Below are 144,179 nucleotides of genomic sequence, written 5' to 3' on the forward strand. Positions count from 1 at the left end.
TGACCAGCAAGAAAGACACAACCACCAGGTTCTTCTTAAAGCAGTTTACTCAGGCAGCTTCTCTTTAAAAATCCCCCAGCCTCCCTGGTTACAAGTGTTTTTCTCCACTCCTGCCACAACCACGCCCCCACCAATCACCACAGGTCACATCACCTCAACAAGGCAGGCTTGCTCAGCCAGTCAGGGATTAAGGGTGGGCCATCCATCAAACATGGACTTGTTTACTACCTGGAGCAGTTTTCTGTCCGGCTGGCCAGGAAGTCCGGAATTGCTCCCCACACAATATAATAAAAATGGCTATCGCTCTTCCGGTCAGAAAAGCACCGGGGTAGCTAGGGCGCAGGGTCGGCTGACACTCGCCAGCTACCCACAACACCCGCCACAGGATCTTAAGACTTCTGGAGAGTGGAACACAGCTTCTGCTCCAATCCAATTGCGCGCGGGACCTGAGACTGCATTAGTTAGGGAAGCAGAAAACCGGCCTGAGTAGGACCACAGGCCTCTTCCGGCTGGACCAGCACCGGGGTACCACCAGCTACCCACCACCCCTGCCACAGGATTTTGAGACTGCTGGTGAGTGGAACACAGCTTCTGCTCCAATCTTTAAACAGTGACAACGACAACAACTAACCCCAGAGATTACAAGATGGTGAAAGGTAAACGTAATAATCTTACTAACAGAAACCAAGACCACTCACCATCATCAGAACCCAGCACTCCCACTTCACCCAGTCCAGGGCACCCCAACACACCGGAAAAGCTAGACACGGATCTAAAAGCATATCTCCTGATGATGGTAGAGGACTTCAAGAAGGACTTTAATAACACACTTAAAGAAATACAAAGGAACACTGGTAAACAGGTAGAAGACATTAAAGAGAAAGCACAAAAATCCCTTAAAGAATTGCAGGAGAACACTGCTAAAGAGTTACAAATCCTTAAAGAAAAACAGGATAACCTAATCAAACAGGTAGAAGTCCTTAATGAAAAACAGGAAAACACATCCAAACAGATGATGGAAATGAACAAAACCATACTAGACCTAAAAAGGGAAGTAGACACAATAAAGAAAACCAAAAATGAGGCAACACTGAAGATAGAAACCCTAGGAAAGAAATCTGGAACCATAGATACGAGCATCAGCAACAGAATACAAGAGATGGAAGAGAGAATCTCAGGTGCAGAAGATTCCATAGAGAACATCGGCACAACAATCAAGGAAAATGTAAAATGCAAAAAGATCCTAACTCAAAACATCCAAGAAATACAGGACACAATGAGAAGACCAAACCTACGGATAATAGGAGTGGATGAGAATGAAGATTTTCAACTCAAAGGACCAGCAAACATCTTCAACAAAATTATAGAAGAAAATTTCCCAAATCTAAAGAAAGAGATGCCCATGAACATACAAGAAGCCTACAGAACTCCAAATAGACTGGACCAGAAAAGAAATTCCTCACGACACATAATAATCAGAACAACAAATGCTCTAAATAAAGATAGAATACTAAAAGCAGTAAGAGAAAAAGGCCAAGTAACATATAAAGGCAAGCCTATCAGAATTACACCAGATTTTTCACCAAAGATTATAAAAGCCAGAAGATCCTGGACGGATGTTATACAGACACTAAAAGAACACAAATTCCAGCCCAGGCTACTATACCCAGCCAAACTCTCAATTAACATAGATGGAGAAACCAAAGTATTCCACGACAAAAACCAAATTCACACATTATCTCTCCACGAATCCAGCCCTTCAAAGGATAATAACAGAAAAAAAAAAACAATACAAGGACAGGAACCACGCCCTAGAAACAACAAGAACTAAGGAAGTGAAAGATCTGTATAATAAAAACTTCAAGTCTCTGAAGAAAGAAATTATAGAAGATCTCAGAAGATGGACAGATCTCCCATGCTCATGGATTGGCAGGATCAACATTGTAAAAATGGCTATCTTGCCAAAAGCAATCTACAGATTCAATGCAATCCCCATCAAAATTCCAAATCAATTCTTCAACGAATTAGAAAGTGCAATCTGCAAATTCATCTGGAATAACAAAAAACCTAGGAGAGCAAAAACTCTTCTCAAGGATAAAAGAACCTCTGGTGGAATCACCATGCCGGACCTAAAGCTCTACTACAGAGCAATTGTGATAAAAACTGCATGGTACTGGTATAGTGACAGACAAATAGACCAATGGAATAGAATTGAAGACCCAGAAATGAACCCACACACCTACGGTCACTTGATCTTCGACAAGGGAGCTAAAACATCCAGTGGAAGAAAGACAGCATTTTCAACAAATGGTGCTGGCACAACTGGTTGTTAACATGTAGAAGAATGCGAATCGATCCATTCCTATCTTCTTGTACTAAGGTCAAGTCTAAGTGGATCAAGGAACTTCACATAAAACCAGAGACACTGAAACTTATAGAGGAGAAAGTGGGGAAAAGCCTTGAAGATATGGGCACGGGGGAAAAATTCTTGAATAGAACAGCAATGGCTTGTGCTGTAAGATCGAGAATTGACAAGTGGGGCCTCATGAAACTACAAAGCTTCTGCAATGCTAAAGACACCATCAATAAGACAAAAAAACCACCAACAGATTGGGAAAGGATCTTCACCTATCCTAAATCAGATAAGGGACTAATATCCAATATATATAAAGAACTCAAGAAGGTGGACTCCAGAAAGTCAAATAACCCCATTAAAAAATGGGGCTCAGAACTGAACAAAGAATTCTCACCTGAGGAATACCGAATGGCAGAGAAGCACCTGAAAAAATGTTCAACATCCTTAATCATCAGGGAAATGCAAATCAAAACAACCCTGAGATTCCACCTAACACCAGTCAGAATGGCTAAGATCAAAAATTCAGGTGACAGCAGATGCTGGCGAGGAAGTGGAGAAAGAGGAACACTCCTCCATTGTTGGTGGGATTGCAAGCTTGTACAACCACTCTGGAAATCAGTCTGGCGGTTCCTCAGAAAATTGGACATAGTACTACCTGAGGATCCAGCAATCCCTCTCCTGGGCATATATCCAGAAGATGTCCCAACCAGTAAGAAGGACACATGCTCCACTATGTTCATAGCAGCCCTATTTATAATATCCAGAAGCTGGAAAGAACCCAGATGTCCCTCAACAGAGGAATGGATACAGAAATTATGGTACATTTACACAATGGAGTACTACTCAGCTATTAAAAAGAATGAATTGATGAAATTCCTAGCCAAATGGATGGACCTGGAGGGCATCATCTTGAGTGAAGTAACACAATCACAAAAGAACTCACACAATATGTATTCACTGATAAGTGGATATTAGCCCAAAACTTAGGATACCCAAGATATAAGATACAATTTGCTAAACACATGAATCTCAAGAAGAATGAAGACCAAAGTGTGGACACTGTGCCCCTTCTTAGAATTGGGAACAAAACACCCAGGGAAGGAGTTACAGAGACAAAGTTCGTAGCTGTGATGAAAGGATGGACCATTTAGAGACTGCCGTATCCAGGGATCCGTCCCATAATCAGCTTCTAAACGCTGACACCATTGCATACACTAGCAAGATTTTGCTGAAAGGACCCAAATATAGCTGTCTCTTGTGAGACGATGCCGGGGCCTAGCAAACACAGGAGTGGATGTTCACAGTCAGCTATTGGATGTATCACAGGGCTCCCAATGGAGAAGCTAGAGAAAGTACCCAAGGAGCTAAAGGGATCTGCAACCCTATTGTTGGAACAACATGATGTACTAACTAGAACCCCGGAGCTCTTGTCTCTAGCTTCATATGTATGGATAGATGACCTAGTCGGCCATCAATGGAAAGAGAGGCCCATAGGACTTGCAAACTTTATATGCCCCAATATAGGGGAATGCCAGGGCCAAAAGAATGGAAATGGGTGGGTAGGGAAGTGGGGGGCGCTATGGGGGACTTTTGGGATAGCATTGGAAATGTAATTGAGGAAAATATGTAATAAAAATATTAAAAAAATGGCTATCTTGCCAAAAGCTATCTATAGATTCAATGCAAAATTCCAAATGAATTCTTCAATGAATTAGAAAGAGCAATCTGCAAATTCATCTGGAATAACAAAAAACCTAGGATAGCAAAAACTGTTTTCCAGGGTAAAAGAACCTCTTGTGGAATCACCATGCCTGACCTAAAGCTGTACTACAGAACAATTGTGATAAAAACTGCATGGTACTGGTGTAGCAACAGACAAGTAGATCAATGGGATAGAATTGAAGAGCCATAAATGAACCCAGTAACCTATGGTCACTTGATCTTTGACAAGGGAGCTAAAACCATCCAGTAGAAAAAAGACAGCATTTTCAACAAATGGTGCTGACACAACAGGCAGTTATCATGTAGAAGAATGCGAATTGATCCATTACTATCTCCTTGTACTAAGGTCAAATCTAAGTGGATCAAGGAACTCCACATAAAACCAGAGACAGTGAAACTTATAGAGGACAAAGTGGGGAAAAGCCTCGACGATATGGGGACAGGGGACAAATTCCTGAATAGAACAGCAATGGTTTGTGCTGTAAGATTGAGAATCAACAAATGGGACCTCATGAAATTGCAAAGCTTCTGTAAGGCAAAAGACACCATCAATGAGACAAAAAGGCCACAAACAGATTGGGAAAGGATCTTTACCTATCCTAAATCAGATAGGTGACTAATATCCAATATATATATATCGAGAAGGTGACTCAAGAAAATCAAATAACCCCATTAATAAATGGGGCTCAGAGCTAAACAAAGAATTCTCACCTGAGGAATACCGAATGCTGGGGAAGCACCTGAAAAAATGTTCAGCATCTTTAAACATCAGGGAAATGCAAATCAAAAGAACCCTGAGATTCCACCTCACTCCAGTCAGAATGCTTAATATCAAAAATTCAGGTGACAGCAGATACTGGAGGGGAAAGAGGAACACTCCTCTATTGTTGATGGGATTGCAAGCTTGTACAACCCCTCTGGAAATCAGTCTGGCAGTACCTCTGAAAATTGGACATAGTACTCTAGGAGGATCCTGCAATACCACTCCTGGGCATATATCCAGAAGTTGTTCCAACTGGTAAAAAGGACATATGCTCCACTATGATCATAGCAGCCTTATTTATAATAGCCAGAAGCTGGAAAGAATCCAGATGCCCCTCAACACAGGAATGGATACAGAAAATATGGTACATTTACACAATGGATTACTACTCAGCTGTTAAAAAGAATGAATTTATGAAATTCCTAGGCAAATGGATGGAACGGGAGGGTATCATCCTGAGTGAGGTAAAACAATCACAAAAGAACTCACATGGTATGTACTCACTGATAAGTGGATATTAGTCCAGAAACTTAGAACACCCAAGATACAATATACAATTTGCAAAACACATGAAAATCAAGAAGAACGAAGACCAAAGTGTGGACACTTTGCCCCTTCTTAGAATTGGGAACAAAACACCAATGGAAGGAGTTAGAGAGACAAAGTTTGGAGCTGAAACGAAAGGATGGGCCATCTAGATACTGCCATACCCGGGGATACATCCCATAATCCTCCAAAGGCTGACACTGTTGCATACACTAGAAGAAAGGACCCTGATATAGCTGTCTCTTGTGAAACTATGTCAGGGCCTAGCAAACGCAGAAGTGAATGTTCACAGTCAGCTATTGGATGGATCACAGGGCCCCCAATGGAGGAGCTAGAGAAAGCACCCAAGGAGCTACAGGGATCTGTAGCCCTATAGGTGGGAAAAAAATATGAACTAACCACTATTCCCCGGAGCTCATGTCTCTAGCTGGATATGTATCAGAAGATGGCCTAGTTGGCCATCATTGGAAAGAGAGGCCCATTGGTCTTGCAAACTATTTATGCCTCAGTACAGTGGAATGCCAGGGCCAAGAAGTTGGAGTGGGAGGGTAGAGGAGTGGGAGTGGTATGGGGGATTTTGGCACAGCATTGGAAAGGTAAATGAAGAGATTACCTAATAAAAAAAAATAAAGAAAATGAGACCAAGTGAATACCAAGGCAGGCACACTTCAGGAACTATATCTCTGTATTTAACCTATGCTGGAAGACAATAATTGCAACATTTTAATACTCAGAGACCTGATATCAAAATGAGAAGTACATTATGTGACCTAAAGGTACTTAATTCTTATACTTCCAGAACCATTTATATGTTGGTTAAGAAGAACTTCACTTTGTAGGCAGAGAAATAGTCCGAATAATATCATCTAGTTCCCTCTGACAGTTTCTCACATGGGACTTCCAACGTTCATGTGTAGTGCAGCTTCTTTAAGGTATTAAGGTAACTCACAGCAGGTTGCAGAGAAGTGGATGTTCTCTATGGAAATTATCACAGTCTACTACTCACTTCAGTTATTTTCTGGGTTGACAGGCATATTTAAACATATCCAATTCTGGAGAAAGTGACCCTTGAGCTTATAATTGTTTTTGAAAAACTCTTCCTACTCTGCTACATACTTAGAACCATTGCCTAGTATAAATGGATGTAAGCCATCCTCCTGTCTCAAACTTTTCCATCACTAACATAGCACATGACAGACAGAGCTCCCAACTTAAGTATTCTATATTTCAGAACAGATTTCACTGTTGTAACAAGATGTTTCTATAAGGTTCTGTGAAGATGTTTTCCAGGAAGTTTGGTGTGGATGTCCCTACTATCAAAGATAAAGTAACACCAACTTGCCTTACACTCAGAATTAGTTGGGACACATGCAAATAGAACTCAGCCTGGTGGGTTAGATCTAAACTGTCTTCCTAGTAGGAAGGCTGAGGTAGGAGGATTCCTGAGAGTTGAAATCAATCTAAGCCTTAAAAATGGACTTTGTCTCAAAGATACATCTAAGACTAAGAAACAAAGTACCAACTAAGTAAGTAAAATAAACCAGTGTTGTGCAGGGATTTAATAATTGGGCTCTGGAAGTTCAAGCAATTCTCAGGTACTTGGTATTTCATAGAGGGAACATCATCCCTTTAGACAGTAAATGAAATATATGTATTATTTGGTAGGACTCAGGTATTCAATAAACTGGCAGTTTTAACTTTGCAGGTAGATCTGGGAGGGAGATTTATGAGGGACAGGTGTCTCACTGCTTCAGAATCAGAGAAGTCTCTGAGAGGAGAGAATATGAGACTCACTGCCTGGTCCTGGTTTTAGTTTCTTCCAATCAGCCCTCACTGCCTGTAGATCACCTTCCTCCACTCGGGTGCTCCATCTGATCTAGAATCATTAGAAAGGAGATGGGACAGAAGAGCATAAGTTCAGTCTTTTAAGAAGAACTGGATGAAGACATGGTTTTGATTGTAATTGCAGTGTTTTGTATTTTTGTTGTTGTTGTTGATGCTGCTGCTGTCATTTCAGAAAAGACCTCACTGAAATATCCCTGGCCAGGACTCACTACTTAGATTAGGCTGACTCCCAACCCATTGAAATCTCCATGCTTATTCCTGAACAATAATGGAACTAATGGCATGTGCTACCCCACCTAGAATGTAAGACAGTTTCAAATCCTTCTGATCAATTTTCATTCTTTTTCCTTGTCTTTTTTGACATAGGTCTTTATTTCTGTTCACCTTATACCTAAACATCCATGTGTCTTTCATGATGGAAAATAACTTCCTTTTCTTTCCTGTATGTATGAAGTACTCTCAACCTAATTTTTACAGTATTTAACATTATTTCTGTAAAAATAAATCCTCTGCACCCATCTCTCTATGGAAAGTAGTAATATTTTACAAAAACCTCACTCATAGTACATTAGGTTTTAACACAGTGCAATATGTATGAAAACTGAGAACCAGGCTCATTAAACCCTCACTGTTCTCCCTCTTTGTTCCACCTTAAAACCAAAACTTGCCTTCTGATTGGTTGCTTGTGTCCAAAACAGATGTTGTCAGGGACTATTTTCATCGTTATAACTTCATCGTTGGAGTTCTCATTGTGAAAGCTAAATTTAGTAAATTGAGTGAGGTGATATGTATGTAGTTTGTTCTGGGGTTAGATTTTTGTGTTTTTGTTTTTTAATATTTTTTGATACATGGTCTTGATATGCATATTAATTTGAAACTCCTACTTTCTCAAATCCTCTGCCTCAGTGATGTGACCATTGCCAGCCTGACAACAGCAAACATGGTCCTGGAAGACCTGGTCCTTATTCCCCATCCTTGTGCCTTCCTAAAAACCATTATATTTCACTTCTAAAGGTAGACCCCAAAGTCCCTTCCTTTATTTGGATACTTCCTCTTCTTGAGAGTCACTACCAAGACTAAGCTTTCAAGTCTAGCAATGAAAAGTCTCTTTTGGCTTATGTAATTATCCACTGCAATTAAAATTAAATACCTTATGCTCACATGGGGTTTACCTTTCACCTCTATAACATGACTTTGACCTATAGGCTAGGTATTCTCTTTCTATCCAGAGGTAGTCCTTTGATCCTGCCATGTCCCCAAACATGAATACCACTTTACCCTCTCCCTTGTTCTCTTCCCCTCTACTTTGTCTTCTATCTCCTGTCATTGTCTTTTATCCCTTGGCCTTTGTCCCTCTGAAGCACATAGATCTCCTTTGTGCTGAGAACTTGGTCTGATGGTGTTTCGGGCTGACTCTGAGTATACCTACATTATTGTTCATTCCTAACTCCAGCCAGAAACATATTTCATTCTCTATGGACATCCTTCCAGAAAACTCACAGTTTTAAATTGTGTAAAGCTATTCATAGACTCTCATGAAGAACATCTTGGTAAATTTTCTTTAAAAAAGAAAATTGCCTGTCATGGATGTGCACATATTTAATCTCAGCTCACCAGGGACTCTACAGAGAACAATAAGCCACATAACAAGAAAGTAAGGCAGATCTCCATGGAATTAGGTCCAGGTCCAGTGGCTAGCCTGGATGTTAAAGAGATGAACTAAAGTGAGTAAGGAGATTGAGATATGTTCCATAGAGAAATCTTAGCAGCCTGCTGTTTAATCACCTCAGTATCTTAAAGAAGCTGTACTACACATGAAGTTTTGGAGACCCCCCAAGAGAACCAGTCACGGGGAATCAGGGGGATGGTGTTAGAAACTCTTCTTACCCAACATATAAACTGTTCTGGAAGTATAAAGCATTAGATAGCTTGAGGTCACATCATCATGTCCTTCTCATTTTGATATCAGGTCTCTGATTGTTCATATGTTGCATATAATATCTTCCCGCAAATGACAAATAGGAGAAAATAGTTCCTGACTTATGCCTGCTTGGTATTCACTTGGTCCTCATTTTCTTGACTTTTGAAAAACCCTGTTCCTTCACCCCATTTTTCTCAATATCTAAGTCACATGCTATCTGAATGTTCTACATACAAATCTGTTTCCCAAAAGTTAAACACTTTGTGAAGCCCTGTGCTTTGGGTCCAATTCATGAGAACTGTTCCTGAGATTCAAGAAGTGGCACATATCTGAGGTTGAACTAATTATGGTTATGAAGAATGAAGAAACAAGACAGAAGTATAGATGCTGGGAATGATTAGGCTTTGTGCTCTGATAGAGACATACCAGCACCCCAGAAAGTCAACACATTTATTGTATGCAGTCAACAGATGGGAACAATATTTTCATGCAAGGATGCCTGTATTGTAACACACACAAACTACAATAATCATAGAGAATAAAATAGTGCTTAACATCTTTTGTAGATGCAATACTCTTCACCAGCTCTGAGGATATTCCTTTCTTTTCAATGTGTCTCAGACATTTAGGTGGTTGACACATCTATGCTCCTTCCAGCAAGGGACATTCACTTAGGATATCAATTACCAATAGTATGCTACCATTTCTCTCTTCCAAAATCAAGCCCAGGGAGGGTTTCTTTCAAAAAAGCAACATTGAGTCTCCATATCATAAACATAGGACCTACCACACTTGGAACATTTGATTGTACCAAACGTGACTTTCTTGGGCTTTCTTATGGCCCTGAGTATATCCAGGAGCTCAGAACAAAAATTTTCTAATCTGTGTAATAGTACTACATCCCTGTTATCATAGCACTCCTGAGGGGCAGGGTACAGCTCATCAGCTAGCTGGCTAAGCTTAGCTGTGTGGTGTAGAAGTTTTTTCAGGAAAAGCAGAGAGAGTTCATTACCATAGAAATTAACTACTGTGAGTTGGTAACATTGACTTAGGGCAGGCAGCAGGGCATTGAAGTGAGTTTCCCGCATTTCACATGGCATCAATTGCAGGGATTTCAGGGTATGTCTAACTCTCTCAAGGAGAAACCCAAGGGGCTCAAGAAGTAAATTACTTAAACGTACATCAATCAGGTGGAGAGATCTGAGCTCAAAAATATTCAGGCAATAAGGGAGGTAATCCAAGACTGACTGTGAAAGGTCACAGTCAGTGAACGAAAGTACCTCCAAGGGCTTCTTCATGCACCTGGGGAGAGAAGAAAGTTTCTGAAAAATTGTGACGATCTGAGTTGATAAATTGGCAGATAAGCAGATGACACTTCTCACAGACTCAGTCTGACTATACATTGAGGTCAAACCCCACCCAGGACATTGCCTTCTGTTGTCTGTTCACATAACTCAGATCATTCTAGTCTGAGGCCTGTCTATAGCAACATGATACAGGACCTGGAAAGAAAGCACACCAATGGATATATCAGGACAACTTGGTGTATGTAGGAAGAAATACCTACCCCAAATAAAATTTAACAACTTCCTACTGCTATTTTTAAAAGTTGTCAGAGGTTTTGTGACTCCAAGGTCCATGATCCTTTCTTCACCATGAACCTCAGTGTTACATTTTTCTCATCTACTCAACCTGTTTCTGAGCTCTAAACATGAGCAATAAGAACCATGCTTATATCTGGCTATATATATCTTATCACATAGTTCATTTGCTCATATATGCTATGTCTCTATTACTGCTAAGTTTATGGTGACCAGACCATCATGGACTACCAAGATTGTAAAACAAAACAAAAGAAAAACAACTAGAGAGGGCCACAGGCCACATCCGGCCGGATCAGCGCCGGGGTAGCGGGAGCGCAGGGTTGCCTGACACCCGCCAGCTACCCACGACCCCCGCCACAGGATTTTGGGACTGCTGGTGAGTGGAACACAGCTTCTGCTCCAATCCAATTGCGCGGGACCTGAGACTGCATTAGTTAGGGAAGCAGAAACCGGCCTGAGTAGGGCCACAAGCCTCATCCGGCCGGATCAGCGCCGGGGTAGCGGGAGCGCAGGGTTGCCTGACACCCGCCAGCTACCCACGACTCCCGCTGCAGGATTTTGGGACTGCTGGTGAGTGGAACACAGCTTCTGCTCCAGTCCAATCACGCGGGACCTGAGACTGCTCTGGTTGGGGAGAGAGAAATCCGGCCTACATAGGGCCACAACACTCTTCCGGTCAGAAAAGCACCAGGGCAGCTGGGGCGCAGGGTCTGCTGACACTCGCCAGCTACCCACAACACCCGCCACAGGATCTTAAGACTTCTGGTGAGTGGAGCACAGCTTCTGCTCCAATCCAATTGCGCGGGACCTGAGACTGCATTAGTTAGGGAAGCAGAAACCGGCCTGAATAGGACCACAGGCCTCATCCGGCTGGATCAGCGCCGGGGTAGCGGGAGTGCAGGGTTGCCTGACACCCGCCAGCTACCCACGACCCCCGCCTCAGGATTTTGGGACTGCTGGTGAGTGGAACACAGCTTCAGCTCCAATCCAATTGCGCGGGACCTGAGACTGCATTAGTTAGGGAAGCAGAAACCGGCCTGAGTAGGGCCACAGGCCACATCCGGCCGGATCAGCGCCCGGGTAGCGGGAGCGCAGGGTTGCCTGACACCCGCCAGCTACCCACGACCCCCGCCGCAGGATTTTGGGACTGCTGGTGAGTGGAACACAGCTTCTGCTCCAATCCAATTGCGAGGGACCTGAGACTGCATTAGTTAGGGAAGCAGAAACCGGCCTGAGTAGGGCCACAGGCCTCATCCGGCTGGATCAGCGCCGGGGTAGTGGGAGCGCAGGGTTGCCTGACACCCGCCAGCTACCCACGACCCCCGCCGCAGGATTTTGGGACTGCTGGTGAGTGGAACACAGCTTCAGCTCCAATCCAATTGTGCGGGACCTGAGACTGCATTAGTTAGGGAAGCAGAAACCGGCCTGAGTAGGGCCACAGGCCACATCCGGCCGGATCAGCGCCGGGGTAGCGGGAGCGCAGGGTTGCCTGACACCCGCCAGCTACCCACGACCCCCGCCGCAGGATTTTGGGACTGCTGGTGAGTGGAACACAGCTTCTGCTCCAATCCAATTGCGCGGGACCTGAGACTGCATTAGTTAGGGAAGCAGAAACCGGCCTGAGTAGGGCCACAGGCCTCATCCGGCCGGATCAGCGCCGGGGTAGCGGGAGCGCAGGGTTGCCTGACACCCGCCAGCTACCCACGACCCCCGCCGCAGGATTTTGGGACTGCTGGTGAGTGGAACACAGCTTCTGTTCCAGTCCAATCACGCAGGACCTGAGACTGCTCTGGTTGGGGAGAGAGAAATCCGGCCTACATAGGGCCACAACTCTCTTCCGGTCAGAAAAGCACCGGGGCAGCTGGGGCGCAGGGTTGGCTGACACTCACCAGCTACCCACAACACCCACCACAGGATCTTAAGACTTCTGGAGAGTGGAACACAGCTTCTGCTCCAATCCAATTGCACGCGGGACCAGAGACTGCATTAGTTAGGGAAGCAGAAAAACGGCCTGTGTAGGACCACAGGCCTCTTCCGGCTGGACCAGCACCGGGGTACCGTCAGCTATCCACGACCCCCGCCACAGGATTTAGAGACTGCTGGTGAGTGGAACACAGCTTCTCCTCCAATCTTTAAACAGTGACAACGATAACAACTAACCCCAGAGATTACCAGATGGCGAAAGGTAAACGTAATAATCTTACTAACAGAAACCAAGACCACTCACCATCAGCAGAACCCAGCACCCCCACTTCGCCCAGTCCAGGGCACCCCAACACACCGGAAAAGCTAGACACGGATTTAAAAGCATATCTCCTGATGATGATAGAGAACTTCAAGAAGGACTTTAATAACACACTTAAAGAAATGCAGGAGAACACTGCTAAACAGGCAGAAGACAATAAAGAGAAAGCACAAAAATCCCTTAAAGAATTGCAGGAGAACACTGCTAAAGAGTTACAAATCCTTAAAGAAAAACAGGATAACATAATCAAACAGGTAGAAGTCCTTACAGAAAAACAGGAAAACACATCCAAACAGATGATGGAAATGAACAAAACCATACTAGACCTAAAAAGGGAAGTAGACACAATAAAGAAAACCCAAAATGAGGCAACACTGGAGATAGAAACCCTAGGAAAGAAATCTGGAACCATAGATACGAGCATCAGCAACAGAATACAAGAGATGGAAGAGAGAATCTCAGGTGCAGAAGATTCCATAGAGAACATCGGCACAACAATCAAGGAAAATGTAAATAGCAAAAAGATCCTAACTCAAAACATCCAAGAAATACAGGACACAATGAGAAGACCAAACCTACGGATAATAGGAGTGGATGAGAATGAAGATTTTCAACTCAAAGGACCAGCAAACATCTTCAACAAAATTATAGAAGAAAATTTCCCAAATCTAAAGAAAGAGATGCCCATGAACATACAAGAAGCCTACAGAACTCCAAATAGACTGGACCAGAAAAGAAATACCTCCCGACACATAATAATCAGAGCAACAAATGCTCTAAATAAAGATAGAATACTAAAAGCAGTAAGAGGAAAAGGCCAAGTAACATATAAAGGCAAGCCTATCAGAATTACACCAGATTTTTCACCAGAGACTATGAGAGCCATAAGATCCTGGACGGATGTTATACAGACACTAAAAGAACACAAATTCCAGCCCAGGCTACTATACCCAGCCAAACTCTCAATTAACATAGATGGAGAAACCAAAGTATTCCACGACAAAACCAAATTCACGAATTATCTCTCCACGAATCCAGCCCTTCAAAGGATAATAACAGAAAAAAACCAATACAAGGACAGGAACCACGCCCTAGAAACTACAAGAAGGTAATCCCTCAACAAACCTAAAAGAAGACAGCCACAAGAACAGAATGCCAACTTTAACAACAAAAATAACAGGAAACAACAATTACTTTTCCTTAATATCTCTTAATATCAATGGACTCAACTCCCCGATAAAAAGACATAGACTAACAAACTGGCTACACAAACAAGACCCAACATTTTGCTGCTTACAGGAAACTCATCTCAGAGAAAAGGATAGACACTACCTCAGAATGAAAGGCTGGAAAACAATTTTCCAAGCAAATGGCATGAAGAAACAAGCTAGAGTAGCCATTCTAATATCTGATAAGATTGACTTCCAACCCAAAGTCATTAAAAAAGACAGGGAGGGACACTTCATACTCATCAAAGGTAAAATCCTCCAAGAGGAACTATCAATCCTGAATATCTATGCTCCAAATACAAAGGCAGCCACATTCATTAAAGAAACTTTAGTAAAGCTCAAAGCACACATTGCACCTCATACAATAATAGTGGGAGACTTCAACACACCACTTTCACCAATGGACAGATCATGGAAACAGAAACTAAACAGGGACACAGTGAAACTAAGAGAAATTATGAATCAAATGGATCTGGCAGATATCTACAGAACATTCTATCCTAAAACAAAAGGATATACCTTCTTCTCAGCACCTCATGGTACCTTCTCCAAAATTGACCACATAATTGGTCACAAAGCAGGTCTCAACAGATATAAAAATATTGAAATTGTCCCATGCATCCTATCAGATCACCATGGCCTAAGGCTGATCTTCAATAACAAAATAAATAATAGAAAGCCAACCTTCACGTGGAAACTGAACAACACTCTTCTCAATGATACCTTGGTCAAGGAAGGAATAAAGAAAGAAATTAAGGACTTTTTAGAGTTCAATGAAAATGAAGCCACAACATACCCAATCTTATGGGACTCAATGAAAGCATTTCTAAGAGGAAAACTCATAGCTCTGAGTGCCTCCAAAAGGAAACTAGAGAGAGCACACATTAGCAGCTTGACAACACACCTAAAAGCACTAGAACAAAAGGAAGCAAATTCACCCAAGAGGAGTAGACGGCAGGAAATAATCAAATTCAGGGGTGAAATCAACCAAGTGGAAACAAGAAAAACTATTCAAAGAATCAACCAATCAAGGAGCTGGTTCTTTGAGAAAATCAACAAGATAGATAAACCCTTAGCCAGACTCACTAGAGGGCACAGGGAAAGCATCCTAATTAACAAAATCAGAAATGAAAAAGGAGACATAACAACAGATCCTGAAGACATCCAAAACACCATCAGATCCTTCTACCAAAGGCTATACTCAACAAAACTGGAGAACCTGGATGAAATGGAGAAGTTCCTAGACAGATACCAGGTACCAAAGTTGAATCAAGATCAGGTTAATGATCTAAACAGCCCTATATCCCCCAAAGAAATAGAAGCAGTCATTAATAGTCTCCCAACTAAAAAAAGCCCAGGACCAGATGGGTTTAGTGCAGAGTTCTATCAGACCTTCAAAGAAGATCTAATCCCAGTTCTTCACAAACTATTCCACAAAATATAAACAGAAGGTACTCTACCCAACTCATTCTATGAAGCCACAATTACTCTGATACCTAAACCACAAAAAGACCCAACAAAGATAGAAAACTTCAGACCAATATCCCTTATGAATATTGATGCAAAAATCCTCAATAAAGTTCTTGCTAACCGAATCCAAGAACACATCAAAAAAATCATCCATCCTGACCAAGTAGGTTTCATCCCAGGGATGCAGGGATGGTTCAATATACGGAAATCCATCAACGTAATCCAGTATATAAACAAACTCAAAGACAAAAACCACATGGTCATCTCCTTAGATGCGGAAAAAGCATTTGACAAGATCCAACACCCATTCATGATAAAAGTCTTGGAAAGATCAGGAATTCAAGGCCCATACCTAAACATGATAAAAGCAATCTACAGCAAACCAGTAGCCAACATCAAAGTAAATGGTGAGAAGCTTGAAGCAATCCCTCTAAAATCAGGGACTAGACAAGGCTGTCCACTTTCTCCATACCTATTCAACATTGTACTTGAAGTCCTAGCCAGAGCAATTCGACAACAAAAGGAGATCAAAGGGATACAAATTGGAAAAGATGAAGTCAAAATATCACTTTTTGCAGATGATATGATAGTATATATAAGTGACCCTAAAAATTCCACCAGAGAACTCCTAAGCCTGATAAACAGCTTCGGTGAAGTAGCTGGATATAAAATTAACTCAAACAAATCAATGGCCTTTCTCTACACAAAGAATAAACAGGCTGAGAAAGAAATTAGGGAAACAACACCCTTCTCAATAGTCACAAATAATATAAAATATCTTGGCGTGACTCTAACTCAGGAAGTGAAAGATCTGTATAATAAAAACTTCAAGTCTCTGAAGAAAGAAATTATAGAAGATCTCAGAAGATAGAAAGATCTCCCATGCTCATGGATTGGCAGGATCAACATTGTAAAAATGGCTATCTTGCCAAAAGCAATCTACAGATTCAATGCAACCCCCATCAAAATTCCAAATCAATTCTTCAACGAATTAGAAAGTGCAATCTGCAAATTCACCTGGAATAACAAAAAACCTAGGATAGCAAAAACTCTTCTCAAGGATAAAAGAACCTCTGGTGGAATCACCATGCCGGACCTAAAGCTCTACTACAGAGCAATTGTGATAAAATCTGCATGGTACTGGTATAGTGACAGACAAATAGACCAATGGAATAGAATTGAAGACCCAGAAATGAACCCAAACACCTATGGTCACTTGATCTTCGACAAGGGAGCTAAAAACATCCAGTGGAAGAAAGACAGCATTTTCAACAAATGGTGCTGGCACAACTGGTTGTTAACATGTAGAAGAATGCGAATTGATCCATTCCTATCTCCTTGTACTAAGGTCAAGTCTAAGTGGATCAAGGAACTTCACATAAAACCAGAGACACTGAAACTTATAGAGGAGAAAGGGGGGAAAAGCCTTGATGATATGGGCACAGGGGAAAAATTCCTGAATAGAACAGTAATGGCTTGTACTGTAAGATCGAGAATTGACAAGTGGGACCTCATGAAACTACAAAGCTTCTGCAAGGCTAAAGACACCATCAATAAGACAAAAAAACCACCAACAGATTGGGAAAGGATCTTCACCTATCCTAAATCAGATAAGGGACTAATATCCAATATATATAAAGAACTCAAGAAGGTGGACTCCAGAAAGTCAAATAACCCCATTAAAAAATGGGGCTCAGAACTGAACAAAGAATTCTCATCTGAGGAATACCGAATGGCAGAGAAGCACCTGAAAAAATGTTCAACATCCTTAATCATCAGGGAAATGCAAATCAAAACAACCCTGAGATTCCACCTCACACCAGTCAGAATGGCTAAGATCAAAAATTCAGGTGACAGCAGATGCTGGCGGGGATGTGGAGAAAGAGGAACACTCCTCCATTGTTGGTGGGATTGCAAGCTTGTACAACCACTCTGGAAATCAGTCTGGCGGTTCCTCAGAAATTTGGACATAGTACTACCGGAGGATCCAGCAATACCTCTTCTGGGCATATATCCAGAAGATGTCCCAACCGGTAAGAAGGACACATGCTCCACTATGTTCATAGCAGCCCTATTTATAATATCCAGAAGCTCGAAAGAACCCAGATGTCCCTCAACAGAGGAATGGATACAGAAATTATGGTACATTTACACAATGGAGTACTACTCAGCTATTAAAAAGAATGAATTGATGAAATTCCTAGCCAAATGGATGGACCTGGAGGGCATCATCTTGAGTGAAGTAACACAATCACAAAAGAACTCACACAATATGTATTCATTGATAAGTGCATATTAGCCCAAAACTTAGGATACCCAAGATATAAGATACAATTTGATAAACGCATGAAACTCAAGAAGAATGAAGACCAAAGTGTGGACACTGTGCACCTTCTTAGAATTGGGAACAAAACACCCAGGGAAGGAGTTACAGAGACAAAGTTCGTAGCTGTGATGAAAGGATGGACCATTTAGAGACTGCTGTATCCAGGGATCCGTCCCATAATCAGCTTCTAAACGCTGACACCATTGCATACACTAGCAAGATTTTGCTGAAAGGACCCAAAGATAGCTGTCTCTTGTGAGACGATGCCGGGGCCTAGCAAACACAGGAGTGGATGTTCACAGTCAGCTATTGGATGTATCACAGGGCTCCCAATGGAGAAGCTAGAGAAAGTACCCAAGGAGCTAAAGGGATCTGCAAACCTATTGTTGGAACAACATGATGTACTAACCAGAACCCTGGAGCTCTTGTCTCTAGCTGCATATGTATCGAAATATGGCCTAGTCGGCAATCAATGAAAAGAGAGGCCCATTGGACTTGCAAACTTTATATGCCCCAATATAGGGGAATGCCAGGGCCAAAAGAATGGGAATGGGTGGGTAGGGAAGTGGGGGGCGCTATGGGGGACTTTTGGGATAGTATTGGAAATGTAATTGAGGAAAATATGTAATAAAAATATAAAAAAAAAAAGAAAGAAAAACAACTAGAAAATAGGAAAGCAAAGAGAAGAGAGGTAGTTTTTCTTGTCTATTAGACTAGTTCAGTCCTTCTTACCTGAGACATTCTATAAAAATGACACCATGTACATAGAGTTCCTGGAGATGGTGGAATGTAGGAAGATGAGAAATCACTGTAATCACTTTTTCCTCATTAAGATTTCTATAAAATTAACTCAAACAAATCAATGGCCTTTCTCTACACAAAGAATAAACAGGCTGAGAAAGAAATTAGGGAAACAACACCCTTCTCAATAGTCGCAAATAATATAAAATATCTTGGCGTGACTCTAACTAAGGAAGTGAAAGATCTGTATAATAAGAACTTCAAGTCTCTGAAGAAAGAAATTCTAGAAGATCTCAGAAGATGGAAAGATCTTCCATGCTCATGGATTGGCAGGATCAACATTGTAAAAATGGCTATCTTGCCAAAAGCAATCTACAGATTCAATGCATTCCCCATCAAAATTCCAAATCAATTCTTCAACGAATTAGAAAGTGCAATCTGCAAATTCATCTGGAATAACAAAAAACCTAGGATAGCAAAAACTCTTCTCAAGGATAAAAGAACCTCTGGTGGAATCACCATGCCAGACCTAAAGCTTTACTACAGAGCAATTGTGATAAAAACTGCATGGTACTGGTATAGTGACAGACAAATAGACAAATGGAATAGAATTGAAGACCCAGAAATGAACCCACACACCTACGGTCACTTGATCTTCGACAAGGGAGCTAAAACCATCCAGTGGAAGAAAGACAGCATTTTCAACAAATGGTGCTGGCACAACTGGTTGTTATCATGTAGAAGAATGTGAATCGATCCATTCCTATCTCCTTGTACTAAGGTCAAGTCTAAGTGGATCAAGGAACTTCACATAAAACCAGAGACACTGAAACTTATAGAGGAGAAAGTGGGGAAAAGCCTTGAAGATATGGGCACGGGGGAAAAATTCTTGAATAGAACAGCAATGGCTTGTGCTGTAAGATCGAGAATTGACAAGTGGGACCTCATGAAACTGCAAAGCTTCTGCAAGGCAAAAGACACCATCAATAAGACAAAAAAACCACCAACAGATTGGGAAAGGATCTTTACCTATCCTAAATCAGATAAGGGTCTAATATCCAATATATATAAGGAACTCAAGAAGGTGGACTTCAGAAAGTCAAATAACCCCATTAAAAAATGGGGCTCAGAATTGAACAAAGAATTCTCACCTGAAGAATACCAAATGGCAGAGAAGCACCTGAAAAAATGTTCAACATCCTTAATCATCAGGGAAATGCAAATCAAAACAACCCTGAGATTCCACCTCACACCAGTCAGAATGGCTAAGATCAAAAATTCAGGTGACAGCAGATGCTGGCGGGGATGTGGAGAAAGAGGAACACTCCTCCATTGTTGGTGGGATTGCAAGCTTGTACAACCACTCTGGAAATCAGTCTGGCGGTTCTTCAGAAAATTGGACATAGTACTACCGGAGGATCCAGCAATACCTCTTCTGGGCATATATCCAGAAGATGTCCCAACCGGTAAGAAGGACACATGCTCCACTATGTTCATAGCAGCCCTATTTATAATATCCAGAAGCTCGAAAGAACCCAGATGTCCCTCAACAGAGGAATGGATACAGAAATTATGGTACATTTACACAATGGAGTACTACTCAGCTATTAAAAAGAATGAATTGATGAAATTCCTAGCCAAATGGATGGACCTGGAGGGCATTATCTTGAGTGAGGTAACACAATCACAAAGGAACTCACACAATATGTATTCACTGATAAGTGGATATTAGCCCAAAACTTAGGATACCCAAGATATAAGATACAATTTGCTAAACGCATGAAACTCAAGAAGAATGAAGACCAAAATGTGGACACTGTGCACCTTCTTAGAATTGGGAACAAAACACCCATGGAAGGAGTTACAGAGACAAAGTTTGGAGCTGTGATGAAAGGATGGACCATCTAGAGACTGCAGTATCCAGGGATCCATCCCATAATCAGCTTCTAAACGCTGACACCATTGCATACACTAGCAAGATTTTGCTGAAAGGACCCAAAGATAGCTGTCTCTTGTGAGACTATCCAGGGGCCTAGCAAACACAGGAGTGGATGCTCACAGTCAGCTATTGGATGTATCATAGGGCTCCCAATGGAGAAGCTAGAGAAAGTACCCAAGGAGCTAAAGGGATCTGCAACCTATAGTTGGAACAACATGATGAACTAACCAGTACCCCGGAGCTCTTGTCTCTAGCTGCATATGTATCGAAAGATGGCCTAGTCGGCCATCACTGGAAAGAGAGGCCCATTGGACTTGCAAACTTTATATGCCCCAATATAGGGGAATGCCAGGGCCAAAAGAATGGGAATGGGAGGGTAGGGAAGTGGGGGGCGGTATGGGGCACTTTTGGGATAGCATTGGAAATGTAATTGAGGAAAATATGTAATAAAAAAAAAGATTTCTATAATCATCTATATTGAGGATATATATGATCTCATCTAGTGTGAGTGAGAGAAGATTGCTCATCTGTTTCAGGTAGGGATTAAGAAAATCCAAATCTAGGCAAAGACAAGATAATTCCAGTTCATCTATATATTCTTCATGTGCAATTTTGAACATTTCTATGACTGTGGCTTTGGTTAAGCCATAAATTTTCAGCTTTCTACAGTGTAGATGAACGGAATCTTCTTTCTGGTAGGCCCACTGCAACAAGTAAGTGGAACATTTATCAAGGTGGCCCTCCATGAATTGGAGTTCTGTTGTCACTTTCAATTTGTTCTTTGTCCCATAGCCAGGACTATTCTCAACTGGCTTCTCCTGTTCCATGAACTCTGGTAAGCCTTCAACATCATGGGATCCAGCCCATACCACAATCAAATCATGGCTCAAAGTGATCTCTCTGAGCTTGCACCTACTGTGGGAGAAATGAGTATAATTTTGAGAAGGTAAGGGACAACACATTTTATCGTTTGATTACATTTCACATTTCACACTTCAGCTTTTTCTTCCAAAATTTTGCTTATTCCTGTGCCTAGAATGAAACCATGAGCCTCACACTGAGTAAATTAATAATATTCTTTGCACAAAGGGCATCTTTAGCCCTGTCATACTTCCCTTCATTCCAAGCCCTTTAATTCCATTTTCATTTCACTTGAACCTTTTTGGGATGCAGGAAAAGGTCCATTCCTCACTGAATCTGCCTATTCTTTTCTGTCTTCTGCATTATCCATTATTTGCCCAGATAACCAAGACTGAGCTCAAGCCTATGTACCCTTCTAACCCTGTACATCCAATGAAGAATAATCCTGAATATGGAGTGAAGAAAAAATTGAAGATCAGAAGCCTCTAATTCACAATTGTCCAAATATTCTCTGTCCCTAATTGTTCATTCTCAGCACTCAGGTAAACTTCCACCAACCCCAGCTGATCCTGCCTACCTGGAAAGAACTGGTTTTGAAATCAGTATATTTATCCCCTCAAGAACAGCCTTCAAAGTGTCTAAGTTGAGGTTCTTTAGCATACACACACACATATACATATATGATGATATACATATAGAAGTACATATACAATATATACAAACATTCGTATGAATGTATATACGGCTTTCTTCCTCCAAATTTGAGGACATTCTGAGTTCACTAAATAAGAGACTATTAGTGAGCAGATGCAAATACCATTTCTTATTTAGTATTTTGTGTTTGTTTGCTAGTTTTTCATTATTTATTTAGTGATGTATCTATTTGTTTATTTATTTATTTATTTATTTATTTAATATATATGAGTACACTGTCCCTGTCCTCAGACACTCCTGAAAGGGCACCAGAGCCCATCATGAACGGTTTTGAGCCACCATGTAATTACTGGGAATTGAACACAATACCTCTTTAAGTACACTCAGTGTTCTTAAACACTGAGCCATCTCTCTAGCCCCTTGTTTTGCCTTTCTAAAAGACATATATAATATCTGGATATTTTGATGCTCACAGCCTCCCTCTGACTTCCTGTTGCTGGGATTAAAAGCCCACCAAATAATAACAGGCTTAAAGTAACATAAACATCAGTACTCAAGACACTCGAGTAACTTACATCTGACACTCTGGCCAAGAGTGTCTAGAATTGAAGGTCACCCTGACATTCTTAGTGAGATTGTCTCAAGAAACAAAAAACAAAACTAAATAAAACTAAAATATCCTACAGAAACCACTATGACCTAATTAATAATCAGATGTAATTGAGAACACACTTGGATATTCTGGTTAAGCAGCCCTCAGGTGTTTGTGGTAGGAGAATCTTTGTTATTTTAAAGCCCAGCAATTTTTTCCTTTTTAGTTTACATTCCAACCACTGCCCCTCCCATAGTTCCTAATATAATTTCTACTCCCCCTTTTCTCCAATAGGGTGCTTTCCTTCCCCCACCAACCCTTCCAGCATCTGCCTTCTCGAGGTCCTCAAGTCTTTCCCACTGAAGCTAGACCAGGCAGTCCTCTGCTATACATGGACTGGGTGCTTTAGACAAGCCTGTGTATGCTGCTAGGACAGGGGCTCAGTCTTTGGGAGCTCCCAGGTATCCAGGTTGTTGAGATTGGTAGAATCACTATTTGGTCGCCCGCCCCTTCAGCTTCTTCAACCCTTCCCCTAATTCAAACCTAGAAAAAAACCTCGAATGAACAGGAGGCACTTAAAGAAATGTTCAAAGGGAAACACAAATCAAAATGACCTTAAGATTCCACCTTGCAACAATCAGAATGGCTAAGATAAAAAAAAATCTCCATTGACTGCACATGATGGTAAGGATGTGCAGGAAGAAAACACTCCTCCATTTCTGGTGGGATTGCAAACAGATGCAACCACTCTGGAAATCAATCTAGTTGTTTCTTTGAAAACAGGATACACTTTTACCTGACAAACCAGCTATATCACTCCCGGTTTTATACCCACATTACACCCCATCATACCACAAGGACACTTGTTCCTCTATGTTCATAACAGCCTTATTTGTAATAGCCACGTGCTGGCTAGAAACAATGTAGATAGCGCTTGATTGAAGAGTGGATACAGAAAATATAGTTCATTTACACAATGGAAAACAATCCAGGTAACAAAAAATGAGGACATCAAAAATTTTGATGGCAATTGGACAAAACTAGAAAATACCATCCTGAGTGAGGTAATGCAGACCCCAAACCCCATGCATGTCATGTACCTATTGTTAAGTAGATATAAGTCAAAGAGTACAAAATACCTAGGATACAGGTCAGCCAAACTTCTTAGAGGGAACTCATTTTTAAAAAGAACCACCAAGTAATGCATTATATGAGCAAATTTCAAGTGAGGACAAGGCTAGACTAGGTTGTGTGAGATAAGCATCCTTATGGAGCTGAGGGACTTACTTGATCTGGACAATGGTTACACATCACCATATTTAGGCAGGGGAAAGCTGAAACTCCCGGTTTCAAAAACTGATCATATCTATGGGATAAAATCAGTGTTAACAACTGGGATCAAAAGCAGCCCCACCTAAGGTCAGTTTAATTTTAGAAGCCAGGGGCAATGCCATAGTTCCAATTCTAGTCTATTGTATAGTCCACCTTCTCCCTAGACCACTGTAAATTCCTATGTATGGTAGTGGCTCAGCTATCTATAGTTCTAAGTATTTACTCTAGTTCCTTCTTAGACCACAACCTTCCTTCTTCCTAGGTCATGGTAAATTCTTGCATATGGGAGTAGCTTGCCCTGATATTTCTAACTCTTATTCAGTAAAATACTTTTAAAAAGCATACAAGACCCTCCACATTATCACACGGACAAATTTGGAGCATTTGTGCTATGGGAATGCCAAGGTTCCAGGACACTACGTTTCTGTGAACTTTTTGCCTCAGGACTACATCCAGGTATTTAGGCCTGTCACACGAGTCACTACTGGTGTGGATGTAGCAGGTCCTCATGCCTGATAAGATATTTTTCCCTACCATCAAAGTACTTTTATATGTCACTTAAATGAGGTCAGGTCACATAGAACAAATGGTTCATAGGAAGTAAAGTCAATTTCATGGACATGCCTTTAATGTCTTTTGCATTGCAGTGTCCATTTATTTGTTAGAGGAGGGGACATTAACCAGGTTCATCATGCTAGGCACTCACCTGGTACTTCTTATCTTCCTATAACTCCCAGTTGCTTACAGATTATGGTGTGACTCAAAGAGTAACCACAGAGATGAGGAAGTTGTCCATAGAAAGCACCTCGTCCTGCATCTTCTATTTTACCCCACAAAGTCTATCTGGCATGGGCCTGAGACCCTGAATCCAGATCTCTGATACTGTAATCTGCCTTAGCACATTATAGTAGTGCATCCTGATCTCCCACCCATGTGTTCTTCTTTTTTATAAATCAGAGCAAAGTCTGATGTAGTGTCACCCAGCTGAGGTTAGTCTTGAGCATTTCATCCTCAAGCTATGAAAGCTTGAGTATGGCTAGGAGTGAATTCCTCACATCCAACAGTGAAACTATTTGTTTATATCTGTCTAATGTCTCTGTCTGAGGTAGTTAGAGTGCAAGAGGCACCGTGATTCCTCTAGGCTACTTTTGACAGGCAAACTGTGGTCACAAAGGTCATTCTAAGCCTCAATATGGGGGGTTCAGCAGCATACCCCTCTAATTCCTGCACTTGAGAAGAGTAGCTTGGATAATCAGAAGACCAAGGTTAGTTTTGCTCCATAGAATGTCCATATCTAGACTGGGACAGAAGAGATTCTACAGCAACAACAAACATCCTAAGTAGAGACAATAGAGAGCCTTATGATCCCATAATTAAGAACTCTACCTCACCTGCTCACGTTTGAGCTATCTTTCAATCTGGTACTTAGTCTGGAATATTGTGAACTAACTGGAAGACCCTTTTTCAGGAAAACAAGTACACAGTTATGGTGGGACACAACTGGGATGCCAGCACTCCTGAGGTAGTTCATACGGAATGTTCTATGCTTTGTTCTGGCTACTCCATCACAGATGCTTGGCCTCTCTGCTGTTCCTGGGAAGCTGTTTCGATAGAGTCTGATTATTCAAGTCACACCATTATTGACTATTCCATCATGGTGGAACCAGGTTATGACATAATGACCATGACCACTCTTCAGTGCAAAGCAGGGACCCAGAGATGCCCATTAGGCTAAGTGGGCCCTCAAGAAGAAGCAATATGAGACCCACATGACTGTATGTCAGGTGCCTCCTGCATTCTCATTTACTCTCTGTCACACCCTCTGCAGCTCTTCATTAGTCACCCCAGACCCTGAGTCTCATGCCCAGTTTTCAACATTTCCCATCCACTCAGTTCATAGGCTCAAAAATGAACATTTTACTTATAGGGATCAGAGCAGACTGGTGTCACTTCTCTCAGATCTGAAAACAGAAAATACCTGGGCAACTGTACAGATCTATGTACTCCCTATGCCATGTCCTCTTCTCTTTCCTGTTACTTCACATTAGATTAGATAAGGATTGCCGTGCTGTCTTGTGTCTAAAACTGTCTCTGAATCAATTGTAATGTCCTGATGAAGGTGAAGGACTTATCTGGTCTGGACACTGGTGACAGATTCCTATTCCCAGAAGGTCTAGGCAGTCCCTATGGATACAAAGCCCTGAATGTAGCTCCTAGAACACTTTTGCAAACCTTTTTCCCGTCATCTTTAGCAGCTGTATCAGCATCAAAAAATTCAGCACACCTAATGACTTTTCTCAAATCCTTTAATCTTATGTGAGTCATCGTTCTCAATACTCATTAAATTAAAGATTCATGGAAGAAGTAGCAAACAGGCAATCATCCCAAAACCCAAATGAATATCCAGAATATGCAGAGTTATAGAGTTCATTTATTGAATTTTAACTTTCATTTTGTGTTCTGTTTTTTTGTTTTTATTTTTGTTTTCAAGACAGGGTTTCTCTGTGTTGTTCTAGACATACTGGAATGCACTCACCAGTCTGGACAAGAGCTCAAATATCTACCTGTTTCTGCCCCACCCCAAGTGTCGGGATTAAAGGCCTGTGCTACAACTGTGAGGCTCACTTTGTTGTTTATTTACATTTATTTTCTTATTTATGCACTTGGCTTCATATTTGATTTTGTGACAGAGTCTTACTCTCTATATAAACTTGATTTGGACTCTCAGCAATCCTCCTAGTTTGTCTTACCAGAAAGAAGGATGACTATTGTAAAGAAACATAGAGCTGCCTAAATTTTATACATTTGTGCCTAGTATTGATCTAGGTATGAGTGAGTTCAGGATTTAATCTGTGCCTGATAATAGACAAAAAAAAAAAAAAAAAAAAAAAAAAAAAAAAAAAAAAGAAAAAAGGTAATCTAAGACAAGACAGCTGAAGTATTTTTTTCTGGACTGTGACTGTTCTGAAGTTCATAGCTGAGCTGGGTATGCTGTCAGTCATTAGCTGTAGCAGCTCTGAGAAGGCTGAAGTGGGCAGATGATAAAGGATCAGTTCAAAGTTATCCTCAGCTACACAGCAAGCTTGAGGATAGGCGTAGCTAAGGAATATCATTTCTTCTATTCTTAGGTCAAACCACACCAAGACAAATAAGGGTGGTTTTGAGTTGAATCTGCCCTTGGTTCACCATAAATTAAGGGAAAGGATCAGCCAAGACACTAGAAAGAAAAGGAGCCCTTCTGGTCGGCACTAGCACTGGGTCACCTTGGGCACTGATTCAGCAGACACCCCCATGGTCCCTAGAGGACTCTCCACATGATATTAGGATCACTGGTGAGCGGAACACAATGTCAGTTCCAATCTAATTGCTTGGGACCTGACACAACATTAGGGAAGCAGAAAACTGGCAGGACTAGGGGCACAAGTCCCTTCTGGTCAGCTCCAGCACCGAGTCACCTTGGGCACAGAGTCTGCGGACATCCCCATGGTCCCTTCAGGACTCTCCACAGCATCTTAGGATCAATGGTGAGCAGAACACAACATCAGTTCCAATCCAATTGTGAGGCGCCTGTGACAGCAGGAACAAGGACACTGGAGCCCTTCCTGACCAGAGGCTCACGTTCCTTTTGATCAGTTCTGGTTTACCTTGGTTTTGAACAGACCAGACAGCTCCACGATCCTCAAATGAGATACCATCTCCAGGCACAGTAACACGCCCAGGATCTTAGGACAACAGGATCCCAGGATAACAGGCGCTAGGTCAAACTAGCATTTCAGGGTCCCAGAGGAGCTTGACTGCCAAGAACTCTGACACACCCAGAATCTCAGGTTCACAGGAGCCCACAATTAAAAGATCACAGAGAAAGCTGGACTCTGAGGAGTCCTGAGTCAACTGGGATTATATGAAGGACAGGCTCCAATCAGATATATTGTGGGCAGCAAGCACTTGAGATAATCAGATGGCAGGAAGCAAGCATAAGAACAGAAGCAACAGAAACCAAGGTTACTTGACATCATCAGAACCAAACTCACCCACCATAGGAAGTCCTGGATACACCATCACACCAGAAAAGCAAGACATGGATCTAAAGTCACTTCTCATAATGATGATGGAGGACTTTAAAAGGAAATACAGGAAAACACAGGTAAACAGCTAGAAGCCTTTAAAGTGGAAACATAAAAATTCCTTAGAGAGTTACAGGAAAACACTTACCAAGCAGGTGATGAAATTCGACAAAATCATCCAGGATCTAAAAAATGGAAGTAAAAACAATAAAGAACCCACAGTTTGATGAAAATGAAGCCACAACATACCAACACTTATGGGACACAATGAAAGCAGTCCTAAGAGGAAAACTCATAGCCCTGAGTGCCTCCAAAAAGAAACTAGACAGAGCATACACTAGCAGCTTGACAGTACACCTAAAAGTTCTAGAACAAAAGGAAGTAAATTCACCCAAGAGGAGTAGAAGGCAGGAAATAATCAAATACTGGGCAAAATTAACAAAGTGGAAACAAAAAGAACTATTCAAAGAATCAACCAAATCAGTAGCTGGTACTTTGAGAAAATAAACAAGATAGATAAACCCTTAGCCAGACTCACTAGAGGGCACAGAGACAGCATCCTAATTAACAAATTCAGAAATGAAAAGGGAGACATAACAACAGATCCCGAGGAAATCCAAAACACCATCAGATCCTACAACAAAGGCTATACTCTACAAAACTGGAAAATCTGGATGAAATGGACAAATTTCTAGTCAGATACTAGGTACCAAAGTTAAACTAGGATCACATTAATGACATAAGCAGCCCTATATCCCCTAAAGAAATAGAAGCAATCCCAGAACATGTCAAAACAATCATCCATTATGACCCAGTGGGCTTCATTCCAGGAATGCAGGGATGGTTTGATATATGGAAATCTATCAGCGTAATCCACTATAGAAACAAATTCAAAGACAAAACCCACATGATCATCTCCTTAGATGCTGAGAAAGCATTTGACAAAATCCAACTCCCCTTCATGATAAAAGTCTTGGAAAGATCAGGAATTCAAAACCCATACCTAAAAATAATAAAATCAATCTACAGCTAACCAGTAGCCCAAATCAAAGTAAATGGAGAGAAGCTGGAACCAATCCCACTAAAATCAGGAACAAGACAGGCTGCCCACTTTCTGCCTACCTGTTCAATATAGTACGTGAAGTCCTAGCTAGAGGAATTCGACAACAAAAGGAGGTCAAGGAGATACAAATTGGAAAGGAAAAAGTCACTATTTGCCGATGATATGATAGTATATATAAGTGACCCTAAAAATTCCACAAGAGAACTCCTAAACCTGATAAACAGCTTCAGTGCAGTAACTGGATATAAAATTAACTCAAAAATAAATAAATAAATGGCCTTTCTCTACAGAAAGCATAAACAGGCTGAGGAAGAAATTCGGGAAGTAACTCCCTTCACAATAGTCACAAATAATATAAAACACCTTGATGTGACTCTAACTAAGGAAGTGAAAGATCTGTATGATAAGAACATCAAGTCTCTGAAGAAAGAAATCAAAGAAGATCTCAGAAGATGGAAAGATCTTCCATGCTCTGTTGGGAGCTATTAAGACAACAGTATTGTCCTGATCTCTAAATTGGGCCTCTCCCCCCCCCAGAAGAATAGGGGGTCAAAAGCAGGCCACCGACACATCGATTCCGAGAACAACCATGGGATGTTCCAGCCCTAAGTCATGGCTGATGTCCTGACCACACCCTGATACCACCAAGTTCCTGCTTCCCTATGTAGCTGCCAAAAGAAAGAATTTCTATTGCCCCTCCTCCCACTGATAAGTACTTCTCCTTTTGCTTGTATTGCTCCACCCCTCCCACTGATAAGTATCTGTACTTCCCCTTTTGCTTGTGCATTTAAGCCTTGGGCCTTTCACAATACATTGGGGTCCTGATGCAATTCAGAACGTTTCTGTGTTGTTATTCGCACAAGACCCTCATCTCTCTCTACCCCCCATTTGGTTCGAAGGAGAAGGTCCCCTCGAGACCCTCGAATAACTGGACCTGCTGGACCGGTCAAGTGGCGCCAGATGTGGGGCACGAGGTACGACCACCCTCCAGACAACGGATTAAAGAGGTACCGCACAGACAGTGAGACAGTTCCCCACCACTTCACTCGAGTGTCGCAGAGGTAAGCCTAGGCATTCAGTTGTTGTCCCATTAACCATGGGGAAGGTTCTGTCCAAAGAGGCAGTCTTTATTCAAGAGATGCGGGGTTCTCTTAAGGAGTTAGGGAAAAAGAGTTTGTTTTTTAAAAAAGGATTTAATAAAATATTTTTGTTTTGTGGATGACAGATGTCCATGGCTGGTATTGAATGGTTCTGAAATACACCCTTTAACTTATTATAAAATAGGCAAAGATATTAATGCTTTGATAAAACAAGGAGAAGATGTCCCTGAGTCCTTTTTAGCAATTGGGGAATCATCAGAGATCTCCTTAAACAGGCAGAAGAGGGCAGAGAAGGTGCTCGCCTCCTAGCCCTTACTGAAGATTTTTTAGAAAAGTCCCGATTGCTGTCTCGCAAAAGCAAAACTAAGCTGCCAGCGCACAGTATCTATATTAGAAGGTTTAGCAGGAGAAGGCTACTTGATACCCAATGAATGGAATAAAGTTGTTCAGCCTGTCCTCACTAAAGGCCAATATTTAACTTAGAAGTCAGAGTTTAGGACTGCCCTGAGAAGTAAAACCAAGAGTTTAGATATAAATGGTATGATTAAGCTTTGAAATGAGGTAGATGTGTTTCCTCAACAAGTTTCTAAATCTATTAACCTGGCCATTGGGGCTGCTCTACAACTAAATATAGGAGAAAAAACTTGCTATAGATGCAACCAACCTAGACATTTTGCTAGGGAATGCCCTACACAAAGACAGAACACCCTAGTAACTGCGGTCCAGGGAAACAGCCAAAGGGCCCCCCCTGCGAGGTCCGTCTCCCCTAATAACAACTGCAGACAACCCCCTAGCCACCACAGGAGATTGTGCAGGGTTCCAGCAGAGAGCACAGCGAGCCCGGGAGCAGCCTCGGTCCCTACCCTGCAGATTGCAGGAGCCCTCGCCCTTGAGGCAGCCACCTGCTAGACCTGAAGGCCAAGGCTGGGCCTTTGGGGCTTCTGCTGCCTGAGGCGGTGGGTCTGAGCAAGAACACTCTGCCATCGCAGGCGTGCCTGTGGCCTAGCAAGCAGACCTAGATGAACTGAGGCCTCGGTGGGCCTAGACTAAGGTGAGCAGGGCCCCCCTCTTCCACTGATTTACTGTGGTCTATATTAAATGCTTCTGCTTTAGCCTTGCTTGATAAGACACAAAGAAATAATGTGTCAGAATTTGAAGATTGTTGGATGTGCTTTTCTGCTTCCCCACCCTTTTATGAGGGCATAGCCTTATTTGGAAATTTTACCCTGCTTTCAGATGCTAGGCAGCTTCCCTTCGAGTCAGTTCACCTTACCTTGACAGAACTCTCTGGGGTAAGAAGTTGTGTGTTGGGCCCAGACATGCTTCCGCCGAGGCCCTTGCTAGAGATTTACAGTAACACGTTTAGAGTAAATAAAAATGGGTTTTAAAGAGACTTCATGAAGTTCAAAATATAGCTCAATACTTACTGTTACCTTATTTACAACTCCCCAATCCTACATTGTGTCAAAAAATTCATAGATTAGGTTTTATTGGAAGTTAAGAAATCATTTCCTAAAACATATATAATTCATTTTGTCAATGGTGTTTTTGTTGGTTGCAGAAAATAGAGAGCGTTTTTGCAGATGGCTATAAAATATTTGACTAAGTGTGGACTGATAATGGCTTTAAAAAAGATTTAGCATGGTAAACTTTTAGGCTATTTGAGACATTTAGTGTATAGAGATTGTGTGTTTTCTCAAAAATTTGCCCTCAGATTAAATAAATTAGAAGTTTTGGATGATTGCCAAAAACTGTTAGAAAATTTTGGATTTTTAATCTTTCTTTGACAAGCTGCCTCTTACAAGCAGGAAAGGAAAGGAAGGGATAGAGGAAAATGGATTTTAGAACTCTCCCAGGGACAGAGAGAAATCGGGGGACGATTTTTATTCTCTCTGGCCCCTACAAGAGAAGTTCTCTACCCTCTTTCTATTGTCTATGTTTGGTGCACCAATCACGTCAATTCATGTATGTTTTTGTTTCATTGTCTGAATGATTGTTTTGTTGTCTGAATGACTGACTGTTTTATGTTTCATGTTAAAAAGAAAAGAAAAAAAAATAAATGGTTAAAACTTTACCTGCTGAATCACTCTTAGTTTGCACAACTGAGGCTGAGAGGCCCCTCCCTTTAGCCAAAAATCAAGCACAGCAAGAGAGGTCCAGCTGAAAAACTGTTTTTAAAGAAAAGGAATCTACAACCTCTTAGTTCTAAGGCAAATAAGCTGATAGTTGTTTTTTCCTAAAAAATTCTCTGCAATTTTATGATTATTGTGTTTACCAAATTACAAAGTGCTTTTTTATCTTATAAGTATAGCTATAAAAAGTAAAATTCTTTGATTGATCTAAATTTATAAGATTCATGTAGCCACTTCATTTGGTTTTTGATTGGTCTTAAAGGTATAAATATGATCTGCATATCTTGGTCATAGAGAATTGGCTTATAAGTTATTTGGGTATGATTAAAAAGGTATAACACTGGTTACAAAGTGAGCTCAAGTAGTAACTCAGGGCTAGAATCATTTTCAAACAAAAGCACCTGGCATAAACCAGCCCAGAAAACTAGTCCTCTAAAGATACTTCTAAATTGAGATAAAATTTTATATAATTCTTATCTTAAAAAGTAGACTTATAGAGATAAGATTTTAAAACAATGTCTCTTTAATGGAACATTAAAATTTGCATTGTCATGCATTCATGCATTGGCAGCCAAACTTCGTAACGTGATAGTGATGTTTCTAGTATTGATTTTAAGGAGAATAAATTGTTTAAAATTGGGTGTTGCTTTCCAAAAGTTATAGATATATTCTAATATTGCAACGGAGATTAAAAAATATGGTTAAAATTGCCAGTGTCCCATTGACTGCAGTTTGCAATTTGATTGAAAGCTTAAGATTTTTAACTCACCCATATATTGTAATTAAGATAATTATAAGAGTAATCAACTTTAAAAAAGAGTATCAAAAATTAGAGGCATAGACAGTTAAATTGTTCCTCTAAAGTCGGTCCTTATTACAGGAAGGCCAAAATGCTCAGATTAAAAAATATTTTACGTTTGAGTTAATGCAGGGCTCAAGGGAGCCCCAGGGAAGCTTGTGGCCTTCTTTAATTTTACAAACAGTGCCTGAGAAAGTTTTTCCCTGTGTTGAAGGGAATTTCTTTTTAGCTTTGTTACAGATCTATTCAGATGTTTAAAATAATGCTTAAATTCGAAGAGTTTTGCTTTTAATGAACTGGTGATCACTAGATAATTTTGCCTGTAGGTATGGCTAACATAGCTTTATAATATGTAAGAAATTTTTATTGTCTGCTTCAATACAAGAAACAAAGAGTTTAAATCTTTCAGTATATATTGTTTCCTAAGTGAAAAGTATTCTATTAGCCAATGCCTCTAAAGGGAAGTTTAAAGTTCTGGGGAATAATTGTTGCTCCATAAGATTCAGAGGCAATATTTTTAATATTTAGGGTTTTAGTTATACTGAAAATTGTGGTACAAATTTGCTTCAAAATTTTATTTTCAAAAGCTTCCAGGAGATGTTAATTGGCTAAAGACCTCACCTTAAACTCACCACAGGAGAACCTAAGCCTTTGTTAGGTGCTATCAAGTGAGATTCAAATTAACTGGTGACAACCAAAAAAGCTTTAACAAAGTAGAGGAAACTTCTATAATCTATTGTTATCGATTATAATTTGTGGTGATCAAATATTAGCTACATATTCTAGTTATTGTTATTAAATGTGTCCACAGCTATTCTTTGGCAAGAAAAAACATTAATGTAAAATCATTCTTCTTCATCTTAAAGTTTTAACATTCTATTACAAAGCTGCTGTGGTGCTAATTAAGAATTACTTGTTCCAAACAGCAATTGGTTATTGCAAAATATTGATATTTGACCTATTACATACCATCATTTTAAATAAAATTGATACTCATTATATAAATAAGTTAAAAATTGCTTATATACATGCTTTTGTATCTTCTATAAATTCATGCATGCATACATCCCATTTACTGTATTTAAAAACAACCCTTCTATGAGAAAAAAGTATATGTGAATTGGATCACATGTTTATTCTTTTGAGTTTCTGCCTGCTTCAGCACAGATAATTAAATTATGTGCTGTAGATGGTGTTTTAAAATGTTGACGATTGCCTGGAAAAGACCTCTTAAGACAATGCCACGCTAGATTTATATCCCAGGTAGATTATGGATCTTATACAAAAATAATTGGCCATATAATATCATTCTTTACATCATCAAAATAGTAATGGTTTGAGATAATAATTTGGTATTTAAATAAATAAATAAATAAATAAATAAATAAATAAATAAATGTGCATGTCATATTGTAAAGATTTGCTCTCAGTGTCCTCAATTTCTACCTGTTCCACACATTGGTGTTAATTCTAGAGGACTTATACTTAATCAATTATTGCAAATGGATACTCATTTTTAATTTAAAAAAATAAAATATGCACATATGGCTATTGATACCTTTTTAGTCTTTCTAATTACAACTACTTTAACAAGAAAAGCAACTAAAAGTATACTTAGTCATTGCCTGTGTTGATTTTTTTTTTTTGCTTGCTTGGTGTTCCAAATCAAATTAAAAGTGGCTATTCCAGTCAAAGATTTGAGATGTTTTGTCAACAATTTAATGTTACACATGTTACTGTGATATTTTATAATTCTCAAAGACAAGGTATTATAAAACTTTAAAAATTATACCTTCTTTAAAAACAAAGAAGGGGGAAATTATATCCCTGTGCACATTATTTAAGTCACATTTTTATTTAAAAACAAAAACCAAAAAACTAGATATAATGTCTAGGGCTGATAAAGAGGATCCACTTATTGCCACATGCCATGATCCTGTTCAGATACTTAATATGGGGAAAAGGGTGAATGTTTCTATTTTTCCAAAGAATGCTACAAGAGCATGCTAGCTTCCAATGTGACAGGCTGACCTGTGACCTGTGAGTGCCCTGACAGTGGTGACCAGAAAGCTGTGTTTAGTGCACAAAAGAGGAGAAATCGGAGAGCAGCCACGTACAAACAGATAAAGAAACTTCATATCTCTACCATGGGCTGCAGCAAGGAGTACCAACCTGGTGCCAACTTAAAATAAAAACAACTTAAAAAGCTGACCCGTAGAGGCAAAAAGACTGGTACAGAGAGTGTACAAAGATGCTTTCGTCAGAGACACTGTTTTTGGCCATTCAGGCCAGCTCCTTACAGCTATGAAAGTTTGTGTACCTTACCTATATGCTTATTGTTAGATAATTTTAAGAGTTAAGATCACCAATCTTGGCAAGTCTTTTTATATTCATTGTAATTCTTGTCAATTAACTAATTGTGTAGATCCTAATTTAGATAAGGAATCTACTATTATGTTTTTGTTAGAGACCTGCTTATGTTTTGCTGCCTATTAGAGTTAAGAAATGATCCTTGGTTTAAAAATCTGGGCATGCAAACTTTAAAAAGGTATCTACCACAGCCTTAGTTCAGCAGCTACATACTGCGCATTTTGTTAATGATAAACATAATAATACTTCCATAGCTTTGTCAGAGCAACATATTATATAGATAAAAATTTGGAGGCAAAAGATGTCTTAGAATTAGTAGTCTTAGCATAGGACAAGATATAACATCCTAGAAAGTCCTTGAGCTGACCATGGGCTTAAAATTCAGGAAGAACATTGCCTATTCAGTGACATTCAGAATTGCCTCTGGCATTACACTATCACTTTAAATAAAAGCTAGGTCACTGCCTTACACAGGAACTTACCATCATCCAAGAAGAAGGAAGTTTAAGACCTAAAGAGGAACCGAAGTCGATACTTAGAACTATAGATAGCTGAGTTACACCCATACACAAGTATTTACAATGGCCTAGGGGGAAGGTAGACTACCAAAACTGGTTTTCAACCTCCCCCTGGCTTTTGACCTTATTGCCCTCACTTTTGGGGACCCTATTGGGACCCCTATTATTGATCTCCTTCGGTCCTTGGGCATTTCAGAAATTGACCGGATTTGTCAAATCTCAAATTGATTCATCTCTTTCAAGTACTTTTGTTTCAGTTCATTACCATCGGCTGGACATTGGCAATGACAAGCAGGTTACTAGAAAAGAGTCAGACATAGATGCCCCTTCATCACCCTCAATTTCCATAAAATGCATAAGTAAGATCATTCCCCTACCCCTAAATTCGGCCATCAGTCTCATGCCACAAATCATTTATAGATTGCCGTAGTCTGTGCTTCCGACATGGATATATACATTCTCACCACATTGGAAACTAAACAGTCATCACAGGCTAGACACATCATAAAATTGGAACTTGAAGCCGTCGCCCGTGAGAGTTGCAAGACTAAGTACTGCACAGAGATTAGTCTAGAAGCTGTTAGACACTCTCTGAGAGGCATGTTTGATTGCATGAAGGTTATGTGCCCTAGGGTCCTTCCCCCAAGAAAAACGGCACAGGAGCAGGTCAGGGTTACTCTGGGTAAAAATCTGTGGACCTGAGGGTCAATCCTGTACATGGCCCCTAACATTACACACTGGGGATCAGACCTCTACCTCTACCCACGGAGCTTGCTTTGTTCCTAAATCCCTTGGCTGGCCCAGATTATACCCAACAGACTGGGGCCATTAATTCAAGCCTCATAGATGACTTGCTTTGTGTACTTCGTGGTTTTAGAATGAAAATATGAAAACGGGGGAGATGTTAGGAGCTATTAAGACAACACTATTGTCCTGATCTCTAAATTGGGCCTCTCCCCCCCCCCGAGAAGAAAAGGGGGTCAAAAGCAGGCCACCAACACATCGATTCCGAGAACAACCATGGGATGTTCCAGCCCTAAGTCATGGCTGATGTCCTGACCACACCCTGATACCACCAAGTTCCTGCTTCCTTGTGTAGCTGCCAAAAGAAAGAATTTCTATTGACCCCCTCGCACTGATAAGTACTTCTCCTTTTGCTTGTATTGCTCCACCCCTCCCGCTGATAAGTATCTGTACTTCCCCTTTTGCTTGTGCATTTAAGCCTTGGGCCTTTCGCAATACAATGGGGTCCTGATGCAATTCAGAACGTTTCCGTGTCATTATTTGCACAAGACACTCATCTCTTTCTACCCCCTCCCAATTTGGTTCATAGGAGGATGTCCCCTCGAGACCCTCGAATAACTGGACCTGCTGGACCATAGATTGGCAGGATCAATATAGTAAAAATGGCTATCTTGCCGAAAGCAATCTACAGATTCAATGCAATCCCCATCAAAATTCCAACTCAATTCTTCAAGGAATTAGAAAGGGCAATTGACAAATTAATCTGAAATAACAAAAAACCTAGGATAGCAAAAACTCTTCTCAATGATAAAGGAATCTCTGGTGGAATCATCATGTCTGACCTAAAGCTGTACTACAGAACAATTGTGATTAAAAAAAAAAAAAAAAAAAAAAAAAACAACGCATGCTATAGCGACAGACAGGTAGACCAATGGAATAGAATTGAAGACCCAGAAATGAACCCACATACCTATGGTCACTTGATCTTTGGCAAGGGAAAAAGACAGCATTTTCAACAAATGGTGCTGGCACAACTGGCAGTTATCATGTAGAAGAATACAAACTGATCCATTCTTATCTCCTTGTACTAAGGTCATGTCTAAGTGGATCAAGGAATTCCACATAAAACCAGAGACACTGAAACTTAGAGAAGATAAAGTGGGGAAAAACCTTGAAGATATGGTCACAGGGGGAAAATTCCTGAATAGAACAGCAATGGCTTGTGCTATAAGATGTAGAATTGACAAATGGGACCTCATAAAATTGCAAAGCTTGTGTAAGGCAAAAGATACTGTCAATAAGACAAAAAGGCCACCATCAGACTGGGAAAGGATATTTCCCAATCCTAAATCAGATGAGGGACTAATATCCAATATATATATATAAAGAACTCAAGAAGGTGGACACCAAAAAATCAAATAACCCCATTAAAAAATAGGGCACAGTGCTAAACAAAGAATTCTCAACTGAGGATTGTGGAACGGCTGAGAAGCACCTGAAAAAATGTTCAACATCATTAATCATCAGGGAAATACAAATCAAAACAATCTTGAGATTCTACCTCACACCAGTAAGAATGGCTAAGATCAAAAATTCAGGTGACAGCAGATGCTGGTGAGGATGTTGAAAAAGAGGAAGACTCCTCCATTGCTGGTAGGATTGCAAGCTTGTACAATCACTCTGGAAATCAGTCTGGTGGTTCCGCAGAAAATTGGACATAGTATTACCAGAAGATCCAGCAATACCTGTCCTGGGCATATATCCAGAAGATGTTCCAACTGGTAATAAGAACACATGCCCCAATATGTTCATAGCAGCCTTATTTATAATATCCAGAAGCTGGAAAGAACCCATATGTCCCTCAACAGAGGAATGGATACAAAAATGTGGTACATTTACACAATAGAGTACTGCTCAGCAATTAAAAACAATGAATTTATTAAATCCGTAAGCAAATGGATGGATTTGGAAGGTATTATCCTGAGTGAGGTAACCCAATAACAAAGGACCTCACATGATATGTACTCACTGATAAGGGGAGATTAGCCCAGAATCTTAGAATACCCAATATATAATTTGCAAAACACATGAAATTCAAGAAGAATGAAGACCACAGTGTGGACACTTCACCCCTTCTTAGAATTGGGAACAAAACACCCATGGAAGGAGTTACAGAGACAAAGTTTGGAGCTAAGACAAAAGGATGAACCATCCAGAGAGTACCCCACTCGGGGATCCATCCCATAATCTGCCACCAAACGCAGACACTATTGCTTATGCCAGCAAGATTTTGCTGAAAGGACCCTGATATAGCTGTCTCTTGTGAGGCTATGCCATAGCCTGGGAAACAGAAGTGGATGCTCATAGTCAGCTATTGGATGGAACACAGGGCCCCCAATGGAGGAGCTAGAGAAAGTACCCAAGGAGCTGAAGGGGTCTGCCACCCTATAGGTGGAACAACAATATGAACTAACCAGTACCCCCAGAGCTTGTGTCTCTAGCTGCATATGTAGCAGAAGATGGCCTAGTCAGCCATCATTGGGAAGAGAGGCCCCTTGGTCTTGCAAACATTATATGCCCCAGTACAGGCAAACACCAGTGCCAAGAAGTGGGAGTGGGTGTTTAGGGGAGCGAGGGATGGGGGGGAGTGTATAGGTGTAACATTTGAAATGTAAATGAAGAAAATACTTAATAAAAAAATTGAAAAGGAAAAAAGAAAAAGCAATTGTGTCTGGGTAGTGAGCATGATATGAAAGTCCGAATATACAATCCAAGCACTCTGGAAGCTGAATTAGGACAATTCCTCTATCTTTAAGGTCAGCCACATGTACTTAGGGAATTCTTGACCATCTAGTAATTTTTATTGGCAAAAATTCCAGACCACCCTCAGTAGACAGAAGTCCAGCAAAGAAAAGCCTGTATTTGAATTAGGCAGCAAATAACTGACCAGTCAGGGACAACAGCACAAAATCAGGAGCTGAATGAATTTTTAAACATCCATCTAATAAGTATTTAAGCAAATGACAAAATTTATTGCAATTAGATTTCTACTGATTGACACAGGCCATAGATCAGAATTAGGAGCTTAATTGTACCTATGCATCAGAATGCCAAACAAGTTTTCAAGCCCCAAATCCACAAATATATCAGGATTTAGGCATAGAGGGTTTCCTAAGTAACATATTTTTGTGGTTCGCTTATCCTGTTTCCAGTGGTTGGGTTATTCAACTATGGTGGGGTTAAATGTCTAGTATTCATGTCTCAACTTGTCAACCAGGATGTCAGTTACCCACATATCATTCGTTGAAAATGCTGTCCTTTTTTTCCAATGGATGGTGTTGGCTTCTTTGACAAGGATCAGGTGAACATACGTGCTTGTGTTTACTTCTCAGATTTAATTATATTCCACTGTTCTACTTGTCTGTTTTTGTATGAATACAATGTGATTTTTTTTATCACTATTGCTCTGTAGCATATCTTGAGGTCAGGGATGAAGATTCACCGCCCCCCTCCAAATTTCTTTCATTGTTGAGCTTAGTTTTTGTTATCCTCTGTGTTTTGTCATTCTAGATGAATTGAGAATTGCTCTTTCTATCTCTGTGAAAAACTGAGGTGGAATTTTGATGAGGATTGCATTGAATCTGGAGATTACATTTGGTAATCTGGCCATTTTTACTATGTTAATCCTGCTAATCCATGATCATGGGAGATCTTTCCATCTTCTGAAGTCTTCTTCAATTTCTTTCTTAAGATACATGATGTTCTTGTCATACAGATCTTTAACTTGCTTGATTTGAGTCACACAAAGGTATTTTATATTACTTGTGACTGTTGTGAAGAGTGTTGTTTCCTTAATTTCTTTCTCAGCCTGTTTATCCTTTGAGTACAGCTGATTTGTTTGAGTTAATTTTGTATCCAGCCACTTTGCTGAAATTGTTTATCAGCTGTAAGAGTTCCCTTGGGGAAATTTTTGGTTTACATATGTATACTATCATATCATCTGCAAATAGTGATATCTTGACTCCCTCCTTTCCAATTTGTTTCCCTTTCACCTACTTTTGTTGTCTAATTGCTAAATCTATTTAATTCTCAAATATTGACCCCACCCTCACTTCCAGTCCTCCCCTTGCTTACTTCTTAATGCAATGCCCAAGCCCTTCACCAATGAGAGGGTATAACCCCGGGTATTCCTCCTGCCTGGGGCAACAATCCTAATCTCCAGGATTAGACACATAGTCTCCCACTGAGGCCTGACAACATAGTATTCTGCTTCATTTGTACCTGGGGCCTTTGACAAGCTAGTGGGTTGATGGCTTATTCTCTGTGAGCTCTCAGGGGTCTTGGTTAGTTTAAAATGCTGGTCTTCCTATGGGGTTGCCACCCCCTTCAGTTACTACAATACTTCCCTTAACTTTTCTATAGGAGAACTGACCTTGGTTCAATGCTTAGCTGTAAGTACCTTCATGTGTCTCACTCAGCTGCTAGAATCCTATTTGCATCCACAAAATAGCTTCAGTAATAATGTCAGGGTTTGATGCCTGAATATGGGATGGATCCCAAGTTTGGCCAGTCTCTGACAGGCCATTTGTTCAGCCTTTGCTCCATTTTTGTTGATGCATTTCTTTTAGACAGGAATAATTTTGGGTTGAAAATTTTGAGGGTGGATTTAAGTCCTTATCCCTCCATGGGGGGCCCTGTCTAACTACTGAAGTTGGTCTCTTTTGGTTCTATATTTGTCTCAGAAGATTTTCAACCAGCTGACAGACTCCTTCCAGGCATTACTTTTAAAACTGCTGAATTCTGGACTTGCTGAAATCTGATGTTAACCAGTCCAACCACTGTGATAGCTCCATGTTTTTCATCAGGATCAGCAAATCAGATGCTTCTAATAAATGCCTCATTTCCCAAACTTTGACAAATGTTTCCACTTTCATACTCCCGTTGGACAAATCCCTCATATCATCAGGAAACAGATACAGAAGAAATACATGCCCTCCATCGTCTCACTTTACAGGTTAAAGTGCTAGGTAAAAAAAGGAAGTCCCTGGACACATTCTGAAAATGACCCTACTTCATAATCCTGACCACCCTAATGTCCATGAAAATAGATGATATCCAATCGTCATTTCATTTCTCTCATCTGAAGTGCAACCCCCAGATACATCAGGACCCAGACAAGGGATGCATCCTTAGACAACTCCCACAGGACCCATAAAATCAAATGGGTAAATATCCTAAGGATTGGTTTTCTCTTTTGGTTTGCCTCAAGCTGCTGAAGCACATGGTCCAGTACAGCACATATGGACTTTATTACAACAGAGAGGAGCCTAATTACTAATATCATTGCCTATCATTTCCAAACACTCAGCTTTTAATTACATAAAGCATTTGGACCTAAAAGGAATAAGTACACAGAAACTGCAAACATATATGTTCCCTCTTTCTTTAGGTCTTTTGAATATATGATCTAGAATGTAGAAAATAATTAAGCCACCCATTAGATATATAACTGTCCCTCAAATGAAGACCCTAGTTGTGGAGGACAGAAAATGTAATTTTCTGTTAAATGGGGCTATGAAACATTAGCTCAATGTGCAATTAATAACGATAATTATATTCTTATACAGTGGGTTGGCAACCACTCTGAAAAACTGGGAAAAAACAACTCCATTCAAATTTAGATTTAGCAAATGATACAAATAATATTAGGGACAGTACAGGAAAACAGAGGCTATATTTTGGGTAGAGCTATTTGATAAGAGCAATTATAGCACTACGGGAATGGTGGTTACAACTACCTGGAAGAGAAAGAAGAGAGTCCTGTCTCCACTTAGAAAAAGGACAAATGATGCAATAAGCACTTTTGTTCTGAGAGTGCCAGAAAGGGGCACTTACTGGAACAGAAAAGGTCACCCAACCCTCTTCTCGAAGACATGGGTTTGTGTTGGACATTGCTACTAATGTTTTGCATCTGCATGCCCAGATGCTGAAGATTCTTGTTGCCAATTGGTTTTTGATTTATCAAAAACTTGCCAGTGGCTAATAGTTGGACATGTGATGGAAGATTGAGATTTGTGTGGGTAGAGCACAGTGAGAATAGAGAAGACTGGGGAGGAAGAACCGACAGAGTAGCAACAGGAGATGAAGCTAATGAGCACAGGGAGAATTCAGGGAAGTAGCCAGTGGCAACCGATGGCACCAGAACAGGCTCTCAGAGTCGGAACCAAACAAAGGACATACACAGGCTGGACCTAGGCTTTCCAGCTCATGTGTAGATGTGCAGCTTGACCTTCAAGTGGGTCCCAAGCAACTGGAGTGCTGAGTATCCCAAAAGCTCTAGCCTGTATACAGGATTTGTTCTTTTAGCTGGTCTGTCTTGTCAGGTCTCAGTGGGAGAGAACACACGTAACCTAACAATGACTTGAAGTGCCAGGGTGTGTGAGTTATTGGGGGCAGGGGGGATCCCCAACCACTAAAAGGAGAATGAAAGTGGGCCATGGGAAAAGGATTGTGGGATTGGCTGACAGGGAGGGATGTAGATAAAGAGAATAAGAAAAATTGTAATTAAAAAAAGAAAGAAAGGAAAAGAAAGAGGCTTCTTCCTGCAAGTTTGAGGATATCCTATGTTCCATGAAAAGAACAGACCATGTATCAATCAGCACATACAAATACTGCTTTTGCTTTTCTAATTTGTTTCTTTGCTCATTTGATTTGTTTTGTATTTTTGAGACACATAATATCCCAAGCTGTTTTGGAACTCACCATATAGATCAGTTTGGCTTCAAAGTCAAGATATCCCCCTGCCTCTGACTCCGAGTGACTGGGATTAAAGGCACACCCAAAAATGCCAGGGTTAAATTGACATAAAGATCTGCAGTGAAGACACTTGAATAGCTGACACCTCTCATTCTAGCCAGAATGGCCTTGAATTCAACATCACCCTGACATTCTTAGTGAGACTGTCTCAAAAAACAAAAAACAAAACAACCCCTAGGAAGCACAATGACCCAATTGATAATTAAATATACTTGAGAACACACTTAGATATTCTGGTTGAGGGGCCCTCAAGTGGCCAAGGACAGGGATTCTCTGTGAGTTCAGGCCATATATATATATAATTTGAAGTGAGGACAAGGCTAGACTAGGCTGTATGAGTTGGCAGACTTACTGATCTGGACACTGGTGAGAGGTTTCTGTATTTAGACAGGGGAAATCTTCACTCCTGGTTCCAAGACACCATGATTTTCTGGATGATCCTTGGTAGCCACACACTCCCAGGCAAAGACAGCCTCGGATTGAATAATTGAGTCTCCACCCACTTGTTCATTTTCAAATCTATACCCAGGAAGAAACTTAGACCACACTGATAGTCAAGAACTGATTTCATGAGGCCAGGTGGTTGTGGCTTTAAGCCCTGTACTTGTTAGGCAGAGGCAGAAGGATTTCTGAGTTCAATGAAGCCTTGTCTATGAGCCAGTAGAATTTTCCCAAGGAAATGAAAGATGAAGCTTGGATGCAGACCTCTCTATGCCTATACGCAGAGAGTAAAAGCTGACACAGGAAGCCATATGGGATGATGCACTGGATTTCAACCAAAAGTAAACAAAAGAGACTGGGAAATGCACTTCCTACTCATTAAAGGAAAAATGCACCTAGAGGACTTCTCAGTTATGAACATCTATGCCTCAAATTCAAGGACACACACATTCATAAAGGAAACATTCATTAAAATATAGTTTGAGGCCAGCCTGGACTACATGGAGAGCTCCAGGACAGCCAGGGATAACATAGAGAGCACTAGTCTCAAAACAAACAAACAAATCCTCATGTTTACATATCACACAATAATCCAACACACCACAGAAAGAAAAGTGCAAATCTCAATGAATTTATTGGATGGTGCCTAGACTGAAAGATTTCCTTTTGGGAAAACAACAAAACTAAAACTAGCCTGAAACTCAAGAACCCATCAAATAAATTAATCTACAAAACTAATATTTATGTACACATTTTAACTTGTGTTTTGCAAGGACTTCATCTGTAGCTAAGGTTGATCTGAAACCCTAATTCTCAGCACTCCTCCTGCCTCAGCATTCCACTTGATAGAATGACTGTTGCATACTAACACACCTGGCTCAGTTTTCTTCACATGTGATGCACACAGTGCTGAGTTTCTGTCCCATTGGCATTGCTCTATTTCTGATACTACACATAAACACAGAATCTCCTAAAAATATCCTCTGAGGACTTTGTGACAAATACATTTTCACAACTGTGCATTCTTCCCAGAAATATATAGCTGAGTTGGATGCTCTGTCATTGTTCAACTGTGTTAACTATCTGCTCAAGAGTGCTGAGGCAGGAGGATTGCTTCTGCCTGTTGTTGTGAGGCAGCAGTTCTGGACATGCAGTCTGCAGATGGTGTTGATTGATGTTGGTAGTAGGTGCCTCAATAGAGAGGGAATCTCATCAAGATGTTAAGCCTTCATTTCCAAAGGATCAGGGGGTATAGTCGCTCATAGAAGACTGGCACCTAGCTAGCTCACTCTAGTTATTTGTTCAAACACCAAAAAGATTTGTTCCAGCTACCAAAATTATCTTGCCCTTGCTGCTCATGAGAGCAAACAACCTGCACAAATCTCAGTCCCTTTTGACCAAGGCTAGCTGTAATCAAAAGAAAGAACTCTAGATTTCCCAGGAGTGTCTTAGGACCAAGATGAGTGTAGTGTTTAGCTGCAAGCAATCAAATAACACTGAGAGCAGATATTCCAAAGAGACAACATTTGTTCAAGTTTCAAACAGTCTCATGGCAATTTCTTGACATATACTGATTGACCCAAACATACCAAAGGCTTATGTGTCCTTGAATACTGTTTCAAATTTGTGTCATTTATACAGATGATGTTCTTGTCTCCTAGACAAAAGAAGATGTCTCAGAAGAGTTCTCACAAGAAGCTGAAGAATGGCTCTAATATTAATAATTTGAGTTGAACTAGGCATGGTCAAACACACCTTTTCTCTCAGCAACTTGGAGACTGAGGCAGGCTTATCTTTGTGAGTTTATGTCAGACCAGTCTACCCAAAAAGGTCAGAAAAGCCATAACTCCATGGTTAAATCCTGTTTCAAAAACAAGATGAGATTTGAGACAAGATGTTGCCTCACACTTATCACAACAAGAGGTAGAAATGGTGTTGTCACATCTTCTGGGCAAATAAAGTCATTTTTAGTCAAGCATGTCTGTGTGATCCTTTCATTTTGGTGCTCCAGGAGCAGAGACAGGGTAATCTCTGTGTTCAGGGCCAATCTGGTCTAAGTCGAGACTACCAACCCTTTCATGTCTTCAGACTGATGCTATCTCTTCATTAATATTTTTGAGATGACAGGTGACTCAGGTGTTTAGAGCAGAGACTGATCGTTCAGAGGACTCAACTAAAATTTCCAGTTCCCATATCAGGTACAGCCACCTAAAACTATTTCAAGAGGGATCCAACTCCTTTGGCCTCTGGGAAGTTTCATCCACATGAACATTTCTCATCAAAGACACACATATACACATAATTAAAAATTAGAAAACCTTAAAGTGTGATGAATGAGATTATCACCCCAGCAATATAATGAATGAAGTAAATGAATAAATGTATACATATATATATATATATATACACATATATATACAGATGTGTGTACTAAAATCAAAGATGATTTCTAAGCAGTATATTATTTATGAACAGCAGACCAGAGAATCTGTGATGAAATATTAATAAGTGATTTTCATTTTAAAGGTATTCTTTATTTTGTTTTTTTTGGGGGGGTGTCTTCTTTGTTTCTTTCCCTCTATCTTTCTTTTGACAGTTTATTTGGGTAATGCTGGCTATCCTAGAACTTGCTTTGTAGAAAAGGTTGGCCTCCAACTCAGAGATCTTCCTGCCTCTACCTCTCTAGTTAAGTGGAAATTTCTAGTTTCTTTGGAAGGTTCGTTATATCAAATGATGTTTTGCTGGGCTACACAGGTGAAAGGTTGTCTTACTAAAGCAAACACTAGGAAGATTGCTTTCCTGAGGCAGGCCCACGTGAAAAAAGTTTTGCTGGAGCAGACACAGGAAAGAATGTTTACCTGAAGCAGACACAGGTGAAAGGATGCTTTGACATAGCAGACAAGTAAAGGATACTTGATAAAGGAGTTAATGTAACCCCACAAACAGTGGGAGACCAGCATTGACCTTTGTTTTAGATTGTTCTTCCCCACTATTTTTCACTAACAGCACCCATGTTTTGGTTTGCCTTACATAGCAATGCTGAGGTTAACTTGTGATAATGCCACTATTGAGAGAAATTTGCCAAAAACTGCTTATGAGGTACTTGTGCCAGCTTGATGCTTCTGTGGCCACTCCTGAGACCAATTGCCAAGCCTGGTGATTTCTTCAGGATTGAATTACAGCTGCAGGCTCTTTGTCTGCCTGCTAAAAGGACTGGAATAAAGATGCTGGTTCCTGTGTCTTGGGCTGCCTTGGTCTCCCTTTGAGCTCTCAGTGTGCACAAGCTCTGGATATTATTCGTCATAGTTGTCCACAGAGTCAGAAGGGGTCTGGTAAAATACTCAGTTACCATATATTCATGCTATAATTTAGTTTCCTCCCCCAATCCCAGGAACCACCAGAAGCCCAGAGTCCCTGATCTGCAATACTAGAGAACTCAGTGTACCCTGTTGTACTCTGCTACATCCACTCCAGTAATGACTCACATTACAGGTTTAGAAACCTGAAATCAGTCCTGAGGCAAAGTGTTTCAAGGAAACTTTGCCTCCTGGAACCTTGGCATTCCCATAGCCCATATACTCAAACCCTGTCCCCATATTAGTCTGGTGTATGGATCTGTGTGCTTTCTTGTATTATAGGTGCTTCCAAGTAATGATTTTACAAATACCTAAATCAGGTTGAATTTTACTCCCTGGCCTACACCAATGTCCAAGATAATCCTTGAAGTCGACTCTGAGCTTGGAATTCAGTAAGAATGTTACCTATTCAGTAACATTCAAATTCATTTCTAGTAGAGACAGTGAAACTAATTACGCATTACAATATACTTGAACAGAGCTAGAAAAGCTCAGGGTTAGTCTGCATAGTAATTACTTAGGACAATAGCCGAGTCACACTCAAACACAGGAATATACAATGGCCTAGGAAATAAGTAGATTGTAGTATTATTCGTGAAAGGGTTAGTAGAATGGAATTCCCCTGGTGCAGGTTTTTTCACTAGGCCCAGAAGAATACCATAATCAGGTATTTACTAAAGATCCCCTGGTGGTGGGTTTGACAATATTCTAGCATTGTATCAGAGCATAAACACAGAATAGGCTCCAGTGTTTAGCTGATCTTAATTAGGGTTGTTCCTATTCACAGTTGTAAATACTGCCTGGCTCCCACCATCTTTTTATGTATACGTTTTCTTTGTTTTGTCTTAAGAACCAGTGTACCTTGGGATGTACTCACCTAGCCTTCTTGTTTTTCTTCTGTATTGAAATCCTGGTGCTTTCTTGGAAAAAAATACATTCAGATTCAACACTCCCTTGTGTCTGTTTCTGTTTGTCAATTCTCGACAACTCTTTGCCCACCTATCTGGAATCTTAATTCCCCACAGGTTGAGAGAAGCCGACTGAGCCCAGTCCGTGGAAGTACTCTCTAGCTGTCTCAAGTCCAAACATTCAACAGTCTCAGGATATGGAGCTCCCACAAGAACCGACCCATGTACAATTAACCTTTGTCCAACCAGGTACCAAAGCCTGCTTCTTTGAATCTCATTTCCCTTTGGAAAGGTTATTCAGGAGAAGCCAATGTGACCAGCCTCTTGTCATGGCAAAAAGACAGGCCGTTAAAGGAGGCAGTACTACTGTGGCATGCCCAACAACATAGGTTCTGCTTTCCACAGATTGAGTCTTCCAAGGACTGAGTGAAGAGAATCTCTGAAATGTATGGCATTTGTCTTTACTTTTGAAGTTATTACAAGGTCCTGTGGACACAGGGCTTTATTACACTAATTTGGAGAATCATGTAGAAGGTCTGTTACTAGTGACCACCTGGCTGCCCATCCAGACTGTCTGAAATTTAAAAGTGAACCAAGATATGTAAGTTCCTCTAGCAGCTCTGGAGCCATGTGACTCTATAAGATTACCCTGAAGACTGGGAATCTGAGATAGACATGCCAGTGAATATCTTCAGCTTGCATTGCTCTCCCTCCTCTCCTTTCTGCTCTCTCTTTCTTGCTGTGGGTAGCTGTGAAATTTGTACACAGACAGGATGCTCTAGACTTTAAGACAAATCTGGGCTGTGTGGCAAGACCCAGTGTCAGAAATGAAAGAAGAAGGAATCAAATTCAAATGAATGCTTGCAAAGCCTACACAGGAGAAAAGTGCTAGAACATGGAGAGGGAAACACAGGAATCACTACACAGGGACTGGCATAAGGGTGAGTGCTTATTGAGGATGCAAGATACCTTTCTATATGCACCATGTTGGCCTGATACAGCCATTTATGTGGTTCCCTTCCATACCATGAATCATGTCCATGGTGATGCTCACAGGCCTAACACTTGCAGTTGTGTGGTCAGAAAACAGAAGTCCGGGCTGGTGAGATGGCTCAGTGGGTAAGAGCACCCGACTGCTCTTCCGAAGGTCAGGAGTTCAAATCCCAGCAACCACATGGTGGCTCACAACCATCCGTAACGCGATCTGACTCCCTCTTCTCGAGTGTCTGAAGACAGCTACAGTGTCCTTACATATAAATAAATAAATCTTAAAAAAAAAAGAAAGAAAACAGAAGTCCTTGCGGTTGACCTCAATTTATAGTAAGGATGTGATTGGTTAGTGCCATATGCTTGGAGACAAGAGTGATCTTGAACTCAGAGATCTACCTGCCTCTGCTTTGCAATTGCTGTGATCAAAGTCATCAAGCTCAATCACTTGGCTTCAATAAATAAGTTCTTGACTATCGTTCTGGACTAAGATTCTTCCTGAGTACAGATCTGATCCAAATTATCTACAACATCCAAATCTGAATATGAGCAAGTGGTTGGAGACTCAGTTTTTAAATCAGAGGTACACTTTGGCTTGGGGGTGTGGCCACAAAGGGGGACTTCACCTGAAAGTTATATAAAGGGTCATACAAGTAGAGGTAGTCTCAGTCTCTTGGAGCTTGGAGTCACAGCCTAACTGGGTCTGATTATGGTGATCTGTCAGCAGTGTCCAGATCAAGTAAGTCTTTCAGCTCCATAAGGATACCTTATCTGATAGAACCTAGTCTAGCCTTGCCCTCACTTGAAATTTTTTGTTTTGTTTTGTTTTGTTTTGTTTTGTTTTGTTTTGTTTTGTTTTGTTTTTCGAGACAGGGTTTCTCTGTATAGCCTTGGGTCTCCTGGAACTCACTTTGTAGACCAGGCTGGCCTCAAACTCAGAAATCAGCCTGCGTCTGCCTCCCAAGTGCTGGGATTAAAGGTGAGCACCACCAACGCCTGGCCTTCACTTGAAATTTTGTTCACATAATTTTTTTACTTGCTCTCTCTCTCTCTCTCTCTCTCTCTCTCTGTCTTTATATGAGTTCTCTCAAGATTGCCTTGCCTGTATCGTAGATACTCTATAATTTTTACCCAATGGCTCACTTACTAATTATTATATAACATGCATGTCATTTTGAGTCTCATTTACCTCATTCAGGGTGATATTTTCTAGTTCCATTCATGTGCCTGCAAAATTCATGATATCCTCATTTTAAGTAGCTAAATAGTATTTCACTGTGTAAATAAACTACATTTTCTATACCCATTTTTAGGTTGAGGGCTATCTTAAGTTGTTTCCAGTTTTTGGCTATTACAAATAAACCTACTGTGAATATAGTGGAGCATATTTCTTTGTGGAATTGTTGGGTATCTTCTGTATATATGCTCCAGAGTGGTATATCTGGGTCTTCAGGTAGAACTGTTTCCAATTTTCTGAGAAACCACCAGAATGATATCCATTATGGTTGGACCAGTTTGCAATTTCACCAGCAATGCGTGTTCCCCTTCTCCACATTCTCGCCAGAATGTGCAGTCACTTGAGTTTTTTTTTTAATTAGGTATTTTCCTCAATTACATTTCCAATGCTATCCAAAAAGTCCCCAATACACTCCCCCACCACCAGTCCCCCACCCACCCTCCCCCACCCCTTGGCCCTTGCATTCCCCTGTACTGGGGCATATAAAGTTGGCAAGTCCAATGGGCCTCTCTTTCCAGTGATGGCAAACTAGCCCATCTTTTGATACAAATGCAGCTAGAGTCAAGAGCACTGGGGTACTGGTTAGTTCATAATAATGTTCCACATATGGGGTTGCAGTTCCCTTTAGCTCCTTGGGTACTTTCTCTAGCTCCTCCATTGGGGGCCCTGTGATCCATCCAATAGCTGACAGTGAGCATCGACTTCTGTGTGTGCTAGGCCCCGGCATTGTCTCACAAGAGACAGCTATATCTGGGTCCTTTCAGCAAAATCTTGCTAGTGTATGCAATGGTGTCAGCGTTTGGAAGCTGATTATGGGATGGATCCCTGGATATAGCAGTCTTTAGATAGTCCATCCTTTCTTCACAGCTCCAAACTTTATCTCTGTAACTCTTTCCATGGGTGTTTTGTTCCCAATTCCAAGAAGGGGCACAGTGTCCACACTTTGGTCTTCGTTCTTCTTGAGTTTCATGCGTTTAACAAATTGTATCTTATATCTTGGGTATCCTAAGTTTTTGGGATAATATCCACTTATCAGTGAGTACATATTGTGTGAGTTCCTTTGTGAATATGTTACCTCACTCAGGATGATGCCCTCCAGATCCATCCATTTGCCTAGGAATTTCATAAATTCATTCCTTTTAATAGCTGAGTAGTACTCCATTGTGTAAATGTACCACATTTTCTGTATCCATTCCTCTGTTGAGGGGCATCTGGGTTCTTTCCAGCTTCTGGCTATTATAAATAAGGCTTCTATGAATATAGTGGAGCATGTGTCCTTCTTACCGGTTGGAACATTTTCTGGATATATGCCCCGGAGAGGTAAGCTGGATCCTCTGGTAGTATTATGTCCAATTTTCTGAGGAACCGCCAAACTGATTTCCAGAGTGGTTGTACCAGCTTGCAATCCCATCAACAATGGAGGAGTGTTCCTCTTTCTCCACATACTCGCCAGTATCTGCTGTCACCTGAAATTTTGATCTTAGCCATTCTGACTGCTGTGAGGTGGAATCTCAGGTTTGTTTTGAGTTGCATTTCCCTGATGATTAAGGATGTTGAACATTTTTTCAGGTGCTTCTCAGCAATTCGGTATTCCTCAGGTGTGAATTCTTTGTTCAGTTCTGAGCCCCATTTTTTAACGGGGTTATTTGATTTTCTGAAGTCCTCCTTTTGAGTTCTTTATATATATTGGATATTAGTCCCCTATCTGATTTAGGATAGGTAAAGATCCTTTCCCAATCTGTTGGTGGTCTTTTTGTCTTATTGACGGTGTCTTTTGCCTTGCAGAAGCTTTGCAACTTTATGAGGTCCCAGTTATCGATTCTCGATCTTACAGCACAAGCCTTTGCTGTTCTATTCAGGAATTTTTCCCCTGTACCCATATCTTCGAGGCTTTCCCCTACTTTCTCCTCTATAAGTTTCAGTGTCTCTGGTTTTATGTGGAGTTCCTTAATCACTTAGATTCGAACTTAGTACAGGGAGATAGGAATGGATCAATTCGCACTCTTCTACATGATAACCAACAGTAGTGCCAGCACCATTTGTTGAAAATGCTGTCTTTTTTCCACTGGATGGTTTTTACTCCCTTGTCAAAGATCAAGTTACAATAGGTATGTGGGTTGATCTCAGGGTCTTCAATTCTGTTCCATTGGTCTACTTGTCTGTCGTTATACCAGTACCATGCAGTTTTTATCACAATTGCTCTGTAGTACAGCTTTACGTCAGACATGGTGATTCCACCAGAGGTTCTTTTATCCTTGAGAAGAGTTTTTGCTATCCTAGGTTTTTTGTTGTTCCAGATGAATTTGCAGATTGCCCTTTCCAATTCGTTGAAGAATTGAGTTGGAATTTTGATGGGTATTGCATTGAATCTGTAGATTGCTTTTGGTAAGATAGCCATTTTTACAATGTTGATTCTGCCAATCCATGAGCATGGGAGGTCTTTCCATCTTTTGAGATCTTCTTTAATTTCTTTCTTCAGGGACTTGAAGTTCTTGTCATACAGATCTTTCACTTCCTTAGTTAGAGTCACGCCAAGGTATTTTATATTGTTTGTGACTATTGAGAAGGGTGTTGGTTCCCTAATTTTCTTCTCTGCCTGTTTATCCTTTGTGTTCAGAAAGGCCATTGACTTGCTTGAGTTAATTTTATATCCAGCTACTTCACCGAAGCTATTTATCAGGCTTAGGAGTTCTCTGGTGGAATTTTTAGGGTCACTTATGTATACTATCATATCATCTGCAAAAAAGCGAAATTTTGACTTCTTCTTTTCCAATTCGTATCCCCTTGATCTCCTTTTGTTGTCTAATTGCTCTGGCTAGGACTTCAAGTACAATGTTGAATAGGTAGGGAGAGAGTGGGCAGCCTTGACTAGTCCCTGATTTTAGTGGGATTTCTTCCAGCTTCTCACCATTTACTTTGATGTTGGCTACTGGTTTGCTGTATATTGGTTTTATCATGGTTAGGTATGGGCCTTGAATTCCTGATCTTTCCAAGACTTTTATCATGAATGGGTGTTGGATTTTGTCAAATGCTTTTTCAGCATCTAACGAGATGATCATGTGGTTTTTGTCTTTGAGTGTGTTAGTATAATGGATTACATTGATGGATTTGCGTATATTGAACCATTCTTGCATCCCTGGGATGAAACCTACTTGGTCAGAATGGATGATTGTGTAAGGAGCCGTCCTCACATTCGCCATTATAAGATGGCACTGACACCTGTGTTCTAAGTAGTAAACAAACCATCTGCACATGCGCTGGGGTAGTTTCCCACCCCATGTGCTCTGCCTTTCCCGTGATGACAACTCTGGCTGATGGGCTGCAGCCAATCAGGGAGTGACACTCCGAGGCGGAGGACAGTCCTCCATAAAAGGGAGGGGGCTCCGCCATCTCTCGCTCTCTCTCTGTCTCCTTTCTCCGCTGGCTCCTGATGGGGTAAGCAATAAAGTTTGTACTGCAGAAGATTCCGGTTGCCCTGAGCGTGTTCTTACCAGGGGGACACACAAAAGCGGCGGGCAATATGATTGTTTTGATGTGTTATTGAATTGAATTCGGTTAGCGAGAACTTTATTGAGGATTTTTGCATCAATATTCATAAGAGAAATTGGTCTGAAGTTTTCTATTTTTGTTGGGTCTTTATGTGGTTTAGGTATCAGAGTAATTGTGGCTTCATAGAATGAGTTGGGTAGAGTACCTTCTGATTCTATTTTGTGGAATAGTTTGTGAAGAACTGGGAATAGATCTTCTTTGAAGGTTTGATAGAACTCTGCACTAAACCCTTCTAGTCCTGGGCTTTTTTTGGTTGGGAGACGATTAATGACTGCTTCTATTTCTTTAGGGGATATAGGACTGTTTAGATCATTAACCTGATCTTGATTCAACTTTGGTACCTGGTATCTGTCTAGAAACTTGTCCATTGTCCAGGTTAACCAGTTTTGTTGAGTATAGCCTTTTGTAGAAGCATCTGATGGTGTTTTGGATTTCTTCAGGGTCTGTTGTTATGTCTCCCTTTTAGAATACTTTCCCTATGCCCTCTAGTGAGTCTGGCTAAGGGTTTATCTATCTTGTTGATTTTCTCAAAGAAGCAGCTCCTCGATTGGTTGATTCTTTGAATTGTTCTTCTTGTTTCCACTTGGTTGATTTCATCCCTGAGTTTGATTATTTCTTGCCGTCTACTCCTCTTGGGTGAATTTGCTTCCTTTCGTTCTAGAGCTTTTAGGTGTGTTGTCAAGCTGCTAATGTGTGCTCTCTCTAGTTTCTTTTTGGAGGCACTCAGAGCTATGAGTTTTCCTCTTAGAAATGCTTTCAATGTGTCCCATAAGTTTGGGTATGTTGTGGCTTCATTTTCATTAAACTCCAGAAAGTCCTTAATTTCTTTCTTTATTCCTTCCTTGACCAAGGTGTCATTGAGAAGAGTGTTGTTTAGTTTCCACGTGTGTGTTGGCTTTCTAATATTTATTTTGTTATTGAAGATCAGTCTTAGTCCATGGTGATCTGATAGGATGCATGGGACAATTTCAATATTTTTGTATATATTGAGGCTTGTTTTGTGACCAATTATGTGGTCAATTTTGGAGGAGGTACCGTGAGGTGCTGAGAAGAAGGTATATCCTTTTGTTTTAGGATAAATTGTTCTGTAGATATCTGCAAGATCCATTTGTTTCATAACCTCTATTAGTTTCACTGTGTCGCTGTTTAATTTCTGCTTCCATGATCTGTCCATTGGTGAAAGTGGTGTGTTGAAATCTCCCACTATTATTGTGTGAGGTGCAATGTGTGCTTTGAGCTTTACTAAAGTATCTTTACTGAATGTGGCTGCCCTTGTATTTGGAGCATAGATATTCAGAATTGATAGTTCCTCTTGGAGGATTTTAACTTTGATGAGAATGAAGTGCCCTTCCTTGTCTTTTTTGATGACTTTGGGTTGGAAGACAATCTTATCAGATATTATAATGGCTACTCCAGCTTGTTTCTTCCTACCATTTGCTTGGAAAATTGTTTTCCAGCCTTTCATTCTGAGGTAGTGTCTATCTTTTTCTCTGAGATGAGTTTCCTGTAAGCAGCAAAATGTTGGGTCCTGTTTGTGTAGCCAGTCTGTCAGTCTATGTCTCTTTATTGAGGAATTGAGTCCATTGATATTAAGAGATATTAGGGAGACGTAATTGTTGCTTCCTTTTATTTTTGTTGTTAGAGTTGGTGTTCTGTTCTTGTGGCTGTCTTCTTTTAGGTTTGTTGAGGGATTACCTTCTTGATTTTTCTAGGACGTGGTTTCCGTCCTTGTATTGGTTTTTTTTCTGTTATTATCCTTTGAAGGGCTGGATTCGTGGAAAGATAATGTGTGAATTTGGTTTTGTCGTGGAATACTTTGGTTTCTCCATCTATGTTAATTGAGAGTTTGGCTGGGTATAGTAGCCTGGGCTGGAAATTGTGTTCTCTTAGTTTCTGTATAACATCTGTCCAGGACCTTCTGGCTTTCATAGTCTCTGGTGAAAAATCTGGTGTAATTCTGATAGGCTTGCATTTATATGTTACTTGACCTTTTTCCCTTACTGATTTTAGTATTCTATCTTTATTTAGTGCAATTGTTGTTCTGATTATTATGTGTCGGAAGGAATTTCTTTTCTGGTCCAGTCTATTTGGAGTTCTGTAAGCTTCTTGTATGTTCATGGGCATCTCTTGCTTTAGGTTTGGGAAGTTTTCTTCTATAATTTTGTTGAAGATATTTGCTGGTCCTTTGAGTTGAAAATCTTCATTCTCATCTACTCCTATTATCCGTAGGTTTGGTCTCCTCATTTTGTCCTGGATTTCCTGGATGTTTTGAGTTAGGATCTTTTTGGATTTTGTGTTTTCTTTGATTGTCGTGCCGATGTTCTCTATGGAGTCTTCTGCACCTGAGATTCTCTCTTCCATCTCTTGTATTCTGTTGCTGATGCTCGCATCTATGGTTCCAGATTTCTTTCCTAGGGTTTCTATCTCCAGCGTTGTCTCAATTTGGGTTTTCTTCATTGTCTCTACTTCCCTTTTTTGGTCTTGGATGGTTTTATTCAGTTCCATCACCTGTTTCGTCTGGTTTTCCTGCAATTCTTTAAGGGATTTTTGTGCTTCCTCTTTAATGTCTTCTACCTGTTTAGCAGTGTTCTGCTGCAATTCTTTAAGGGATTTTTGTGCTTCCTTTTTAATGTCTTCTACCTGTTTAGCACTGTTCTCCTGTATTTCTTTAAGTGTGTTATTAAAGTCCTCCTTGATGTCCTCTACCATCATCAGGAGATATGCTTTTAGATCTGGGTTTAGCTTCTCCGGTGTGTTGGGGTGCCCTGGACTGGGTGAAGTGGGAGTGCTGGGTTCTGATGATGGTGAGTGGTCTTTGTTTCTGTTAGTAAGATTATTACGTTTACCTTTCGCCATCTCGTAATCTCTGGGGTTAGTTGTTATCGTTGTCACTGTTTAAAGATTGGAGCAGATGCTGTGTTCCACCCACCAGAAGTCTTAAGATCCTGTGTCGGGTGTCGTGGGTAGCTGGCGGGTGTCAGCTGACCCTGATCCCTAGCTACCCCAGTGCTGGTTAGACCGGAAGAGCCTTGTGGCCCTACTCAGGCCGGTTTTCTGCTTCCCTAACTAATGCAGTCTCAGGTCCCGTGCGCAATTGGACTGGAGCAGAAGCTGTGTTCCACTCACCAGAAGTCTCAATTTCCTGTGGCGGGTGTCATGGGTAGCTGGCAGGTGTAGGCTGACCCCGCGCCCCAGCCACCCCGGTGCTGGTCAGAGAGGAAGAGGCCTGTGGCCCTACTCAGGCCGGTTTTCTGCTTCCCTAACTAATGCAGTCTCAGGTCCCGTGAGCAATTGGATTGGAGCAGAAGCTGTGTTCCACTCACCAGAAGTCTCAAGATCCTGTGGCGGGTGTTGTGGGTAGCTGGCAAGTGTCAGCTGACCCTGTGCCCTAGCTATTCCGGTGCTGGTCAGCCCGGAAGAGGCTTGTGGCCCTATTCAGGCCAGTTTTCTGCCTCCCCAACCAAAGCAGTCTCAGGTCCCGCGCAATTGGCCTGGAGCAGAAGCTGTGTTCCACTCACCAGAAGTCTCAAGATCCTGTGGCGGGTGTCCTGGGTAGCTGGCAGGTGTCAGTCAACCCTGCACCCTAGCTACCCCGGTGTTGGTCAGACCGGAGGAGGCTTGTGGCCCTACTCAGGCCGGTTTTCTGCCTCCCCAACCAAAGCAGTCTCAGGTCCCGCGCTATTGGACTGGAGCAGAAGCTGTGTTCCACTCACCAGAAGTCTCAAGATCCTGTGGCAGGTGTCGTGGGTAGCTGGCGGGTGTCAGCCGACCCTGCGCCCCAGCCACCCCGGTGCTGGTCAACAGGAAGAGCTCACCAGAAGTCTTAAGATCCTGTGGTGGGTGTCATGGGTAGCTGGCGGGTGTCAGCTGATCCTGTGCCCTAGCTACTCCAGTGCTGGTCAGTCCGTAAGAGGCTTGTGGCCCTACTCAGGCCAGATTTCTGCTTCCCTAACTAAATCAGTCTCAGGTCCCGCACGATTGGACTGGAGCAGAAGCTGTGTTCCACTCACCAGAAGTCTTAAGATCCTGTAGCGGGTGTTGTGGGTAGCTGACTAGTGTCAGCCGACCCTGCACCCTAGCTACCCCGATGCTGGTCAGAAAAGAAGAGGCTTGTGGCCCTACTCAGGCCGGTTTTCTGCCTCCCCAACCATAGCAGTCTCAGGTCCCGAGTGATTGGACTGGAGCAGAAGCTGTGTTCCACTCACCAGAAGTCTCAAGATCCTGTGGCAGGTGTCATGGGTTGCTGGCCGGTGTCACCCCGGTGCTGATCAGACCGGAAGAGGCTTGTGGCCCCACTCAGGCCGGCTTTCTCTGAGTTTTTTTATCTTAGTCATTCTGATTATTGTAAAGTGGAATCTTAAATTCTTTTTTATTTGCATTTCATAATGATTAAGGACTTTGTATATTTTTTAAGTGCTTCTGGACCATTTGTGATTCCTCCGTGGTTGAATAAGGGGAAGATTTAGAGAAGCTGAAGAGGAGGATGACCCCAAAGTAAGACCACCTGTCTCAACTAACCTAGACACTTGGCAGCTCCCAAAGACTGAGCCACACAGCCAGGCAGGATACCCAGCACATACAGGGTAGAGGAATGCCTTGTCTGGTTTCAGTGGTTGAAGATGTGCCTTATTCTGTAAAGACTTGAGGCCCCAGAGAAGGGGGAGGCGGAGGATGGGGTTTGGTGGAGAAGAAGAGAAACCTCTTGGTGGAAACAGGGAGGAGAAACTGGATGAGGAACTATAGTGGGGTGAACAATGGCTGGACTGTAAATTTAAAAAAAATTAAAAAATAAAAAAAGGATTGCCTGACCTTAAATTCAGAGATTCTCCGAACCTCAGCCATATGATAACTGCTTAACCAGACTACCAAAATGTGTTCTAAATTACATCTAATTATTAATTGGTTCATTTGCTTTCAGTGGAAAATTTTTAACTTAGTCTGGATTCTGTTTTTTGAGACAGTCTCATTCAGAATATCAGGGCGACCTTGAATTCCAGGCACTCTAGCCTGGAGTGTCAGATGTGAATTACACAAGTGCCTTAACTACTAATAAGCCTGGCATTCTTTGGTGTGCTTTTAATCCCAGCAACAGGGAGGGGGAGAAAGCCTGTGAGTGCCAAAATACCCAGGAATTATATGTGTCTTTAAAAAGGCAAAATAGCTCACAGTCAGCTATTGGATGGAACACAGGGCCCCCAATGGAGGAGCTAGAAAAAGTACCCAAGGAGCTAAAGGGGTCTGAAAACCTATAGGTGGAAGAACAATATGAACTAACTAGTACCCCCAGAGTTTTATCTCTATCTGCATATGTAGCTGAAGATGGCCTAGTCTGCCATCATTGGGAAGAGAGGCCCCTTGGTCTTGAAATTTTTATATGTCCCAGTACAGGGGAACACCAGGGCCAAGAAGTAGGAGTAGGCGGGTAGGGGAGATGGGGAGGGAGGTTATGGGGGATCTTCGGGATAGCATTTGAAATGTAAATGAACAAAATACCTACTTAAAATGGGAGGGGAGGCAAAATAAGGAGCTGGAGAGATGGCTCAGTGGTTAAGAACACCAAGTGCTCGTCCAGAAGTACAGGGTTCCATTCCCAGGAACCACATGGTGGCTCACAACCATCTGTAATAGGATTTGATGCCCTCTTTGGGTGGGTCTGAAGACAGGAAGAGTGTACTCATATACATTAAATAAATAGATGGATAGATAACTTTATATATATATATATATATATATATACATACATACATAAAACATACATACATATATACATATGTGTGTATAGTGTATGTGTATGTATATATATATGTGTGTGTGTGTGTGTGTGTCTGTCTGTGTGTGTGTGAATTTAATAGAAATTATGACACAATCACGGCCTTGCTCCCTCCTTCCCTCCCATACTCACTCTTAACAGCAACAGGAAGGCAAAGGCTGGATAGTCTCAGTTTGAAGGCAGCCTAAATTATTTAGCACATTTCAAAACAGCTGTGGACAATACCATGTCTCAAAGAACAACAACAACAAAAAAAACAGATAAACAAACAAAAACAAACAAGGTATTTCTGTCTGTTGGTTGATACATGGTCTATATTTTTTCAAGGAACCCAACATGTATTCAAAATTTCAGGAAGCAGTCAGCTGTATTTTATTAAGTGCTCAATAAAAAAAAGTGAATATCAGTTAAAATTAAAATTTCTGCTCCTTTTTCTTACTTTTTTGGGTCTTCCTTTACTTTCTACAGGTATCAGGCTAGCTATTCAGGTGCTGAGCATGAGCCTAGGGGGTGATTCTAGGCACAGGAAAAAGCAAAGCTTTGGAAGAAACAGCTGAACTGTGATATGTGGAAGAGAATCAGACTGTAAGATGTGTCTTCTCTTGCCTTCTGAAAATTATACTCATTTCTCCCACAGTAGGTGCAAACTCAAAGAGATCAATTGGAGGGATACAAACCATGGTTTGCATGAAATATGGCCTTGATCCCATGAAGTTGAAGATTTACCAGTGTTCATAGAACAGAAGCATCCTAATTGTGTGGAGAAGAAAGAATTGAAGGTAACAACTGAACTCTCTGTCATGAATGGCAGACATAATGAACCTGACACATACTTGTTGGAGTGGACCCAGCAAAGAAAGGATTCCATTCATCTATTCTGTAGGAAGCTGGTAATTCAAAGCTTAACCAAAGCCACAGTGATAGAAATCTTCAAAATTGTAAATGCAGATTGTATACCGGAACTGGAGCTATGTTCTCTTTGCCTAGAAGATCTGGCGTTTCTTAGTCCCTACCTGAGACAGATGGACAATCTTCTTGAACTTACACTTGATCACATCACAGATTCCCTCAGTATTGGTGATTCTGAAATGCTTGAGGAAAGAATGATCACATTGGTATCTCAACTTCCCACATTTCCCTTTCTCCAGAAACTCTGTATAAACGATGTCTACTTTCTATAGGGCAATCTGAAAGAATTCCTTGGGTAAGGTAGGACTGAGGGGGTCAAGTCATACTCCCAGACGAAACACATCTGTTTTATTTTATTTAATTTCTTTTGCCTCCATTTGTTTTGTTTTATTTTGTTTTGTGTTTTGGAAGCTATGGAGTGCTTTATGGTCTGGCCACCATAAACCTAGCACTATTAGAGACATAGTATATCTGAGCAGATGAGCCTTGTGCTAAGACGTATATTACCAGGCATAAGCATGTCTCTTATTGCTCATATGTAAAGATTTTGAGTCCAGAAACAGGTTGACTAGATGAGAAATATGTAACACTGTGTTTCAGGGTGAAGACAGGATTATGGACCTGGGAGGAGCAAAACCTCTGAGAACTCTTAGCAATTGTACAAAGAAGTTACTCAACTTTGTTTGGGATAAGTAGTCCTTCCTACATATACCATGTTAACCTGAAATATCCATTGCTGTAGTTTCCAGCAAGGCACTGAATTATGAATATGCTGATATCTACAGGCCTCAAACTAGAATGGTCTGAGTTGTGTGAGCAGATAATAGAAGGACATGTCCTGGGTGGAGGGTTGACCACAATATATACTCAGAATGAATTTGGGAGAAGTGTCATCTGCTTAGTTGCCAAACCTATCAACCCTTTTCAACAACATTTGCCAGAAAGCAATCATTTCTTCTCTCCCCAGGTGCCTGAAGAAGCCCTTGGAGGTACTTTCATTCACTGACTGTGACCTCTCACAGTCAGACTTGGATTACCTGCCCTATTGCCTGAATATTTTTGAGCTAAAATGTTTGTACATTATTAATATACCTTTACAATATTTATGCCTTGAGCCTCTTGGGTTTCTCCTTGAGAGTGTTAGACATACCCTGGAATGCTTGGCATTAAAGTCATGTAATATGGGGAAACCTCATTTCAATGCCCTGCTGCCTGCCCTAAGTCAATGTTCCCACCTCACAGATGTCAGTTTCTGGGAAAATGAACTCTCTCTGCTGTCCCTGAAACAACTTCTACAGCACACATCCAAGCTGACCCAGCTTAGCTATGAGATGTACCCCGCCCCTCTTGAGTGCTATGATGACAAGGGTGTAATACTATCACCCAGATTAGAACAAATTTGTCCTGAACTCCTGGATATACTCAGGGCCAAAAGACAGCCCAAGAAGGTCGTATTGGTTACAACCCAATGTTCTAAGTATGGTATATCTTATGTTTATGATATGGAGACCCAATGTTGTCATTTTTTAAAATAACTCCTGTAACGTTGATTATAGAACAGAGAAATGGAAGCTTACTTAGTATTGGGGATTGATGAAATCTTAATTGAATTTCCCTTGCTTAAAGGTGCATGGATATGTCAACCACCTAAAGGTTTGAGATACACAATAAAAAGGCAAGATCTTCCTCTGAGCTGGTGAATAAATGTAGCATCTGCAAAAAGTGCCAAGCACTCTTCTTCTCTAGTATTATTGTAGTTTGAGTGTGTTACAATAGAGGCACACTTCCACGAGGATATTGTTCTTCTTTGTTGACTACATACAATAAATGTATTAACATTTTTTTCTTTTTATAAAGTTTTTTTAAAGATTTATTTACTTATTACATGTAAGTACACTTTAGCTATCTTCAGACACTCCAGAAGATGGCATCAGATCTTGTTACAGATGGTTGTAAGCCAACATGTAGTTGCAGGGATTTGAAATCAGGACCTTCAGGAGAGCAGTTGGTGCTCTTAAACACTGAGCCATCTCTCCAGCCCCATGTGTTGACTTACTGAATGGATGGTATGTCCCTATCAGACTATACAGCTTACCCAATCTCAGCATTTCTGTACCTGTGTCTTGTTTCTTCATTCTTCATCACCATAATAAGGTCAATCTCATATTTGAGCAGTTCTTTGCATCCCAGGAACATGACTCAGGAATGGAACCCAAAGCACTGGGCTTCACAAAGTGCTCAATATTTTGGAAACAATTTAGTATGTAGTACATACAGATCAGAAAAACTGAATAAGATATGGAGAATAATGGGATGAGAGGACAGGTTTTTCAGTAGTCAAGAAAAATGAGGACCAAAGCAGGCACATTTCAGTAACAATATTCTTGTGTTTAAGCTTCAATGGAAGACATTATTTGCAATATAGGAGCACTCAGAGACCCGATATCAAAATGAGAAGGGCATGATGTGACCTTAAGCTATCTAGTTCTTCATACTTCCAGACAGTTTATAAATTGACTAAGATGAGCTTCACTTAGTCAAAGACATATTTCCTAACACTATCCCCTGATTCCCTGTGACAGGTCCTCATGGGGGTCTCCCAACTTTCATGTGTAGTGCAGTGTCTTTAAGATATTGAGGTGACTCATAGCAGGCTTCTGAGAAGAGGATGTTCTCTCTGAAAATTATCACAGTCTCCTTACTCACTTTAGTTCATCTCTTTAAAATCAATGCTAGCCACTGTGTCTGGACCTAATGCCATGGATCTTTGCCTCACTTGCTTGTTATGGGTCTTATTTTCCTCTGTAGAGTCCCTAGAGAGATGAGATTAAATATGTGCATGTCGGAGAGACAAAGGGAAAAGATAAGAGGCAATGGCAGGAGATAGAAAACAAAGGAGAAGGGGAAGGGAACAAGGGAGAGGGTAAAGGAGTATTTATACTTGGGAGCAGGGCAGGAGCAAAGGACTGCCTCTGGATAGAGAATAATACCTAGCCCATAGGCAAAAGGCATGTTATGAAAATAAAATTCTCAGCCCCATGTGGAAAAAAGGTATTTTATTCTAATTCAGCTTTGTAATTAGTAAGCCAAAGAAGTGTTTGATTGCTGGACTTGAGAGCTGGGTGTTAGTAGTGAGTCTCAAGAGAAGGAGGTTACAAAATAAAGGCAAAATAAGTTGGGGGCTACCTTTTGAATATGAACTAACAGTTTTCAGCAGGACACAGTGATGGCAGACAAGGATGAAAGCTTCCAGGACCATGTTTGCCATTCTCAGGCTGGCTAGAGTCCCATCATTGAGGCAGGAGAATTGTTGAGACTTAAAGTTTCAAATTAATCTACATATCAAGACCCTATATCAAAAGAAAAGACTTATCCAAAAAAAATTCCCCTAAACAAAATACATAAATAGCACCTCACTCAAATTATTAATACAATACTAAATAACCAAAGATGACTCAGGGATAGGAAATGATTCGATGAATAGGCTCTTGAATCTCAGGCTAGTTTGAATTATTTGGCTTTCACAAAGGGAACTCCAACAATGGAGATAATGAGAATAATCACTTGTAACATCAGTTTGGAACAAAAGCAACCAATCAGAAGGCAGGTTTTCGTTGGAATAAGGAGCATAGAGGGAGAGTGGTAAGGTTTGAATGAGCCCAGTTCTCAGTTTTCATGCACATCAGACTGTGTTTAAAACCTATAAATTATATAAAAGGGAATTTTGTAAAATCGTTTTGATTTCATTAGAGAGACAGGTGCAGAGGATTTTTTGAGAAATAATGTGAAATGCTCTAAAATTTTGATTGATACTTCTTTATAAATTAATGCAAAAAAGTAAGATACTTCCAATTACAAAACACACAAGGATGTTTAGGTATAACCTAAATAGAAATAAAAATCTTTGTCAAAAAAAAAAAAAAGGAAGAAGAAAAGAAGAATGAAAATTGCTCGGATGGATTTGAAACTGATTACAGGCCAGGTGTGGAAGTCCCTTTGCTCTTCAGGAAGAACCATGGTGATTTCAATGGGTTGGGAGCCAGCCTAATCTAAGTAGTGAGTTCTTGTCAGGACTTCTTTAGTGAGATCTTTTCTCAAATGACACTACCACCACCACCAACAAGAAAAGATACAAAAACACCGTGTTTACAATCAAAACCAGTGTCTTCATCCAGTTCTTCTTAAGAGACTGAATTTGAGCTCCTCTGTCCCATCTCCTGTCTAATGATTCTGGATCTGATGGAGTATCCCAGTGGAGGAAGGTGATCTACAGGCAGTGAAGACTGGTAACAAGAAGCTAAACCCAGGACCAGCCACTAAGTCTCAGTTTCTCTATGCCCAGAGACTTCTGTGATTCTGAAGCAATGAAACAACCATCCCTCATAAATCTCCCTTCCAGATCTACCTGCAACCCAAAACCTGCCGTCTTATTGGATGCCTGAGACCTACAAATAATAAATACATTTTGTTAACTGTATAGATTTCTGATGTTCCCTCAATTAAAAAACAAAATACTTAAGACTTGCTTGAACATCAAGTGCCAATTTATTAAATCTCTACCCAACGCTGTTTTATTTATTTAGTTTTGAAAAATTATAAAAGCAAAATTCTAAGCCTTTAGGCCCAGGCTTGGGAATGTGACCTCTGTGACTCAATGCTCCAAGGTATGCTAATCATAAAACAGATAGTGACATTCCTCTATGCACCTGCTTCTTGGGTTTAAAGAGTGTTCATTCAATGAATGTGCTATTGTTAGGGGCTCTTAGAAACTGTCTTGAGAGATAAACAGAACAATTACCAGATATTCCTTGTGACTCTTGTGACTGTGTACTTCCTGTGACTCTTAACTGGTATCTTTTTTTTTTTTAAAGAAAGAATACCTTTTTTTATTTTAGACTAGGCACTGTGGTGAAGTGACACATCTCATATAGCAATCTTCACAATATATCATATATCGCATCTTCACAATATATCATATATCACATCTTCACAATAGCTAACTTTTAAATGACAGGGTATTTTAGAATGTTCCTTTATTCTTGCTGTTCCTGTTTTAGGCAGTAAGTTCTGTGAAGGAAGTACAAAATAAGCAGCTACAAGACATAGTATAGCTACAGTTGTTTGAATACTTTTGTTAGAGTGAAAGATTAAAAACTTGGGATTTGCTTAGCTAGTACTAATGAAAATTGTGAAGTTTAACTGACAAAAGCTAGAGAGACCACAGAGACGAAGTGATTTGTTGACAGTGTTTTAAGGAACCTGGGTTATTGTATGAAAGCTACTTACTATCCAGGTCTTCATAATTCTCACTGATGTCTACATTTATTAAAAAGTTAAGTTGAGGAACTGTAAGGTTATAGATCACAAAGAGGAACAAGCCACAGGAAAAATCCTGTAGCATCTTAATCTTTTAAGTCTTTAAAGATTGCTGAGGGTATACTCTGGATGGCGGTTTAAGTCTTTAAAGATTGCCGAGGGTATACTCTGGATGGCGGTTTAAGTCTTTAAAGATTGCCTAGGGTATACTCTGGATGGCGGTTTAAGTCTTTATAGATTGCCGAGGGTAGACTCTGGATGGCGGTTTAAGTCTTTAAAGATTGCCAAGGGTAGACTCTGGTTGGGGGTTGTTGAGTTCTTGAGTAAGAGAAGATTCTCAGTAGGAAACACTAATTTTATGTTAGTCCAGTTTTATATATTAAAAATGCTATTTCTAAGTGTCCCCTTGTGCCAGTGACTCCAATTTTCACTGGCAGACTTGCAGTCCCCACTCACTGTTCAGAATACTCTTTCTTGTCAAGTTCATACTTTGTTCTTCACAAAGGAGAATTATAGGCGTGGTATGGAAATATGACTCTTTTATTTTTCAAGAATGGGGGATTCTTTTTTTTTAATTAGGTATTTTCCTCATTTACAATTCCATTGCTATCCCAAAAGTCCCCCATACCCCCCCCACTCCCCTAACACTTACTCCCACTTCTTGGCCCTGGCGTTCCCCTGTACTGAGGCATATAAAGTTTGCAAGACCAATGGGCCTCTCTTTCTAATGATGGCCAGCTAGACCATTTTCTGATACATATACAGTTAGAGACAAGAGCTCCAAGGGATACTGGTTAGTTCATATAGTTGTTCCACCTACAGAGTTGCACTTCCCTTTAGCTCCCTGGACACTTTCTCTAGCTCTTCCATTGTGGGCCCTGTGATCCATCCAATAGCTGACTGTGAGGACCCACTTCTGTGTTTGCTATGCTCCAGCATAGTCTCACACGAGACAGCTATATCAGGGTCCTTTCAGCAAAATCTTGCTAGTGTATGCAATGGTGTCTGCATTTGGCGGATGATTATGGGATGGATCCCCAAATATGGTACACTCTAGATAGTCCATCCTTTTGTCTCAGCTCCAAACTGTCTCTCTAACTCCTTCCATGGGTGTTTTGTTCCCAATTCTAAGAAGGGGCAAAGTGTCCACACTTTGGTCTTCGTTTTTCTTGAGTTTCATGTGCTTTGTATCTTGTATCTTGGGTATTCTAAGTTTCTGGGCTAATATCCACTTATCAGTGAATAAATATCATGTGAGTTCTTTTGTGATTGGGTTACCTAACTCAGGATGATGCCCTCCAGGTCAATTCATTTGCCTAGGAATTTCATAAATTCATTCTTTTTAATAGCTGAGTAGTACTCCATTGTGTAAATATACCACATTTTTTGTATCCATTCCTCTGTTGAGGGGCATCTGGGTTCTTTCCAGCTTCTGGCTATTATAAATAAGGTTGCTATGAACATAGTGGAGCGTGTGTCTTTCTTACTAGTTGGAACATCTTCTGGATATATGCCCAGGAATGGTATTGTGGGATCCTCCAGTATTACTATGTCCAATTTTCTGAGGAACCGCCAGACTGATTTCCAGAGTGCTTGTACAAGCTTTCAATCCCACCAGCAATGGAGGAGTAGTCCTCTTTCACCACATCCTCGCCAGCATATGCTGTCACATGAATTTTTGAACTTAGCCATTCTGACTGTTGTGAGGTGGAATCTCAGGGTTGTTTTGAGTTGCATTTCCCTGATGATTTAGGATGCTGAACATTTTTTCAGGTGCTTCTCAGTCATTCAGTATTCCTCAGGTGAGAATTCTTTGTTTAGCTCTGAGCCACATTTTATAATGAGGTTATTTGATTTTCTGGAGTCCACCTTCTTGTGTTCTTTATATATATTAGATAGTAGTCCCCTATCTGACTTAGGATAGGCAAAGATCCTTTCCCAGTCTGTTGGTGGCCTTTTTGTCTTATTGACGGTGTCCTTTTCCTTACATAAGCTTTGCAATTTTTTGAGGTCCCATTTTTCAATTCTCGATCTTACAGAACAAGCCATTGCTGTTCTATTCAGGAATTATCACCCTCTGCCCATATCTTCGAGGCTTTTCCCCACTTTCTCTTCTATATGTTTCACTGTCTCTGGATTTATGTGTAGTTCCGTGATCCACTTAGATTTGACCTTAGTACAAGGAGATCGGAATGTATCAATTACCATTCCTCTACATGTTAACGCCAGTTGTGCCAGCACCATTTGTTGAAAATGTTTTCTTTTTTCCACTGGATGGTTTCAGCTCCCTTGTCACAGATCAATTGACCATAGGTGTGTAGGTTCATTTATGGGTCTTCAATTCTATTCCACTGGTCTACTTGTCTGTCGCTGTACCATTACCATAAAATTTTTATCACAATTTCTCTGTAGTACAGCTTTAGGTCAGGCATGGTGATTCCACCAGAGGTTCCTTTATTCTTGAGAAGAGTTTTTGCTATCCTAGTTTGTCTGTTATTCCAGATGAATTTGCAGATTGTTCTTTCTAATTCGTTGAAGAATTGAGTTGGAATTTTGACGGGGATTGCATTGAATCTATAGATTGCTTTTGGCAAGATAGCCATTTTTACTATATTGATCCTGCCAATCCATGAGCATGGGAGATCTTTCCATCTTCTGAGATCTTCTTTAATTTCTTTCTTCAGAGACTTGAAGTTCTTATCATACAGATCTTTCACTTCCTTAGTTAGAGTCACGCCAAGGTATTTTATATTATTTTTGAATATTGAGAATGGTGTTGTATCCCTAATTTCTTTCTCAGCCTGTTTATTCTTTGTGTAGAGAAAGGCCATTGACTTGTTTGAGTTAATTTATATCCAGCAACTTTCCTGAAGTTCTTTATCAGGTTTAGGATTTCTCTAATGGAATTTTAGGGTCACTTATATATACTATCATATCATCTGCAAAAAGTGATATTTTGACATCTTCCTTTTCAATTTGTATCCCCTTGATCTCCTTTTGTTGTCAAATGCTCTAGCTAGGACTTCAAGTACAATGTTGAATAGGTAGGGAGAAAGTGGGCAGCCTTGTCTAGTCCCTGATTTTAGTGGGATTACTTCCAGCTTCTCACCATTTACTTTGATTTTGGCTACTGGTTTGCTGTAGATTGCTTTGATCATGTTTAGGTATGGGCCTTGAATTCCTGATCTTTCCAAGACATTTATCATGAATGGGTGTTGGATTTTGTCAAATGCTTTCCCCGAATCTAACGAGATAATCATGTGGTTTTTGTCTTTGAGTTTGTTTATATAATGGATTACGTTGATGGATTTCAATATATTAAACAATCCCTGCATCCCTGGAATAAAACCTACTTCGTCAGGATGGATGATTGTTTAATGTGTTCTTGGATTCGGTTAATGAGAATGTTATTGAGTATTTTTGCATCGATATTCATAAGGGAAATTGGTCTGAAGTTCTCTATCTTTGTTGGATCTTTCTGTGGTTTAGGTATCAGAGTAATTGTGGCTTCATATCTTAACTGGTATCTTTGGTATTTTCCAACTATGCCCTCCCCACTTCCTTGAGTTGTTGTTTCTTCCTTTAAATACCCCCTTACCCAGCTACTTGGGGCACCACAGTCCTTTACCCCTGAGTGGTTTATGACCATGGGCCCAAGAGTGCTCTTGAATTAAAAGTTCTCTTGAAGATCCCAGCAAATCCATTTCTCATGAGTGATTTGGGGTGTCGCCTCTCCTGAGTCAGAACGTGGGGGAGTCCTCACATTGTGGGTCTTTCATTTGGTGCATTTGCCGGGAATCACGACCACCCCTCACACTCGAGAATCAACTTGGAGGTATGAGAATCCCCTCTTGTGTGCATGCCGGAGGTGTCTCTGTTTTGAGTGTCTGTTTTCTGAACTGAACATGCGAACATATGCTTGTTGTGTTGGGTTGTTTTTGTCTTGTCCTATGTTCCTGTAGCATGGCACAGTCTGAGTTTTTTATTCTGATCCATTTGAGGTTATACTGATCAGCCTGAGTTTTGTTCTGCCTGAGTTTGGTTTCTCTGGTTCTGGTCATCTAGGTGGAAGTGGACGGTGGTTTTTGTACACAATGGGGTTTTCTGAAATGAGCACAGTTTGTATTTGCAGCTGTCCTTTCGGGCCGTAAGGACTGGAAGACTGTGGTCAGCAGATGTGCTAGGAGGCCCACAGGCTGCAACCTTGGAAGACGTTCCACAGGTAAAAGGGGGTTGACGTGGAATCCGATCCCCGTCAGAAAGGGGGTGGACTTTGAACCTCACCACCTCGGAGGTCGCTTTTGGCTGGCTTGATAAGTCCAGACGTGGACAAGTGTGTTCAGACATACTAGTGTCTTGTGTCTTTGTTTTGCTTCTGTTTTTTTGTCATTTTTGTTATGGGATATACAGCATCAACTGGCCTTTGGACCCCTGCACCTGTAGTTAGGAGTCTAGTGTGGCTAGAGAAGCCCTGCTAGGAGCTTCTGCTCTTAAAGGAACCAACATCTTTTCAAGTTCTATGTTAAGGTAACTGATGGCTGTCTTTCCTACAAAAATCTCTGTGCTTGTGATTATTAGATTCATCAGGTGACAAGGTGCTCCTCTCTGGAAATTACAGCTAGAAAAATTAAGAATTTTGTTTGGTTTAAATAAACAAATGTATGCAGCCATTTCATTTTTGTTTCTGAATAGTTTTAAAGATATAAATATGTTTTACATGTCTTGGTTATAGATTATTGGCTCATAAGTTATTGGTCATGATTAAAAATTTGTAACATTGGTAACAAAAAGTTGACTTAAAACTGTTAACTCTGTGTTAGAGTAATTTAGAACTACAGCATGCAGCATGAGACAGCTCATGGAAACAGGTCTCTAAAGATAAGCCTGAATTGGGTAATATTATATGTAATTCTTATCCTAGAAACCCGATTTATAAAAGATAGGATTTAGGGTAGTGTCTTTTTGAGATATTGGCGGCTACACCTTCTTGTGTTTGTGTGCAGGAACAGGCAGCCAAACTTTGTAGCAAGTAATGTTTTTGAAGTTCATTTTTAAAGAGAATGGATTGTTTGCACTGTTAAAATTGGGTTTTGTGGTGGTCCCCGCCGCCTCCCACCCTGCCGCCTCCACCGCCACCACCTCCGTGGGACCCTCCGTGTCTGTGCAGCTCTGCCTGTGGCTCCCGGAGGACCAGGGGAGCGCGGGACCCGGCTAGGGCACAGGGTGCGGCCCTGGCGGACAGTGCGGGAGCACACGCAGAGGGCCAGGCTCCGGGACCAGCTGGGGGCTTGAGTGGGGCCCCGCTTCACTGCCTAGGGGAGACCTGCAGCTCATCACTCTCATAGTGGATCAGCTCAAGAGCCATGGGCTGTTTGGCAGCTTCCGCCGGGACTGCCTGGCCGACGTGGACACTAAGCCAGCTTACCAGAACCTGAGGCAGAAGGTAGATAATTTCCTGTCAACACATCTGGACAAACAGGAATGGAATCCTGCAATGAACAAGAACCGGTTGCAAAATGAGCTGAGGCAGAGCGTGGTTCAGTCAGGTATGTTGGAAGCAGGAGTGGACAGGATCATTTCCCAGGTGGTAGACCCTAAACTAAACCACATCTTCAGGCCACAGATAGAGTGAGCAATCCATGAGTTCCTGGCTGCCCAGAAAAAAGAAGCTGTGCCAGCTCTGCCTCCAGATCCTGAAAGCTAGGATCCTCCAGCACCATCCCAGGATGCTTCCTAAGAATTTGCCCGGTACCTTTGGAAAGCTCTACTTAAGCAATGGACTTCTGTTTCATACAAATATAAATTTAGTCGGCCATGTCATTATTAATGTCAAGATTTTGGCCTTGACATCAGATGGAGAGCAAGTTTGGTGGTGGGACAGTTACCTGTACTTGCTCATGGATTGTGTTACCTTTGACCAGCCTGTCGAAGGGTGTGACCCCAGTAGACACTACAGAGGTATACGCACTACAGTGACATGGGCTGTCCTGAACGAACTTTTATACTTGAATACAGACACTGCATGTGGATGTCAGCGCTGGCATTTTGTGGTGTGCAGAAGCCAGGCTGGAGGCTAGCTGGTCAGGACAGCGAGGGTCGGTGGGAGCAGCTGTTTGGTGGTGGGTTTTGATGTGCTAGAGTTACAGACTGCAGCGTGTGGCAGTTAGCATCAGTAGCCTTAAGGTTGTTGTGACCTTCCTGTGCTTGGGAATCTTAGTGGTTTCCTTTCCTTGTTGGAGCCCTGGAGTGAGTGAAGAAGATGAGACTTGGGGTGCAGGGAAAGCTGCACAGCTTCTGTCCTGGCATCTCCCCATCCGCAGGGATGAGTCACTCTGGATGTTGTGCTCAGTTCTCATGTTTGTGATTTTAGAAAAAAAAACCTGATAATAAATAGTGGATGTTTTACAATAAAAAAAGTGTTTTGCTTCTCAAAATTGTGGTTGTATTCTCATGTTACAAGAGAAATAGAAGGCTTCTCCCAAATTGGAGCCACCAGCTAAATCCATCAGTTCTTCCAAAATCTATGAAGCCTCCTGAGTGGCCTAGTCGTGAGTAGCCTATTCCACAACCTTCCCCTTATCCACAGCCTCAATCCCCAATGATGAGGAACCCTGAACCCCTCAGGATGGCGGGAGGAGGACCGCTGCTTGTACATGGAGCTGCAGATTACAGAGTCTGGAGCCGCCCAAACTTCAAACCCGTCAGTACTGGTCATTTTCCTCTGCTGGTATTTATAACTGGAAAACTAACAACCCCATTTCTCAGAGGATCCCCAATGCCTCACAGGGTTGGTGGAGTTCCTTATGTTCTCTCATCAGCCTACTTGGGATGATTGTCAACAGCTTTTACAGAAGCTCCTCACAACCAAAGAGTGAGAGAGAATTCTGTTAGAGGATAGAAAAATAGCCTGGGACCCAATGGGCGGTCTACACAGCTACAAAATGAGATCGACATGGGATTCATTTTGACTCACCCCATTTGCAACTGGAACATGGTCGAAAGTAGGGAGAGCTTAAAAAAAATCTATTGCCAGGCTCTGGTCTCCAAAGTGCCTCAAGACGGGCCCACTAATTTGGCTAAGGTAAGAGGTAATACAGGGGATGATCGAACCTTCCTCAGTGTTCCTTGAAAGGCTTATGGAAGCCTTCAGGCGGTTCACTCCCTTTGATCTTACCTCAGAAGCCCAGAAGGCATCAGTGGCCCTGGCCTTCATAAGGCAGTTGGCCCCCCATATCAGAAAGAAACTTCAGAGATTAGAAGGTGTATTACAAGAGGGAGACAGTTACGCGATCTAGTGAAAGAGGCAGAAAAAGTGTGTGTGTGTGTGTGAGAGAGAGAGAGAGAGAGAGAGAGAGAGAGAGAGAGAGAGAGAGAGAGAGAGGCGGGAGAGACAGAGGAAAGAGAAAACAGGAGGGATCGTAGACAAGAAAGAAATTTGACTAGAATCTTGGTCACAGTGGTAGGAGAGAAAGAAAAGACAGGATCTAGATGGGAAACCTGGGCAGGAGAAGACTGAGCCTCAGCTAAAAAGGCTCAGCTGTGTCAGACTGAAGTTACTTATTTGGGATACATCCTTTGAGATGAGAAGCAGTGGCTAAAGAAAGCCAGAAAAAAGACTGTAACTCAGAACCCCACCCCAACTACACCAAAGCAAGTAAGAGAATTCTTGGGTACAGCTTGCTTCTACAGACTCTAGATACCTGGGTTGGCGACCTTAGCTACCCTGTTGTAGCCCCTAACCAAGGAAGGGGAGGTGTTTGTGTGGACCCCAGATCACCAGAAAGCTTTTGAAGAAATTAAAAAGGCCCTACTGACGGCCAGCCTTGGCCTTTGCCTGACCCAACCAAGCCCTTCACTCTTTATGTGGAAGAGAGAGCACGGGTCGCCAGAGGAGTCCTTGCTCAGACTTTGGGAACTTAAAAAAGGCCAGTGGTTTACCTATCCAAGAAATTACACCTTGTTTCCAGCGGGTGGTTTTCTTGCCTGAAAGCTATTGCTGCCATAATTCTCCTTGTCAAGGATGCTGATAAGCTCACTCTGGGACAACAAATAACTGTAGTGGCACCCCACGCTCTTAAAAGCATTATCCGACAGCCTCCTGACAGATGGATGACTGAACGAGTGACCATCACTCCTCCTGCTGTCCTCACTCCCACTACCCTACTGCCTGAGTCTTCACCTACTCATCATTGTGCTGACATTCTGGCAGAAGAAACTGGTACTTGAAATGATCTGAAGGATCAGATCAGCCTTGGCCTGGCAGTTTGAGGTGATACACGGATGGCAGTAGTTTCCTGGTTAAAGGTAAGCAGAAGGTGGGGGCAGCAGTGCAGTGGTAGACAGAAAGCAACTGATCTAGGTCATCAGCCTCCCTGAAGGGATTTCAGCCCAGAAAGCCAAACGTGCGGCTTTGGTACAAGCTATATCAATGGCAAAAGGGAAGTCTACACTTACATCAGGTATGCTTTTGCCACTGTACAGAGCAATATATAGACAAAGAGGGCTGTTGACATCTGCAGAGAAAGACCTAAGGTGCTGTGGCTAAAGTAAATCAGATGGCAGACCTATGCGACAAACAGGTGGCCCAAAGAGCAATGATCCTGGCACTCAAGGAGCCTAAAGATTAATGATGTCAGAGAGACCAACTTCAGATACACCCCTGAGCACTATCAAGTTATGGACAAATTATGACTGGTAAAGGACACCCTGTATGAAACAGTAGAAACAGCAAAAGGAAAACTAGTCCTCCCAAGGGAAGAAGAACGCAAATATGTTACCAACTTACTTAACTTGACCCACTTTGGAGCAAAAAAATTAAAAGGTGTGGTTAGGTCCTTTGACTACTATGTTACAGGACTCTCTGACTTGGCAGCAGGAATAGTCAAAAGCTGCAAGGCTGTGCTATGACTAATGCAGGATACTTCACGTATATACTCCTGAGAAGAGGCTCAGGGGCGATTGGCCTAGAGCCTACTGGGAGGTAAAATTTACAGAAATTAAGCCAGCTAGATATGGCAACAAGTACTTAGGGTTAGAAATGGACACCTTTTCAAGGTGGGTAAAAGTTTTTCCAACCAGGACAGAGACAGCCAATGTGATGGCCAAGAAGATCCAAGAAGATCTTCCCAAGATTTGGGATACCCAAGGTAATTGGGTCCAATAACAAACCTGCCTTTGTTGCCCAGGTAAATCAGGGACTGGCCAAGATATTGGGAATTGATTAGAAGTTACATTGTGCATACATGCCCCAAAGCTCAGAACAGGTAGAGAGAATGAATAGAACCATTAAGAGGACAAGCCTCTTCGGGTCTGACCAGCACCTGGGTAGCTAGAGCGCAGGGTCGGCTGACACCTGCCAGCTACCCACGACACCCGCCACAGGATTTTGAGACTTCTTGTGAGTAGTACACAGCTTCTGCTCCAGTCCAATCGTGCGGGACCTGAGACTGCTTTGGTTGGGGAGGCAGAAATCCGGCCTGAGTAGGGCCACAAGCCTCTTCCGGTCAGACCAGCACCAGGGTAGCTAGGGCGCAGGGTCAGCTGACACTCGACAGCTACCCACAACACCTGCCACAGGATCTTAAGACTTCTGGTGAGTGGAACACAGCTTCTACTCCAATCCAATTGCTCGCGGGACCTGAGACTGAATTAGTTAGGGAAGCAGAAAACCGGCCTGAGTAGGGCCACAAGCCTCTTCCGGTCTGACCAGCACCTGGGTAGCTAGAGCGCAGGGTCGACTGACACCCGCCAGCTACCCATGACACCTGCCACAGGATTTTGAGACTTCTTGTGAGTAGTACACAGCTTCTGCTCCAGTCCAATCATGCGGGACCTGAGACTGCTTTGGTTGGGGAGGCAGAAATCCTGCCTGAGTAGGGCCACAAGCCTCTTCCGGTTTGAACAGCAACTGGGTAGCTAGAGTGCAGGGTCTGCTGACACCCACCAGCTACCCACGACACCTGCCACAGGATTTTGAGACTTCTGGTGAGTGGAACACAGCTTCTGCTCCAGTCAAATCACACGGGACCTGAGACTGCTTTGGTTGGGGAGGCAGAAATCCGGCCTGAGTAGGGCCACAAGCCTCTTCCGGTCTGAACAGCACCGGGGTAGCTAGAGCGCAGGGTCTGCTGACACCCGCCAGCTACCCAGGACACCCACCACAGGATTTTGAGACTTCTGGTGAGTGGAACACCGAGTCTGCTCCAATCTTTAAACAGTGACAACAATAACAACTAATCCCAGAGATTACCAGATGGCAAAAGGTAAACGTAAGAATCTTACTAACAGAAACCAAGACCACTCACCATCATCAGAACCCAGCACTCCAACTTCGCCCAGTCCAGGGCACCCCAACACACCGGAAAAGCTAGACCCGGTTCTAAAAGCATATCTCACGATGATGGTAGAGGACATCAAGAAGGACTTTAATAACACACTTAAAGAAATACAAAAGAACACTGGTAAACAGGTAGAAGACATTAAAGAGGAAGCACAAAAATCCCTTAAAGAATTGCAGGAGAACACTGGTAAACAGGTAGAAGACATTAAAGAGGAAGCACAAAAATCCCTTAAAGAATTGCAGGAGAACACTGCTAAACAGGTAGAAGACATTAAAGAGGAAGCACAAAAATCCCTTAAAGAATTGCAGGAAAACCAGAACAAACAGGTGATGGAATTGAATAAAACCATCCAAGACCTAAAAAGGGAAGTAGAAACAATGAAGAAAACCCAAATTGAGGCAACACTGGAGATAGAATCACTAGGAAAGAAATCTGGAACCATAGATACGAGCATCAGCAACAGAATACAAGAGATGGAAGAGAGAATCTCAGGTGCAGACGACTCCATAGAGAACATCGGCACGACAATCAAAGAAAACACAAAATCCAAAAAGATCCTAACTCAAAATATACAGGAAATCCAGGACACAATGAGAAGACCAAACCTACGGATAATAGGAGTAGATGAGAATGAAGATTTTCAACTCAAAGGACCAGCAAATATCTTCAACAAAATTATAGAAGAAAACTTCCCAAACCTAAAGTAAGAGATGCCCATGAACATACAAGAAGCTTACAGAACTCCAAATAGACTGGACCAGAAAAGAAATTCCTTCCGACACTTAATAATCAGAACAACAAATGCACTAAATGAAGATAGAATGCTAAAAGCAGTAAGGGAAAAAGGTCAAGTAACATATAAAGGCAAGCCTATCAGAATTACACCGGATTATTCACCAGAGACTATGAAAGCCAGAAGGGCCTGCACAGATGTTATACAGAAACTAAGAGAACACAATTTCCAGCCCAGGCTACTATACCCAGTCAAACTCTCAATTACCATAGATGGAGAAACCAAAGTATTCCACGATAAAACCAAATTCACCCATTATCTTTCCACGAATCCAGCACTTCAAAGGATAATAACAGAAAAAAACCAATACAAGGACGGAAACCACGTCCTAGAAAAAGCAAGAAGGTAATCCCTCAACAATCCTAAAAGAAGACAGCCACAAAAACAGAACACCAACTCTAACAACAAAAATAAAAGGAAGCAACAATTACTTCTCCCTAATATCTCTTAATATCAATAGACTCAACTCCCCAATAAAAAGACATAGACTAACAGGCTGGCTACAGAAACATGACCCAACATTTTGCTGCTTACAGGAAACTCATCTCAGAGAAAAAGATAGACACTACCTCAGAATGAAAGGCTGGAAAACAATTTTCCAAGCAAATGGTAGGAAGAAACAAGCTGGAGTAGCCATTATAATATCTGATAAGATTGACTTCCAACCCAAAGTCATCAAAAAAGACAAGGAAGGGCAATTCATTCTCATCAAAGGTAAAATCCTCTAAGAGGAACTATCAATTCTGAATATCTATGCGCCAAATACAAGGGCACCCTCATTCATTAAAGATACTTTAGTAAAGTTCAAAGCACACATTGCACCTCACACAATAATAGTGGGAGACTTCAACACACTTCTTTCACCAATGGACAGATCATGGAAACAGAAACTAAACAGGGACACAGTGAAACTAACAGAGGTTATGAAACAAATGGATCTGACAGATATCTACAGAACATTTTATCCTAAAACGAAAGGATATAATTTCTTCTCAGCACCTCACGGTACCTTCTCCAAAATTGACCACATAATTGGTCACAAAACAAGCCTCAATATATACAAAAATATTGAAATTGTCCCATGCACCCTATCAGATCACCATGGACTAAGACTGATCTTCAATAACAAAATAAATAATAGAAAGCCAACACACATGTGGAAACTAAACAACATTCTTCTGAATGATACCTTGGTCAAGGAAGGAATAAAGAAAGAAATTAAGGACTTTCTAGAGTTTAATGAAAATGAAGCCACAACATACACAAACTTATGGGACACACTGAAAGCATTTCTAAGAGGAAAACTCATAGCTCTGAGTGCCTCCAAAAAGAAACTAGAGAGAGCACACATTAGCAGCTTGACAACACACCTAAAAGCTCTAGAACGAAAGGAAGCAAATTCACCCAAGAGGAGTAGACGGCAAGAAATAATCAAACTCAGGGGTGAAATCTACCAAGTGAAAACAAGAAGAACAATTCAAAGAATCAAACAATCGAGGAGCTGGTTCTTTGAGAAAATCAACAAGATAGATAAACCCTTAGCCAGACTCACTAGAGGGCATAGGGAAAGTATTCTAATTAACAAAATCAGAAATGAAAAGGGAGACATAACAACAGACCCTGAAGAAATCCAAAACACCATCAGATCATTCTACAAAAGGCTATACTCAACAAAACTGGAGATCCTGGATGAAATGGACAAGATCCTAGACAGATACCAGGTACCAAAGTGAAATCAAGATCAGGTTAATGATCTAAACAGTCCCATATCCCCTAAAAAAATAGAATAGTCATTAATAGTCTCCCAACCAAGAAAAGCCCACGACCAGATGGGTTGAGTGCAGAGTTCTATCAAACCTTCAAAGAAGAACTAATCCCAGTTCTTCACAAACTATTCCACAAAATACAGTCAGAAGTTACTCCACCCAACTCATTCTATGAAGCCACAATTACTCTGATACCTAAACCACATAAAGACCCAACAAAAATAGAGAACTTCAGACCAATTTCCCTTATGAATATTGATGCAAAAATCCTCAATAAAGTTTTCGCTAACCGAATTCAGGTACACATCAAAACAATCATCCATCCTGACCAAGTAGGATTCATCCCAGGGATGCAAGGATGGTTCAATATATGAAAATCCATCAATGTAAACAAAACATTATATAAACAAACTCAAAGACAAAAACCACATGATCATCTCGTTAGATGAGGAAAAAGCATTTGACAAGATCCAACACCCATTCATGATAAAAGTCTTGGAAAGATCAGGAATTCAAGGCCCATACCTAAACATGATCAAAGCAATTTACAGCAAACCAGTAGCCAACATCAAAGTAAATGGTGAGAAGCTTGAAGCAATCCCTCTAAAATCAGGGACTAGACAAGGCTGTCCACTTTCTCCATACCTATTCAACATTGTACTTCAAGTCCGAGCCAGAGCAATTAGACAACAAAAGGAGGTCAAGGGGATACAAATCGGAAAAGAAGAAGTCAAAATATCGCTTTTTGCAGATGATATGATAGTATACATAAGTGACCCTAAAAATTCCACCAGAGAACTCCTAAGCCTGATAAATAGCTTTGGTGAAGTAGCTGGATATAAAATTAACTCAAGCAAGTCAATGGCCTTTCTGTACACAAAGGATAAACAAGCAGATAAGGAAATTAGGGAAACAACACCCTTCTCAATAGTCACAAACAATATAAAATACCTTGGCGTGACTCTAACTAAGGAAGTGAAAGATCTGTATGACAAGAACTTCAAGTCCCTGAAGAAAGAAATTAAAGAAGATCTCAGAAGATGGAAAAACCTACCATGCTCATGGATTGGCAGGATCAACATTGTAAAAATGGCTATCTTGCCCAAAGCAATCTACAGATTCAATGCAATCCCCATCAAAATTCCAACTCAATTCTTCAACGAATTGGAAAGGGCAATCTGCAAATTCATCTTGAACAACAAAAAACCTAGGATAGCAAAAACTCTTCTCAAGGATAAAAGAACCTCTGGAGGAATCACCATGCCTGACCTAAAGCTGTACTACAGAGTAATTGTGATAAAAACTGCATGGTACTGGTATAAGGACAGATAAGTAGACCAATGGAACAGAATTGAAGACCCTGAGATCAACCCACATACCTATGGTCACTTGATCTTTGACAAGTGATCTTTTTCCATCCAGTGGACAAAAGACAGCATTTTCAACAAATGGTGCTGGCACAACTGGTGGTTATCATGTAGAAGAATGCGAATTGATCCATTCCTATCTCCTTGTACCAAGGTCAAATCTAAGTGGATTAAGGAACTCCACATAAAACCAGAGACATTGAAACTTATAGAGGAGAAAGTAGGGAAAAGCCTCGAAGATATGGGTACAAGAAAAAATTCCTGAATAGAATAGCAAAGGCTTGTGCTGTAAGATCGAGAATCGATAAATGGGACCTCATAAAGTTGCAAATTTTCTGCAAGGCCAAAGACACCGTCAATAAGACAAAAAGACCACCAACAGATTGTAAAAGGATCTTTACCTATCCTAAATCAGATAGAGGACTAATATCCAATATATATAAGGAACTCAAGAAGGTGGACTCCAGAAAATCAAATAACCCCGTTAAAAAATGGGGCTCAGAACTAAACAAAGAATTCTCACCTGAGGAATACCGAATGGCAGAGAAGCACCTGAAAAAATGTTCAACATCCTTAATCATGAGGGAAATGCAACTCAAAACAACCCTGAGATTCCACCTCACAACAGTCAGAATGGCTAAGATCAAAAATTCAGGTGACAGCAGCTGCTGGCGAGGATGTGGAGGAAGAGGAACACTCCTTCATTGTTGGTGGGATTGCAAGCTGGTACAACCACTCTGGAAATCAGTTTGGCGGTTCCTCAGAAAATTGGACATAATACTACCAGAGGATCCAGCAATACCTCTCCTGGGCATATATCCAGAAGATGTCCCAACCGGTAAGAAGGACACATGCTCCACTATGTTCATAGCAGCCTTATTTATAATAGCCAGAAGCTGGAAAGAACCCAGATGCCCCTCAACAGAGGAATGGATACAGAAAATGTGGTACATTTACACAATGGAGTACTACTCAGCTATTAAAAGGAATGAATTTATGAAATTCCTAGGCAAATGGATGGATCTGGAGGGCATCATCCTCAGTGAGGTAACATATTCACAAAGGAACTCACACAATATGTACTCACTGATAAGCCCAAAAACTTAGGATACCCAAGATATAAGATACAATTTGTTAAATGCATGAAACTCAAGAAGAACGAAGACCAAAGTGTGGACACTGTGCCCCTTCTTGGAATTGGGAACAAAACACCCATGGAAAGAGTTACAGAGATAAAGTTTGGAGCTGTGAAGAAAGGATGGACCATCTAAAGACTGCCATATCCAGGGATCCATCCCATAATCAGCTTCCAAACGCTGACACCATTGCATACACTAGCAAGATTTTGCTGAAAGGACCCAGATATAGCTGTCTCTTGTGAGACAATGCCGGGGCCTAGCAAACACAGAAGTGGATGCTCACAGTCAGCTATTGGATGGATCACAGGGCCCCCAATGGAGGAGCTAGAGAAAGTACCCAAGGAGCTAAAGGGAACTGCAACCCCATAGGTGGATCATTATTATGAACTAACCAGTACCCCAGAGCTCTTGTCTCTAGCTGCATTTGTATCAAAAGATGGCCTAGTAGGCCATCACTGGAAAGAGAGGCCCATTGGACTTGCCAACTTTATATGCCCCAGTACAGGGGAATGCCAGGGCCAAGGGGTGGGGGTGGGTGGGTGGGGGACTGGGGGTGGAGTGTATTGGGGACTTTTTGGATAGCATTGGAAATGTAATTGAGGAAATTACCTAATTAAAAAAAAAGAACCATTAAGAGACCCTTACTAAATTGTCAGTGGAGACTGGCACTAATGATTGGATAGGTCTCTTACCCTTTGTGCTCTTCAGGGTTAGAAACACCCCTGGACAGTTGGACTCTACGGGGGGGGGGGGGGCTCCACTGGTAAAAAATAGCCTCTGTACATAATGCTGACATGCTGCTTTCCCAGCCTTTGTTCTCTAGGCTTAAGGTGGGTGAGACAGTGAGTGAAGAAGCAGCTCCAGAAGGCCTACTCAAGAGAAGACCTGCAAGCCCCACATCACTTCCAAGTTAGAGATTCATTCTACATTAGACGTCTCCAAGCAGAAAACCTTTAGACTCAGTGGAAAGTCCCTTATCTTGTTCTTTTGACCACCCTACTTTCTACCTTTATGAGACTCCCTTTTGATTTTGCTTCTGCTTTTAATTATAGGTCCATGTGTGTTAAATAGGCAAGTCCCCTTTATTAGAACAAGAATTAATGCAGTGTGGCTTTTAGTTTTGAGACAACAGTACCATGCCCTAAAGGATCAAAATGTGTCAGGGAAAAGATAGTGTCTAGTTCTAAGATTAGAACTACTAACAAGTAGAAGTGGGGAATGAAAAAATATAAAATCAAAATTCTAGGCCTTTAGGCCCAGGCTTGGTAATGTGACCTCTGTGACTCAATGCTCCAAGGTATGCTAATCATAAAACAGATAGCAACATTCCTCCACGTACCTGCTTTCTGGGTTCAAAGAGTGTTCTTTCAAATAATGTGCTATTGTTAGAGGCCCTTAGAAACTGTCTTGAGAGATAACCCGAACAAATACCAGGTATTCCTTGTGACTCTTGTGACTTTGCACTTCCTTGTGACTATTAACTGGTATCTTTGGTATTTTCCAACAACATACTCTCCACTTCCTTGAGTTGTGGTTTCTTCCTTTAAATACTTCCTTACCCAGCTACTCGAGGCGCCAAGGTCCTCTACCCCTCTGTGGCATATGACCATGGGCCCGAGAACGCTCTTGAATTAAAAGTCCTCTTGAAGTTTGCAGCAAGACAGTTTCTCATGAGTGATTTGGGGTGTCGCCTCTCCTGAGTCAGAACGTGGGGGAGTCCTCACATTGTGGGTCTTTCAGTTTCTGCTTGTTTACTTAGTCTTCAATGTATCTTTGAGACACAGTCTTTTTCTATGGCTTAGATTGATTTCAAACACCACCTCTGAGGAATCCTCCTACCTCAGCCTTCTTCCTACTAGGATGTCAATTTAAAGCCAACCCACCACGCTGAGCTTTATTCGCCTGTGTCCCACATAATTCTGACTATGTCAAGTTGCTGTTACCCTATCTTTGAATTAGGGACATGCAGACCAAATCTAAAAAAAAAAAAAAATCTTCAGAGAAGCTTATGGAAAAAACTTATTACAACTGTGAAATCTGTTCTGAAATATATAATACCTAAATTGGGAGTATCCATCACTCATTGGCTTTGTTGGGTACTCAAATGGCTGAGGCAGGAGGATGGTTTGAATCCATTATCAGTAGGCATAGGTTGTCAATATGTAGCAGAGTACAAAGAGACTTTAAAAATAAATTACAACCTCAGGGTCACTTTCTCCAGCATTGCATAAACTGGATACCTTTAGATATGCCTGTCATCCCATAATTCAAGCATTTGTGGCATGAGGATCAGAAATTAAAGCACAACTTTGGCTATCTAGCAAGGTTATAGCCAGACTGGGCTTTCCAATGTAGCCTTCCTCAGCCTTGAGCAGGCAGATTCAGATCTATGTTGCCACTGTGAATAAGACCTCCTGGGGTGAAGTCTTCCTTTCTATTGCTCAGTCACCAGAGTGCCACTACCCACTGAGAGGCTGAACCTGTCTTCCTAAGATATTTCTGAGATAGCTTCCAACCTGTGGAATTGGCAACCTCATGCTAACATCTCTGGCAGACTAGTGCAAACATCTTGGCGACAAAGAATCAAGAAGCCTGGCTTGGAAGGGGATGGGCCTCCCCTCTTCACAAGCACAGACTCTTAGAAAACATTGGGCCTTGATCTGTTGTGGTCTCATTTCTTCTCTCACTATTTACTCCCTTACAGCTCCAGCCTCCCACTCAGGAAGCCAGTTTGTGTGGCCTTGAATGCATTCATTCCAAAACTGTTTTTCAAAACAATTTTGAAACTGTGTTTGTAAAGAGACAGCACCCTTGGATCTCTGTCAAGAAGGGCTGTTTTGTTTCCACCAGAGGAGAGGTGTCCACCTGGGAGGGCTCTGACTGCCAGAGCAGGTGAGGGAGCCATCTTGTGTCCCAGAACCCTCTGAGATCAGTCTGCACAGGTCAGCTTGTGGACTGGGAAGGGTGAGAGAGCAGTCTGCAGACACAGCTTCTGGGACAGAACTATTTTCGGGCTACAGACATCCAGGCACCTTCCATGCCAGAGTAGAGGAGTCCGCCTAGTAGGACTTGGACTGCCGGAGCAGGTGACGGAGTCATCTTGTGTCCCGGGTGCCTCAAAGACCAGTCTGTGCAGGTGAGAGTGCAGACTGCAGAGGCAGCACATCTTCTGAGACAGGCCCTATTTCAAGCCTTCATCTTTAGCCAGGAGGCAGGTCTTAACACCAAACCTCTGTGCACCTTCACTGCAAGAAAAGAGCTTGTCTGCAGACAGTACTCTGACCCCTGAGACTCAGGAGAGAGCTGAACTCCCAGGACGGCTGACAGAGGCTAACAGAATCACAGGAGGAACAAGCTCCAACCAGAGACAACTATAACAACTAACGCCAAAGATTACCAGATGGTGAAATGCAAATGTAAGAATCTTACAAAAAGAAACCAAGATCAACTCACCATCATCAGAACCCAACACTCCCACCTCAGCCAGTCCTCGATACCCCCAACACACCTGAAAAGCAAGACATGGATTTAAAATCATATCTCATGATGTTGGTAAAAGAATTTAAAAGGACATTAATAACTCACTTAAAGAAATACAGGAAAACTGTGCTAAAGAGGTAGAAGTCCTTAAAGAATTAGAGGAAAACACAAGCAAATGGGTGATGGAATTGAACAGAAAAATCCAAGATGTAAAAAGGGAAGTAGAAAAAATGAAGAAAACCCAAAGGGAGACAATTCTGGAGATAGAAACCCTAGGAAAGAAATCAGGAACCATAGATGTGAGCATCAGCAACAGAATGCAAGAGATGGAAGAGAGAATCTCAGGTGCAGAAGATTCCATAGAGAACATGGGCCGAACAATCAAAGAAAATGCAAAATGCAAAAAGATCCTAACTCAAAACAACCAGGAAATCCAGGACACAATGTGAAGAACAATCCTATGGATAATAGGAGTAGACCAAAGTGAAAATTTTCTACTTAAAGGGCCAGCAAATATCTTCAACAAAATTATAGAAGAAAACTTCCAAAACTTAAAGAAAGTGATACCCATGAACATACAAGAAGCCGACAGAACTCCAAATAGACTGGACCAGAAAAGAAATTTCTCCCAACTCAAAATAATCAGAACAACAAATGAACTAAATAAAGACAGAATATTAAAGAAGTAAGGAGGAAATGTCAAGTAACATATAAAGGCAGGCTTATTAGAATTACACCAGACTACTTACCAGAGACTATGAAAGCCAGAAGATCCTAGACAGATGCTATACAGACACTAAGAGAACACAAATGCCACGCAAGGCTACTATACCAAGCAAAACACTCAATTACCATAGATGGAGAAACCAAAGTATTCCATGATAAAACAGAATTCACCTAATACCTTTCCATGAATCCAGCCCTTCAAAGGATAATAAAAGGAAAACACAAACACAAGGACAGAAACTACACCTTAGAAAAAGCAAGAAAGTAATCCTTCAACAAACCTAAAAGAAGACAACCACAAGAACAGAATCCCAACTTTAACAACAGAAATAGCAGGAAGCAACAATTATGTTTCTTTAATTTATCTTAACATAAATGGACTCAAATTCCCCAATAAAAAGACATAGACTAATAAACTGGCTACACAAACAGGACCCAACATTTTGAAGCTTACAGGAAACGCGCCTCAGGAAAAAAGACAGACACTACCTCAAAGTAAAAGGCCGGAAAACAATTTTCCAAGCAAATTGTCCGAAGAAATAAGCTGGAGTAGCCATTCTAATATCAAATATAATTGACTACTAACCCTAAGTTATCAAAAAAGACAAGGAGGAGCACTTCATACTCATCAAAGGTAAAATCTACCAAGATGAACTCTCAATACTGAATATCTTTTCTCTAAATAAAAGGGCAGCCACATTCATTAAAGAACCTTTAGTAAAGCTCAAAGCACACATTGCACCTCACACAATAATAGTGGGAGACTTCAACACCCCACTCTCACCAATGGACAGATCCTGGAAACAAAAACTAAACAGAGACACATGGACACTAACAGAGGTTATGAAACTAATGGATTTAATAGATATCTACAGAACATTTTATCCTAAAACAAAGGATATACCTTCTTCTCAGCACCACATGGTATCTCTTCCATATAATTGGTCAAAAAACAGGCCTTAACAGATACAAAAATATTGAAATTGTCCCATGCATCCTATCAGACCACCATGGACTAAGGCTGATCTTCAACAACAACATAAATAATAGAAAGCCTACATTCACATGGAAACTGAACAACAATCTACTCAATGATACCTTGGTCAAGGATGAAATAAAGAAAAAAATTAAAGACTTTTTAGAGTTTAATGAAAATGAAGCCACAACATACCCAAAATTATGGGACACAATGAAGGCAGTCCGAAGAGGAAAACTCATAGCCCTAATGACTCCAGAAAGCAACTAGAGAAAGCATAAACTAGCAGCCAGACAGCACACCTAGAAGCTCTAGAAATAAAGGAAGCAAATTCACACAAAAGGAATAGAGGGCAGGAAATAATCAATCTCAGTGCTGAAATCAACCAAGTAGAATCAAAAACAATTCAAAGAATCAACCAAACGAGGAACTGATTCTTTGAGAAAATCAACAAGATAGAAAAATTCTTAGCCAAACTAACTAGAGGGCTCATGGACAGTATCCTACTTAAGAACATCAGAAATGAAAAAGGAGAAATAACAAAAGAACCTGAGGAAATCCAAAACATCATCAGATCCTAGGACCAAGGGCTATACTCAACAAAACTAGAAAATCTGCATGAAATGGAAAACTTCCTAGACAGATACCAGGTACCAAAGTTAAATCAGCATCAGATTAACGATCTAAACAGTCCCATTTCGGCTAAAGAAATAGTAGTCATCAATAGTCTCCCAACCAAAAAAAAAGCCCAGGACCAGATGGGTTTAGTGCAGAGTTCTATCAGACCTTCAAAGAAGACCTAATTACAACTCTCCTCCAACTATTCCACAAAATAGAAACAGAAGATGCTCTACCCAATTTATTCTATGAAGCCACAATTACTCTGATACCTAAACCACACAAAGATCCAAAAAAGAAAGAGAACTTCAGACAAATTTCCCTTATGAATATCAATGCAAAAATACTCAATAAAATCCTCTCAAACAGAATCCAAGAACACATCAAAATAATCATCCATCATGACCAAGTAGGCTTCATCCCAGGGATGTAGGGATGGTTTAATATATGGAAATCCATCAACATAATCCACTATATAAACAAACACAGAGACAAAAACCACATGATCATCTAATTAGATGCTGAGAAAGCATTTGACAAAATCCAACACCCCTTCTTGATAAAAAGTAATGCAAAATCAGAAAAAAGCAATCTACAGCAAACCAGTAGCCAACATCAAACTAAATGGAGAGAAACTCGAAGCAATAACACTAAAATCAGGGACTAGATATGGCTGCCCACTTTCTCCCTACCTACTCAATACAGTATTTGAAGTCCTAGTCAGAGCAATTCGACAACAAAAGGAGATCAAGGGGATACAATTTGGAAAGGGAGAAGTCAAAATATCACTTTTGCAGATGATATGCGAGTATATATAAGTGACTGTAAAAATTCCACCAGAGAACTCCTTAACCTGATAAATTGCTTCTGTGCATTTGCTGGATATAGAATTAAGTCAAATAAATCAATGGCCTTTCTCTACACAAAGGATAAACAGGATGAGAAAGAAGTTAGGGAAACAACACCCTTCACAATAGTCACAAATAATATAAAATACCTTGATGTGACTCCAACTAATGAAGTGAAAGATCTGTAAGAAAAGAACTTCAAGTCTCTGAAAAACAAATTGAAGATGGGAAGAAGATGGAAAGATCCCCCCTGCTCATGGATTGGCAGGATCAATATATTCACAATGGCTATCCTGTCAAAAGCAATCTACAAATTCAATGCAATCCCCATAAAAATTCCAACTCAATTCTTCACTGAGTTAGAAAGGGCAATTTGCAAATTCATCTGGAATAATAAAACATGTAGGATAGCAAAAACAATTCTCAACAATAAAAGAACCTCTGGTGGAATCACCATGCCTGACCTTAAGCTGTGATACAGCACAATTGTGATAAATACTGCATGGTAGCAGAAAAATGACAGACAGGTCGATCAATGGAATAGAATTGAAGACTCAGAAATGAATCCACACACCTATGGTCACTTGATCTTTGACAAGGGAGCTAGAACCATCCATTAAAAAAAAAAAAAGACAGCATTTTCGACAAATGGTGCTGGTACAAATTGCCATTATCATGTAGAAGAATGGGAATTGATCCATTCTTATCTCCTTGTACAAAAGTCAAGTCTAATTGGTCAAAGACCTCCACATAAAACCAGAGACACTGAAATTAATAGGGGAGAAAATAGGGAAAAGCCTCGAAGATATGGTCACAGGGGGAAAATTCCTAAACAGAACAGCAATGGCTTGTGCTGTAAGAAGAAGAATTGACAAATGGGCCCTCATGAAATTACAAAGCTTCTGTAAGGCAAAAGACACCATCAATAAGACAAAAAGGCCACCAACAGATTGGGAAAGGATCTTTACCTATCCTAAATCAGATAGAGGACTAATATCCAATATATATATATAAAGAACTCAAGAAGGTGGACTCCAGAAAATCAAATAACCCCATTAAAAAATGGGGCTCAGAGCTAAACAAAGAATTCTCACCTGAGGAATACCGAATGGCTGAGAAGCACCTGAAAAAATATTCAGCATCCTTAATCATCAGGGAAATGCAAATCAAAACAACCCTTAATTCCATCTCATACCAGTCAAAATGGCTAAGATCAAAAATTCAGGTGACAGCAGATGCTGGCAAGGATGTGGAGAAAGAGGAACACTCCTCCACTCTTCGTGGGATTGCAAGCTTCTACAACCACTTTGGAAATCAGTCTGGCACTTTCTCAGAAATTTGGACATGGTACTACTGGAGGATCCTGCAATACCTCTCCTGGGCATATCCAGAAGATGTCCCAACTAGTAAGAAAGAAACATGCTCCACTATGTTCATAGCAGCCTTATTTATAATAGCCAGAAGCTGGAAAGAACCTAGATGCCGCTCAACAGAGGAATGGAAAAAAATGTGGTACATTTACACAATGGAGTACTACTCAGTTATTAAAAAGAATGAGTTTATGAAATTCCTAGGCAAATGGTTGGACCTGGAGGGCATTATCCTGAGTGAGGTAACCCAATCACAAAAGAAGTCAAATGATATGTACTCATTGATATTGAGTGGATATTATCCCAGAAATTTAGAATACCCAAGCTATAAGTTACGATTTACAAAACACAAATCTCAAGAAGAACAAAGACCAAAGTGTGGACACTTTGACCCTTCTTAGAATTGGGAACAAAATACCCATGGAAGGAGTTACAGAGACAAAGTTTGGAGCTAAGACAAAAGCATGGACCATCTAAAAACTGCCATATCCAGGGATCCATCCGATAATCAGCCTCCAAACGCTGACATCATTGCATACACTAGCAAGATTGTGCTGATAGTACCCAGATATAGCTGTCTCTAGTGAGAGTATGCTGGGGCCTACCAAACACATAAGTGGATGCTCACAGTCAGCTATTGGATGGATAACAGGGCCTCCAATGGAGGAGATAGAGAAAATACCCAAGGAGCTAAAGGGCTCTGCAACCCTATAAGTGCAACAACATTATGAATTAACCAGTACCCCGGAGTTCTTGACTATAGCTGCATATGTATCAAAAGATGGCTTAGTCGGCCATCACTGAAAAGAGAGGCCCATTGGACTTGCAAACTTTATATGCCCCAGTACAGGGGAATGCCAGGGCCAAAAAGTGGGAGTGGTTGGGTAGGGGAGTGGTGGGGAGGATATGGGGGACTTTTGGGATAGCATTGGAAATGTAAATGAGGAAAATACCTAATAAAAAATAAAAATTAAAAAAAGAAGAAACTGGACTCCAGAAATTCAAATAACCCCATTAAAAAATGGGCTACAGAGCTAAATAAAAATTCTCAACTGAGGAATACCAAAGGGCTGAGAAGCACTTGAAAAAATGTTCAACATCCTTAATCATCAGGGAAATACAAATCAAAACGACCTTGAGATTACACCTCACTCCAGTCAGAATTGGTAAGGTCAAAAATTTAGCTGAATCAGATGCTGGCTAGGATATGGAGAAATATGAACACTCCTCCATTGCTGTTGGGATTGCAAGCTTGTACAACCACTCTGGAAGTCAGACTGGAGGTTCCTCAGAAAATTGGACATAGTACTACCAGAAGATCCAACTATACCTCTCCTGGGCATATTTCCAGAAGATGTTCCAACTGGTAATAAGAACACATGCTCCACTATGTTCATAGCAGCCTCATTTATAATAGCCAGAAGCTGTACAGAAGCCAGACGTCCCTCAACAGAGGAATAGATACAGAAAATGGGGTACATTTACACAATGGAGTACTACTCAGCTATAAAAACAATGAATTTATGAATTTCTTAAGCAAATGGATGTATCTGGAGGTTATCATCCTGAGTGAGGTAATCCAATCACAAAAGAATTCACATGATATGCACTCACTAATAAGTGGATATTAGCCCAGAAACTCAGAATACCCAAGACAGAATTTGAAAAAAAAAAACCATGAAACTCAAGAAGAAGGAAAACCAAAGTGTGTATACTTCATCCCTCCTTGTAATAGGGAACAAAATACCCATAGAAGGAGTTACAGTGATGAACTTTGCAGCTAAGACGATAGGATGGACTAGCCAGAGACTACGCAACCTGGGGATCCATCCCATAATCAGCCACCAAACCCAGATACTATTTCATATGCCAGCAAGATTTTTCTGAAGGTAGCCTGGTACAGCTGTCTCATATGAGGCTATGCCAGTGCCTGGGAAATACAAAAGTGGATGCTCATAGTCATCTATTGGATGGAAAAAAAATGGCCTCAAATGGATGAGCTAGAGAAAGTACCCAAGGAACTGAAGGGGTTTATAACCCTATAGGAGGAACAGCAATATGAACTAACCAGTAACCCCTGAGCTCATGTCTCTAGCTGCATATGGAGCAGAAGATGACCCAATCGGCCATCATTGGGAGGAGAGGCCCTTGGTCTTGCTAAGATTATACACCCCAATACAGGGGAATACCAGGGCCAGGAAGTGGGAATGGGTGGTTTGGAGAGCAGGGTGGGGAAAGGGTATAAGGGACTTTTAGAATAGCATTTGAAATGTAAATGAAGAAAATATATAATAAAAATATTTCAGGAAAAAAACAATGAATTTATGAAATTCATAGGCCAATAGATGGATCTGGAGGATATCATCCTGAGTGAGATAACCCAATCACAAAAGAACTAACATGATATGCACTCACTGATAAGTGGATATTAGCCCAGAAACTTAGAATACCCAAGAAATAATTTGCAAAACACATGAAACTCCAGAAGAAGGAAGACCAAAGTGTGAATACTTCATTTCTCCTTAGAATGGGGAGCAAACTACCCATGGAAGGAGTTACAGAGACAAAATTTTGAGATGAGATGGAAGGAAGGACTATTCAGAGACTGCCCCACCTGGGGATCCATCTCATAATCAGCCACCAAATGCACACACAATTGGGTATTCCAGCAAGATTTTGCTGAATGTACCTTGATATAGCTGTCTCTTGTGAGGCTATGCCAGTGCCTGGGAAATACAGAAGTGGATGCTCATAGTAATCTATTGGGTGCAACACAAGCCCCCCAGTGGAAGAGCTAGAGAAAGTACCCAAGGAGCTTAAGGGGTCTGTAACCCTATATGAGGAACAACAATATGAGCTAACCAGTACCCCCTGAGCTAGTGTCTCTAGCTGCATATGTACCAGAAGATGGCCTAGTCTGCCATCATTGGGAGGAGAGGCCCTTGGTCTTGCAAAGATTATATGCCCAGTATAGGGAATGTCATGGCCAGGAAGTGGGAGTAGGTGGGATGGGGAGGAGGGAGGTATGGGTATACCCACTTTCAGGGTAGCATTTGAAATGTAAATGAAAAAAATATCTAATAAAAATTGTTTAAAAATATGCCTTAAAATACATTAAAAAGAGAGAGAGAGAGAGAAATTAAACAGAGACACAGTGAAACTATCAGATGTTATGAAACAAATGGATTTAATGGATATCTATAGAACATTTTACCCTAAAAGCATATAACTTCTTCTCAGCACCTCATGGTACCTTCTCCAAAAATGACACCAAACAGGCCTCAACAGATACAAAATTATTCAAGCAATTCCATGCACCCTATCAGATCACCATGAGCTAAGGCTGATCTTCAATAACAATATAAATAACAGAAAACTAACAAACACATGAAGGTGAAACAACACTATACTCAATGATAACTTGGTCAAGGAAGAAATAAAGAAAGAAGTTAACGACTTTTTAGAGTTTAATGAAAACGAAGCCACAACATACCCAAACTTATAGGACACAATGAAAGCAGTCCTAATAGGAAAACTTTTAGCTCTGAGTGCCTCCAAAAACAAGCTAGAACAATCACAACGTAGCAGCTTGACAGCCTGCCTGAAAGCCCTAAAACAAAAGGAAGCATATTCACCAAAGAGGAGTAGACTGCAGGAAATAATCAAGCTAAGTCCTGAAATCAACCAAGTGGAAACAAAAAGAACTATACAGAGAATCAACCAAACCAGCAGCTGGTTCTTTGAGAAAATCAATAAGATAGATAAACCCCTAGCCAGAATACTAGAAGGCACAGGGACAGTATCATAATTAACAAAATCAGAAATGAAAAGAGAGATATAACAACAGAAACTGAAGAAATCCAAAATAAATAAATAAATAAATAAATAAATAAATAAATATCACCAGATCCTACTACAAAAGCCTATACTCAAGAAAACTGCAAAACTTGGTTGAAATTGACAATTTTCTAGACAGATACCAGGTTCCAAAGTTACATCAAGATCAGATTGAAGATCTAAACAGTCCCATATCACCTAGAGAAAGAGAAAGTCACTAATAGTCTCCCAACCAAAAAAAGCCCAGGACCAGATGGGTTTAGTACAGAGTTGTATCAGACCTTCAAAGAGGACCTAATTCCAATACTCCTCAAACTATTCTACCAAATAGAAACAGAAGATACTCTGCCCAGTTCATTCTATGAAGCCACAATTACTCTGATACCTAAACCACACAAAGATCCAACAAAGAAGGGGAATTTCCAACCAATTTCCCTTATGAATATCAATGCAAAAATACTCAATAAAAGTCTTGCAAACCGAATTCAAGAATACATCAAAACGAACATCCATCATGATCAAGTAGGCTTCATCCCAGGGATGCAAGTATGGTTCAATATATGGAAATCTATCAATGTAATTCACTTTTTAAACAAACTCAAAGACAAAAATCACATGATCATCTCGTTAGATGCTGAGAAAGCATTTGACAAAATCCAACACACCTTCATGATAAAAGTCTTGGAAAGATCAGGAATTCAAAGCCCATACCTAAACATGATCAAAACAATCTGCAGCAAACCAGTAGCCAACATCAAATAAATGGAGAGAAGCTAGAAGCAATCCCACTAAAATCAGGGACTAGATGAGGCTGCCCACTTTCTCCCTACCTATTCAATACAGTACTTGAAGTCCTAGCCAGAGCAATTTGACAACAAAAGGAGATCAAGAGAATACAAATTGGAAAAGAAGTCAAAATGTCACTTTTTGAAGATGATATGTGAGTATATATAAGTGACCCTAAAAATTCCACCAGAGTACTCCTAAACCTGATAAACAGCTTCAGCACAGTAGCTGGATAAAAAATTAACTCAAACATATCAGTGCCTTTTCTATACACAAAGGATAAACAGAATGAGAAAGAAATTAGTAAAACAACAACTTTCTCAATAGACACAAATAATATAAAATACCTTGATGTGACTCTAACTAAGGAAGTGAAAGATCTGTATAAGAACTTCAACTCTCTGAAGAAAGAAATCAAAGATCTCAGAAGATGGAAATATCTCCCATGCTCATGGATTCGCAGGATCAATATAGTAAAAATGTTTATCTTGCCAAAAGCAATTTACAGATTCAATGCAATACCCATCAAAATTCCAATTCAATTCTTCAACAAATTAGAAAGGGAAATTTGCAAATTCATCTGGAATAACAAAAAAACTTGAATAGCAAAAACTCTTCTCAATGATAAAAGGACCTCTGGTGGAATCACCTTGCCTGACATAAAGCTGTACTACAGAGCATTTGTGATAAAAACTGCATGGTACAGTATAGCGACAGACAGGTTGGCCAATGGAATAGAATTGAAGACCCAGCAATGAACCCACACATCTATGGTCACTTGATCTTTGACAGGGGAGCTAAAACCTTCCAGTGGAAAAAACACAGCATTTTCAACAAATGGTGCTGGCACAACTGGAGGTTATCATGTAGAAGAATGTGAATAGATCCATTCTTATTTCCTTCTACAGAGCTCAAATCTCTGTGTATCAAAGACCTCCACATAAGGCAAGAGACACTGAACTTAATAGAGAAAAAAGTGGGGAAAAGCCTTGAAGATATGGGCAGAGGGGGGGAAATTCCTGAATAGAATAGCAATGGCTTGTGCTGTAAGATCAAGAATGGACAAATGGGACCTCATAAAATTGCAAAGCTAGTGTAAGGCAAAAGACACTATCAATAAGACAAAAAGGCCACCAACAGATTGGGAAAGGATCTTTACCAATCCTAAATCAGATAGGGGACTAATATCCCATATATATAAAGAACTCAAAGGTGAACTCCAGAAAATCAAATAATCCCATTAAAAAATGGTGCTCAGAGGTAAACAAAGAATTCTCACCTGAGTAATACCGAATGGCAGAGAAGCACCTGAAAAATATTCAGCATCCTTAATCATCAGGGAAATGCAAATCAAAACAACCCTGAGATTCTACCTCACACCTGTCAGAATGGCTAGGATCAAAAATTCAGGTGACAGCAGATGCTGGCAAGGATGTGGAGAAAGGGGAACACTCCTCCAATGCTGGTGGGATTACAGGCTGGTACAACCACTCTGGAAATCAGTCAGTGGGTTCCTCAGAAAACTGGACATAATACACCGGGTAGATCCAGCAATCCCTATCCTGGGCATATATACCCAGAAGAAATTCCAACTGGTAATAAGGACACATGCTTCACTATGTTCATAGCGGCTCTATTTATAATAGGCAGAAGCTGGAAAGGATCCAGATGTCCCTCAACAGAGGAATGGATACAGAATATGTGGTACATTTACACAATGGAATACAATGCAGCTATTAAAAACAATGAATTTATGAAATTCTTGGGCAAATGGATGTATCTGGAGGATATCATCCTGAGTGAGGTAATCAAATCACAAAAGAAGTCACTTGATATGCACTCTCTGATAAGTGGATATTAGCCCAGAAACCTCGAATACCCAAGATACAACTTCCAAAACACAAGAAAATCAAGAAGGATGACCAACTCATGGATACTTCATTCCTCCCTAGAATAGGAAATAAAATATCCATGGAAGGAGTTGCAGAAACAAATCTTTGGAGCTAAGATGAAAGGATGGACCATCCAGAGACTGCACCACCCGGGGTTCCATCCCATAATCAGCCACCAAAAGCAGACACTATTGCATACACTAGCAAGATTTTGCTGAAAGGACCCTGATATTGCTGTCTCCTGTGAGGCTTTGCCATTGCCTGGCAAATACATAAGATGATGCTCACAGTCATGTATAGGATGGAACACAGGGCCCCCAATGTAGGAGCTAGAGAAAGTATCCTAGAGCTGAAGGAGTCTGCACCCCTATAGGTGGAACAACAATATGAACTAATCAGTATCCCCAAAGCTCATGTCTCTAGCTGCATATGTAGCAGAAGATGGCCTAGTCAGCCATCATTGGGAAGAGAGGCCCCTTGGTCTTGCAAACTTTATATGCCCCAGTACAGGGGAAAGCCAGGGCCAAGAAATGGAAGTGAGTGAGTAGGAGAGCAGAGGAGGTGGAGGGTATAGGGGACATTTGGGATAGCATTTGAAATGTAAATGAAGAAAATATGTAATATAAAATATTAAAATAAAAAATGAGTTTATGAAACTCTTGGACAAATGGATGGAACTGGAGGCTATCCTCTTGAGTGAGGTAACCCAATTACAGAAAAACACATGTGATATGCACTCACTGATATGTCGATATTAGCCCAGAAGCATAGAATCCTTCATAGAAGAGAAAACAAAATACCTATGGAAGGATCTACAGAGTCAAACTTCAGAGCAGAGACTGAAGGAATGACCATCCAGAGACTGGCCCACTTGGGGATCCATCCCATAAAAAAAAAAAAAAACAAACAAACAAAAAAAAAAAAAAAACACCAGACCCAGACACTAGGCAGTTGCCAACAAGTGCCTTAAGACAGGAGCCTGATATAGTTGCCTCCTGCCGGCCTTTGTCACTGCATGGCAAATTCAGAAACAGATGCTCAAAATCATTCATTGGACAGAGCACAAGGTCCCCTAAGAAGGAGCTAAAGAAAAGACCCAAGGAGCTGAAGGGGCCTGAAGCCCCATAGAGGAACAACAATATGAACTAATCGGTACCCCCAGGGCTCCTTGGTACTAAACCACCAATCAAAGAAATGTAGATGAGAATGGCCTAGTAGGCCATCAATGTGAGGAGAGGCCCTAGGTCCTGTGAAGGTTCTATGCCCCAGTATAGGGGAATGCCAGGACTGGGAATAGAAGTGGAATGGGTTGGGGAGTAGGGGGAGGGAGGAGGTGATAGGGGATTTTCAGAGGGGAAACTAGGAAAGGGGATAACATTTGAAATGTAAATAAAGTATTTTTAAAAAGAAAAAAGAATGAAAATTGATCAGAAGGATTTGAAACTGTCTTAATTCCTAGGTGGGGTAGCACATGTCATTAGTCCCATTACTCTGCAGGAAGAAGCATGAAGATTTCAATGGGTTGGGGTCAGCCTAATCTAAGTAGTGAGTTCTGGCCAGGGCAACTTTAGTGAGGTCTTTTCTCAAATGACAGCAACAAGAACATAATATACAAAAGCACTGCATTTACAATCAAAACTAGTTTCTTCATCCAGTTCTTAAACTACTCTAAATTTGTGTTCTTTTGTCCCATCTCCTTTCCAATGATTCTGAATCTGATGGAGCACCCCAGTGGAGGAAGGTGATCTACAGGCAGTAAGGGCTGATAAGAAGAAGATAAACCCAGGCCCTAGGAGTGAGTCTCAGATTCTGTACACCCACAGACTTCTCTGATTCTGAAGCAGTGTGACAACTATTCCTCATAAATCTCTCTTCCAGATCTACCTGAAAAGTTAAAACTGCAATTTTATTAGATGCCTGAGTCCTACAAATTAATGAATATATTTTGTTTACTGTCTAAATGGTTGATGTTCACTCTATGAAAAAAAAAAGTACCTGAGAATTGCTTGAGCTTCAAGAGCCCACTCACTAAATCCCTGCCCAACACTGGTGTATTGTACTTATTTATTTGCTACTTCATTACTCAGTCTTAGATGCGTCTTTGAGACACAGATTGTTTCTAAGGCTTAGATTGATTTAAAACACCAACTCTCAGGAATCCTCCTACCTCAGCCTTTTTCCTACTTGGATGACAGTTTAGAACCAACCCATCAGGCTGAGTTCTATTTGACTGTGTCCCACATAATTCTGAGTGTAAGGCAAGTTGGTGTTACTTTATCTTTGATAGTAGGGACATCCACAGCAAACCTCCTGAAAAACATCTTCAGAGAACCTTGTTGAAACATCTTACAAGTCTGAAATCTGTTCTTAAATATATGATAAATAAGTTGGGAGCTTTGTCTGTCATCTGTTACATTAGTGACTGAAAAGTTTGAGACAGGAGGATGGCTTGCATCCATTAATACTAGGCAATCGTTCTAAATATGTTGCAGAGTAGGAAGAGTTTTTGAAAAACAAATACGAAATCAAGGGTCACTTTCTCCAGCATTGCATATGGTTAAATATGCCCATCACCCCAGAATTCAAGCATTTGTGGCATGAAGATCAGAAATTCAAGCACAACTTCAGCTGTCTAGAAAAGTTGCAGCCAGATTGGGCTTTCCAAAACTATTTCTCAGAACAACTTTAAAACTGTGTTGGAAGAGAGACAGGACCCCTGTATCTCTGTCAGAAAGAGCTGTTTCAGAAAAGTCTAGCCCAGCACAATGTATACAGTTAAGGAAATGATGAATGGGAGCAAAGGCAAGCATGGTCACATATAATTTTAATATGGGCTTCTGAGAGGCCAAGGCATAAGAGATGGACATGAGAATATCATGTATAAAAGATATGATAGAAGAAACTGATACAATGTTTAAACGAAAGTTCCTGACACAAAAATGTCTAGGAAATTTGGACACTTTGAAAAGATGAAATCTAAAAAAAAAAAAAAAAGAAAAAGAAAGAAGAGAAAAGATGAAATCTAAGAATAATCGCTATGTAAGAAAGTATGCAAAGATCAAATAGCCAGAAAAAGCTTTCAACAAAATCATACCAGGGTTCAACATCCTTAGTGATCATGGAAATGCAATCAAAACAACCCTGAGATTCTATTTTACACCAGTCAGAATGGCTAAGATCAAAAACTCAGGTGACAGCAGATACTGACAAGGATGCAGAGAAAGAGGAACACTCTTCCATTATTGGTGGGATTGCAAGCTTGTACAACCACTCTGGGTATCAGTTTTGGGGTTCCTCAGAAAATTGGACATAGTACTACGTGAGAATTCAGCTATGCCACTTCTGGGCATGCACCCAAAAGATGTTCCAACATGTAATAAGAACACATTCTCCACTACTTTCATAGCAGTCTTATTTATAATAGCCAGAAGCTGGAAAGAACACAGATATCCTTAAACAGAAGAATGGATACGGAAAATGTGGTACATTTGCACAATGGAGTGCAGCTATTAAAAGTGATGAATTTATGAAGTTCTTAGGCAAATGAATGGAACTAGAAAATATCATCCTTAGTGAGTCAACCCAATCAAAAAAGAACACACATGATATGCACTCACTGGTAAGTAGATATTAGCCCAGATGTGTGGAATACCCAAGATAAAATTCACAGACCATAGAAAAAAAGAAAAAAGACCACAGTGCTGATATTTCAGTCCTTCTTAAAAGGGAAATCAAAATACCCATGGCGGGGGGGGGGGGGTTGGGAGGGGGGAGTGGAGATACAGAGACAAAGTTTGGAGCAGAAAGTGAAGGAAAGGCCATCCAGACACTGTCCCACCTGGGGATCAATCCCATATACAGTTACCAAACCCAGACACTATTGTGGATGCCAACAAATACTTGCAGACAAGAGCCTGATACAGCTGTCTCCTGAGAAGCTCTGACAGTGCCTGATAAATACAGAAGTGGATGCTCAAAGCCATCCATTCGACTGAGTACATGGTCCCCAATTAAAGAGCTAGAGAAAGGACCCAAGGAGCTTAAAGGGTTTGCAGCCCCATAGGAGGAATCACAATATGAACCAACCAGTACCCCCAGAACTCCCAGGGACTAAACACGCAACCAAAGAGTACATAAAGAGAAATGCATGGCTCCAGTTGCATATGTAGAAGCGTATGGCCTTGTTGGACATCAATGACACGAGAGGCCCTTGCTTTAATGAAGGCTCAATATCCCAGTGTTTGGGAATCCCAGGACAGGGGAGCAGGAGTGTGTGGTTTAGTGAGCAGGGGGAGAGTAGACAGGATAGGGGGGTTTTTTGAGGGGAAATGGGGAAAAGGGATAAAATTTTAATTGTAATTAAGAAAATATCTAATAGAAAATAAGGAAAAAAACTAGGATATGGTTAACATTAACTTGTTTGTTTTGGGAACTCAGTTAGTAAATTCGTGGAAAATGTTTGAAGCAATACACTCTATGTAAAAAAAAATTGACACACACACAAAAATAGAAAGTCCTAATGTCACATAAATAAAAAAAAATCACTAAATTAAAAAACAAAACAAAGACAGACTATTAAAAGCGGGAAGACAAAACAGCCAAAAACACATTAACACACACCTATAAGAATTACATATAACTACTCAATAAGATTGTAAGAACCAGAAGGCCTTGGCCAGATGTCTTACAGATTCTAAAAGACCATAGATGTCAGGCTATATACTAGTGTACATAGTAAGCTTTACATTGTCATAGATAAAGAATAAAGATATTCCATGACAAAATCAAAATTTATTTTCTTTATTGATCAATTTATTTATTTACATTTCAAATGTCCTCTTTCTTAGGCTCCCCTCTGCAGCTCCTTCTCCCATCCCCATCCTGTTTGCCTCTAACTGGGTTCTCTTCTACCCATCCAAGAAAACCTATCCTATCACAGCTAGACCACAGCTATTCTGAAAGGTCAGTAGTACATACCTTTAATCCCCATACACAGATTGCCTGTGAATCTTATGACTAGGATGCTACCCTTGTCACCAAAATGACTTCCAGACAGCCAGAGCTACAGAGATAAACACACAGACACACACAGAGAGAAAGATGGGGGGGGGGGGTAAAGACAGAGAAAGAGAGGGAAAGAACAAGAAGAAAACATAGCTGTGTGGCTTTTGTCTCCAGAGGCATTCAAGATGGCAGGGGCTGGGAAGAGATTGCTGAGTATGTGCTGCTGCCATTTCTCAAGAGTAAAACATTTAATCCTGCATCCTAAAAGTACTAAAAGTTGTCCTTCCTCATAAAGGACATGGCTAGAATCCACAAAATCTTCATCTAGAATAGCAGAATTTTCCCTGAACAATTGCTTTAAGTATTAATACAACAATAAGCTTGTGATTGGACAGGGGAAAAAGGGGTAGAGCAAAGAGTTGAGAGATGGACACTGAGGAGACATGTAGGAAAAAGGAAGAAAGGCAGAGCAAGAAAAAGATGATCCAGATTCTGAATGGCTTTAAATAGACACAGGTAGGCATTAATATCATTAAGGATAGAATAATTGGATAACTTGTCTAATCTAGGTGGGCATCTTGTACCAATTGCCTCTGAAATTATTGTGTGGGCATCTTCTGAATTTAGAATTTATTGGTATATAAATCTGACTAATTATGTTTCTAGAGTTTTGATGTACTGGGTTACTGCAATATGGAATAACTAACCACAGGTGGTTTATGGCTGAAAAGGAACTGGCAGCTCTGAAGCAAGTGAAGCAGAGCTGGGAAGACTGGGATTGGTTGCTGCATGGGGCTAGCCATGCAGGCAGCAGTGATTCCACATCAGAGTGTAGCCAGGTATTGTGAGGGAACTTGGGGATCTTTTTAATATTTCCTCCAACAATACAAAGCACATATTCATCACTGAGACGGAGCCATAGCCCTCAACCACTAACACACATAATTCCCCAGCCTTATCCTCTGCTCTAAAGATTATACATGTGCATCACCAGTGGACCTACTTTAGATTTTTGTATTTTGCTCAGAAGATTCCAATGCATTGACCAATATATAAAGGGATTTAATGTTTGTTTTGATGTATTCACTTTCATTTTTAAATATTAATTTTCATTTGTTTCTAATTAGGTATGTGAGTTTTTGTGTTTCAGTGTGTTCGGGTTAATCAAGTGTCCCTAGACACTAGGGGAAAATACTAGACACTTGGAATTGGAGATGCAGGTGGGTGTGGATTCTGGGAAACAAACACTCCTCCTCAGGAAGAGCAGCAAGCATTGTATACCTCTGAGCCACATCTTCAAAAGATTATATATAAAATTTCAGATAGGGTCTCGTGAAGGATAAAATTTAAAGTCTCTCCAAGAAAAGAACATGTTGTGTCATTATACACTCTGAAAGATCTAGGGAGCAGAAGAGGCAAAAACAAGGGCACATGAGATTATTGGGTCAGCTAAGCACAGTACACAAGTATGATGTTCTTTGAGAACTTGCCAGGTTAAAAACAAACAAACAAACGTGTTCTTATAAAAACTGATTGATTAAAACATATGACAAATTATAATGCTAAAGGTGGTGATAAATGAAAAAATATCAGGCTGCAGGACTTCCCCCAAGAAAGAGCTGCAGCTTAATAGTGATAACCTGTAGCCTCCCTAGTCTTGAAGCAGGCTGATCCAGACGTTGACCTTGCTGCCACTAAGAAGATTACCTAGGGTAGATCCTTCTGACCTTGGTGGCTCTATTTGCTCTTCTCCAAGACTCTGCATCCTGCAGAAAGGTCCTTGAGACATTCCAGAGACACACCCTGTAGATCGCCTACGGGCTAGCTCCAGGCACCAAGAATGGACTGGCAGGGGACGGGCCTACCTCTTTATAAGCAGAGTCTCCGTAACCTTCAGAGGCTTTGAACAGAAAAGTTTTTCTTGGCCTCATACTTTTCTCATGTCTGATCTCTTTCAGCCCCAGCCCACCTTTCAGGGGAACCCAGTTCACATGGCCACAGGCGGCTACAATAACAGTCTAATACAAAAATACTCCAAGATTCAGTAAGGCAGGCTTATACATCATAAAAATATGTCCACATACTGTAGAGCAGAATTAATGGGAGAGCCAAATGGTGGATGCCATCCACAGGGATAATGAAACAATGCCCTCCTATTCATGTCCATTATGCTCTTTATAATGTCCTATCTCTTTATCCCCTCCCCTACTTCTATGGTCCCTCATTCTCAGAAAGTGATGGAATGCAGCCCTACAATTTTCAGATGTAGTGGCTGTTCAAGGATGGGTCTTTACTGTAGACATTAGGCTGAAAATAAGCTCATGGATTTCCATCTCAACACAACTACCTCAAATCAGAAGAATTTGACTGACATTCAAAAAAATGAAATAATTATCTTTCCAAAGTACATCCAAAAATGCTTGAATACATATGTTCTATGCCTCTAATGAGTCACTTGAGACCTGCCTTCCATTTGTCAGAGCCTAGCAATGACCTCACCTTATATATTGCCAACAAAACTATAAATACAGAAATTCCGACAATATAAACACATCTTACTCACAAAGTAGACCTGCTTTGGCTGCCTTACACCCTTGAGTGTGTCCATAAGCTCAGAACAAAGTTGCACAAATCTGTCTGGAGTAACACCATCACTGTCATCATAGACTTCATCAGGGGCAGGATACTTCTCCAGGGTCAGCTGTGTGAGGTTGGCAGTATGCTGCAGCAGCTTCTTCAGGCTGCCCATGGACAAGAAGTTTTTCACAAAATCGACTTCAGTGAGCTGGGAACACTGGCTCAGCACAGGCAGGAGGTCACTGATTTGCCAGTCCATGAGCATACAACCTTTCAATTTTAATGTCTGCAGAGTAGCTGTCAGTCTTTCTAGCAGGCTTCCTAGGAATGGATGACATAAAATGAAGGTGACACCACTCAGATCGAGGTGTTTGAGCTGGTGGGTGCTTGGACACTGGGACAGATACCTCATATCTGATTCTGACAGTGTGCAGTGAGTAATAGCAAGGGTCTCTAATGGACTCTCAAAGCACCTAAAGAGGAAAAGAGAGAGAGAAAAGAGATAAAGGAATTTACCTTACTCAAGTTCAATAGTGGCAGAGAAAAGGCTGTGACTTCAAGGTTGCAGAACCTCCTTAGCCCAAGGTCATTCTCAGACCATTATTAGGGTCAAGGCCAAGTTGCTCCCTGATGAGGAGCTAACAAATCCTCTCATGCTCTTCAAGGTAGTACATTTTTAGTCACTGTCTGCTACTGCCTCACCTCTGCAGGTCCCTCTAAACTGGTAAGCACAAAACATATTTGGGGACGGGTGATATAAACAGGAGAACCCAGAAGAATCAACTGGGAAACACTCAGAACCATCCCCAGCTCTGTAATTATTTATCTCAATGTGTTTAAGCTTCCACACAGAGACTCTGTTCTATTCATAAAGTTTCCTTATGAAACACTGTAATTCACTTGCTTCCCATCTATGCAATCCCTTCGTGTGCTCAAATTTCCTTTGACCCATGGGAAGTCAGAGGCAAATGGAAACTGTTCATATAGATCCGAGGACAGAGTTGACAGAAAAGGACATGTGGTGTAACATCACATATATTCTACAGATCAATTTTCACATCATCAGGATTTCTCAAGAAACCTTTTTTTTTAAAAACATGGGCACATACATGACAGTCTGGTTTTACTAAGTCGGGATACAACAATAGCATAAAGTACTTTATCAATTATGCTAAGCTCACATCTATATAAATTTAACACTGACTGTGAGCCACTATATAATCTCATATTTAATGTAAAGCAAAACAACAACAAAATACCTTGCTCACCCCTGGATAAAGCTCTCTGTTCTTTCTTACCTGAGCATTTGGTCCAGGCGTTCAGTCAGGAAGTAGACATCATTCAAATAGAGATGCTGGAGCTTATGCAGTTTGGAGAACTGGGAAAAGATCTCTGTAACAATAAGGGCTTCCTTCTCTAGGTTCCAAGGCCTATCCCAAGGTATGCAGATTTCCTTGAAAAGGAGTTTCTGGAGGTTTTTCATCCGGCCCAAGCCAGGGGCTAGCAATGCAAGGGTATATATATCCCAGCGTATGTTTATTGCCAATTCCTGGATTGAGGCTGCATCAAAAACCTTCAAAATATCCAGTGGGTCATAGGCAGGAATGGCCCCAAACTCCAACTTCTCACAGATAACCTGTATCCCTTTTTTTCTCTCCTTGGCCCACCGATACAAATATTTTAGGTATTTGGAGGGACGGCAGGACATGAGGGAAAGATTCATCTTTATAGTCACGGTCTGTTTCCCCCCTAGGTTGGGATGATTTCCCACTGGTTGGTTCTTGCCAAAGACATCTTGAGAGCAGACTTCATGAAGTAATCCAGCCCAACCATCCCAGAAGTCCTGGTGGGCATCTCGCAAATCAAGCACTTGTAGGTTCCACCTGCTGTGGGTAAAGTAGAAGGACATTCATAGGACAGGAGACACAATGTGTAATCTGCAGGACCCATGATTCAAATTCCCTTAATTCACTTCATTTAACAGAGAAATCTTACATTTCTCTAGTGGCTGGGGTAGAGGCAGTGACAGACTCATTGCATACAGACTACCTCTGTTCTCAGCTCTTCTACATAAACCACAGTCCTGCTTCTTTGTTTCCATTCTAGATGATACTGACCCCTATAAACAGAAGCCTCTGATTCAACTTGGACCTGTATTCACGTGCTCTCATCCACACACATCCCTCCATGCTACCATGGACTCACATACCTAGGTCGATCCTTTTGTGACATTAGCAAATCAAGGCCATCAAGCACAGCTTTAAGGGTCTCCAGGTGAGGAATCTCCATCAGGGCTCCCACAGGAAGGGTTGGGAAAGGCCATGCTGCCACCATCTGCCTTAGTATGTTAGGATGTTTGTTGGTGAATGCATCCTTGAAGAGTGGTGGGAAGAATTGCATGGGCAGGTTCTGCAGAGCAGAGATGGTCAAGGCTTCATATTTCAGCAGGCTTCTTCTTGCCAGCTGCTGGAGTGTTGGTGGGTCCTTGAAGCTCATTGTAGCTTTCAGAAAAGCAGATGATAAGGAAATAACCAAAGGAACAAATATTTCATCTAAAACACTTTTAGCAAGCCTCTTATCCCCCCTTCCCAATTACATAAACCATGAAGTGGTCCAATCACTGGTCTGGTGACATTGAAAACCTTGTTATTCAGATAACTTTATCTTTCTCATTGCCAAAGATCCTTCAAGGTCCTCCTGGTAATATATAAGGATCCATTTCAACAGCTTTTCCCTGATATTCTGCCCGATCCAATCAAATATTCACTGAGTCCTACACTACTCTGTAACAGAAGAATTACACTTGATTTTGACACTTTTGTGGGAAACAATTATGCTTTTACTACAACCAAAGTAGCAATATATTGTATCAAACAGACACAAATTTTACTTCTATGAGATTTAGAAGCAGGAGCCATGCTGAGCTCTAACCTTTTTTTAAGAGGTAGAATGCATTGAGGTCCTGAACAGCCTGCTATTTGAAGAGTTCCTTCATTCTTCCATCACCTTTCCTCCCAACTTCATCAGAACAGGGCAACCTGAACCTTTCAGGTAAGCTTCCTCCCACCCTCTTCCCTCCTCATTGAGTCCTCTCAGGCATTATAATCTGCCCAAAGCACCCTGTATTCCCTCTGGATATTCAATCTCCTGCCACCTTCAGCAGACCTGTGGATCACAAACTATACAGGTAAGCATCCATTCCCTCTCCTGCCTTCCCTGTTCACCTAGTCTTTGGGGAAAGTCAAGCTACCTTTGAGCAGCCTGCTATCTCAGAGGATCCCAATTCTCTTGCCACCTCTACTTCCACCTTAAACAGACTTGTAGATCCTGAACTATACAAATAAGCCACTCATCTTCTACATTTGATGGACTTCTCTGGGGCAAGATAAGCTTCCCTGAGAAGAGTTCTATCCCAAAGGAACCTACATTCTCTAGTGACCTCAAAGATGCTCATCCATGGCACAAAAACACTTGTTCAACTATGTTCATAGAAGCTTTCTGTTAATAGCCCCAAACGGGAAACAACCAGAGATGGTCACAGATGAAGACTGGTAAAGAAAATGGGGTACATCTCCACAATGGAATATTATTAAAATCAAAGACTGTATAAATTGTGCAGGCAAGTGAATGGAATAGGAGAATATCATGCTGAGTAAGATGGTAAATCCAGAAAGGACATGCATGGTATATCCTCACTAATAAGTGGATATTAGCCTCAAAACACAGGATACCAATGAAGCTAACCAGAAGGAAGGACAAGTGAGAATGCTTGAATATCACATAGAAGGAAGATATAATAATCATAAGAGGCTGATTGAACAGAGACTAAAGGAACAGCCAAATAATAATGGCTCCAACATGAGACCATCCTCATGGACAAACACCAATTCCTAAAATTAATGATACTCTGTTATACTTCCAGACATGAAGTTAGAATTCCTATTCTGAGAGGCTCAATTATGAAGCTGACTCAGAGACCCATAGACAAAAAGTGAATGGAGCTTGAGGACTCCTATGGAATAGGGGGTAGGTCTGCAGGCATGGAAGGGAGTAGGAACTCTACAGGAAGACTGAAACTTTCAAGTAACATAGACCCTTGGGGCTCTCAGAGACTGAACTACACTCAAAAGAACACAGAGACAGGACATAGGGTTACCCAAGCATATGTAGCTTTAATGCAGCTTGGTTTCACACAGGCCCACACATATACTTAAGTGGTCTATGCCAAAAGCAGTTGCCTGTATGTGTAATATATTCTTTTAGTTGCTCTTCCTTGTGGTACCACAGCAGGGGAGGAAGCACATAATCTTGCAGACTTAATGTACCAGGGTGGGGAGAGATCCATGAAGGGCCCACTCACTCAGACCAGAAGGATAGGAGAGTGGGGGAAGTGTTGTGGGAGGGCTTAGTGAGCTGGATTTAGAAAGTAAAAAATCAATCAATCAATTAAACAAGAGAATGAATGCTTCAGATTGTCAATTTCATGGTTTGCTAGAAATCATACCGAATTTTTCTGCCCTATAGAAGTTTCTTCCTTGTCATTTATAAATCTAAATCACTTTGAATTAAAAATTTTTGCATGGTAGATTACAGTAGGTGAGGATACATGGTGTTTGTCCAGTGTGCCAGAGTCTTGAATATTGCCTCCTTAGCCAATAAACAAGCAGGGCAATATAGCCTCATATCTCAGAAGGTAGAGGCTGAGCATTCAGTGTTTTATGACACTTGGTTACATATGGATTTCTTGCTATCCTGGGCGAAATGAGGTTGGCTGCTTCAAAATAACCACACAAGAGCAAGCAATCACAGGAAACAAACACAGGAAGAACATTAAGATCCAATGTCAGATGGGGCAATGTCGGATGGGGTGTCCTGATGGGCATAAATGACTTACCTGCTTTGGACACAGCTCTCAGAAGCTCCAATCTCAGCAAGGTCAGGCAGTCACACCACACTCCAAGGCTCAGAGTGTCTTGTGGAGCCATTTGAGTCCTTATATACTCCTTCTCCCTCACACCTCCGATGTTTAGCCACACCTCTCAGGCCAAAGCTGCCATCTGATAGGATTATGAACTCTCCACCCACTTAATCTTATTTTGACATAGTTGAGTGAATCAGATCTTCATGAGGGAATTATAGAACTGTCGTCTATGGTCCCAAGCCCATCCAGGATACTTCTCAAACTTTGAGCCCTGGGATTTTTTATTCTTCCATATTATTTGCAGCCTATTTCTCAGGTCTCTCTGGAACTATTATATAGCCTGAGCTGAGAGGTAGGTCTCAGTAACAGGATTGACTTGGTGGTAGGAGATAGGGTGTGTCCAGTATGATTAGATCTCTTGGCAGGCAAGTGAGGACCCATAAATGAAGAACCATTCACCAAGTCAGTGTTAAAACACCAAAATATATCTTTTTCTCACTTTGTCTTTCTCTCTGTCTCTATCCCTTTCTTTGTCTGTCTCCCTCGTTCTCTCTCTCTCTCTCTCTCTCTCTCTCTCTCTCTCTCTCTCTCTCTCTCTCCCCTATCTTTATTTGATTTGATTTATGTCCCAGATTTACTTTTGTGTAAATCATTGCAGGAGATGAGTTCAAATCTGTTTAGGGTCTTTATGAATGGCTCAGGAGTTTCAAGAAGAGCTACTCTTCCACAGGAAGAGAGTTCTATTCCTAGCTTCCATATGTCAGCTCATAACAATTTACAACTCCAATCATAGGAGCTCTGTCACTCTCCTTGCCGATTTAGGGTAGTGCATGCTAACATATAAGCATGGAAAACATATACACCCCCCAAAATAGCAAAAGAGCTTGATGTGTTATTGTGTTATAGGCCTTTAATACCAGATCTTGTGAGGCCCAGAGTAATCTATCTGAGTTCAAGGCCTGCATGCCATCTCTATGGAGTTCAAGGAAAGTCTCAGCTACAAAAGAACACAATAACTCAAAACAAACAAACAAATTTCAAAAAAAGAAAACAGAGCCGGGCAGTGGTGGTGCATGCCTTTAATCCTAGCACTTGGGAGGCAGAAGCAGGCAGATTTCAGAGTTCCGGGCCAGCCTGGTCTACAGAGTGAGTTCCAGACAGCCAGAGCTATACAGAGAAACCCTGTCTCGAAAAACCAAGAAAGAAAGAAAGAAAGAAAGAAAGAAAGAAAGAAAGAAAGAAAGAAAGAAAGAAAGAAAGAAAGAAAGAAAGAAAGGAAGGAAGGAAGGAAGGAAGGAAGGAAGGAAGGAAGGAAGGAAGGAAGGAAGGAAGAAAGAAAGGAAGGAAGGAGAGAAGGAAGGAAGGAAGGAAGGAAGGAAGGAAGGAAGGAAGGAAGGAAGAAAGAAAGGAAGGAAGGAAGAAAGAAAGGAAGGAAGAAATAAAGCAGAGAACCCAGTGTTTACATCTCGCACTTTAACCCTATCACAACACAGGAAGATGCTGGGAGAACTCAATGTGTTTGAGACCAGACTGTATAAGATATTTTTCATTACCTAGACTAAAATTGTTCCTTTTGGTAAAGCCAAAAAACTGATAGTTACAAGCCCATTAACTAAACCAGTCTGATTCACTGCATTTTATTTGTTGTTTAGTTAGTAGCTGTGATGGTTTGTGTATCCTTGGACCAGGGAGTGGCACCATCTGGAGGTGTGGCCTTGTTGGAATAGGTGTGACCTGGTTGGAATGGGTGTGTCACTATGGGTGTGGGCATAAGATCCTCACCCTAGTTGCCTGGAAGTCAGTCTTCCACTAACAGCCTTTGGATGAAGACATAGAACTCTCAGCTCCTCCTGTGCCATGCCTGCCTGGATACTGCCATGCTTCCACCTTGATGATAATGGGCTGAACCTCTGAACCTGTGAGCCAGCCCCCAATTAAATGTTGTTTTTTATAAGACTTGCCTTGGTCATGGTGTCTGTTCACAACATTAAAACCCTATCTAAGACAGAAGTTGGTACTGGGAGTGGGGTATTGCTGTGATAGGCCTAACCATGCTTTTATTTGAAAGAATGTGGATTTTGGGGGCTTTGGATTTGGAAAGCAGTGGAATGCTTTAAGTGGGGCTTAATTGGTCATCCTAATAGGAATATGGAAGGCTTTGTTGCTGGGAGTGATTTGAACTGTGTTGACCTGGCCCAAGGGATTTCAAAGGAGAAGAATTTCAGAATTTGGCATAAAGACTGGTTTTGTGGTATTTTGGTGAAGAATGTGGCTACTTTTTCCCCTTGTCTGAAAAATTTGCCTGAGGCTAAGGTGAAGAGACTTGGATTAATTGCATTGACAAAAGAAGTTTCAAAAAAGCCCAGCAGAGACTTTGTTCTCTGGTTAAGTCTTATGAAGAGAAGTTTGAACAAGCATAGCGAGCTTAGAAAGGAAAAATATAAAATATATGGCTCAAGTATTAAAGGAGTACCAGGAAGTGAAATGGAGCAAAATCTTGTGTTCTAGGAGATAAAAGATTAAGGGAGTAAGACCTTGGGGCAAGATCCTACCCAGCTAAATTTAGATCCAGGTATGGTGATATACACCTTTAATCCCAGGAGACGGGCATGCTGATCTCCGAGTTCAAGGCCAATCTACAAAGAAGATTTAGGAGAGCCAAGCTTAGGCAGTGAAGGAGTTGGATAACAGAAAGCCAGTGACAATGTAATAGTACAAGGGGGTCATGCAATCAGCAGAACTCAGCTGCTTCAACCATGTGGCTCTGGCTCTAGAGTTAAGAATGGAAGGAACTACTGGGAAAATTGATGCTGGTTAGCTGGAGCTAAGGAATTAGCAGTGATTAAGAAGAGACCAGCATCACTGAGGTGAAATTTTCTGGAAATTGTTTTCTGGGAGCACAACGAAGCTGTGTTCCAGAGATACCCAAGGTTGTACCTCATGCTGCAGCTGGACTTGGTAATGGGTAAGAGTCACTCAGGTGGTACTGCTTGAGAAGGAATGAAGTGATCATGGAGAGAAGCTGAGACTTCGCACTGTGAGAGGCCAGGGAAGGCCATTGGAGAAGGTGAAGCCTCAGCTGTAGTTGATGGCCCAGGACTGAAGGGGTCATGCAAAGGATTTGAAGCTTGGCACTTGAAGAAAGACTATGAGAGGCTATTGGTGAAGCCTAGTTGGAGTGGAACACCCCAGTGTATTGGAGATGTCAGTACCATGGGTTGATCACCAAGAACAGCAGCTGTAGTGAGTGGATCAACCTGAGCTTAGAGTGCTACAGAGGGCAGAGATGGAAAAGTGATGCCAGCCCTTAGGAGGAGTCCAAAAGTTCAAGTGGAATCCCAGACACTGAAACAAGAAGCTGTAACATTGAAATTGCCTTGGAGACTCAGGATGTTAAAGATGCCAGAACCATGGGATACATGCTGAGGAAAGCTGCTAACAGGAGTGGAACCAGCCCAGGAGAAAGCAGTTTGTTGCAGTCAACAAAGATGAAAAATGAGTGGAGATCTGAAGACCGCTTTGACATCAGCCATGGAGATGCAGAGTTTGGAGTTTGCCCAGCTGGTTTCCTGCCTTGCTTTGGGGATTACAGTTAATTAAGTTGAATGAATCTCAGAAGAGACCTTGAAATTTGGACTTTTAACATTGTTGCGAGTGCTATAGACTATGAGGACTTTGAAAGTTGGACTAAATGCATTTTGCATTATGCTATGTTTACGTATGGCCCCCATAGACATTTTTTTGAGCAAGTCTATGGGGACCAGGGATTGGAATGTGATGGTTTGTATATCCTTGGACCAGGGAGTGGCACCATCTGGAGGTGTGGCCTTGTTGGAATAGGTGTGACCTGGTTGGAATGGGTGTGTCACTATGGGTGTGGGCATAAGATCCTCACCCTAGTTGCCTGGAAGTCAGTCTTCCACTAACAGTCTTTGGATGAAGACATAGAACTCTCAGCTCCTCCTGTGCCATGCCTGCCTGGATACTGCCATGCTTCCACCTTGATGATAATGGACTGAACCTCTGAACCTGTAAGCCAGCCCCCAATTAAATGTTTTTTTATAAGACTTACATTGGTCATGGTGTCTGTTCACAGCAGTAAAACCCTATCTAAGACAGTAGCTCTTTATATACTGTTTTTTAAATTTATTTTTGAGGAAGAGTCTTTCACTCTAACTGTAGTAATCTGATACTCCAATTAACAACAATCCTCCAGCCTCAACATTCTACCCAGGAGGCTAGCTGTTGTGAGCCAACACCTGGCTGAGTTTTCTTCACCAGTGATATACATGGCTCTGAGTGTGTGGCACATTGGCTTCACTCTGCTCCTGACACTAGATATGCACACAAAACCTCCTCAAATATCCTCTGAAAATGTGTGGCAACAATATTGTCACAAATGCACATTCTCTTCTGGAATATGTAGGTGAATTGGAAGCTTTATCCTCTCAGCTTGTTATCTACTCAAAAGGCTGAGGCAGGAGGATGGCTTGTATCTATTTTTGCTAGGCAGTAATTCTAAAGATGCAGCCAATTGGAAATGATTCCTGAGAACCAGTAACCCTGATTCTCTCTTTACCGAGCTCTGGTTTCTATTCTATGTACAGCATTTAGTGAAGTAGACATGCTGGATTCTCTCCCTCTCTGTCTCTTTTCTCACACTCTATCTCTTCTCTCTCTTTCTAAATATGTGTGTGACTGGGATATCTGAGACTGAGAGTCTGTTATCTCTGGCCTCAGTTAGGCCCAGAGACCTAGGACTGCCCTTTGTCCACCACCTGCAGCCTGGATCCCTAGCTTCTCACAACAAGACGCCAACATGGGGCAGTGTGGAAAGCATGCTGCCGTCCTCTGCATTTTTCTGGCCAGAGGTCGGAACTCTGGTGGGGTGAGGGTTTTCTCCCACTCCTTTTATTGTCCCATGCTTACTGCCCAGCAGAGTATTGCAGGATTGATCTTCAGGCAGAATTATTTGCAATTTTTGGAGGAACCACCAGTTTGATTTTCAAAGAGTGCAAAAGACATTAATGGCATGCCCATGAAAGTGACTTAACTTCCTTAGAACCATTTCTTTTATGTGACCTGACCTGCGATAGATAACATATAAAAGTTTTTCCCTATTTTGATGGTAGGGAAAAATATGTGGTCAGGCATGGTGACCAATACCCTTAACCCCAGCAAAACAGAAGCAGAGGACAGCAGATTACTGTAACATCTTATGCAGCCTGGTCATCAAAGCACATTGCAGAGAAGCCAGGACTCCATAGTAAAACATTGTCTCAACAGAAATCCGGAGAGTTGGTGCTGAGTGATGGTTCATCATTAAAGAGCATGTCTACAGTTTCAATGACCCCTGTATCACATACCAGCATCCATAGATTGAATAACACATTCTATACTGCCAATGACAGGTAATGCAGTACACTTTTCTGGTCTCCACTGATACTGTGGAGGTAGGGTACAAAAGAGTAAGTGAAGGAAATCTCTCAGACACATGCAGGAAAGTTTATGTGGTTTCACTTTTTCTACCTGAGAAACACAGTCTGGGAATATGCATGTGGTGTAGATAATATTATGATATCTAGTAGAGATCAACCTCAAGGGGAATCTAACTCAAGTGTCCTATACCAACTGTCACTTCTGTCTAGGACATCCCCATTGAGTAGTTCCTAAAAGGAACTGTTTCATGGACACCAGATAACAAAAGTGACATTGAAACAATGGAGCCACCAGACTATATTTTCATAAACATACCAACGAAGATTTTTTTTAAAGTATGAATTCTTTGCTTTTATCGCTACTGGTGATGGCTACAAAAGGAGTACAGAGGTCAGTTTAGCAAATGTTACCAAAGCAAAGTCAGAAATCACAAATCAATAGTGACAACCCAGGTTTGGAAAGAGCAAAGGCTGTAGAGAAGGAGAGAGATATTTGATATCCACTAGTGTCCTTTTACTACAAGATGATCTATGAAGAATATGGCCCCATAAACATTTGAGGTGAATGCTGGGTAAGGTAGTACAGCACTCATTGAGACAAAGTTGCTGAATGAGGAGCTCAAGTCCCACGTGGGATACAGGAGAGAATTTTTGAAAAGTAAATTAAAATGTAAAAGAAGCAGGAACAATCTCTTCTTTGCTCTATTGAATCTTTCTCTGATACTGTTGAGTCTATCATCTTTTGTTCCCATAGAAATTTGGTGTTATCCTGAATAGCAATCCCCATATATCTGGAAAAATTGATTCATAGGAGGTAAATTGACATCAAAAACTAGTTTCTAAGTTGTATAGATAAAAACCATTGGAGAGCAATACAAGAAAATTGTTACAATGAGCAAGGGAGACATATAGGATAAATTTTCAAAATAGCTTTACTTGAATTGATCCCAATAGGTCATGGACCTCAGTGTGGCCCAGACAACACAGGGAATCTTCTCTACTCCCAAAACTGCAACTGACTCAGACTGCCTCAAAACCCTCAAAATATGCATGAAGTTAGAACAAAGTTGTACAGTTCTCTCTACTACAAGACAACTCATGTCACCATAGCAATCCAGAGAGGAAGGATGCATCTCCATGATTCAATTCACACTGGAATAACACTGGAATATCCTCAATTACAGTTTCTCTCTCTCTCTCTCTCTCTCTCTCTCTCTCTCTCTCTCTCTCTCTCTCTCTCTCTCTCTCTCTCTCTCTCTCTCTCCCTCCCTCCCTCCCTCCCTCCCTCTCTCATACACACACACACACACACACACAACATATTCGGGGAGCCACCACTACCAAAAACTTCTTGCATGTCTGTGGTATACTGGGACTGCCCAAGCTACTAGCTGGTATAAAATACTCTGCTGTGAGTTGCATCCAATCTGCTCCAGTTTCTCATCTGTAAAACCAGAGCCAGCTAGCACCCCGCCACAAGGCTCCATGGCCAATAGCACCACCGTGGGAAAGATAGCAGGCACTCCTGGGACAGGCGGTCATCTCAGCCCTGAAAACAACCAGGTACCCCTGCGCCTTCCTCGGAGACCCCTCTAGTTTGGCCTTGTCCATACAGAGATGGACGTTGTCAGGCGCTCATTCTTTCTGTTGAAGAAGGTCTTCCACTCTAGCAGTTTTATTGAATTATTGTCTACAGTGTCAGGTCTGGTTTTTGTTTTTGTTTTTTAAGATTTATTTATTTATTTCATGTATGTGAGTACACTGTAGCTGTCTTCACACACATCAGAAGAGGGCATTGGCTCCCCATTACAGATTGTTGTGAGCCATCATGTGGTCGCTGGGAATTGAACTCAGGACCTTTGAAAGAATAGTCAGTGCTTTTAACCGCTGAGCCATCTCTCCAGCATCAGTTTTTGCTCTTTTGTTCCTTCTTGTAGTTTATCTTACTGCTGCCATCAATGTCAGCAGGGATTCCCTCTTCGTACCTGTAAGCCTGATTCTACCCTCTAGAGCAACAAGAAAAGAAGTATACCTTTGCCTTGAATCATGTAGGCTGCATAGGATGGTTGAGGAGCAATTCAAGGGAGTGGGAAGAAGGACTGGCCGAGCTGCTTGGGGAACGGTTGGCTGAGCAGAGACCAGCCTGTGTTGACTCTGGAAGCCACTGGAAAAGAACAAGAGAAAGTGGGTGTGGAGGTCACATCTGTGATCCCAGCACTTGCGAGGTGGTAGGAGGAAGGTCAGGAAACAAGTTCAGGGCCCTGTCTCAAAGAAACGGAGGGTCACCAAGTAAAGGCACATGCTGCTAAGCTTGACAATCAGAGTTCAGTCCCCATGTCTGTGGTGGAAGGAGAGATCCTAATTCCTCAAGTTACTTCCACATATGCATTATGGTGGGCACATGTAAACATACACACACCTAACTGCTGTAAAGCCTTTAATCCTAGCACTCAGAAGGCTGAGTCAGGCAGCTCTGAGTTCAAAGCCAGCCTGGTCTACAGAGTGAGCCCCAGGACAACCAGAGCTACATTGTGAGGACCTGCCTCACAAAAAGGGGTTGGGAGGACACACTGTTTGTGGTGCTGGGAATCCACTGTAGGATCAAGCAAGGCAAGTAATCTATAGCTAAGCCGAATCTTCAGCTCCCTCATCATGTTTTAATGTAATTTAGATGTGGCATCCCTTTCCTTAGAAAAGAGGGGTGATAACTTTAGCTGCTTACACATTACTTAGATATACTCAGATACCTAAATAATTTAGGTGGTTACATGTTGGTTGCCCTCATAGAACTGTTAGATTTTCTTTCTCTCTCTTTTTTTTTGGGGGGGGTTTCAAGACAGGGTTTCTGTGTAGCCCTGGCTGTCCTGGAACTCCCTCTGTAGACCGGCTGGCCTCGAGCTCAGAAATCTGCCTGCTTCTGCCTCCCAAGTGCTGGGATTAAAGGCGTGCGGCACCGCTGCCCAGCTTCTTTTCTCTTTTCTTGTCCTTCCTTCCTTCCTTCCTTCCTTCCTTCCTTCCTTCCTTCCTTCCTTCCTTCCTTCCTTCCTTTCTTTCCTCTTTATTTTATTTTTTGTGTGTGTGTGTGGGGGGAAAGGGTTGTTTTGACATGAGTTTCTCTGTGTAGCTCACTTTGTAGCCCAGGATGACTTCGAACTTAGATGTCTGCCTGCCTCTGCCTACCTGGTACTGGGATTAAAGATCTGCGCCAGCACACGAGCTGGAACTGTTAGCCAGATGCAGAGAGTATGGAAGACGAAACTGCATAAGCTGCCAGACAAGTTAGATGCTGGCCTCTGCTTTAAAGTGCTCTCCACCTCTCTCCCTCCACACTGTTCTCTTTCCCATGAGAGCTTGTGTCTGGACTGCACCTTTGTAGCTGTGCCACATGGCAGGGCTGTCTGAACGAGACTAAACCCAGGGAGTTGACAACCTGTCTTTTGTAGCCACAATAGATTTGCTTCCTTCATACTTATGAAAACTCTTTCCTCGATTCACTGAAGGTATTGACCAAGAAGAAATTACAAGACCTAGTAAGAGAAGTAGATCCTAATGAGCAGCTGGATGAAGATGTGGAAGAGGTAAGGTGGGCTTGGGTACCAAAGGCCGTGTGTCCCTGCTGTTGAGGCAGCATGCATGTTGAGAAGGAGCAGAGAAATTGGTTCGGGGAAATGGCTCAGCAGTTAAGAGCATTTACTGATCTTTAAAAGGACACCAGTTTGGCTTCCAACACTTAAATCGCGCAGCTTACAACTGCCTTAACTCCTGCTGCAAATAATCTGGTGCCCTGGCTTCCTGGGGTATCCTCACACACGGACATATACATACACCCACATGGATACAAAGGAAATAAAAATGTGGGGCTGGAGGTGGCTTGGTGTTTAAGAGCCCTTACTCCTACAGAGGACACTCAGTTCCCAGCACCCATGTGGTAGCTTATAACCATCCATGACTCCATTTCCAGGGGATCTGATACTCATTTTTGACTTATGCAGGTACAGGTACACACATGCTTTATATTCATACATGCAGGCAAAATACTTATAAACAGAAAATAAAATGTAAAAATCTAAAAAAAAAAGTTTTTTAAATAAAAATAAATTTTATGCAGGGCTGCTCTTCCCAGCACTCACACGGCAACTTATAACTGTCTGTAATTCTAGGTTGAGGAGATCTGACACCTAGCCTCCATAGGCACCAGGCACAGATGTATATGTAAGCAATACATACATACATATGAGAGGGAGAGAGAGGGGGAGATGGTGGGGAGCAGTTTTAAAAGTAAACAAAAATAAAAAGAGCTCAGGATTTGAACTTAACCCATTAGGCTGAGTCCTATCTCCATTGCTCACTGGTTACACAGCCCTGAGCAGGTTGGTCGCAGTCTTACCATCTTCCTTTAATGTCTGGGGATAAATGTCTAGTGAGATGATGGCTGGACCGTTAAGAGCACTTGCTATACAAGCATGAGAGCTAAAGGTCAGATCCCAGAACCAGGGTGAGAAGGTAGGCACTTCTTGGGCCTGTAACCCCAGCTCTATAAGGAGCAGAGATAGGCGGTTTCTCAGCGTGTGCTGAGAAAGGGTCAGTTCAGAGAGAGACATTGCCTCATAGAAATATCCAAGGTGGATGGAGGATACTTGGTGTCCTTATTAACCCCCTCAAAGGCCCTGGAGATGCCGGGCGTGGTGGCGCACGCCTTTAATCCCAGCACTCGGGAGGCAGAGGCAGGTGGATTTCTGAGTTTGAGGCCAGCCTGGTCTACAAAGTGAGTGCCAGGACAGCCAGGGCTACACAGAGAAACCCTGTCTCAAAAAAAAAAAAAAAAAAAGCCCTGGAGAAATGTGTGAGATGTTGAGAGCACTTGCTGCTCTTACAGACCGACCCAAGTTTGATTCCCTGCAACTATGTCAGGCAGCTCACAACCACCTGTAACTCCCAAATCCAGAGGATCTGACACCCTCTTAGGTCTTCTGACCTCCTAGGGCAACTGAACATAGATAAATGTAGCACATGTCTTTATCCCAGCACTTGGGAGACAGAGGCAGTTCTGGAGTGAGTTCAAGACCAGCCTGGTTGGTCTACATAGCAAGCTCCAGGCCAGCTGTGGCTGTATAGTGAGACACTGTCTCAAAAATGCAAATAGCCAGGCATGGTGGCTCATGCCTTTAATCCTAACCCTTGGGAGGTAGAAGCAAGCAGATCTCTGTGAGTTCAAGGTCAATCAGGGCCACACAGTGAAACCTTGTCTCAAAAATATATTAAACAAGCCGGGCGTGGTGGTGCACGCCTTTAATCCCAGCACTCAGGAGGCAGAGGCAGGCGGATTTCTGAGTTCGAGGCCAGCCTGGGCTACAGAGTGAGTTCCAGGACAGCCACGACTACACAGAGAAACCCTGTCTGGAAAAACCAAAAAAAAAAAAAAAAAAAATTAAACAAACAAATGTTTTAAAGATTTTATATGTGTGTGTGTGTGTGTGTGTGTGTGTGTATACACTCTGATACACACATACATATATACATATGCATACACTGTAGCTGTCTTCAGACATACCAGAGGGCATCAGATCTCATTACAGATGGTTGTAAGCCACCACGTGGTTGCCGGAATTTGAATCCAGGACCTCTGGAAGAGCAGTCGGTGCTCTTCACCGCTGAGCCATCTCTCCAGCCCAGTATAGACATTTTTTAAATCATCAAAATAACTTATAATAAATGCCTTTTAGATATATATGATGTCTTCTGAAGCTAAAATTAATATGCATTCAATCAGTTTTTAAAACCTATTTGGAATATTAACCATGATAGAAGTAGAAGAGAATCTCTCATGAAGTCCTCTATGAAAGGGAATTGTGACAAGTTCCTGATTACACAGAAACTGTCCATCTCCAGGGAGAATATGCAGCGTAACTGTGGCTTCCTAGAATGGATTGGGCAGTGTTCCTTCTGCTTCTATTTTGTGTAATCGTTTGAAGAGAATTGGTATTAGGTCTTCTTTGAAAGTCTGACAGATTTCTGCACTAAACCCATCTGGTCCTGGGAGATTTTTAATGACTGCTTCTATTTCCTTAGGGTTTATGGGACTGTTTAGATGGTTTGTCTGATTCTGATTTAACTTTGGTACCTGGTATCTGTCTAGAAAATTGTCCATTTCATCTAGATTTTCCAGTTTTTTTGAGTATAGGCTTTTGTAGTAGGATCTGATGATGTTTTAAATTTCCTTGGTTTTGGATGTTATTTGGATCCCTTTTCATTTCTGATTTTCTTAATTTGAATACTTTCTCTGTACCCCTGGTTAGCCTGGCTATGGGTCTATCTTGTGGATTTTCTCAAAGAACCAGCTCCTGGTTTTGTTGATTCTTTGTAGAATCTCTGTAATTTCAAAGTCAGCCTGTTCTACAGAACTAATTCCAGGACAGCCAGGGCTATACAGAGAAACCCTATTTCTAAAAACAAAAACAAACAAACAAAAACAAAAGAGTATGTTAAAGAACAGAAATAGCAAGTCTGTCTGTGTCAGCAGTGAGTATCGAGGGGTCACCTTTATTTCAAGATTAAATCAGGAGATGGCAGAGGTTCAGGGAATGCAGAAAGAACAGAAAATGTGCACAGGATGGCACGGGCTGCTCTTGCTCTGAGGGATGTTTGCCCTCCCCACTCCTCATCCACACTGGCCCAGATGCTGAGTCCAGCCGACTTAATAATGGAGGCTCAGGAAGCACACAGTTGTCCCAGCAGCAGGAGCCTGCCCTGCCAGAGCCAGGCTCACGCTCCCATCTCCCCTCCAGATGCCGCTACAGATCGCTGATGATTTTATTGAGAGCGTGGTGACAGCTGCCTGCCAGCTTGCTCGGCACCGCAAGTCCAGCACCCTAGAGGTAAAAGACGTCCAGCTGCATCTAGGTATGTGGGTTCACTTCTCCCTGGAGTACCTCCATGACTAGTCCGTAGGACCTCTTACAAATGTCAGAGAAACCTTCGTGCCATGACCATTCTGAAGCAGTGTCTAATAGAAAAAGGAAAGACCTTTGTGGAAGGGGGATGCCCAGGAAGTCAGATTTAAAACAGTCTTTCCATCTATACAACAGCCTGCGTACTTGACTTCTGAGAGTCTGTCTCCATTTCATAAAGTGAGGATTGTAATGTCTTCCTTGAAGATTATATTTATGAACTGGGGGGAAAAGGGCATATTCTACAACTGAACACAAGTTACTCTCATAATATTTATGTGCATCAGATGTAGCATATAATGATAAAATCACAGAATTTCTGTTTGAGGGCCAAGGAGGTGGGTCAGTGGGTGGGGCAGAGCACTTGCCATGGACGCATGATGACCTCCATGCAGTCCCCAGCACCCACAGAAAAAGACCTCTATGCAGCCCTGTAATCAAAGCCCTAGGGAGTGGGGACATGCAGGAGGGCTGCTAGGGCTTGTGGCAGCCAGCCTGGCTGGAAAACAGTGTGTTTCAGGTTCACACAGATCTGTGTTAGAGGAAGGTGCAGAGTTAGAGAGGAAGACACCAGATGTCCTCTGACCCACAGGCACACAGGAGCACATGCACTTGTGCACACAAACACACACACATCACGGATACATACATACGTGCATCACATACATACATACATACATCACACATACGTACGTGCACCACATACATACATGCATGTATAATGCACACATATAACTTCAGTTTGATTTAAGTAGCTGGTCTGAGCCGGGCGTGGTGGCACACGCCTTTAGTCACAGCACTCAGGAGGGAGAGGCAGGTGGATTTCTGAGTTCAAGGACAGCCTGGTCTACAAACAAAACAAAACAAAACAAAAAACAAACAAACAAACAAAAAAAGATTTTGAAACCATAAGACCTAAGCCAGGCAGCAGCCAGCAGTGTCATTGTTCCAGCACAGGCAGTTGAATGGCTGTGAGCTCAGTTCTGGTCTAGGAGGCTTGTTACACTTTGCCTCAGAGCTATACAAACTTGGCTCAGAAGACACCTCAGCCTCAGTGGTTAAGAGCCTTTGTTATTCTTTCCCAAGTCCCAGGGTCAGCTTCCTGATCCACATCAGGTGACTCCCTGTAACTCAAGCTCCAGGGAATGCCATGCCCTTGTCTGGCCTCTATGGGTACCACATATACTCACACATACACATAAGTAAGAAACTACATAAAAAATAAAAGCTAGAGAGATGAGTTGGTGATTAAGAGTACTGGGTGATCTTCCTGAGGACTCAGGTTTGGTTCCCAGCACCACATGGTGGCTCATAACCAACTTTAACTCCAGATCCTGGGAATCTAGCACCCTCTTCTGGCCTCCTTGGGGACAAGCTTGCACAGTGTATACATACATACATACATACATACATACATACATACATACATACATACATATATGTAAAACACATGACTCCATGCACATAAAATTGATGTTACTAAATAATATTTTTTTAGAAATTAAAATTAAACAGGTTAAAGAACTTGAGGATATGACTCAGTGGTAGTGTTTGCCTAGTACGTACTAAACCCAGTGCTAAAAACCAATGAAGCCTGGAGAGACTGTGTGTGTCTGCTCGGAGTCCAGTCTGTCTTTGCTTGCAGCTTGTTGCAGCTGCATTGCCCGTCTGGCTGCAGCCTCAGCTCTGTGCTGCTGTCTTCTTTGCAGAGCGCCAGTGGAACATGTGGATCCCAGGCTTTGGCTCAGAGGAAATCCGACCCTACAAAAAAGCATGTACCACAGAAGCTCACAAACAGGTGAGGAGCCAGGGAGCCCGGGAGCCAGGGCTGGAGCCTCTGTGCCTCACTGGGGGACAAGCAGCTGCCTCCTGGACTGTCAGTCCCCTGTGCAGCCAACGTGACTGCACCAGAGGTCAGAGGTCACGGGTCAGAAGCTCTGTCATAGCTTCCCCAATGCTGCACTGCTGCAAGCGCGCTTTGCATTTTCATTTAGAGCTCTTGATTCCAGATCTCCTGTGGGCACGCCCACCTGCTCTCTTACTGAAACCCGGCCTGGAACATCACACACCGCCCAGGTCAGAGGAAGAAGTATGTCAGGCTTGTGCTGGGAGCTACCCAGGCTTTTCTGCCCGACATTCTGGGTTATGTCCCACGATAGCTGCTTCCTCTGCCTTTCTTGACAGTGTGAGGATATCATTTCTGATCAAGAACCAGTTGTCCTCATCCGTAGTCCAGTAAGGGCACTGGCCTCCCACTGACAAGCCTGGCCTCCTTTCTGTTGTGATTTCAACCACTTCCCTGATGGGAAAAGCCAGCCGCACGTGAGCACCACAGGCATAGCTGAGTTCTCTTGGGCGTTAACCATCTCTCCACCCTGTGTGCTGCTCCCTATAATATAGACTGTGCTACTTGCTGGTGGCTTTCTAGATGTGCCAGAAAACTCCTGACTCTGGCTCCTGTTAACTGCTCATTTCTGTCTCCTTTCAGAGAATGGCATTGATCCGGAAAACAACCAAGAAATAACACAGGGAACGGTCAGGGAATGGACAACGTGTATTTGGAGATACTTGAGCTGAGACCTCAGCCATCTCATCCTTGGATTTTTTTTTAAATGCTTTACAGAGAAGCATATATTTTTTATTAACAGTGCAGCAATATCTATAATGACTGAGAAGATCTGCCAAAAGAATAAAGCCTCCTGCTCACCTTCTGGTCCCTTTTCCCTGCCGTCTCAAAGAGAAGCAGTGTATCTACCAGAGAAGATTTTGCCTGTGGTTTATTATAGAAGTGATTGGCTGTAGGAAGCGCATTTGGTCGTGTTGGGTGAGACAGTGTTAGCAAGTTTGTAGAGGGTCTGTCTCCTCCCCCCGTCCCTGTACTTTGTAATGTCAGTGTTTCTATGAACATGAACTTGATTTGCTTTTCCAGAATAAAGGAGTTATTAACTGAAGACACAGGGTGCATAGCTGAGAGCCTTTGAAATGCCAGGGTCCCAGCAAGGCCGGGAGCGCTGCAGTCAGCAGGTGGCAGTACAGGCACTGATCCTGTTAGAGAAACCGGCAGGGACCTCCCACTGTTTTACTCCAAAGGAACAAGCCAGCAGTAGGAGTTGGAGCACTTTCTCTGCCACCAGACATGGTGACCTCTGCTAAGCCCCAAAATAAACAAAGCATTCTAGTTTTGATAATGTTAATGTCCATAGGACCTTTTTGTGTGCGTGCGTGTGCATGTGTGTGTGCGTGTGTGTGTGTGTGTGTGTGTGTGTGTGTGTGTGTTTTGAGGCAAGTTCTCGGAGTAGGCCAGGCTGGCTTCAAACTCGGTATCTTGCTGAGACTATCCTTGAACTGACCCTCTCAGTGAGCTGAGACCACAGGTGTGCATCATCACACCTGGCTTCTTAGAGCCCCTTTAGACCTCTCTGGATCTCCATAGAAGATTGTATTCATCCTTGTCCCTGAGGAAGGATGTGAATAGCTCTGGGGAAGTCCTGTTCCTGGGATTCTGTCATCGGAGAAGAGCAGGCCCTCTCTCAACCTCAGGATGTACTTCCCCGTCATCATCCTGACCCACGCCCAGCACAAGCCTTGTGGATTGTGAGGGACCATGGGCTTGTGGGAGGGTGGCTGCTCCACCTAGGGGCCACAGCACAGCCACACCTACCTTTGATCCCTGCTTTGGTCATCTTCCTCCTGAGGCTTGGTCCGAGATGTGACACAGTTCATAGATCTGAGGAGTTCAAAGGCCATGCTTATGTTGCCGTTTTCTTGGCTGAGGTTTCAGCCTGGAGAGTCAGCAAGGGGACAACCAGCTTCACTGGTCACGCCTAACACTGAGCTTCTGGGTCTGTGGCCTAGTGTCAGGATGAGGATGTTGGAGGGCCTTAACTCTCCAGAACCTACAGCCACTGGAAGATGTTCTCAGAGGATGCTCTGTTGGTGACACCAGACAGCAGAGGGGTCCCACTGATTCTGGATAGGAACAAGTAACTGACGCCAGCAGCCAAGATGGAATCTGGAATGACTCTTGAGTCCTCTTTTGAGGACTGAAAGGGACAAGGGAATTGGGGAAGTACAATGACAGAAGTGAGGGAGTCACAAGACGTCAAATTATTCTTGATCAGCTATGTGACAGGTAGGTGGCTTCTTCTGTCTCAGTCTTACTGTCTTACCAGCACACTGAAGGGCTGTTCATGTCTCTGTAAGCTGTGCCCATTCCTTCAGTAGGCAGAAGCCATAATAAAAGGAAGAAAGGGGTGGACAGTCCTCAGATTCAGTGTGTGGCTTCATTCTAACATCTCGGGCATTGGAGCCCTTGGTTTGGTGAGCTATGTTGGTGAGCTATGTTCTTGGCTTCCCACCCAATTCACTTGAACAGTGTCTTTGGTTTTTCAAGGCAGGGTTTCTCTGTGTAGCTCTGGCTATCCTAGAACTCACTCTGTAGATCACGTTGGGTTGGAACTCAGAGATCTGCCTGCTCTGCCTCTCAAGTGCTGGAACTACAGGTGTGTGCCACCACCGCCCAGCTGAGCTATGTCTTAACTGTTGAGACGTGGGAAAGATTGCATTAGACAGGATGATACGGCCTGTTCTGCCTGTCTGCAGAACATGTGTGTGTGTGTGTGTGTGTGTGTGTGTGTGTGTGTGTTATACTCACAGATGCATATTCACTTGTATATGTGGAGGCCAAAGAGAAACCTTAGGAAGGTGTGGTCCTTAGGAAGGCCATCTCCCTACTTTGGGCCTGGGTCTCTCCATGGACTCGAACCTACCAATTAGGGTAGACTGGCTATCCAAGGATTCTCCTGTCTACACGCCCCCACCACTGGGATTATAAGTGTGTACCACCACATCCAGCATCTCTATGTAGGTTCTGGGCATCAAACTCAGGTCCTTGTGCTTTTAGGATAAGCATCTAGCTATCTCCCAAGCCCTAGTTACCATCTTGATTGTTTAGTTGTCGTTGTCTTGAGGTAAACAGATTTATTGAATACACTGCAAGGAATAGCAGGCTGAATATTGACTAGCACACCACCAGCCTTGTTTCAGTTCTTTTTTTTTTTTTTTTAGATTTATTTATTATATGTAAGTACACTGTAGCTGTCTTCAGACACACCGGAAGAGTGCCCAGATCTCGGATGGTTGTGAGCCATCATGTGGTTGCTGGGATTTGAACTCCGGACCTTCGGAAGAGCATTCGGGTGCTCTTACCGACTGAGCCATCTCACCAGCCCCGTTTCAGTTCTTTTGATGTTGAATTTGTTATGTGTCTAAGATCCAGCTGTCTCCACGTCCAAGTGCTGGGATGACAGCTGTGTACTGCCAACCTTGCAGGCTGTCACCATCCCACTCAGAGCAGCTGTGAGTGACTACCTGCAAGTGTCCTTAAGATCAGGTCTGCCAGCATTCTCTCATAGAAGGAAGGGGGTGAGAGGGGTCAGTGGACCCTCACTGAGCATTCTAGCCTGCCTCCTCACAAGCTGCCTGCTAGTCCACTCCAGCCACATGTGGTCCTGGGCAGTGCTGGAAGGCCAGCCAAAGAGAGAACTCCATCTCTGCTGTTTGGGGGAGGCTGCCACCAATACTAGGGTAGGACTTCTCAGTGATGCAGCTGTTTGGTGGTCACCCATGTCCTATAAGCCAAATAAACTCATTGGTTCACCAAGACAGACTTGGGTGGAATTGTTCTATCCTTGGTGCCCTCCCTAGACTGAGAAGACATCAGGAAAAAATAATGCACCTGAAGGGATGAGGGCAGGGAGCAGACTCTGCTCTGCAGGGGATTGCATATGTCAGTGTCAAGCATTTCCCCAGGACTAAAGCTAGCAAGAGGCTGGGGGTCCTGAAGGAAGGAGCAAGGGGTTTCCCAAAAGGTATTTGAAGCCTGACCCAGCTGGGGTTCAGTGGGGAAAGGGTTTGCTGTGAAAACCTGTCAACCTAAATTCAATCCCTAGAAGTCCTGTAAAGATGGAGGGAGAGAGGCAGGCAGACAATAATATAAATGTTTTTCAAACTGTACATGGATGGGCCTTTTCCATGGAGGACAGAAGAGGGCGTCAGATTCCCTGGAACCAGAGCTAACTCTGGTTCCATATGCCTGTGAGCTGCTAGCTAGGAGCTAGGGATTGAATTTGGGTCCTCTGGAAAAGCAGGTCATCTCTCCAGTCCCAAGTAAATGATTTTGTTTTTGTTTGTTGAGACTGGGTCTCACTGTTCAACTCTTGACTGTCCTGGAACTTGCTCTTTAGACCAGGCTCGCTTGAATTTGCAGAGATCTCACCTGCCTCTGCCTCCTGAATGCTGGAATTAAAGGAATGTGCCAAGATGCTTGGCCTAAATAAATAAAATTTAAAACATATTTGGAATACCTCACCAAAAATACTGGGTGAAGAATCACCTATATTAGTGAAGACTATATTAAGTGTGGGACTGGCTGCTTGCTCATAGCTGCTAATGGCAAATTACTTGCCCAGGAACTAAAATGAATATGATCTCGGTGATTTTTTTCTTTTGGTTTTTTGAGACAGGGTTTCTCTGTGTAGCCCTGGCTGTTCTGGAACTCACTCAGAAATTCACCTGCCTCTGCCTCCCGAGTGCTGAGATTAAAGGCGTGCGCCACCACTGCCTGGCTAACACAGGGCTTCTGATGCCAGCATTTGGGAGGCAGAGGCAGGTGAATCTCTGAATTTGAGGCCAGCTTGGTTTACATAGAGAAATCCTGAGAAACATTATCTCAGAGAGACAGAAAGAGACAGACAGAGACAGAGAGACAGAGAGAAGGGGTGGAGAGACCGACTGAGAGACTGAGAGAGACTCTCTGGAGCTGGCCTTAAATTCATGATCTTCCTCCCTCAGTCTACTAAGTGGCTGAAATTACAGATATACATCACTATGCCAGCTTGTCTGTTTAAGTTGTTGAACAAAACTTGGACTCCCTCCTCTGTGCCCCCCCAAAATGAATCCAAGAAAGAATTCTGATACTCATCATTGTCACATAGGGACTGGAAAGATGGCCTGAAGACCCTGATTTGATGCTTAGCTCTCACATGGGAGCTCACAACTCTACAGTTGCAGTCCCAGGGCATCTGATGCCCTCTCTAGACCTCCTTGGCACTACATGCTCATGATCCACAGACAGACATGCAGACATTCCCACATAAATAAATAAGTAGAGACATGGTGCATATGTACTTAATGCTAGCACTCGGGAGGCAGAGGCAGGTAAATCTCTGTGAGTTCAAGACCAGCTTGGTTTACATAGCAAGCTCAAGGCCATCCATGGCTACATAATGAGACCTTGACTCAAAAATAGATAGATAGATAGATAGATAGATAGATAGATAGATAGATAGATAGATAGATAGATAAAAAGCCAGTGTGGCGGTACATGCCTTTAATCCCAGCACTGGGGAGGTTGAAGCAGGTAAGTTTAAGGCCAACCTGGTCTACAAAGGGAGTTCAGGTTAGCTAGGGCTGTTATACAGAGAAAACCTACCTCACAGGAAAAGAAATGTATTTTTTAAAAAGACTGGCATGGCCAGGTGTGGTGGCGCACGCCTTTAATCCCAGCACTCGGGAGGCAGAGGCAGGGGGATTTCTGAGTTCGAGGCCAGCCTGGTCTACAAAGTGAGTTCCAGGACAGCCAGTGCTATACAGAGAAACCTTGTCTCGAAAAACCAAAAAAAAAAAAAAAAAAAAAAAAGAAGAAGAAGTGTGTCTGGCCCACCTAGGACCAGGAAGCCATCATGAAGAAGCCTGTACCTATACGAGGTAGGCCAGGAAAAGGAGTGAAAAACTGAAATAAGACCTTAATGGAGTTAGAAAAGACAAGGCCTAAATAGCCAGGTATGGTGGCATGTATCTATAGCCTCAGCACACAGGAGACAGAGGCAGGATTGCCATGAGTTCCCTTCCAAGGCTACATAGAAAGCTTTACCTTAAATAGAAACAGAACCAGGAATGTAGCTCGGCTGGTAGAGCGCTTGCCTTCAGGCCTTGGGTTTGATCACCTATAATCCCAGCAGTTGGGAGATTGTGGTTGGAGCATCGGGAGGTCAAGGTCATCTTTATCAATACTTTTGAGTTTGAAACCAGCCTCTGATACATAAAATCCTGTCCAAGAGGAAGCAGAAGAGGGGGAAGATAATAAGGCCAAGAAGGGAGAGAAATGGGAAGAAGACGGGCAGGAGGGAGGAAGGCCACCCTGCTAGGTCTGGGGGCAGAGCACATGCATAAGGACCCTTTTGGGGATGTGAATGCTGAGTCACAGGGAGGACCTTGCAAGCCTGAAGCCCTCCAGAGGTGGCACAGCCCACAGGATAGAGGGAGGGGAGGCTGCAGCTTTCAGGGCTACCTCTTCATAATGCACACACACACACTGGAGCCACTTGGAGTCTCTAAGATATCCTCACATCAATGCAGCTTGCCAAGGTGGAACAAAGTATGAGGCAGAACACACTTTGGGCAAGGTGTCAGTGGCTTAATACCAGTGCTCTGGAGGCAGAAGCAAGAGGATCTCTGAGTTCAAGGCCAACTTGGTCTATGGAGAAAAGGGAGCCGGGCATGGTGGCACAAGCCTTTAATCCCAGCACTCAGGAGGCAGAGGCAGGCAGATTTCTGAGTTCGAGGCCAGCCTGGTCTACAAAGTGAGTTCCAGGACAGCCAGGGCTATACAGAGAAACCCTGTCTCGAAAAACCAAAAATTAGAGAGAGAGACAGAGAGAGAGAGAGAGAGAGAGAGAGAGAGAGAGAGAGAGAGAGAGAGAGAGAGAGAGAGAGAGAGAGAGAGAAGGGCTGGAGAGATAGCTTAGCAGTTAAACACATAGGTTTATCTTCTAGAGGTTCTCAGTTCAAATCCCAGCAACCACATGGAGGCTCACAACCATCTGTAATGGGATCCGATGCCCTCTTCTGGTGTGTCTGAAGACAGCGACTCATATACATAAAACAAATCTTTAAAAAAAAAAAAGACAATAAAACTTTGGTCTGGCTACTGGAATGTGGGGCTGTGAACTGGCCTCTGTAATTCAGTCATATCACTTGACCAGTTGTGGTAAGAGTCTTTGTCTAGAAAACAGACAGGACTTTTGGACCTGGAGGGTTATTGTGTTGCTATGGAGAAGACCTGAGCCACAGGAGCCCATGGACATGAGTCCACACTGTGGGAAGAGTTCTTATAGCAGGTCAGTCCCACCATAGCCCTGTGAGGCCAAAGCTACTGGTATTCCTATTTTGCAGCTGTGTGATTGTAGCCTTCTGGACACTACAGGAAGGCACTGGGCACAATGACATCATCTTTTCCCTGAGTGGGTCTCACCTGGGTGACAGGGGATTTCCATACTTGTTCTCCCAACCCTGAGTAGAAGGCTTGTTTCATTTTGTTTCTGAGATCCTTCTCACTGCATAACCCAGATAGGCCTGGAACTCCTGATCTTCCTGTCACAACTTCTGAGTGTTACCCACTCAACCATTCTAAGTGACAATGACAAGAAACAACTGGTTCAAGTTAACCTGAATAACCTATCCCATTGTGGACGAAGTAACCAGGCACGGTGGGGCATGCCTGTAGCCCCACCACTATGGGAGGTGGAGGCAGGAGGATCAGGAATTCAAGGTCACCCTGCTTGGTTATAGACTCGGAAGCCAGACTATCCTACATGAAACCTTGTCTCAAAACACAACATACATTACACAAGATATTATAAATGTTTATTTTCACAGAACAGAAGAAGTAAGTAAGTCCATTTCCATGAAAAACATGAAGGCTTTGGACTGGCTGCAACCACCTGGAGACATCTCTCTGGGTTTCAGATAATTTGTGGTTGGTTTGTTGATTTTTTGAGTCAGGGTTTCTCTGTGTAGCCCTGGCTGTCCTGGAACTCACGCTGTAGACCAGGCTGGCCTCAAACTCAAAGAGATCCACCTGCCTCCCAAGTGCTGGGATTAAAGGCTTGCGCTGCCACACCCAGCTTTTTTTTTTTTAAATATTGTTATTTTTAAATTCATTTATTTGTATGTGTATGGGTGTTTTGCCAGCATGTGTATCTGTGGACCACTACCTGCTTAGTGCCTTCAATGAATCCCCTGGGACTGGAGTTAGACTATCGTAAGCTGCTGTATGGATGCTGGGAATTGAGCCTGGTCCACTGGAAGAGCAGCCAGTGCATTCAGTCCTGAGCCACTTTTTTTTTTTTTTTTTTTTTTTTTTTTTTTTTTTTTTGGTTTTATTCGAGACAGGGTTTCTCTGTGTAGCCCTGGCTGTCCTGGAACTCACTCTGTAGACCAGGCTAGCCTCAAACTCAGAAATCCACCTGCCTCTGCCTCCCAAGTGCTGGGATTAAAGGCGTGTGCCACCACGCCTAGCTAGTTGAACTACTTCTTATATGAATGTTTTGCCAGCTGTGTATGTGTGCCATATACAAGCCTGGTGTCCTTGGAGGCTAGACTGAAGTGATGGGTGGTTGTAACTCACTGTGGATGCTAAGCATTGAATTACTACTACTCTACACTATTTACAAGGGCTCAGAACTGCTGAACCATCTCTCCAGTCCCTCCCTGTCTCCTCTTTTGTTTGTTTGTTTTGATATCATCTTACTGAGTAGCATAGCTCTGGCTAACCTGAAACTTACTACATAGATCAGGCTGATCCACCTATCTCTGCCTCCTCAGTGCTGAGATGAAAGGAATATGTTCTACGCCTTGAACACCATTCTCATAGACAGATGCCGGTTGCCTTAAGGATGGCCAGGTTCCAGGCAGTGCAGAATCCCGAGGTCCCTCATGCAATGGGCCTCCCGGCAGACACCCTGTTGACACCTCCATGCTGCCTAACAAGTCTGCTGCTCATTCATAGTCAACCCTGAAAGTCAACTCTAGGCACTGAGCTTGAGTTGGGAGCTGTGAGAAGCACCATGTGTTAGGGCCAGACTCCTGCTACCCTAAGGGCTGGGAAGCTCTAAAATTTCCATTAGAATTCCCCACACTGCCTTGCCAGCAAAGCCGTGGACAGATGCTGTCTTCCAGCCCAGAAATGCTGCCAGAATAACTATGTGGAAGCCAAGAAAGAAGCCTGGAAGCATGGTATTACCATTCACCTGTCAAAGCTGGCAGGCGCTGAGTGAGCAGGTCTATCTCTATTGGTCTTTGCATGTAGCCTGGTCCACTGGAAGAGCAGCCAGTGCCCTCACCCCTGAGCAACCAAGGCTGACCTTGAACTGTCTACGGAGCTGAGAATGTGTGTAAGCTCAGGATCCTGCCTCTGCCTTTCAAGCTTGGGGATTACAGTTATTTGTGTGCCACCACAAGTCCCAATAAATCCCATACCTGATCTTAGATTTTCCTCTAGAACAGAGTTGGGCAGAGAACTAAAAACCCAGAGAGATTCTAGCCTAGTGGAACACTTCTGTAATCTCAAGCACCCAAGAAGGTTACAAGCTCAAGGCCAGACTGGGCAATGTATCAAGATCTATTCTGAAAATATAAAAGAGTTGAGGCTGTCTGTAGCTAGCTAGCCCTGTGTTGAATTTCTGACGAAGAAAAAAAAATTCCCAAGAATTAGAAGGCAGGGAGGGACATGTCAGGAGACTGTTGGAATTAGTTTTTTGTTTTGTTTTGTTTTTTTGTTTTTGTTTTTGTTTTTGTCTGTTGTCCTCCTGAGTCACTGGAGAGTCTGAGGCAGTTACCACTTTAACTCTTTCTCTCCTGAAGTCAACATTGGCATGCACCCGAGTCCTGCTTCCTGCTGGAGGATCTAGGGTATGGAGATCTATGGAGGAGCCGGACACCCGCCCAGTCCTTGTCCAGATTGATGTCCCCCTGCTGCAGGGCCTGTTCAATGGCGCTAGTGACAGTGTTAAAGGCCAGGTCGACATTGCAGTTGCTTTTGGCTGAGGTCTCCATGAAGCCCATGCCCAGGGAGGCAGCAAGTTCCTTAAATAATTTACTTCTTGAGCCCCTTGGGTTTCTCCTTGAGAGAATTAGACATACCCTGAAATCCCTGCAATAGATGTCATGTGAAATGGGGGAAACTCACTTCAATGCCCTGCTGCCTGCCCTAAGTCACTGTTACTAGCTCACCGTAGTTAATTTCTATGGTAATGAACTCTCTCTGCTTTTCCTGAAAGAACTTCTACACCACACAGCTAAGCTTATCCAGCTAGCTGATGAGCTGTACCCTGCCCCTCAGGAGTGCTATGATAACAGGGATGTAGTACTATCACACAGATTAGAAAATTTTTGTTCTGAGCTCCTGGATATACTCAGGGCCATAAGAGAGCCCAAGAAAGTCACCTTCGGTACAATCAAGTGCTCCAAGTGTGGTGGGTCCTATGTTTATGATCTAGAGACCCAATGCTGCTTTTTTGAAAAAAATAAAAATAAAAACCCTCCCTGGGCTTGATTTTGGAAGAGAGAAATGGTAGCATACTATTGGGAATTGATATCCTAAGTGAATGTCCCTTGCTGGAAGGAGCATAGATGTGTCAACCACCTAAATGTCTGAGACACATTGAAAAGAAAGGAATGTCCTCAGAGCTGGTGAAGAGTATTGCATCTAGATGTTAAGATGTTAAGCACTATTTTATTCTCTAGGATTATTGTAGTTTGTGTGTGTTACAATACAGGCATTCTTGCATGAAAATGTTGTTCCCATCTGTTGACTGCATACAACAAATGTGTTGACTTTCTGGGGTGCTGGTATGACTCTATCAGAGCACAGAGCCTAATCATTCCCAGCATCTATACCTCTGTCTTGTTTCTTCATTCTTCATAACCATAATTAGTTCAACCTCAGATATATGCCGCTTCTTGAATCTCAGGAACAGTTCTCATGAATTGGACCCAAAGCACAGGGCTTCACAAAGTGTTCAACATTTGGGAAAAAGATTTGTATGTAGTACATTCAGATAACAAGTGACTTAGATATGGAGAAAAATGGGGTGAAGGAACAGGATTTTTCAAAAGTCAAGAAAATTAGGACCAAGTGAATACCAAGCAGGCATAAGTCAGGAACTATTTTCTCCTATTTGTCATTTGCGGGAAGATATTATATGCAACATATGAATAATCAGAGACCCGATATCAAAATGAGAAGGACATGATGATGTGACCTCAAGCTATCTAATGCTTTATACTTCCAGAACAGTTTATATGTTGGGTAAGAAGAGTTTCTAACACCATCCCCCTGATTCCCCATGACTGGTTCTCTTGGGGGGTCTCCAAAGCTTCATGTGTAGTACAGCTTCTTTAAGATACTGAGGTGATTAAACAGCAGGCTGCTAATATTTCTCTATGGAACGTATCTCAATCTCCTTACTCACTTTAGTTCATCTCTTTAACATCCAGGCTAGCCACTGGACCTGGACCTAATTCTATGGAGCTCTGCCTCACTTGCTTGTTATGTGGCTTATTGTTCTCTGTAGAGTCCCTGGTGAGCTGAGATTAAATATGTGCACATCCATGAGAGGCAATTTTCTTTTTTAAAGAAAATGTACCAGGATGTTCTTCATGAGAGTCTATGAATAGCCTTACACAATTTAAAACTGAGTTTTCTAGAAGGATGCTCATAGAGAATGAAAGATGCTTCTGGCTGGAGTTAGGAATGAACAATAATGTAGGTATACTCAGAGTCAGCCCCAAACACCATCAGACCAAGTTCTCAGCACAAAGGAGATCTATGTGCTTCAGAGGGACAAAGGCCAAGGGATAAAAGACAATGACAGGAGATAGAAGACAACACAGAGAGGAAGAGAACAATGGAGAGGGTAACGTGGTATTCGTGTTTGGGGACATGGCAGGATGAAAGGACTACCTCTGGATAGAAAGAGAATACCTAGCCTATAGGTCAAAGGCATGTTATAGAGGTGTAAGGTAAACCCCATGTGAGTATAAGGTATTTTAATTTTAATTGGAGTGGGTAATTACATAAGTCAAAAGAGACTTTTCATTGCTAGACTTGAAAGCTTAGTCTTGGTAGTGACTCTCAAGAAGAGGAAATATCCAAATAAAGGAAGGGACTTTGGGGTCTACCTTTAGAAATGAAATATAATGGTTTTTTCGGAAGGCACAAGAATGGGGAATAAGGACCAGGTCTGCCAGGACCATGTTTCCTGTTGTCAGGCTGGCAACGGTCACATCACTGAGTCAGAGGATTTGAGAAAGTAGGAGTTTCAAATTAATATGCATATCTAGACCATGTATCAAAAATTATTCAAAAACAAAAACACAAAAATCTAACCCCAGAACAAACTACATACATATCACCTCAATTTAATAAATTTAGCTTTCACAAAGAGAACTCCAACAATGAAGATAATGAAAATAGTCCCTGACAACATCTGTTTTGGACACAAGCAACCAATCAGAAGGCAAGTTTTGGTTTTAAGGTGGAACAAAGAGGGAGAACAGTGAGGGTTTAATGAGCCTGGTTCTCAGTTTTCATACACATTGCACTATGTTAAAACCTAAGATACTATGAGTGAGGTTTTTGTAAAATATTACTACTTTCCATAGAGAGATGGGTGCAGAGGATTTATTTTTACAGAAATAATGTGAAATACTGTAAAAATTAGGTTGAGAGTACTTTATACATACAGGAAAGAAAAGGAAGTTATTTTCCATCATGAAAGACACATGGATGTTTAGGTATAAGGTGAACAGAAATAAAGACCTATGTGAAAAAAGACAAGAAAAAAGAATGAAAATTGATCAGAAGGATTTGAAACTGTCTTACATTCTAGGTGGGGTAGCACATGCCATTAGTTCTATTATTGTTCAGGAAGAAGCATGGAGATTTCAATGGGTTGGGAGTCAGCCTAATCTAAGTAGTGAGTCCTGGCCAGGGATATTTCAGTGAGGTCTTTTCTGAAATGACAGCAGCAGCAACAACAACAACAATACAAAACACTGCAATTACAATCAAAACCATGTCTTCATCCAGTTCTTAAAAGACTGAACTTATGCTCTTCTGTTCCATCTCCTTTCTAATGATTCTAGATCTGATGGAGCACCCCAGTGGAGGAAGGTGATCTACAGGCAGTGAGGGCTGATTGGAAGAAACTAAAACCAGGACCAGGCAGTGAGTCTCATATTCTCTCCTCTCAGAGACTTCTCTGATTCTGAAGCAGTGAGACAACTGTCCCTCATAAATCTCCCTCCTAGATCTACCTGCAAAGTTAAAACTGCCAGTTTATTCGATACCTGAGTCCTACCAAATAATACATACATTTCATTTACTGTCTAAAGGGATGATGTTCCCTCTATGAAATACCAAGTACCTGAGAATTGCTTGAACTTCCAGCGCCCAATTATTAAATCTCTGCACAATACTGGTTTATTTTACTTACTTAGTTGCTACTTTGTTTCGTAGTCTTAGATGTATCTTTGAGACAAAGTCCATTTTTAAGGCTTAGATTGATTTCAACTCTCAGGAATCCTTCTACCTCAGCCTTCCTACTAGGAAGACAGTTTAGATCTAACCCACCAGGCTGAGTTCTATTTGCCTGTGTCCCACCTAATTCTGAGTGTAAGGCAAGTTGGTGTTACTTTATCTTTGATAGTAGGGACATCCAAACCAAACTTCCTGGAAAACATCTTCACAGAACCTTATAGAAACATCTTGTTACAACAGTGAAATCTGTTCTGAAATATAGAATACTTAAGTTGGGAGCTCTGTCTGTCATGTGCTATGTTAGTGACCGAAAAGTTTGAGACAGGAGGATGGCTTACATCCATTTATACTAGGCAATGGTTCTAAGTATGTAGCAGAGTAGGAAGAGTTTTTCAAAAACAATTATAAGCTCAAGGGTCACTTTCTCCAGAATTGGATATGTTTAAATATGCCTGTCAACCCAGAAAATAACTGAAGTGAGTAGTAGACTGTGATAATTTCCATAGAGAACATCCACCTCTCTGCAACCTGCTGTGAGTTACCTTAATACCTCAAAGAAGCTGCACTACACATGAACGTTGGAAGCCCCATGTGAGAAACTGTCAGAGGGAACTAGATGATATTATTCGGACTATTTCTCTGCCTACAAAGTGAAGTTCTTCAAAACCAACATATAAATGGTTCTGGAAGTATAAGAATTAAGTACCTTAAGGTCACATAATGTACTTCTCATTTTGATATCAGGTCTCTGAGTATTAAAATGTTGCAATTATTGTCTTCCAGCATAGGTTAAATACAGAGATATAGTTCCTGAAGTGTGCCTGCCTTGGTATTCACTTGGTCTCATTTTCTTTATTTTTTTTATTAGGTAATTTCTTCATTTTACCTTTCCAATGCTGTGCCAAAAGCCCCCATACCACTCCCACTCCTCTATCCTCCCACTCCCACTTCTTGGTCCTGGTATTCCACTGTACTGAGGCATAAATAGTTTGCAAGACCAATGGGCCTCTCTTTCCAATGATGGCCAACTAGGCCATCTTCTGATACATATCCAGCTAGAGACATGAGCTCCGGGGAATAGTGGTTAGTTCATATTTTTGTTCCACCTATAGGGTTACAGATCCCTGTAGCTCCTTGGATGCTTTCTCTAGCTCCTCCATTGGGGGCCCTGTGATCCATCCAATAGCTGACTGTGAGCATTCACTTCTGTGTTTGCTAGGCCCCAACATAGTTTCACAAGAGACAGCTATATCAGGGTCCTTTCTTCTAGTGTATGCAACAGTGTCAGCATTTGGAAGCTGATTTTGGGATGTATCCCCGGGTATGGCAGTATCTAGATGGCCCATCCTTTCGTTTCAGCTCCAAACTTTGTCTCTCTAACTCCTTCCATTGGTGTTTTGTTCCCAATTCTAAGAAAGGGCAAAGTGTCCACACTTTGGTCTTCGTTCTTCTTGATTTTCATGTGTTTTGCAAATTGTATATTGTATCTTGGGTGTTCTAAGTTTCTGGACTAATATCCACTTATGAGTGAGTACATATCATATGAGTTCTTTTGTGATTGTGTTACCTCACTCAGGATGATACCCTCCCGTTCCATCCATTTGCCTAGGAATTTTATAAATTCATTCTTTTTAACAGCTGAGTAGTACTCCATTGTGTTAATGTACCATATTTTCTGTATCCATTCCTGTGTTGAGGGGCATCTGGATTCTTTCCAGCTTCTGGCTATTATAAATAAGGCTGCTATGATCATAGTGGAGCATATGTCCTTTTAACCAGTTGGAACAACTTCTAAATATATGCCCAGGAGAGGTATTGCAGGATCCTCATGTAGTACTATGTCCAATTTTCAGAGGTACTGCCAGCCTGATTTCCAGAGGGGTTGTACAAGCTTGCAATCCCATCAACAATGGAGGAGTGTTCCTCTTTCCCCACATCCTCTCCAGTATCTGCTGTCACCTGAATTTTTGATATTAAGCATTCTGCCTGGAGTGAGGTGGAATCTCAGGGTTCTTTTGATTTGAATTTCCCTGATGTTTAAAGATGCTGAACATTTTTTCAGGTGCTTCTACGGCATTCGGTATTCCTCAGGTGAGAATTCTTTGTTTAGCTCTGAGCAACATTTATTAATGGGGTTATTTGATTTTCTTGAGTCACCTTCTTGAGATATATATATATATATATATATATATATATATATATATATATATATATATATATATATGATATTAGTCCCCTATCTGATTTAGGATAGGTAAAGATCCTTTCCAAATCTGTTTGTGGCCTTTTTGTCTCATTGATGGTGTCTTTTGCCTTACAGAAGCTTTGCAATTTTATGAGGTCCCATTTGTTGATTCTCAATCTTACAGCACAAACCATTGCTGTTCTATTCAGGAATTTGTCCCCTGTCCCCATATCGTCGAGGCTTTTCCCCACTTTGTCCTCTGTAAGTTTCACTGTTTCTGGTTTTATGTGGAGTTCCTTGATCCACTTAAATTTGACCTTAGTACAAGGAGATAGTAATGGATCAATTCGCATTCTTCTACATGATAACTGCCCGTTGTGTCAGCACCATTTGTTGAAAATGCTGTCTTTTTTCTACTGGATGGTTTTAGCTCCCTTGTCAAAGATCAAGTGACCATAGGTGAGTGGGTTCATTTATGGGTCTTCAATTCTATCCCATTGATCTACTTGTCTGTTGCTACACCAGTACCATGCAGTTTTTATCACAATTGCTCTGTAGTACAGCTTTAGGTCAGGCATGGTGATTCCACAAGAGGTTCTTTTACCCTGGAAAACAGTTTTTGCTATCCTAGGTTTTTTGTTATTCCAGATGAATTTGCAGATTGCTCTTTCTAATTCATTGAAGAATTAATTTGGAATTTTGCATTGAATCTGTAGATAGCTTTTGGCAAGATAGCCATTTTTATTATATTGTGTGGGGAGCAATTCCGGACTTCCTGGCCAGCTGGACAGAAATCTACTCCAGGTAGTAAACAAGTCCATGTTTGATGGATGGCCCGCCCTTAATCCCTGATTGGCTGAGCAAACCTGCCTGGTGAGGTGATGTCACCTGTGGTAATTGGTGGGGGCGTGGTTGTGGCTGGAGTGGAGAAAAACACTTGTAACCAGGGAGGCTGGGGGATTTTTAAAGAGAAGCTGCCTGAGTAAACTGCTTTAAGAAGAACCTGGTGGTTGTGTCTTTCTTGCTGGTCAAGTGGGATGCGACAATATTCATCCAGCCAATCCATGAGCATTGGAGATCTTTCCATCTTCTGAGATCTTCTTTAATTTCTTTCTTCAGAGACTTGAAGTTCTTATCATACAGATCTTTCACTTCCTTTGTTAGAGTCACACCAAGGTATTTTATATTATGTGTGACTATTTCAAAGGGTGTTGTTTCTCTAATTTCTTTTTCAGCCTGTTTATCCTTTGTGTAGAGAAAAGTCATTGATTTGTTTGTGATAATTTTATATCCAGCTACTTCATTGAAGTTGTTTATCAGGTTTAGGAGTTCTCTGGTGGAAATTTTAGGGTCACTTATATATAATATCAAATCATGTGCAAATAGTAATATTTTGACTTCTTCCTTTCCAATTTGTATCTTCTTGATCTCTTTTTGTTGTTGAATTGCTCTGGCTAGGACTTCAAGTACTATTTTGAATAGGTATGGAGAAAGTGGGCAGCCTTGTCTTGTCCTTGATTTTAGTGGGATTGCTTCCAGCTTCTCACCATTTACTTTGATGTTGGCTACTGGTTTTCTGTATATTGCTTTATCATATTTAAGTATGGGCCTTGAATTCCTGATCTTTCCAAGACTTTTATCATGAATGGGTGTTGGATATTATCAAATGCTTTCTCTGCATCTAAGGAGATGATCATGTGGTTTTTGTCTTTGAGTTTGTTTATGTAGTGGATTACATTGATGGATTTCCATATATTAAACCATCCCTGCATCACTGGAATGAAATTTACTTGGTCAGGATGGATGATTGTTTTGATGTGTTCTTGGATTCGATTAGCAGTAATTTTATTGAGTATTTTTGCATCGATATTCATAAGGGAAATTGGTCTGAAGTCTTTATCTTTGTTGGGTTTTTCTGTTGTTCAGGTATCCAAGTAATTGTGGCTTCATGAAAAGAATTGGTTAGAGTACCTTCTGCTTCTATTTTGTGGAATAGTTTTTGAAGAACTGGAATTAGATATTGTTTGAAGGTTGATAGAACTCTGCACTAAACCCATCGGTTCCTGGGTTTTTTTGGTTGGGAGACTATTAATGACAGTTTCTATTTCTTTAAGGGATTATAGGACTGTTTAGATCATTAACCTGATCCTGATTTAACTTTGGTACCTGGTATCTGTCTAGGAATTTGTCCATTTCATCGAAGTTTTCCAGTTTTGTTGATTATAGCCTTTTTTAGAGGATCTGATGGTGTTCTGGATTTCTTCAGGATCTGTTGTTATATCTCCCTTTTCATTTTTGCTTTTGTTAATTTGGATGCTGTCCCTGTGCCCTCTAGTGAGTCTGGCTAAGGGTTTATCTATCTTGTTGATTTTCTCAAATAACCAGCTCCTGGTTTGGTTCTTTGAAAGTTCTTCTTGTTTCCACTTGATTGATTTCGCCCCTGAGTTTGATAATTCCCTGCTAACTACTCCTCTTGGGTGAATTTGCTTCTTTTTGTTCTCGAGCTTTTAAGTGTGTTGTCAAGCTGCTAGTATGTGCTCTCTCTAGTTTATTTTTGGAGGCATGAGTTTTCCTCTTAGAAATGCTCTCATTATGTCCCATAAATTTGGGTATGTTGTGGCTTCAGTTTCATTAAATTCAAAAAAGTCTTTAATTTCTTTCCTTATTCCTTCCTTGACCAAGTCATCATTGAGAAGTGTGTTCTTCAGTTTCCACGTGAATGTTGGCTTTCTATTATTTGTGTTGTTATTGAAGATCAGCCTTAGTCCGTGGTGATCTGATAGGATGCATGGGACAATTTCAATATTTTTGTATCTGTTGAGGCCTGTTTTGTGACCAATTACATGGTCAATTTTGGAGAAGGTAACATGAGGTGCTGAGAAGATATATCCTTTTGTTTTAGGATAAAATGTTCTGTAGATAGCTGTTAAATCCATTTCTCTCATAACTTCTGTTAGTTTCACTGTGTCCCTGTTTAGTTTCTGTTTCCATGATCTGTCCATTGATGAAAGTGGTGTATTGAAGTCTCCCACTATTATTGTGTGAGGTGCAATGTGTGCTTTAAGATTTACTAAAGTTTCTTTAATGAATGTGGCTGCCCTTGCATTTTGAGCATAGATATTCAGAATTGAGAGTTCCTCTTGGAAGATTTTACATTTGATGAGTATGAAGTGTCCCTCCTTGTCTTTTTTGATGACTTTGTGTTGGAAGTCAGTCTTATTAGATATTAGAATGGCTAGTCCAGTTTGTTTCTTCAGACCATTTGTTTGCAAAATTGTTTTCCAGCCTTTCATTCTGAGGTAGTGTCTGTCTTTTCCCCTGAGCTGTGTTTCCTATAAGCAGCAAAATGTTGGATCCTGTTTGCAAAGTCAGTCTGTTAGTGTCTGAATTTTTATTGGGGAATTGAATCCATTGATATAAAGAGATATTAAGGGAAAGTATTTTTGCTTTGTGTTATTTTGGTTGTTAGAGTTGTCATTCTGTTCTTGTGGCTGTCTTCTTTTATGTTTTTTGATGGATTACTTTCTTGCTTTTTCTAGGTCGTGGTTTCAGTTCTTGGTTTTTTTTGTTGTTTTTTGTTTGTTTGTTTGTTTGTTTGTTTGTTTGTTTTTTCTGTTATTATCCTTTGAAGGGCTAGATTCGTGGAAAGATAATGTGTGAATTTGGTTTCATCCTGGAATACTTTGGTTTCTCCATGTATAGTAATTTGAAGTTTGGCTGGGTATAGTAGCCTGGGCTGGCATTTGTGTTCTCTTAGTGTCTGTATAACATCTGTCCAGGAACTTCTGGCTTTCATAGTCTCTGGTGAAACGTCTGGGGGAATTCTGATAGGCCTGCCTTTATATTTTACTTGACCATTTTTCCTTACTACTTTTAATATTCTGTCTTTATTTAGTGCATTAATTGTTCTGATCATTATATGTCGTGAGGAATTTCTTTTCTGGTGCAGTCTATTTGGAGTTCTGTAGGCTTCTTGTATGTTCATGGGCATCGCTTTCTTCAGGTTTAGAAAGTTTTCTTCTATAATTTTGTTGAAGATATTTACTGGCCCTTTAAGTTAAAAATCTTTGTTCTCATCTACTCCTATTATCCATAGGTTTGGTCTTCTCATTGTGTCCTGGATTTCCTGGATGTTTTGACTTAGGATGTTTTTGCGTTTTGCATTTTCTTTGATTGTTGTACAGATGTTCTCTATGCAATCTTCTGCACCTGAGATTTTCTCTTCTATCCCTTCTATTCTGTTGCTGATGCTCACATCTATGATTCCTGATTTATTTCCTAGGGTTTCTATCTCCAGTGTTGCCTCACTTTGGGTTTTTTTTTTTTTATTGTGGCTACTTCCCTTTTTAGGTCTAGTGTGATTTTGTTCATTTCCATTACCTGTTTGGTTGTGTTTTCCTGTTTTTCTTTAAGGATTTCTACCTGTTTGGTTGTGTTTTCCTGTTATTTTAAGGACTTGTAACTCTTTAGCAGTGTTCTCCTGTATTTCTTTAAGTGAGTTTTTAAAGTCCTTCTTGATGTCCTCTACCATCATCATGATATATGCTTTTAAATCTGGGTCAAGATTTCGGGTGTGTTGGGGTGACTAGGATTAGCTGAGGTTGGAGTGCTGGGTTCTGATGAAGCTGAGTGGTCTTGGTTTCTATTAGCAGTTTGCTTTTCACTGTCTGGTAATCTCTGTAGTTAGTTCTTTTAGTTGTCTCTGGTTAGAGCTTATTCCTCTCATTATTCTGTTAGCCTCTATCAGCAGACCTGAGAGATTAGCTCTCTCCTGAGTTTCAGTGTTCAGAGCACTCTTTGCAGGCAAGCTCTCCTCTTGCAGGGAAGGTACACAGATATCTTGTGTTCGGACCTGCCTCCTGGCAGAAGATCAAGGCCCGAAAAGAGGGCCTTTCCCAGAAGCTATTAGCTTCTGTAGTCCACACTCTCACCTGCGCAGACTAATCTCAGAGGGATCCAGGAACCAAGATGGCTCCCCCAAGTGCTCTGGCAACCCCACCTCCCAGGCGGGGCAAACACCTCTCCTCTGGCAGGGAAGGTGTCCAGATGTCTAGAGCCAGAAATGGGGTCTGCCTCAGAAGCTGTTTTCCTTCTGCCTGTCCCAGAAGCTGTTAGCTTCTGTAGCCCACACTCTCACCTGCAAAGACTAGTCTCAGAGGGATCCAGGAACCAATTTGGCTCCCCCAGGTGCTCTGGCAAAGCTTCCCCCCACCCCTGGGCAGGGCAAACACCTCTTCTCTGGATAGGAATGTGCCCGGATGTCTGGAGCCTGAAAAAGTGTCTGCCCGAGAAGTTGTGTGGCTTCTGCCTGTCCCAGAAGCTGTTAGCTTCTTAGTCCACACTCTCACCTGCACAGACTAGTCTTGGAGGGTGCTCTCATTTTCTTGCCTGCAGATTAAACCTATCCCCTCATCCCATATTTCTCCATATATAATTCATTTGCTGTGATCTAAATCTACTACACAAGAATTTCTTTCGCAAACATTGAGCTGTATGGGAATCCATGATCTTTGTGTCCCATTAATGAGACCTGTTCCTGGGATGAAATGAAATGCACAAATC

At 41.6% G+C, this 144,179-nt stretch overlaps 2 protein-coding genes and 2 pseudogenes across 5 annotated transcripts; 3 read left to right on the plus strand and 1 right to left on the minus strand.

Moving 5' to 3' along the window:
* Nucleotides 1-9,872: 9,872 nt before the first annotated feature.
* On the minus strand, nt 9,873-106,240 carry LOC147004156 (oogenesin-2-like). 4 transcript variants are annotated; one of them, XM_085838700.1, is made up of 6 exons: nt 106,046-106,240; nt 104,537-104,554; nt 22,146-22,219; nt 21,176-21,622; nt 18,760-18,870; nt 9,873-10,455 (listed from the first exon to the last, which is right to left on the minus strand). In XM_085838700.1, the coding sequence occupies exons 1-6, from the start codon at nt 106,238-106,240 to the stop codon at nt 9,873-9,875; spliced, it is 1,428 nt and encodes a 475-aa protein (XP_085694826.1). The 4 variants fall into 4 exon arrangements, with proteins under 4 accessions (XP_085694826.1, XP_085694824.1, XP_085694825.1 ...); XM_085838698.1 differs by lacking the exon at nt 104,537-104,554 and having other exon boundaries at nt 22,146-22,229; nt 106,038-106,240; XM_085838699.1 differs by lacking the exons at nt 9,873-10,455; nt 18,760-18,870; nt 21,176-21,622; nt 22,146-22,219; nt 104,537-104,554 and adding exons at nt 102,549-102,566; nt 103,003-103,032; nt 103,731-104,217; nt 105,043-105,630 and having other exon boundaries at nt 105,954-106,240.
* Nucleotides 60,645-62,444, plus strand: LOC147004157 (oogenesin-3-like; annotated as a pseudogene).
* Nucleotides 71,322-72,371, plus strand: LOC147004158 (biorientation of chromosomes in cell division protein 1 pseudogene; annotated as a pseudogene).
* Nucleotides 106,241-115,540: 9,300 nt separating the features above from the next.
* LOC147004159 (transcription initiation factor TFIID subunit 12-like) lies at nt 115,541-123,850 on the plus strand. Its single transcript, XM_085838701.1, has 5 exons — nt 115,541-115,666; nt 117,604-117,681; nt 120,889-121,003; nt 122,760-122,848; nt 123,539-123,850. Exons 1-5 carry the CDS (start codon nt 115,589-115,591, stop codon nt 123,572-123,574), a joined length of 396 nt encoding a protein of 131 aa, XP_085694827.1. The 5' UTR covers nt 115,541-115,588; the 3' UTR covers nt 123,575-123,850.
* Nucleotides 123,851-144,179: the final 20,329 nt, after the last annotated feature.

Source organism: Mus caroli, unplaced genomic scaffold (genome assembly GCF_978045245.1).
Source record: "Mus caroli unplaced genomic scaffold, Mus_caroli_1 scaffold_6, whole genome shotgun sequence".
Lineage (NCBI taxonomy): Eukaryota > Metazoa > Chordata > Mammalia > Rodentia > Muridae > Mus > Mus caroli.

Bases quoted from the DNA above. Each gene is read 5' to 3' on its own strand.
- LOC147004156 (XM_085838700.1), bottom strand. From the start codon at position 106,240: ATGAGCTTCAAGGACCCACCAACACTCCAGCAGCTGGCAAGAAGAAGC. The intron at 21,623-22,145 runs GTAGGCAGGATC...TTTCTCCCACAG, and splicing joins TCAAAACCAGTTCTTTCCAG to TAGGTGCAAGCTCAGAGAGA. The intron at 10,456-18,759 runs GTAAGAAGGACT...TTCTCTCCCCAG, and splicing joins ATTTTTATAGAATGTCTCAG to GTGCATGAAGAAGCCCTTGG.
- LOC147004159 (XM_085838701.1), top strand. From the start codon at position 115,589: ATGGCCAATAGCACCACCGTGGGAAAGATAGCAGGCACTCCTGGGACA. The intron at 115,667-117,603 runs GTACCCCTGCGC...GATTCACTGAAG, and splicing joins TCAGCCCTGAAAACAACCAG to GTATTGACCAAGAAGAAATT. The intron at 122,849-123,538 runs GTGAGGAGCCAG...GTCTCCTTTCAG, and splicing joins CCACAGAAGCTCACAAACAG to AGAATGGCATTGATCCGGAA.